This window comes from Callospermophilus lateralis, chromosome 4 (assembly GCF_048772815.1).
Source record: "Callospermophilus lateralis isolate mCalLat2 chromosome 4, mCalLat2.hap1, whole genome shotgun sequence".
Lineage (NCBI taxonomy): Eukaryota > Metazoa > Chordata > Mammalia > Rodentia > Sciuridae > Callospermophilus > Callospermophilus lateralis.
In genome coordinates, this window is record NC_135308.1 from 148,906,562 (window position 1) to 149,050,740 (window position 144,179).

General features: G+C 34.8%; 3 protein-coding genes across 3 annotated transcripts; 1 reads left to right on the forward strand and 2 right to left on the reverse strand.

Annotated features, from left to right (window-relative positions):
* Positions 1–6,705: 6,705 nt before the first annotated feature.
* On the reverse strand, positions 6,706–43,875 carry Nup37 (nucleoporin 37). The gene is made up of 10 exons (XM_076853237.2): positions 43,816–43,875; positions 41,854–42,074; positions 31,937–32,061; positions 30,257–30,329; positions 28,418–28,512; positions 14,992–15,082; positions 9,763–9,944; positions 9,247–9,297; positions 7,414–7,507; positions 6,706–6,918 (listed from the first exon to the last, which is right to left on the reverse strand). The coding sequence occupies exons 2-10, from the start codon at positions 42,007–42,009 to the stop codon at positions 6,805–6,807; spliced, it is 981 nt and encodes a 326-aa protein (XP_076709352.1). The 5' UTR covers positions 42,010–42,074; positions 43,816–43,875; the 3' UTR covers positions 6,706–6,804.
* Positions 43,876–43,986: 111 nt separating this feature from the next.
* On the forward strand, positions 43,987–94,149 carry Parpbp (PARP1 binding protein). The gene is made up of 12 exons (XM_076853238.2): positions 43,987–44,032; positions 48,296–48,451; positions 57,895–58,128; positions 63,411–63,515; positions 70,718–70,888; positions 73,145–73,299; positions 79,544–79,727; positions 82,496–82,674; positions 85,442–85,523; positions 91,086–91,088; positions 93,196–93,331; positions 93,809–94,149. The coding sequence occupies exons 2-12, from the start codon at positions 48,299–48,301 to the stop codon at positions 94,147–94,149; spliced, it is 1,743 nt and encodes a 580-aa protein (XP_076709353.2). The 5' UTR covers positions 43,987–44,032; positions 48,296–48,298.
* A 365-nt stretch (positions 94,150–94,514) lies between these two features.
* Pmch (pro-melanin concentrating hormone) lies at positions 94,515–95,674 on the reverse strand. Its single transcript, XM_076853239.2, is given in 4 exon segments — positions 94,515–94,564; positions 94,873–94,926; positions 94,929–95,070; positions 95,426–95,674. Coding segments are annotated over 4 exon segments (495 nt in total).
* Positions 95,675–144,179: the final 48,505 nt, after the last annotated feature.

Sequence of the window (144,179 nt, forward strand, 5' to 3'; positions counted from 1 at the left end):
TTCCCCACTTCCCAAACCTTAGGAGTAATGTAAATTGTCTGTTGAGACTTGGTTAAGTGAAGGAATTCTAGCCAGTTTAGTTCAATGTATTAATAATTCACTATTTCAACCAAAAGGGGATCAGAAGAGCAAAGGGACCAGGGGGATAGAGGAGGAGAGGGAAAGGGGAAATATTGGGGAATGATATTGGGAAAATTATATTATTATACTGTATGCATGTATGAGTATATGACAACAAATCTCACAATTTGGACAACAAATCCCACAATTTTTTACTGGTGCATTATAGTTGCACTATGAATGCACCATTAAAAAATGAAAAAAAAGAAAAAAAAAGGAATTCAGTTTCAGGCAACTCCTTTTAAGTGTCCTGACTTTCCTAACTTCACTCACAAAGTTGGGTTGTAAGCTTATATTCTGTAGGCAGAAGACTACATTCTTCTCTGGAAAACCAAATGACTCAAAATAAGAAACCTAAAGACATTCACAGTCAGGAAGCCCCCAATAAAATGATAAGAGAGCCTAATAATTATTCTTTGAGAAGGTTCAAAAAAGGTCTATCTCAGTTGTACTCATGGGACTCATCATGTACTCAGTTGTACTCATCATGCCATGCAGAGGCACAGGGAAGCACAGATTGTGGATGGAAGTTGGAAGACAGAGCAAGAGGATGTCTAGGTCTTGGAGTCTTTGTTGAAAAGGCAGGGCAGGCTAACAGTTTAGGATTGACTAATTTGAATAATTCTGATAAGCTGTGGAATATAGAAGCTGTCTCTAGTTGTCTAGTACCTGGACCTACATTGATTTAGTGCAGGAGAAATATTGGCTTGGTGTTAAAGATAAGGGGTGCTTTTGGGATCTGGGCTCAGGATTGATTGGTTTGCACACCAAAGACATGCTATGAAGTAAGCAGGTTACTATCTTTAGGAATTAGCAAGTTTTCGAACAGACAATCTGTCTTGGTTCTATAAGGCCACAAGTGCTAGGATACCAAGGATACAGAGAAAAGAATATAGTTCCTATAATTGGCCTAATAGATAAAACATGGTATTTAAGAAAACATGGAACCGTAATCTTTCTGTATATAAGCTTAATTTAGGTCATACTGTTGGTTTCAGCAAGGCATCTCACTCCTGAGTTCGGGATCTCATTGATTTGATTTCTCAAGAAGTGACCAGAAGGGTAGGAGTGGCTGCTGTCTGGCTTTGCAAGCCAGTGGGGAGGGCATTCATAGAGTGGAGTCTAAGCATTCCTGACCCAGTCTCTGTTTCAGCAACCCTGAAACACTCCTCCCCTCTCTTCAGAGGAACTGGTGCTCCAAGTTCCTCAGTAAGGATATGCTATAGAAACCAAAGTGTCTGAACTTCCCTGCTTTAGAAGATGAAAACCATGAAGCTACTTTGTTTTTTAATCATTATACCCACAATACCCATAATACCTGGCACATTCTACCTTCATCTTTTCATGATCATGGGTTGTTCCAACCTCTTTATAATCTCTTTGAGGTCAGTAGCATTGTTACCTATTATACATGAACACAATGTACAATATAATTTGGACAATATAATTCCCTAGTATTTCCCCTTTCTCTCCCCTCCTCCCTCTCCAGTCCTTTTCTTCTACTCTATTGATCTCCCTATGATTTTCATGAGATTCCCCCTACCTTTTTTTCCCCTCTCTAGCTTCCACATGAAAGAAAACATCCATATCTTTTTGTTTTGAATCACAACCATGTAAAATCATTTTTGTTTATATTCTCTTACAACCATGACAGAGCCAGTTAATATCTGCTTATTTTTAAGTTAAGCAATTATAAAAGTGGTGTTGGGCTGAGGATGCAGCTCAGTGATGAACACTTGTCTAGCATGCATGAGGCACTGAGTTCAATCCCTCATACTGGAAAAAAAAAGTGATATATTTATCATGGAAAACTTAGAAGTAAATTAAATGCATTGGAGAGGGAAATGTCATCCACATCACTCATCTTAATACTAATTTTACCATTTTTTAAAAATAGGGCCTTGTTATCTTGAGTTCACTATTTCATTTTTTTTTTCTTTTCTGCTAGTGGGATTAGAAATGAAGTGGCTTTTAGTCATGAGTCTTTGCTTAGCTTTGCACACGTATAGCACTCTGTCCTCTTTAAAGAATAACCCTATTTATTTTAAAAAAAAGGCAGCAAATGATGCCACTATCAGCTGCTTCTAATTAACCCCTCCTGGCTGTTTTAGTAAATGACTCAGCACCTGGCCTTCTTAAAGCAGTCAGGTTGTTTTGAATCACAACCATGTAAAATCATTAAAAGTACTCTAGATGTTCAACATCAACATTTCTTCCTAAAGTCTTGTTTCTAGAGTCCAAATAGTTTGAGTCTTGGTATTACCTTTTGAAAAAGGGCAACAGAAATTTTGAACCTCAGTCTAAGAAAGTGGTTCATAATATTTTTCAGAGTCCTTTATTTATTTTGCAATCCTAGGGATTAAACCCAGGACATTGCATATGCTGTACCAGAGTTCCATCCTCAGTGTAAGAAGCCCCTTTTAAAAAATGTATATATTTTTTATTTTGAGACAGTTTGGCTAGGTTGCTGAGGTTGACCTCGAACTTGCAATCCTCTTGCTTCACCCTCTAGTTATTGGGATTATGGGTGTGTACCACCACAAAGAAGCCCTTTTATATGTAAGAACACAGGGCAATTATGGTTGGAAATCTAGTATTCATTGAGTAAACACATATACATTGTTGAGGGAGAGTTAAAATAAGAGTATTAAATGAAAATTGGTGAGCTATATTGGGAATTTGTCTTTAAAAATCCCTATTTTCAGGCTGGGGATGTAGCTCAAGCGGTAGAGTGCTTGCCTGGTATGCGTGCGGCCCAGGGTTTGATCCTCAGCACCATATACAAACAAAGATGTTGTGTCCGCCGAAAACTGGAAAATAAATATTAAAAAATTCTCTCTCTCCCTCTCTCTCTTTAAAAAAAAAATCCCTATTTTCATTCAAATATAACTCTCCCTTTTATTTTCCAGCTAGATTCAATTAATTTCCCTAATACATCCTGCCTTAGAAAGTCTTACCTTATATATCACAGGTAGGATATATAAGGTTCAAGTATTCTGGCTTTCATCTGAATTCCATAGCCAAACCTGGAGTCACATAATACAAGATGACAGACCTAACTCAATATATTGGGAACTTCTCAACTCCCTTGATTTCTGACTGAAATCTCAAAGCCACTATGGGAGTGAATGGTCCATTGGCAGGCTCATTTCCCCTTCTACCTGTTAAGGTATTAAGGAAAGAAAGAGGCAGATGTCAGGACAGCTGAAGTCAATGTCTGTTAGAAATATGTAAACAAGTTTGATCTTGGGGTGTCTTATCTTAGGACTATAGGAAATCATGTTTTCTAAGGAAAAGGATTTTGATATTGGTAGTATGAATAATTTTGAGAAACCCGTGCAATAATTTCATATTCTCCCAGGTATTTGCCCTTAGTAGGTTGGGTTTTTGTAAAGATCATATATGTAATATGTGAACACAGTTAATATGTCAATTGGATGGAATCATGGCACAAGTAATATGTCAAAAATACAGAATTCCAGAATTACTCTTCAGGCCCTCTGGAATTTAATGTGTTTGTGGTGTGAATTCAGGATGGAGTGAGAGCTCTGAGACGGCTCTCTCTCTCTATATATATATATGTATATATGAATGACCAGGTCCTCTACTTGCTCAAAATTAAGTACCAGGGAAATGTTATTAAATAAGTCTAATATTAGAGATCTATAGATTGCAGGTGAGGGACACTCCTATGGATTCTCCTGAAACATGCAAGTTGGAGGGAAATGCATAATTAGTTCTTCACAACACAGCTTAAAGCACTAGTGTCCAACACCCAGGAGAATCAGTCCTAAAGAACTTTGGGCAAAATATTTAAAATTTTGGTGTCTAAATCTTAAAAGAAAAAGATTCTTTTGAGGGAATAGTGATAGGCTAGCTATACACTAAAATAATCTATTACACAATAATTATAATAAAATATTATTCTAGCTTATTAAATACCTAGTTTTCATTAGAATTTGTGGAAGAAACATTAAGATGGCAGCAGTTCATTAAAAAACAACTTCTAATGGTCTGATTTAAATTTCATGTGAACGAAGAAAGTAATTTCTTATGATTACAGTCTAAGTAAAAATGAACTCATTTGGTTAGAGTTTCCATCTTCCTTATCACTACAATATAATTTATCATTAGTCGCTTCGGGCTTGCTTTAGAGGTTAGCAGTCTAGCACTTATTTCCTTTGTACACTGTCTCAAAAATAGAGATTTCCTAAAACAGTATTAGAAAGTTCTTACTTGAGATGGTTACAAAGATTAACCTTAATTTTGGCCAGAGTCTAATCTCATCTGGATTTGGCTCAATAATAGGACAACAGCTGTGTTTACAGAAAGATCAAAGTTTTGTACTTAACCACCATTAGAACAGAGACCAGCAGCATTATTGTCTTTTACTACAAAGAAATAGACACTCAACTCAATACAGCATTATAAATGGTAGAAAAGTAAGCATTTCACAATTCTTTAAAATCTATTGAGTTCCTCCAATTGTTTTCAAAAGCTGAGAAAACTCCTCTTTTACTATTATTCATATGGATTTTATAAGCTTATATAAATAAGAAAGTCCTAAGGTGGAGTTCCCGTTTAAAATTAGTTGAGAAGGCAAATAACTTTATAAAAAAGACATAAGTTAAACAGAAATAAACTGATCCAAAGAATTTCCAGACCAATGTCACTTGATCCTACATAAGGGTAACAATTGTTTTTACTAAAGTAGTTCAAGGAACAGCTGTAAAGGTAAAAAAATAGATTAAATGCTTTTGCTTTCCTATGAAGTCTGTGTGTGTGCATGTAAAACAAACTGCTTATGTTGAATTTGAGTATGATACATCATAAAAAGGATGTATTTTTTCTTTTTGTGAAATGAGATCTTCAAAGTTGATATCCTAATTATTTTCTTTTTACTGTACTAGGTAACAAATGGTTATCATAAACGGAAATCATGTTAATAGCAAATTAAAACATCCACTTATTTTTAAAGGTATTATTTCTTTAAATGTTTGATTAGAAATGCATGCTGTTTTGAATCAACAAGGTGTTAAGATGAAAGAACAGAGTGTTCTCTCCTGTCCTTATTACTGAGCACAGAGACAGCTTGATAAAGATATACTGGAACAGCGTGCTGTGTCTGAGGACTTGACCAAGCTCTTAAGAGGAATGTGTGGACATGAATCTCCAAAATGGTCCTGTGCACTCTGCAAATTTTCTGTAAACTTGTAAAGGCTACCTGCTGTAAAGGCTACTGGTATGGTATAAAGGTGGGTTAAACTGAGTTAATATTTTGAGCAATAGAGAACCATGAAGAGAGTCTGGAGCAACTCTTTCTTCAAAATTATTAAATTAGTCTGGGCCATAATACTATCTCATAACTCCCCAATCAGCATTTCTGGGATAATGTCAGATTTTGAACAACTGCAAAAAACCAGACACAAATGTGCAAACCAGATTTCAATTTTTTGTCCACTGACATGAGATTTAAAACAGCTACAGGAACATTTCTAGGTCAATTGTCAATATGTAGTCACAAATTACCAAAGTAAGAAACAAATTAGAGTCCATGGGTGTGTGATTTTGTGTTCTGGCATGGGAGAGACACTGAAATATTCATAACATATAAGCCAAATCATAAAAAATAAATTGAGACTTATGATCCCATCATTTTGAAAGAGTAGGATTTAGCTTTGACATCTTGCAGATTTGTGATATCCTGACATTTGCTTCAACAGTCTTAAATAATACAAGTTTTAGAACATGACTTTTTTGTTTTTCTTTCAACAATGTTTGCAAGTGAAGCAATTCCGAAGAAAACTTAATCTCAACAGAAGAAAAACCCTTTTGGACATACCCATAAACAAACGTGGAAAACTAAAACTGGAAACAATATCAGAACTCGTTTGTTACTTATCAAGAATTAGAAGTGATGACCAATAACTAATTCTCCATGAACATTTCCTCATGTCTTAGTCTAATGGAAACATATTTCAAAAAACAAAGTTTACTAAGGTAAAAGAATACCATTACACCACGTTTCTTAGTAAGAATGATGAAGATCCATAAAAGAGGGAAGGGTGTTCAAGGTATAAATAAATCACAAGTCATTTTTTCTAGTGAATTTTATCCCTTACACCAGATATTTTAAGAGCGCCAATTCCAGACCAAAGCTTCTGCACACAGGGCAGGGTAACATAATCAGTCATAGTTTGAAGAAATTGAAAACCTTTTTTAAAATATTAAATTGACTAACAATCTTTAATAAATAATGAGGAAGTTTAACATCCCTAAACATATAGATTGCTAACAAAAATGTGTACACACTTTCGGAGTACATGGAAATATCTTATTCTCCTTTTGTAAATGTTTGACCCTGAGAATTAGGAAAAGAGCATACACTTAATATAGAAGACAAAACACCCTTGGAACAGTACTTTGATAAAATCAAAATTATTTTTCCCATCATCTCTTCTCTGGAGCTGAGCTGCTAAGTTAATTATATAGTCTTACACGATGATTTTAAAAAATATAGAGAGTAAGAAAATAATTTTTCAAATCATCAATATTTTATTTAACAAAAGCAATAACTGAGACATTTCTAGAATTTACAGTATATCTGATATAAAAATAAGGAGTTTCCAAAATATGTACTAAAAATACAAAGTTTAAGAATCTAAAGTACAGAGAAAATTTATTTTATATTTCAGTCACCCAAAACAACAGCTTGTGGTCTCCTCCAATTGCACACAGTGGGAGAGTTCTATGCCAGGAAAGGCCAGATCCAACGGCTACAGAACCAGTGAGGACAGGCTATAAAATATGAGAAGAATTAAAGAAGCAAAATAAATGCCCAAAGCTCATAAATGAAAACTAAAAATAATAAATGCACTGATAAATTATCTTCGTTAAGAGCAGAAATACTAAAAATATGCTTCATCAAAGGTGAAATGCAAATTATCTATTTGTAACCAGTTTGAACGAAGGCTACAATCCATTTATGAATAACTGATATTGCCCTGACTCAAGAATTTTTGCAGTTGGCATCAACCAAACAAGCCAAATTTGATTAATATATTTAGATGAAAGAGAAAATACAGAAGCAACAGAAGAACTATGCTTCTTACATGACTTCTGGCAAAAAAAGAAAATCCGTTGTCACTGGTGATTTAAACATCGAAAATGCTTTCTCTTTCAATTTAAGCAGATAAAAGACATAAGTGTCTTTAGTTACAAGTTACAAATTTGTGAAAAAATCAAATCACAAATTAAAAAAAACAGATATTCCATGAAAGATTCTGACATTACCTGAGTGTGTCCTAGATGATGAATCTGCAACTGGCTTGTCATTTTGCCCGGATAACCAGTGGTTGCAAACAAGTTTTCACTAATTGTGGACCATCTAAGAAATGAGAAAGCATAAGAATTAAGCACAACTTACTACGGATAACTATGAGGGTTTCTGAAATGAGTTCTCCCCCACCTCGCACAAAAGCAAAAATTTTCTAATTCTAAATCTGGTAATGTGGTTTTACATTTAGACTGGAAATAATTATAGTTAGCTATTAATATGTTTTCATTTCGTGAATATTGGTTTCTTTTTTCCTTTTTTTGGTTGTTGTTATACATGGACAGAACACCTTTGTTTTATTTGTTTGATTTTTGTGTGGTGCTAAGGATTGAGCCCAGTGCCTCACACATGCTATGTAAGCGCTCTGCCCTGAGCTACAGTCCCAGTGCCATATTTATTGTTATTATGTCACTGCATTAAGCTCCAAGGTTACACAAGGTTAGCATAGTCCTTTTCTTCTACCCAAGGGGCAAACAGTGTAGTCAGAAATACAAGGCACAAATAAGACAACAGACAGATATAAAAATCTCATAGTACAATACATTTAGTAAATAAATTTAATGTTATTAACATTTCTTATAAAATTAGCAATACATTTATATGTTTAAATCCTTTGGGATGATATAAATGTCTAGAATATTTAAATATTTAAGCTTTAAGGCATCTTGGACATTACGGTTCACCACATCAGTGTTGCTGGAATTCTGACAACACGCCTAGCTAGCATAATAAATGGTGTGTGTGTGTGGGGGGGGGAGGGCGGCGGCTGGGACTGTGGCTCAGCGGTAGAGCGGTCGCCTAGCACATGCGGGACCTGGGTTTGATTTAAAAACATGGCTAGTCTTGTACATTCTTAGTTGCCTACCAACAGTTATTCTGCCCCCATTTTAGGCTAACTGAATCCCAACTTTTTCTGGCACAGTATATCCAACCCCAGGAGATGAGACATAACTAGCTTAAGGCAGTCATAGCGATCCCCAATGAAAGGAGAGTGCTCCTGGTTCTCCTCTGACATTAGACAATCTGGCATGAGGCTAGATGCCTGGAACTCTGGTAGCCATCTTAGAGCTTTGAATCAACTAGCCTCAAGCCTGACCATTGAGGATGGCAAAGGAAAGAATGAGAAGTGTCTGAGCTCTTTATTAACACTGGAGAGCTGCTAAACCAACACCCGCACGGTTTCTTAAGTACCACAGATCATTGGTTTAAAAATATTTGTTTGCTACCAGCTCTGAAGTCAGGATGCAGCTTATATTTATGGCATTCTTACATTACTTAAATATATTTTATTCTCAGTAATGGTGTCCCAAGTCCTACAATTTTGGGGGGATATTTTAGATTTGATGAAAAATAACATATTAAAAATGTTCTATTGATTATAGTATCTGTTATTTGGTTTGCCTGTTGTTTAAAACTGAAAGCAGCTAACTGATTACACTTTACAATGGAATAGTATGAAAAATGAAATGAATGAAAAAGATCAAGGCATGTCAATTTAAGTAAAAATCAAAGCCATCATGTCAAAGATGAGGAAATATACTATTTGGCATGTTCTCATTTAAAACACAACAATGAGCTTTTTATAAAGTAAACATAGGTAAGTACATTTGCATCTTTATCAGCACAGAACAATAAGGAAGCATAATATATATTTCAAATGTTGAGTGATACTGACAGAGTGTCAACATGTATTTTTGTGAGTTATAAAATTTTTCAGAGAAAATATCTGGAAAAACCCCCACTCGTAGATTAAACCAAAAGACAAAACTCCAACAAAAATGGTTCATTACCTGAATAGGTAGGCTCGATCCATGTGCACAGGTCTTGTCTCTTGAGGATAACTAAAAAAGGATTTTGCATTGTGTGATTTTAATGTGTTAGACTCAAGTAGATGAAATGAAATTAAGGTTTTAATGATGTTTTCTCTTTAAAAGCCCAATATACTTAAGATGTAACAAAATTCCAAGTAAGCACCCAGTTAAAATAGATAAACTATGATAAGACTTAGAATCATTCATTACAGGGCACATCTTTCAACAGAGTCAGAGTTATTCTTCTTTTCTAACATAAGTAAACATTGCTCAGATCAAAGATTTCCTCCTCTGCGTTGTCCTTTCTGGGTTACTCCCAAAGTAAACCTGCAAAGCATGAATATGTTATGTGAAACACAGAGCTCCAGCCCTTCTACAGGAGACACTTATTTTCATTCCACTTGGAGGTCCAGATTATAAGCATAGCCCAACAGATCAGTTAGTGATTGTTAACTGGCTTTTTGGTAAGAAGAGACAAACATGCTAAGGTAGTACCTGGACCGAGTGATATCCCAAATTATCCAATCATTTCCTGCAACAGCTCCAACTTTGAAGGTGTTTTTTAAGCACCAGTGTGCTGACATTAATGGTATTTGTTCTGATTCAAGAGACAAAATAGCCTGTTGGGCCAACAGATCATAAAATCGGATTGTTCCATTCTTCTCTGCAACCATCAGCTGCAAGTGAGAAAAAGAAAAGAACACTTAACCACTGATCTCACTAGCTAACCCCAAGAAACAAGCAGAGATTCAATTTTATACTAGTAAAAGTAAACATATGCTTATGTTTAAAAAGAGATAAAACACAAAGGAAATAAGAAAGCCATGCAAAAATGTCTATAAAATATGGGGAAAAAAGAAACAAAAACTTCAGTTAAAGATTCAAGAAATTTTTTTAAAAATATTTTTTAGTGTTGATGGACCTTTATTTTATTCATTTATTTACATGTGGTGCTGAGAACTGAACCAGTGCCTCACACATGTGAGGCAAGCACTGAGCCACAACAAAAAAACAATTTTAATGATGATGTATGGTTGCTAGGCAGAAGAGATCAACCTAAACATTTATTCTGAGAAAAGTTAACCTTTTATGTTAGCTTTGTTGTCTGGCAAGGATAGCCAAGTATATATCCTGTATTATACATCCTTATGCAATTTGTTTCTAGAGTGGAAGGCAGCATGGAACAGTTGAAGAGCACAGGTAGTTCTGAGTAGCAAGGCTGCTTCCTTCAGTTAAAAACTGATCGACTCCAATATATGATCAACAGCTCTCTCATTTCTAAACTGGAAATTGGAGGATGAGGATAGCTAATGGGTTGTTGCAATGATTAAATGAGTAGCCTCACACTCAATATTCCCTTTTTTATAAGATGCCACTGATTTAAGATATTCAATAATCATCATTTTTAATCTGTGACTTATCAAACGCACAAATTAAGAGAATGATGTGCCTATCTAAGTATATGAGCTGTTGATGCCCAAAGAAAGTGCTCTATAAAATTCTCTGTGAAGTTCTTTCTTTTTAAGAATGCTGTTTAAATTCTGATTATATTAAGATAAGAACATCACTGAAGGTGTGAACTAACAATGGTAGACTGGAAAGAATGTGGAAACTGGCATGAAAACTCCTAGTCTCTGCCACAATCTGATGAAAGACCTGAAATCGACTTCTTTCTCACCCATAAAATGGGGGACAATTATATCAGACTCAAAAAATTACTATATGGCTAAAATGTGTTTGGACTTGTATCACAAAATAGCATAAAATGTTGTTACTACTTCTAACAAGATAGGCCATCTCTAGCTCAGGGGTTTTGGCTGACATTCCATTACTCTTCTAACAGTCCTCCATTGAGCATCTACTTTATTTATATATACAGTTGACTCTCATTACTTGTGGGAGTTAGGTGCTCTAAAGTGGCTAAAAAACACTGAATTAGCAAATTTTGAACAACTGTTCCTAGAGAAATATAGGATTAGATTCTTGGAAGCTCCCAAGATCATTTTTCATAACTGGTCAATGCACACATACCTTTGTATTTCTGTTTAAAGACACCTTATGTAATGTATATTGATTCATTAACATAGACCTCATAAGCAAAAACACTATAATTTATTCCTGAAAACAGCTTATCTACACATATATTTTCTCTATAAGGCATAGCACAGCCTTGTACTTAGGAACACTAGATAGCATTTCAGTACTGTGTTTTGGGGCCATTTTACACAGTAAAATTAACAACAAAAAGCACAAAGATGTAAAAAATGTGCCACTGGCAGACCTTGGAAAAGACATGTATTTATTTTTTTTTTTAATATTTTTTAATATATTTTTTTTAGATCTCGGAGGACACAACATCTTTGTTTGTATGTAGTGCTGAGGATCGAACCTGGGCCGCACGCATGCCAGGCGAGCGCGCTACTGCTTGAGCCACATCCCCAGCCCAAGACATGTATTTATATTATGAGGACTAAGAAGGCAGTGCCTCCTTGTCTGACCTTATGTGGGAATGTGCACATTAGATGTTTCAATGTTTTTGCTGCTCTGCACATGTCTGTGATTTCAAAAGTGCTAGGAATACTGATTTTGTGGTCACAAATACACTTTAATAAGTATATTAATTTATAAATACAAAATCTGTGAATAATGAGGATCAACTTTATACAAACATACATGTAAACACTGTTAATTTCAACAGAAGTCAAAGACATGAGCCTCAATCTCAAGAAAATTTCCATTTTACTATATGTATTTTGTGGTTTGCAGATTATATGGCTCCTTTATGCAGTTTATATCCCATGTGATTTTTTTTCTAAGAATTCTATGAGACAGGTAATCAGAGACCCAACTCTCTTCTCTTTTGTTTTTTTTCCATCAAGATCAAGCATAAGAGAATAAAAATTCTGTGTTTGATCTGACATGGTAGGCCACTGGAAAGCACTGGATTGTTGTAGCTGTAAAACTACCTTCAACATCTGATTGAGAGAGTTTAAACAACTACTGAGTGGCAGGCTTGAACTTGACTTGCAGTTAACACACTCTAAACCAATTCTCTGTGACACTTTTCTGTATTCTAAGCTTCTAAGTTTAGGAGTGATATGTGAATCTGCTATTTTAAGAATATTAACCAAAAAGGAAGAAGGATTTTCAAAGAGTGGAGAGTCAGAGACCTCAGAAACAATCAATGCCTGATGAAAGCTAACTGAGAGAACAGGAAAAGGACGATGCATCTTAAGGAAGAAAGGAACAAAAAGAGTTAGTGACATGAAGGAAAACGTAGAGTTAGGACATGAAGGCATGGAAATGTTTGTTGAGGGAAGGAAAGAATTAAATATGACTTTAGGTTTGTGAATTAATGTGATTTGGAGCAGGGACTTCCAAACATTAGGAAATCATAGAAACATTAAATATAAAAGGAATTTTAATGATCTTTAGAAGAAAAATAAAGCATATGGAAGAAAGTGATCTGAAATATTAACAAATTCAGCATTAATTTACACGTTTGGAGATAGATGTTGTAATAAATTTTCTTACTTCTCATCTAGGTCATTTTTTTAAAAAGTAGTTTATTGTAGTTAAACATAGCAGTATTAACATTTTGGTAGAATCTTTGTTTTAAGTAGACTCACGGCTCTAGGGGAGAAATCTAGGCATAAAACAAAACTTAGGACCTGGATTCAGAAATAATATTTAAGCATCTAACATGAATAAATTAGAACATTTTGTTCATACATATATCCAGAGCATAATTCTCATAAAAAGATCTAATAGGCCTGAAACAAATTTCCAAGGAATCCCAGGGTCAAAGAACATACCGACACAGTCTGGGGCTTACCTCTTCTGTGAAAGCTGTGAGAAGATTTGATTATTTGTTCTTTATGTTAGTAGTCTACTAAATAGATTTTTAAAAATTCTAATACTTACTTCCTTAAAAGTCAGAGTATAACTTAAAGAAGGAAACTTATTCCTTTTATTACCCCCTATTACAAGAGGGTATGGTATCAGTGGAAACTAATCCTTGGGACAACTCACAAATACATAGGGGAAAAAAAAAGATGACGGTATAAAAAGAAAAAGATACATGCAAAGTTACTCAAGAGGACTAGGGTAGTGCAGCTAGGGCTTTCAAGACAGAGGTGATCCATGGTGGAAAAAACTGCCTTGGGATTAAGAATTAAGGAAAAGGACATTTTATGTGTTGAAAATATCAGTGGTAATTTCTGAAAGAAGTGAATGAGACAGTTAATGAGACAGTGGTTGGACCAAGAGACAGGAAAACAGAACCCAAGTTAAAAGTTATGGGCAATAGATTCAAACATTTAGAAATAAAAGGTGTAAAAGTTTAAAATTTAAAGGATATATGGAAGACTGCAATCATCAACAGCAAAAACTATTGAGTTGCTTGGGTTCAAATGCCAATTCTTTCACTTACCAGTGATGAGACTCTGGGCAAGTTTATTTAACTTCTCTGAACCTTGGTTTCCTTATCTGTGAAATGGGGATCATCTGAGACTCATAAGAGTACCATGAAAAGTAAATGAAATGCTAGCTGAGGGCCCAGTGCGCTTGAGCATTATTTGTTTGCCATGGTCAGTCAAATTTATCGTTTTGTGCAAACTTAAGGACATTACAGAATGGAAAAAGTGTAAAGACATTAGAGGGCTGTGAAAATAGGATGCCTAAGGGACAGGAATGAACCCCAGAGAACAGCTGAAAGATTACTTTTAAGAAAGCTGAAACTTCTTAGATTCTACTCAGATATAATAAATGTAGTGATGTTAAATAGAAAATATTGGCCAACAACATAACTTTTTTTTGGTGCTGGGGATTGAACCTAGGGGTGCTTAACCATTGAGCTATACCCTTAGCCTCTATTTATATCTTATTTAGAGACAGGGTCTCACTGAGTTGCTTAGGGCCTCAGTGAGGCTGGCTTTCAAATCACTATCCTTCTGCCTCAGCCTCCTGAACTGCTGAAATTACAGGCATGAGCCATCAATAACAACTCTTACTGAATGGCTCTTGTTTTCCCCGTGAAATGAGAGTTAAGACCAATTGATAATCAGATCTCTTAGTGTACCTTTAGTATTTTTAGGAAGCTCTACTCCAAATAGAAAGTGATCATCACTATAACCAGGGAAAATCTGCCTGAAGTCACTGATGCTTCCTGTTTATATGTTATGGCTCACAAGCTTGGATGTTCCTTTTTTATCTTTTTCTTTATTTTTGGTATTGGGGATTGAACTAGGGTCGCTTTACCACTGAGTTACATAACCAGCCCTTTTTATCGTTTATTTTGAGACTGGGCCTCTCTGAGTTGCTGTGGGCCTTACTAAATTGCTGAGACTGGCTCAAACTCACAATCCTGCCTCAGCCTTTGGAGATGCTGGGATTATGGGCAGGTGCCACTGCGCCTGTCCTTTTTCCTTTATTAACTTCACAATGCTACTAGATCGTCTGGGTATAAGTTTTTAGACTAAATCTGCTACATGTCAGGAAAAGTGTACTCTGAATAAATGCCATTCGTGGATGATGGCTGTCAAATTAAAATAACAATTTTAGATAAACTTTTAAAGTACAGATATCTAGACTAATCCAAATGTACTCATGCCAATTAGAGTTTCTGAGATGGGAAGCCATTGATTTCTCTCTTCTATGGGTATATGTATTGTATCTTATATGTCTTTTCAGCTGATTAAAGAAAGCTAAGTTATAAATAATAACCTTAAAATTTTCTTCAGGATGCCAGCACACACTCATTCCAGGGGAATGAAGAACAAAATGAGCTGTCTGTGCTCCTTCCAAGTTCCAAATCCTAATAAAAGAATAAGAGTATAATGTTAAATATTCTTGATAAATTACTAGTAAAATCAAATTACCATAAATTTATTCAAAGCTCTTACTACAAATTATGATAAACACTTGTAATTATTTTAAAAGACAATTAACACTGCTATTAGAAAGTATGAAAAGTGGTATGAACAATTTAGTTTTACTAAAATCATGAAACAAAGAGATACATATTTTTTAATTAATATAAGATAGCAACACAATAATTTGTTTTTCAATTATACTCTTTCATTTTCCACAGATGGAATTGCTTATGCCATGTACATTTGGGTTTCCAACCCAGAGGATACTTCCTATGTTATACAGTTTCCAATCTGGCTCACTTTTTTAGTGTTCTCTCTCAAAGGTAGCTGGACTTGATAGCTACTACATTAAAGGTGTGTTGAAGACGGGCACTTGGTTCCTCCTACTCTTTTTGTCCTCATTAGTTAACAAGGACCAGGTTACTCACTGACATGGATCTCCATCTCAATGGCATTCCCACCTACAGTGGGGAATTAAGACTCCATAATCTCAGGTATGGTACTTTGTTCTGAGAACTGCTATTCCCCACCCAGACTTTTTATGTCAACTTAAATCTTCTTACTCAGCCACTATTACACAGTACTGGAAGAGATTAGCATGCAAAGATAGAAATTAGTAGGTGGCTGGCAAAGTGCCCACAGAATTATGGTCTTTGAGAACTGAACACTTCAGGGACTGGGGCACAGACCAGTGGATTCTGTGCTTAGCATGCTTAAGACCCTGGGTTCGTGGGTTCATTTTCTTCTGGTTTTTATGGTTTATCTCTCTTTAGGATGAAAACAATTTCAAAAAATGTAGATATATTTATTAGACAATGCTACTCTGTATTAAATGACATTATTTCAAATATTTTTCTTCCTTGTAGAAATTACAGAGTATCATAGTTGCACATAAACTAACATTTTTTATGATTATCTACTTGATTAAATATTTGAAGCATACACTTTTCTTTTGCTAAATCAACACTTTTCATCTGCATTTACTACACAAGGGAGACAATTACAATTTAATCAAAGAGGAGAATCACATTTACCAACGATTTATACAATTGAGTTTCACTTCCCACAATGAATGAGATTATTAATTATGGCAATTGAATATTTCTTTCTTCTCTATTTTCATTTGCATAATATAGCACTGGGCTTGAATATATTCTGCCATTATTGAAGCAGCATAAATTTTTCTTCCAAATTCAGTGAATCCCATGAGAAGATGGTTTAAAACATCCATTCTTTTGATCCTATTCTAATATATATTTGATTTTTTTGTTGGCTACTATATAAATTGAGGAAATACATACCAGACATTTTTATGATTTTTTTCAACATTTTCAAATGAAGGAAAGAAAAGGGATAGAAAATCTAGGTTGAGATATTATATAAAATTGTCAACTAATTAAGTATATTCCAATAAGCCAAAATTTAAAACAGTATTTTATCCTGAATAGAACCTAATTTTTTTAAAAAACTGACTTGAACACAAGGAAGATTTAAAGAGAATGATCCAGATTAATTTTTAGGGGATTAGGATAAAATGATTTATGGTTCATATTTATATGCTTGTTCAATAATTCTCAGTGGTTGCGAACTTAAGTAACTAAGTATGCAAAATACAACAAATTGGGCTGAAATAAGTTATCCTAACCAAATTAGCTATAGATGGCATAATTTAGGTTGTTAAGCCCTATTTCCTTTTTTGATAAATTATAAAATTAAGCCCTTCTCAAATCCTTTTATGGAACTCAACTCATTTTTCTTTGTCTTTACTACATGGTTCATATAGTTCACATTAGTTTCATCAGATAAAAGTCACATTGCTTTTGCTTTTTTAAAAAATATATCATGTGTAATAAAAGTATACAAATCTTAGGTATATAATTAAAACTGAATACACTCAATGAGAACAGAACCCAAATCCACAGAGTATTTCCAGAATTCCAAAAGTTGCCTTGTGTTCCCATCACATTTCCTTGCTTTTTCACAGAAGAGCTGACTACTAACACTGCTATCCTAACTCCTACTAACACCATAGCTTACTTTGTCTGTATTTTACAATCATATGTTTCATATTTTTTTGGTCATTAGGTTTTATGAGATTTGCAAACTTTGTGGCATGTTGTAATCTCTTCATTCTCATCTATCAAAAAGAGAAATAAGACTTAACAACTCAATTATACAGTATTCCATTTAAGTATACCACAGCATATTTATTCATTGTACTGCTGACAGATATTTAGGTTGTTTCCAATTTTTGGTCATTACCAAAAATGCCACTATAAACCTTTTGTACATGGTCCAATTTTATTGAGTATAGATATACATATACCACCCCCGTTACATACACATACCTGCTAGGTACATACCTAGGCATGGAATTGCTGGACCATAGTTTACAAATATGTTCTTCAGGTATCACTGTACAGTTTTCCAAATTAGCTGTACCTCATACTTTCTTTCATTGTTCGTTTTTAATTACCAATGGAAAAAAGCTAAAACTTTCTCTTATTTTTGATTAAATACTGTCAGAATGGCAAAAAGCACAGCTTTTCAGTTGGCCTTATTTTGTAATTCTTGCATTTTATATTGTTCTTTTTATATATCTGTGTATGTATATATTTATGTAAGTTTTAAAATGTAGTGAATACAATATACAGAAGCTCTATAAATGGATTTCCTTGTGACAGATTCTTCCTTTCTCCCTCTGTAGAAATGAAGAAAAAGAGAAAGCAATTTCTTAATGTTCCCACTTATGTATTTCTTGTATGCTTACCAAGAGGGAATATGGATTTTTTTCCCTAGCAAACAATTGTTTATATATATGATGTAAAGTCTTATTGTTGTAATTATATAATTGCTATTATATAAATGGATAAAACATGAAAATGACAGAGCTCTTTTGATGAAGTTATTGGCAACTAAGGCTATTTCTAAAAGGGAAAAAAGACCCTCTTAAATTAGGTATTTGAGACAGTTACAAAAACTTAAATAACAACAAAAAAAATCTTCAAAATTCAGATGTATTCTGAATTAAGACTACTTTTGTAAATTTTGTATTCATTGTAGACACTGTATTAGGGTTGTTGCTCATGTAGAACAAGAATCCAATGCCAATCAATGACTCATAACCTAAAAAAAAAAGCTTGGGCCCAATATAAAAAGATTGGCAAATGTTTTTTTTTCATATATATGTTATATATCTGAATAAGACATGTAGGAAAACTTTCAAAATGATTTCCTGAGTTTACTGACTTTTTGGTTTTCTAAGAAATACTGGTCTAGATCATACAGGAAAAAAAAAGGGGGGGGGGGCTTCTACCATAACAGGAAAACAAATTTAAAATTTGGAAATTCAGGTTTTAGTATTGCCAAATTTATTTAGCAAGAAATTTTTTATAATAATAAAATTACTAAAAAAATTAATTTTAAGGGCTCATTGTCTTCTTAATAAACAAATATATGAAATGACAATGGACTACTTATAGAAGTATGGCATAAATGTTACCAGGTTAAATTACCTGGGCCAAAAAATTAGGAGCTAAATGAAATACACATGTATACATATTTAACTGTTTGCAAAAGAAAAGCTTCTAAGGTAAAGGTCATCTGCTAATACATTAAGAAGTCAGACCCAGTGAATCAAAAGGCACTGGTACAGTATTACTCTCAAGTGAAATAAACTACAGTTTTGACCCAATTTGAACTGTAATTATAACAAACATCTTCCCTCTCACCATCACTGTAGTCCTAAATAGAACTGTTCTTGTTCGTCATAAAAAGAATGGATGAAGAGTTAACTGGGTCTAAGTTATGAATTATAGTTACATTACTTTTAGTATTTATTGCTAAAATTATTTCCTCATTTCAGACCCAGTGCTTTTCAGCAGAACTTCATTAAGTATCCCTACCATATAGTACCCAGATACAATTGCCCCATTTAATTAATAAAAAGGTACTATAAATTTGGTGTTGGCATATTGGGATATCTTAGATATTCTCAAAAGACTTTTAAATGGATAGTTAGCAGAGGTTGATATTCTGTTTGAGAATTCAAAAGGAAATTTCCTGGGCAATACTCTGTTCTTTTTGTTCTCCATTTTTAATTGGCAGCTCATTGTCTCCTAGGGAGTTCATTATAGAAGGAAGTTTCTGCTACCAAATGTTTTTGACAGCACAGACAAAAGAAGGAATGGATGAGATTAAATGACACATCTGTATCCATTTGGCTGTCTGTAAAGGGTAAAGCAAAGAATATACCACAATCTTTCTAAAAGACATGACTAGATCATATGAATCAGTGAACTGAATAATTAAATTAGAAAACAAGAACAAAAGTAATGCTACAGAGATGTAGTTAGAGGCACTTTACAATATCCCTGAGTGCAAGAATGGGACCTCCTGTGTATCCTAAACAAGAAACACATTTTTCACTGAGTTGTGATAGCAAAATGAGGATTTTCTCTCTCATTTCCAAGTAATCAGTAACCAAGATACTTATGATATAGATGATTGAAAAAAAAAAAAAGTTAAGCCATGGCATATTTCTTTAGTAAGTAAACACACAACTAGAAAGGTAAATAAAGCAAGTAATAAATAATTTATTGCTGAAATAACTGTTTAAGCACAAAAGAAGTTCAAAGGTAGGGAATCTTCTAACTAAAGGCCTCAATCCAGGGATTAGATTGACAAATCTTGATAGTGGGTTTGGTAGGTTAGAGTGGTGAATAAACTTTGTTAGTAATGGCTCAGACTATGAAGAACCTTGAAAGATAAAAGCTTTAAAAGGGAGCAAAACCAAAATGGCATGATAGCTTGAAGTAGGAGTTTTATAAAAGATACTTTAGTAAGGATCCCTGCTTCAAATATATTTAGAAAATAAGACTAATTAACTCCTATTGTTTTTAAGTACTCAAGTCTACTGAGCAAGTAGTAGTGACAGTTTGCTAGCAGCATTAATAGATTATTTTACTAACTTCTGAATAAGAACTAAAATGAGAAACTAAGCAGAAACTACAAGTTTAATATCTCAGAAGTGAGAAACGGAAGATACCCCATAGCAGAATTAACATCTCATTTAAAAACTTAATAGGTAGATTTTTTTCAAGGAAGGGAATTGTGATAAATTTTGTCACATTCATCAGAATTAAACTCAACTGCAAAGAAATACCATATGGTAGTTTTCAAACAGATGACATATAATTTCATCTTTAAGGAGTTCAGAGTGGGACTTGTAAGTTCTTTAACTGACACAATCCTTAATACAAATACCCTTATACTATCTAGGAAATATGAGAATTTCATGATGTCCAACAAAAATTTCAATAAAACTTTACAATTTAAAATTTGACTACATGCTAAATACGAAAACTACAGATAAGGCAAAGTAGTCCTCATTATGCACATTAAAGGATTTCAAAGTAAACCTGAAAAGTATTTGTACATGACTCCCATTTATATAATTCACTTAATGTAACCACATGAAGGCCACATAAGGCAAGCTGAAATTACTGTAATCACTGGTTTGGTAAAAGACTTTATTAAATACTGGTTTTGTATTTCATCTAGAAGGGCACATGAGAAAGAACAAAGTGTTGAATACCACAGAGTGGTGTTAGCAGTACATCATCATGCAAAATTTTAGAAAATTCTTTAATCACTTTATTGATTTTTAGGATATAATAATCTTTCATTAACATTTGGTTTTATTCATTGAATAAAAAAGGTCTGAAACTATGATCACAAGGTTTTATTATTTTCAGACAGTATTTTTTTTTATACACAGAATCCTTAACTTCTATTTATTGGGAGTACTATCAAACAACACAAACTATCAATTTTACTCCATTCTCAAAGCTCTGCTAAACTTATACAACAATTACTCTTGATTAAACATATTCTAAAAATTAGAGGGAATTTTAGAAGATAAGCAGGGAACTTTATTTCCTGATTTAACCATAACCTTATAATGAATAATAGGAATTATCCTGATTTCACTTCGTATCTGGAATTATTTAGGCATGGTTTATGTGCTCCTAAACGTGGATTACCTCCCAAGAATAGTTCATTGGCCTATCTTCAGAAGGTTTTCAGTCCCCTTTTGTCTGCTTCCCACCAGGACTGTTTTTAAATATATCACATATTTTGTGATCCCAACTGGGGTGGGGGAGAAAGACTACTGCACTCTAATTGGACTTACAAGTCTCTCAAATGTATCAAGACAAAGGTGATATGGCAAGAACTCACCATGTGGTACACAAAAGACATTTGATAAACATTGTTTTCCCTCTTCTAACATTTTTCTTCTTATAACCCTATACTACTGGCTTAGTGACTAGCTTAGGTAATTTAGTATTCCCTTATCCAGTAGTGTGATTATATTCCTAAAAACGAAACAAAACAAAGTTATTCTTTATTTCTTATATCCTATCCCTTCTCCCATTCTTTAAAAAAAATGATCCTAGCTAGAACATGGCATTTACAATTGTTTCATGTTTTACAGACGAAGGGAATGGTGCCTTATGTGTCTCTAATTCACTAGTCTTATACTAAAATATTCCTAGTTTCTAGAAGTCAATTTTCCTTTGCCATAAATTTTTAATCTAATATCTTAAAAGATTATTAAAGGGTAAGGAGGAACAGAAAATAGATTTACTTCTGACATCCTTTGTAGATATAGTGAGTACTGGGTCATATGTTTCTTTTGTATCCCCCAAAGTACTAAATGTTAACTCTACTGAATGTGTTTAATAATAAATACTTGTTGATCTGACTTGTTCTTACAGAATGGTACTGTTTCTGATATAAAAGAACATCTGCTATTTGGCATTAACTGGGAATGAGATGTTCTGTGAGTTTTTAAAATAATAAGCTTAACCCATTAAAATATTTAAATACCACTTTTACCTTCTTTTGGAGGCAGGAGACAATAAATCTATTTAAATGAATATGTACATTTTTTACCTCTAAAATATTGTAATGATTTTTACTTCCTTTTGATGATACTGGGTCATAACTATGAATGTCAGTATTTATGTCTTCCTGTGCAATTGCATAGAAGAGCACACATAATACACACAGATCAAACCAGTATTTATACGACCCATGTATGTACACATACATATTTGTGTGTATATATAGTTATATAAGATCCTGAATGGCTAGTAATCCCACAATTTATTGGGGAATTTCTTTTGTTAAACACATCTGTTAGATGTTTTTTTTTTTTTTTTTTTTTTTTGTAATAACACTTTTATAAAGATACTGTGACACATACATAGTTGTATTCATTCCTTTACCCAGATTCACGGATTTATGATTTTGGAGCATTATTTTAAATGTTCAAAATAGTGCCATAAAAATAATATATCAGTGGTTCTCAACAAGTAAGTGGCATTTTTGGTTGTCCTAATGATTGGGGTGCCACAGGGCAGGCAGTGGCTAAGAGTCACCAATACTAATAATTATATAACTTTCAAATGACAGACTAAGCTTTAGAAACTCATAAAAGGTGGGAACATTTCAAGAGAGAAGATAAGTTTTCTGCAATGTTTTTCAATACTTTGTTCCTTGGCAAAATACTGAATTATTTGATACTCTACACATACAAACTGGATGATTTGCAATATTTTCCTTCTGTTTTTCAACTTAACATCCTATAGATTGTTTTGCTGTTATTTCCTTTTTCTCTTAAGCCTATTTAACTTGTTCTATTATGATTAACACAAGCCTTTATTGTAATACTGTAGTTTGCTCAGGGCTATGATGCTGTAGAACTCCAGATGGCACTATTTACACTGTACTCTATGCCAATAATATCCCTGGACCATGCACTTGGTAGTCTTGCCTTTGCCTTAAAATTTCCTGTTATTTTCTGATATGCAATCCTATTCATTATAAAGAGGAACAAAGACTATTTCAGCATGCAGACATATGTAGTTTTAACACTGTTATTCTATAAACATGTGTTTATTTATTCTATAAAAATATAATATAATTAAGGTACTTTAATTTTTTTGTAACTATATATTGTTCTCCATAGGCTAAATTGAGAACTCAATTTTCATAAATATTGTACAGATCATAGATTAAAACTAGAAGGAATCCGATAAAAACTTAACCAATTTTCTACCATAATAATATTTCATATTATCAGTAGCACCTTAGTTCACAGTGTGAATCTTTATTCTGTGTGATTCAGAATGCCAATTTTCAAACAAAATACATGTATTTCATGAATCTACTCAGGAAATAGGCTATTTTAAAATGGTGTTACTAAGGCCACCACTCTACTAACTAATTATAGTATCATCTCTCTCTTAGAAATGTCAAAATCAAACATTAGAAAATGTGCATAGATCCAAATAGTGAAGTAGTTTCAAAAATTACTTTTTAAAAGAGACACTGGGTCAGACATTTTTTTCTCTGCCCTTTATAGTACAGATGTTAAGACTATATCCTAAGACTGTGCTATGCTGTAGTCTCTTTTGTTATATATATGTGCAACAATAAAATATTCTTTTGATGAAGCTATAATAGTTTACATATTAAAGCCTAGCATTAAAAAATGTGATGTACTACAAAATTCACATTTTTAAAAATACATAACACAAGGGCACTTGGTACATTTACAGTGTTGTCTACTATGTAGTTCCATAACATATTCATTATCCCAATAGAATCACAGAAAATGTGGCCTTTTGGTCTCGCTTATTTCAGTTAATATAATATTTCTAAGGTTCATTCAAGTTGTAGCATGTATCAATACTTCATTCCTTTCATGAAGAATATTCCGGTATATGGATATACCACATTTTGTTTACCCATTTATCCACTGACAAATCCACACATTTGAGCTATTTTCATCTTTTGAGAATAGTATTGACAGAAATATCCCTTTACAAATTTTTATTTGAACTCATTTCCGGAATTCTTTTGGGTATATACTTACGGGTAGAATTGCTGGGACACATGATAATTCAACACTTAACTTTTTGAGAAATTGCAAAATTATCCTCTATAATAGTTGCACTGTACCATTTTATAATGATTCCAGTAAAGTATTAGGGTTCCAATTCCTTCACGTTTTCTTAAATACCTGTTATTGTCCCATTTTTAAATCATAGCTATTTTAGTGAATGTCTATGGTTTTGATTTGCATTTCCCTAATAATCAATGACATTTAGCACTTTTTCATGTACTGAATAGCATTTGTATAACTTCTTTGTAGAACTGTCTATTCAAGTACTTTCTCCACATTTAAACTGGGTTATTTGTCTTTTCATTGTTGAATTATTATAAGAGTTTTCATGTATCTGAATACAACACTCTTACTAGATTTATGATTTACAAATATTTTCTCCTACCCTGTAAGTTATCTCTTCACCCTCTAACAGCCTCTTTTGATGCCCAAAGGTTTTTAATTTTGATTAAGTTGAATTCATGCATTTTTTTTCTTTTGTTTTATATGTTTTTTGGTGTTGTATTTAAGAAACCATTGTCAACTCCAAGGTCTTTAAGATTTGTCCTTATATTTTCTTCTAAGAAATTTTCCTCACTTTAGCTAGACATTGGTGAGGATTTTGCATGTATATTTATAATGGATACTGGTCTGTATTTTCTTTTCTTTCTTAAGGGTTTGATATCTGAGTAATGCTGGCCTCACAGAGTAAGTTACAATGTGTTCCCTCCTGTTTTCTGAAAGTTTTTGAGAAAGATTGGTGTTAATTTTTGTCCTCTGTTGGGAGTTTAGTTTTTTTTTTTTTTTTTTTTTACAGATTCAAACTCCTTTGTTTGTTATAGGTCTAATCAGATTTTCTTTCTTCTTGAGGCAGTTGTGGCAGTTTTCTATTTCTGGGAATGTGTCCATTTCATTTAGATTATCTAATTTGTTGGTATATAATTGTTCATATTTTTCAAGAACAAAAGCAACATCCCCATTTTTTTCTGATTATATATGTTGGGTATACTTTCTCTCTTTTCTTCTGTTTAGTCAATAGCTTGTTAATTCTGTTGAATTTTTTTGGAGAACCAACTTTTTGGTTCTCTATCCTCTGATCTTTATTTTCTTCCTTTTGTTAGCTGTGGTGCTAGTTTGTCCTGTTTTTTAGTTCTAAGGTATAAAGATAGGTTGCTGATTTGAGACCTTCTTTTCTAATGTAGGTTCACATATACAAACTTCCTTCCCAGCACTGCTTTTGCTGCATCTCATAAGTTTTATACACTGTACTTTGTTGTTATTCATCTCAAAATGTTTTGCATTGTATTTCCTTCTTTGACTAGAAGTGAGTGCCACATTTAATAAACATGAATTTGTAGATTTTTACAGTATTCCTTAATTTCTAGTTTTATTCCATTGCAGTCTAATATGATTTACATTTTTCTCAGTTTACTGATGATTGTCTTAAGGCCTAACATATGGTTTATTCTTGAAAAAACTCCATGTGCACTTGAGAAGAATGTGTATTATGCTAATGGTGGAAATGTTTCGAGTGTTTTAGTGTATGTCTGTTACATCTAGTTTTATGTTGTTGAAGTCCTTTGTTTCTTTATTGATCTTCTATATGGATTTAGCAGTTTTTTTTTCATTTTTAATTTATTTTATGCCTGGTATCATCTGTTCCCAAGGTGATAAAGGCTTTGATTAAGATCAGACAAGGATTTCAATAATGTACCTTTACTACCAACATGAAGGCCCAGAGTATGATTGGCATTACTTTAGTCAGTGTGAAAAATCATACCCATGATATAAATGGCTCTTCCCTCTGTCCAAATTACACACTTTCCATGTGCTAGTGTCCTTATTTGTACTTTGGCAAATCTATCCTTTGAGTTAATGAAGATGGTGGTACTGAAATGTATTTCTATTATTGTGTATCCCTTTAGAATTTCTCTCCTTTACAACTGTGAGAGTATGCATGACACTATTCTTTTACCTTCTTGTTTTACATAGTTGCATCTTCTGGTGGTTGTATTTTTTTTTTAAATTTAATTCTGTCCATACTGTTTAGTTTTATTAGCCAGTCAGAGTTGTTGTTTACTTCTGGTTAGTGAACTAAACTGACAAATTCTAAATTTAGCTACCCAGCTACTACTGTAATGATGATGTGTACCAACTTCAAAATATCAGAGGTTTACAAAAATAAGTTCAATTTTTTCCTCCTGGGTCTATGGGAAGCTTTTTCATAATGCCAGATGGTTCCATATCTGCTCTAGTATTTCTCATTCTGGGGCCATTAGCTATCTAGGACATGCTCACCTTACCACAGATGATAGAGCACAAGAGGTCAAGTCAAACCAGGTAAAACACTTAAAGCTTCTGCTGATGTCACACTTGCTAACATCACACTGTCTTAAATGAGTCACAAAGTTAAGCCCAATGGGATAGGAAAATCTCCCTCCATTAGAGGGGGTAAGGAGTGTGAATACCTGCTATAGTAACACCATCAACCATAATCTAGCAAAATTAGACACTCAGGCACAATGTAAATAGTATTTCAAAAAGATAAATTTATTTAAAGGACCTACCCGGAAGCTAAGCCCTTTATTTTTATAAAGGAATTATGTCCTTTCTTTTATGAAATGATGATAATGAAAGGTGATAACACTTAAAATTCTTATTGTTTAATTAAAAAAAAAAAAGCTGGAAATCACCAAGATTTTTGGAGAAATTTACTAGTCTATAAAAAAACTTCAAACATCTACTACAAGAGAAAAAATAATCATAGACCTCTGAGTATTCCTATGTCTCCCTGGCTGTTATTCACCATTCACAGGTTATTCCTTGGCTTGCAAATACACCCATTTCTTCCCTTTTCAAGTTTTATTATTCCGAATGCTTGTGATTTGAAATATCCATGTTTTAGAGAACTGAAATGCCAATATTTATATCTAGTGATTTATTACCTTGAAAATGAGCCATTTTAAGGTCTCTATACAAACTTGGTTTTGTAAATACTTGGGACCTAAAATTTTAATGTCATATAAATCTTTCATCTCCCTCACATAAAAATTTTAACAGGCAGTGCATACACAAAGAATAATGGCCTATAATTCTGAAACTTTAAAAAGGTGAGCTCTATAAAGACAAAAAATTATAAAAAAGTAGCCAGCAATTTTACTATTATATCACTATTAATTACATCACTATTAATGATATTTAATAGTTTTTTAAAATATGTATATAATAATTAATAAATATTAATGATTTTGACAAAGCTTTTTCAATGATTTAAAACTGCAAAACAGAAGAGCAGTGTCTTTTGATCAGAGTATTCATAAAGCCAATAAAGAAATTGGTACTCCTCTAATGACTGATTGTCTCATTTCACTCCTGACTTCTCAGTTTATTTCTACCTCCTACACTTGCTCTTCAGCTTGTTTTTGTGATATTCTCCAGCTTTAGGAACTATTAAAATGTTATAGCTACCTCATCCATTCTAGACTAGGGGGTAGGATGGAAGAACATGATACTGAAATGTATTTGCAGAAAACCTTATATAAAGACTTTTGAATTTGTCAAAATACCAAATTTTCCATGAGTCTCATGTAACAAATTGAGATTTGCAGTTCATTATGATACATTTATTTAAACATGATCTGTGACATAACTTCATAATATGATAATGGCCTTTTATTATTCTATTGATCTTGCCCAATATTGTGTCTAATGTATATTTAAATTTTACAAAAGTGTACATCTAAAATAAGAGACAGAAAGATATTCACAAAGTTAATGAAAGTTTCCATTAACTGGGATGAAAACTGACTTCGCAGATTTTGAAAATCATGTTGGTGCCAAATCTCTAATTTAAATAGAATATCTTTCTTTTTTTTTTTTTTTTTAAAAAAGAGAGAGAATTTTTTAATATTTATTGTTTAGTTTTCGGTGGACACAACATCTTTGTTTGTATGTGGTGCTGAGGATCGAACCTGGGCCGCAAGCATGCCAGGCGAGCGCGCTACCGCTTGAGCCACATCCCCAGCCCTAGAATATGTTTCTTTTATAATAATTTGTGCAATTTATATGAATGTTGAACTTTGTCTAATTTTTTTTCAAAACTTCACATCTGCATGTACATTTTTTTAAAGTTGTAGATGGATATAATAATTTTTAACTATTTATTTTTATGTGGTGCTGAGGTGCGAACCCAATGCTTCACACTTGCTAGGCAAGCAGTCCACCACAGAGCTACAACCCTAGTCCCTATCTAATTTTTAAAATATATATTCTCATTAAAATAAAAGGAAAATTTATAAATCTGGTTACAACATAAGCCACATACCTGCAGGTATGATCATCACTCACACTTGCGATTTCTTGACCTTCTTTGGGATCAAATGCCAAACCATTAATGAAATCTGAATGACCCTCTAACACCTGACAAAATGGGAAATTTAATAAGAAAACAGGAAAATAATCTACAATATTCCTATCAAATATATTTACTTCTCTGCGTCAAGAAATTTCAATGCATGTTTCTTTTTTCTATAAATATTTCTTTGGCAAGCTGCTATTTTTAAAGAATGATTTATACACCCACTTTTTGGGAAGGTTTGTGTTGGAAAGAAGTTAGTCATTCAATACACTGCTTATTAGCTTAGTCTAACTTTTCTCGTATGCATTTCTTCCAAAAACATGCATACTTTTTTACTGTACCTGTCCTTGTCTCACCTCCTTTCTCATTTATCACATGCTAAAAAACCTTTTAGGGGTACTGGGATTGAGTCCCTCTAAGCTTTTTACCTTATTATCTAGTGCTTTGCACACTTATTGCTTAATATACATAATATGAACTTCACCTTCAAATGTTTTCCTTCTCTTGCTCAATGTAACTGCCAGAACTGGAGACAATATTATAAGCCCAAAGTCACAATCAACACAGTAATCCCCTTCTGACCATAGAAGGAACAAATGGGAAGCTATAAGCTGGAGGACAATGTGAACAGGCAAGGTTCCATTTGTCAAAAATCTTTATAGTTGAAGTTCCAAATAAGCCTGCCAGATATTTGAATATCTGAATGGATTTTCTTCCTTCCTCTCTCCTTTCCTTCCAAAAACTTGAATTTGATCTGTTCACTATATAGAAATGCATGATAAAAAAGAGGAAAAAAAAGCATTTCCATGTAATATTAATAAACCCAACTCCTCCAAATACTTCTCCAATGCTTCTCCTCTGTTCTGAGACAAATTAACATTAAATGTTTAATATTATTGTAATGAGCATATTAACTTTCAATAGGTAAAAATTTTATGTGCTATTTATACATTTAGTTATTCATGGTAGAGCCTTAGATTAACCAATATTTGTACCATACATTATCCCTATTGCACACAGCTTAAAGCATAATTTTCACTACTCTCTAAATGATTAGATAGGTTTACCTTTGCTTTATAACATATTTTTAATTTGCTAGAAAGTCAAGAAGGCAATACCATTCTTATAAGAAAATGTGATAACAACTTCAACCCATCCTGAGGGCTATTACATTACCAGAAAATGTAATATATATAACCCTATATAAACGTATATAGGGTTATTATGTATTAAGTACCATTCCGTTTTACATGAATTAGTTCAAGCAATGCTCATAATTCTATGAGGGAGATGCTATGATTACCCTTTCCCTAGAGATTAGGGTAAGAGTTTACAGAGATTAGATTACTTGACTAAGGTTACACCATTACTAAACTAAGGTTATACCATTACTAAACTGCAGAGCTGGGCTTGAAATGCAGGGGTTTTGGCTCCTGTGTCTGAGCTCTTAACCACTTTGTAAACCTGTCTGGGCTATGCTGCCCTTACCATTTGTTCCCTTGAGTTCAACTCTTACTCCAAGTATGTTTGCATCCATTTTATTTTTACTATACCCGACTATGATTTTGGCATTTTCTTATTTACTGTTTCTACCTCATATTTTACTACTAAATGATATCAGATTTAGAATCTTCTATTAGAACCTAGTTACTACCGTATATAACAGAATAAATGAGACCCTAAATCACAAACTTTGAAGATGACCGTAAAAACTCATTTCAAATTAGGATAAATAATTTAAAAGAAAAATAATAACATGTTTTAAAGTAAACTCTGAATATTTATGAATTATACTTGTCAACATACCTTATATTCATTTTTATCTTGAAGATCTGAAGTAAATAATCTAATTTTCATATCAATAGCTGAAGTACAAAATCTGGAAGCAAAAAACCCAAACAAATCTATTTTTAGCCTCTGTAAGTAAAAGTCTTCCCTTCCTATTGTCCCTCCCTCCAAGTCACTGGAATGTTTTATAATTCATAATCATGCTCTTCCTGAGGATGGGAAGGAGAATGTTGTAGTTCTGTTGTAGGAAATATTATATGCCCATTAAAGCACATAGGAGGCAAATTAAATATTTTATTTTGAAAACACATAAAATGTTACCACATTCTGGATTTGTCTCTTCAATTATAAATCAGTACATGAATGTCTGGGGTTGCTCCACTTTCCTTTGAATCTTTTCTACTTTAGGAGCATTTAATCCTTCTCTTAATTAAATCAGAAACCTCAGAGAAGTAAAGTAAGGTGAACAATTTATTTTCTAGCCACTATGAAAGGAAAGCAAGCAAATAGAACATGAAAAAGAAAACGAGGAAAGAGAAAGAAAATAAACTCAAGATAATAACATGCTAAAGAGAATCCATCAAGAGCTTTTTTTTTTTTTGGTAATATTTTTAAGTTGCAGATGGGTCACAATATCTTATTTACTTATTTTTTACTATGGTGCATTAGGATTGAACCCAGTGCCTCACATGTGCAAGGCAAGTGCTCTACCGTTGAGCTATAATCCCTGTACAAGAAGAGCTTCTTTTTAAATGTAAGATAAAAGTTAATGATGGTTAAGAGCGATGCCAAGTCACACCTTACTTGCTACGTAGTTATGAATGTACTTATTTTGGAACACTATGAAAAAAATATAAAGTAAAGAAGGCTACTTAAAGTTTAATCACAATTGCCCATAATTATGTATAAAACAGTGAACTGGAAGTATAAATGGATTCTTTCTTTTCATATTACTGCATTTTCTAAATTTTTAATGTGATATTTTTCACAAGAGAAGTATGTAATTTATTTGGAAAGGACAAAGTTATGTCATCAGGTTGCTTTGAAAATATTCTTTAACTTTTTGGCGGTATGGGGATTGAACCCAGGGCATGCTACACAAGTGTTCTAGCACTGGGCTATACCTCCAGTCCCAAAACATTAACTTTAAAATTAACGGCTGGTTAATATTTTTTGTATTACTTACATTTGTATAGTTCCAAAAAGGATTTGAATAGCTTATCATAAATAAACAAAAAAACCTCAAAATGATGAATTGTAGCAAATTCATTAAAAGAAGGCAAACATGCATTGAGCAATGAAGGGAATGATCACAAGATATAAGCCCTTGTACAGACGGCTTTAGCAGGCATTACTGTCTCAACTAAATTTAGTTTTTCAGAAAGTTGGATTTTCAGTAATTAAGGTGGCAAAATAAGAGAAGAATCTGTGAAGATTTCAAAGTATTCATATGAATTTCATGTAAAGATCTTTGTAGTTTGGACCAAACACATGGTTAAGTCATCACTGCCATAACTGCATATTTAAATCACAAATAAATATGATAATCCTAATTTATTAATAGCAATGTCAAAATATGGAATCATCTAGAATTATGGAAAATGGGCACGGAGGAAACAGTCTCTACAATCAGACTTGTCATCATTTAACATAATTAGAGAACATTATTAAATACTGCATTTGAAACTTTAAACTTACTTGATTACTGTAGGCAATGAATCAAGTCTAGTCTCTGGGCTCCAAGCTATGCCATCAACCCTGATTCCATGGTGAAATGTTCGAAGGGTTTTATATTGAATTCCTTCAATGTCTGCTTCCTCCTCCTAAGCACATACAATAAGTGTTTTAACACGTTTAGAGGACCAATAAAACAAATATTCTGAATTTCATTATAATAAAAAATTTTCAGGAGGCCACGTAAATATTTTGGAGACTGAGTTAAACTAATTTATAGAATAAGTCATAACAAAACCAAAGTTGTTTAGGCCTTACAAAATTAATCCCTAACACAACTAAAATCAAGCAGTAAATGTGCTATGGTTTATCCTAGGAAACATTTTACTTTTAATAGTAAACATATTTTATAACAAGTTCAAGAAAAAAGTTACGTTTTTCAAAATCAGAACATTCTAAATAAATGAATGATTATACATGGACTATCAACTTGATGATATAAAAATATAAAAATGTACATAAAGTTTGGATTAGATATTTTGGAGCCTTAAAATGCTTCAAAGTCATTATAATGAATGTCAGTGATTTTCATGTGGTATGTAAAATGTGCCATAATAGGGCTGGGGTTGTGGTTCACCGGAAGGAAGAGCGCTTGCCTAGCATGTTCGAGGTGCTGGGGTTCAATCCTTAGTCATCACATAAAAATAAACAAAATTGTGTCCAATTAAAAAATAAATATTTTTTAAAAAAAGATGTGCCATAATAGTTCATGAATAGTGAATATGCAAATAATATTCAAATTAATTTACTCTTAAGATTCTTAAAAAAATTTTTTTTTTTTTTGGTATCAAGGATCAAACACTGGGGTACTTAACCACTGAGCCACATCTCCAACCCCTTTTCATGTTTTATTTTGAGACAGGGTCTTATTAAGTTGCTTAGGGTCTTGCTAAGTTCTTGAGGCTGGTCATGAACTTGGGAGCCTCAGTCGCCCAACTTGCTGTGATTATAGATGTGTGCCCCTTTGCCTGGCGCTCGTAGATATTTGATTCTGGGTATATGTGCTCAGTAAAGTCAGCTTACTTACCTAGCTCTGTCTTACTAAAATGACTTCAGGTTATTATCATGAGAAGGTAAGAAGAAACTGAATTTTAAAAGTCAAGTCACCTATCTCTAATAATGTGGACAATAACTTAAGAAACTCTTCTATTACAAAAATAATGAAAAATGACATCCAGAGAAGCAACTGTGTAGCAAAATGTGCAGAGTCATAAGGTCATTTGCCCACATCAAATGACTTAAAGCTTCTGTTTGCAAGGGATAGGAGACAAAGCTCAGTACTACACAAGGAAGGACATCATATCAAAGATCTCTACATAGACTGAAGGCCCTTAAGGGGGAAGAAGGAAAATAAACAAAAAAAGAAATACTATGCAAAATACCCAACATGAGTTGAAGCCAGGAGAAAGAAAAAGCAACTTTAGTAGAGCAAAATCAAGTTAATAGTTTATATATAATCATGAGTCTGGGACTTGAATTCACACCATGCAGTCCAAAAAAAATGACAAAGAACATATTTCAAAGTGGTCATATGTTGGTAGTGGCCTCAAGCATCTAACAGAAACAAAGGCAATTTTTTCTTGGATGAGCAACTCTACCCAGGCCTCAAAAAGTTCCTGAAGATATAGTCCAATCAAACACAATTTTGTATATACATGTACTTCACATATGCAAATAAAGTACTACAAACAAAAACAATAAAAACAATAAAACAGCAGACTTGAACCTACAAAGACATCAGATTAAAAATAATTATTGCAGCAGAATGTGGTAGCATGTCTGTAATTCTAGTGATAGACAGAAGGATTGCAAGTTCTAGGCCTTTGCAATTAATTTGGTAAGGCTCTGTCTCAAAAAAATAAAAGGGCGGGAGATAGAGCTCAGTGAATAGAGTGCCCCTGGATTTATTCAATCCCCAGTACTTCAAATAAATAAAGAATAATCACAGTGGTACATGCCTATAATTACAACTACTTGGCTAGAAAGATGGCAAGTTCAAAGATAGTCTGGGCAACTTGATGACACTGCTCAAAATAAACTAAATATAACTATAATCAAATCAGCATGATATTAGCATAAAAACAAACATACTGTCCAATGGAACAGGATTCAAAAATCCTGAAATAACAAATTAACCCATGCATTTACAGACAATTGATTTTTTTATAAAGGTCTGAAAAACATGCAATGGGTTAAGGACAGTCTTTTTAATAAATGGGAAGAGACGAATATCCACAAGCAGAAGCATGAAATCAAATTGTTATTTCATACCTTATATATACATCAACTCAAATTAAAGAATTAGATGTACAACTTGAAACTGTAAAACGGCCAGAAGAAAACATGAAGGAAAAGCCCCACAATACCAGTCTGGGCAATATTTTTAATATGAACCCAAATGCAAGGGGACAAAAGTAAAAACAGGATTATAAAATTCCTCTGTATCTAAAAAGCTTTTACAAAGCAAAAGAAACAAGTGTGAAGAGAACCTATAAAACGGGCAAAAATATTTGTAGACTATAAATCTGAGGAGATCAATATCCTAAATATATGCGAAACTCAAGAGCAAAAAAATAAAAAGCCCAATCAAAAAATGGGTAAAGGACCTAAACGACTCACAATGGCAAAAAGGTATATAAAGAATGCCCAGTAGGTAAACTAAAATCACAATGAGATAGCACCTCACATCTGACAGAATGGCCATATCAAAAAGAAAACAAGTGTTGAAAAGGATATAGAGAAAAAGCAGTCCTTGTCTTTTGTTGGTAGAAATGAAAATTATGCCAACTATTATAAAAAACAACATGGAGGTTCCTCAAAATATCAAAAATTAAAAATATATTAAAAATTGAACTACCCTATGATACAGGAATCCAATTTCTGGGAATATAGCCAAAGGAATTGAAAATAGTATATAGAATTGATATCTGCATTTCTGTATTCACTGCAGCATTATCACCGATAGCCAAAATATGGAATAAACCTAAGTGTCCACTGGTGGATAAATGGATAAAGAATGGAATGGATAAAGTATCTGTTCATACGGGAAACATTGAAAAAGAAAATCTAATAGAAATAGGAAGTAGAATATTGTTTTCCAGAAACCAAAGGAGGAGGGGTGACGTTGGACAGAGGATACAAAAATTCAGTTTGATAATTGTTTTTGAGATCTACTTTAGGGCATGGTGACCAATGCTCATAATAATGTACTACATTTTTCAAAATGGTTAATAAAAAATATTACAAGTCTCATTACAAAAAATGAGGTGATGAACATGTTATCTTGATTCAACCATTCCACATTTTACATGTATACCGAAATATCATATTATACCCCATAAATATAAAACTGTTTCAATGAAAAATAAAAAACAGAACTTTGAGATGAAGATACACTTGAAATTTAAAAATTCAATGCTTAGATGCAGCTTGGAGATGGATTTAAAAAACTGCTCAGAATTCATCCGAGAAGACAAAAAGAGAGGTTTGGAGACAGAGAGAATTTTAATGGGAAGTTCCATCGTTTATCTGACTTGTATAAGAAGAGAATAGGAAAGAGGCAGTATTTGAAGAGACAATGGTGAAGGATTCTCCATATTAGATGACACCCACCGGTAGCCACATTTGTTTCAGGCAGCTAAAAACAAATCCATAGCTAGAAATAATGTAACGAAACTTCAGAAAACACACACCTACAGGCGGGGGTGAGGAGGGAGGGAGATAAAGAAAGAGGAAGAGAGAGGGAGCGAGAGATATTAATCTTAGCAACTGAAGCTAGAAAGAAAAGTCTTCTAAAATAGATTTTTTAAAACAGAATATTAGACCAATAACCAACTTCTCAGCAGAAACAATAGCAGGAAGACAGTAGAATTAATATCTTCAAAATGCTGAAAGAAATAAAATTTTAGACACCACAAACATGATTTCAAGAATGTGGTTGTGTTAAATAAATTTTCAGAAAAACAAACCTCCAAAGTTTGCATCAGTTAAAGGATCTGGGACTGGCAAACTATAATTCAAGGGCCAAATCTGGCCCATGGCCTGTTTTACAAGTTTCATGAGCTGAGAATCATTTTTACATTTTTAAGGTGTTATGAAAAGAAAAATCAAAAAAGAAAGACTAACATTTAACAGAGTCCTGAGAGCTTGGCAAAGCATAAAATATTTACTATCTGTCCCTTTAATGAAAACATTTGCCAACTCTTGAAGCAAAGAATATGCTTTGGGAGAATAAAAGTGATCTCAGAAAGCTTAAAATGAAAGGAATAAGGAGTAAAAAACTGAAGGCTAACAAGTGGGTAAATACAAACAAATATTAGTTATGTAAAACAGCAATATTTAATTTGTGGGTTAAAACAAGAGGAAAAAGGAAGGAAAACTAAAATACTGAACAAAAATCTGGAGCAGTGAGGACAGTTACACGTGAAAGGACTTGTCTTCTTCAGAAAGAAGGTAAAGATATTAATTTTTTTAAAGAAATATATTTTTAAAGAGAGAGGTGAGAGAGAGAGATAGACAGAGAGAATTTTTAATATTTATTTTTTAGTTTTTGGCGGACACATCATCTTTGTTTGTATGTGGTGCTGAGGATCGAACTCGGGCCGCACACATGCCAGGCGAGCGCGCTACCACTTGAGCCACATCCCTAGCCCAGATATTAATTTTGACTCAAATTAAATATCGGTGTTCAAATGTCTTTGGTAATCATTATGAAACAGAGAAACACCATATAAAACTTCTAAACAACTAAAGAGGAAAAAATGAAAAGAAGTGTGTATGTACATGTGTGTGTAAAATACAAACTGAAAACATGATAAGAACTCGCATATTGACAATTTTTCTACACCAGAAAATGAAAAGTAACCCAACAGTACAGGAATAAATAAATTGTCGTGTTATACCATACAATGCTGAAAATAAAGGAACTTGAACTTGGAGGAATCTAATAAATATACTGTTAAACAAGAACAACAAAGTTTAAAAGATTGAAATAAAATTTAAAACATGAAAATATAGTGATTTGGAATATACATAAAAAATGCTATAAAGAAAAATAAGGAAGCAATAATACAAAATTTCAAACATGGTTACTCCTTAGTGTGAGACAGAATGGAAGTAGTGGAGGGATATTCACAGGTCTTCAAAGGAACTGCTAATATCCCTTTCCTAGGCTAGGTAGTAGGTAGTATACAGGGATAACTTTATTATTTTTCATTATAACTTATCTAGATAATAACTATTTTTAAATACATATTTTTATGAGCATAAAATACTAAAATTTAAAAATAAATCATTCTTCCATTTAAACCATTACCTGAACTAAATTTTCTAAAGATTAAGGCAAACAATTTTACAAATTTGCCAAAAGAATGTTTAGTACTAAGTAACTCTAGTCATCTTTTATAGAACTACGGGATTATAAAATATCAGGAGAAAAATCCAGAGCAGGTAAAACTTGAGATATTATGGAATATATGTCTGTATAAACAGGATTACCTGAAGGCCAGTTTTAAGAATTCCCTTCAACTTGAACTAAATGTAATGTTTCATAAGTGTACTCTAATTGCATCCAAGTAGATGTGTTGATTTTCCCCAAGGCAGGCTTTGGGATCTTAGCCAAGTCATTTCACAGATATACTACATATTATCTTTCTCTACATAATTCAGATATCCTTTGAAAATAACTTTAAATTTCAGATGAATTTAGAGTTAATAGCAAAAGCTTTTCTGTAAATGAAAGGAGAAAATAGAAATACACCTATCAAGGAAAGAAACACTCTGCCAAATTTTAGTGCTTTATAACATGTGTATAATAGCTGTATAGCTAACAGTCAGATGTGCCAAGACAGCAACCACTAAGCAATTTTAAAATAAGTTTAGGAGACTAATCATAGCTGACTTCATAGTTTGGATTACATTTACTTTTCCACACCTGACAAATCAATCTTCTCAAAATGGAGTTTTCAAATAAAAATTCACATTATTTTGCCCCTATAACAATAGTGGTGAAAAATCAGGTCCTTTATTTGTTGAAAATTATACATGGAATCATTAGGTGGTCATGGGCTCAATCTCAGGGACTGTATATAGCTTGAGTGTTATGAATTACCAGTAAAACTTTTTTTTCCCCTGGCAGCACTGTCTGTCATTGAGCCAACAAAAAGGATAGAGTGTGTGTGTGGTATAGGCAGAGATGAATGCTATTTTGGGATCAATCTGAGGTGCAGGCAGTATTGTATACTCAGGAAATTAACAGACTCTGGAAAACTTGCTATAATAGAAATGATTATACAAGGCTCCAAAAATTTGAGGTTGAGACATCAGCCATGTTGATGAAAAGGCTCTTCTAAGGGTTTAAAATATGTTAGCCCACACCTATTTAATGCCAAACACAGAATTTCAGACAAGACTGTGAAATTTATCTAGTTTGTTTCTTTAATGCTTTAATCTCTGGTAGAACATCTGAAAAAGTTTGCACTTACCTCCCATGAGTTTAAACTTACACTGAAATTTTTCTTCAAATATATTATCTCCTCTGAATCATAATATATTGCTGAGAACTGAAGGTTATGGTTGTAAATATTACTGTCAACTTACAGAGGAAGATAAGAGAACTATGCTATCTGATATTGTAGCCACTAGCCACATGACCTAAAGCATTTAAAATGTGGCTAGTTCAATTTGAGACGTACACTTTATAAGGTGTAAAATATACTAGATGATTTAAAAGATTATGAAAATAGTATATCATTAAAAACTTTCTACTTTTTTCAAACAGATCTCCCTATATTGCCCAAGGTAACCTCAAACTCATCACCCTCCTGCCCCAACCTCCCCAGTAGCTGTGATTACAGGTACATGCCACCATGTTCAGCCAGCCATTAATTTTTGCACTGATTACATGTGTAATATTCTAGATATAGTGGGTAAAAAATGTTAAAGTTTAATTTCACCTGTTTTTGAAGTTTTTAGATGACTACAATATTTAAATTGATATTTGTGCTCATATTTCTACTGGACAGTACTGAATTAGCTCCCTTTGGCAGTTTAGTCATTGCACTGATTCATGGTGAACACACAGATGACTAAAGACTCTAAGTCACAATTCTCCCTTTCAGATATAACAGTCTATCATTTTAAGACTTTATGTTCAATTTTAGCTTGCTCAACTGGGCCCATAAATCCAATCTATTAAATAACATTTGGATCTAAACACAACCTGACATATAACAGGTGCTCAATAAATGAAGTCTATTATCCACAGCATTAAGGTATCCTTCTGTTTCATGTGCCACATAAAAACAATGTACTTGCCTAAATCAATGCTCTCATTCCCGTCCAACTAGATACCTTAATTCATTAATGAAGACTCTATGAATAGACTTAGAAACTTTCATCTTCTTTTGTCCTTTATACATAGGGCTTCTATTGCACTGCTTTATATTTACATATCTCCTTGAGGGCAGGGTCTTTGCTTTTGTATTTTCCTGGCAACTACTATGCACTTAATGAATATTTGACAATTGCATGACACCATTCAACAGTACTATATCATTCCACTCACATTTCTATCATACGCAAAATGACAGCTTTAGGTTCTGAAAACTGTTCCATTGAAATTCAAAATCAGTATTTTCCTAATAGTCTTATAATAAGAATTGCCTTTCTGATTGGAATGTCAAAATCTCTCAATGCAATATACTTTGCATAGTTTTCTCTTAAGAGTTCATACCCCATTTTAATCATATGTTTGATATCTCAGGATCATTGGACTGTCTTGAGCAACTTAAAAAAAAAAAAAAAAAAGACAAGAGGCATGAAATTTGAGTGCTATTAAACCTGAAGGTTCTAGGATGAGAGACTAGGAATGTTTAGTAAGTTTAACTAGATAAAAAAATAACTTCAAAGAGATTAATTTATTCTGAATCCTCAAGGCCAAACTAATGGAACTCAATTCTCTTTCGGAACTGTTTTATCTACCTTCCTGAACAGAAGCACAGGAAAAGAAAAAAAGTATAAGAATAGGGTCTAGATCCTATTTTTTTCATTTCCTAATCATGCAAATCCCTGAACTTTTCTGAAGCAGAATATAAATTCTGAAAGAAAAGGAACTGATTTGTTTAACTGCATTTGTAATGCCTGGCTAAGAATATGATGTGATCACTATATGCTAAAATAATACAAAATCTAATTTTTCCCTAGGTAATTTGGAGATAAGATCTACATTGCCAACTCCCAGGTCTGAGAATCATTCAAGACAATGCATGTCACTATAAACCATAATGGAATAATACAAATGCTTTCACTTGTTCTCTTTTCTCACTGAGTCATTTTCCCCACTTCTACCCATTACCTCTATCTTTTCTTTTTCCTAATTTGTTCTCTCTTCTTGACTTTCTCCCAAAACATGTTTTAACTGATCATAAGCTAGAGATAAACATTTTTCAAAGTCTGTGTTTACATTTACTAATGTTAAAATAATGAAGCAGGAAGTTTGTTTCACCTGTAGGGGGCTGTTTTATTCTATTAATGGACTACATGAAAGAAATTATTTCTCTTTGGTCTTTTTCAGAAGTATGTTACATTATCTTAATTATATGACTTTTTATCATCCTAATCCAGCATTCCAGCTGAAATTAGGTCAAGGGGCATATGTAGCCTAAAAGTTACAAACTCCTACCCCTACCTAATAAGACAATGTGGGGTAGCCTAAGAGTTCTCATGTTTTACTCAAATAACAACAAACTAAAACCTTAAATATATACTTCCCTTTAGGATAAATATGAATGCATCCTTTTGTATAACTTTACACATTTATTGTACTATAAAATGCTAAATTGCATTCTGATGTCAAAATTGTTCAAGATATAAAACTTGTCTCTTAAGTGAAAGAGGAAATAATGTCTATAATATCACTTTAATAATAGTTATTTTAAACCTTTGAAAATTGGGGACTGCCAAACTACCTCATTGATTAATTCTAATTTGAGAAATATAGTTCTATGAATAATATCTCGATCAATAAAGGATTAGCCATAGATTCTAGATGGTTAAAGCTTCAATTATTCAGGCTCTTACATGTAGTAGCTTTCCCATAAGAAAACACTGTGTGTGCTCACCACAAAGCAATCATACTTTGATGTTAAATATGGGGCTACAACTATCACAACTACCATTATCAATGATAATTAAAACATATACAGATTGCAATGTGCCAGATGGCATCTAGAAATTTTATACACACTAACTCCTTTTGAGCATTATATTCTAATGATTATAGGAGAGGCTAAGTACTTGCTCAAGACTGTGCAGTTGTTCAGAGGTACAGCCAAGCAGAAGTAAAATACCCAGGTATTTTGGCTCCAGAATTTATGCTCTTAAGGGCTATGCTGACTTGCCTGCTCACTTAAATATGATCCCATATCTCATATACTTTAGATATATATTTTAAATGTAAAAAGTGAGAACAAATTAATAGGAAAACTGAATATCATGAAAGTTGTAAATTCTCCTGGAAGACTTTTTAAGCTCTCAATATGACCTTATTTCCTATGTAAAAGCAGAATATAGAAAAAGTGTAATTAACTGGATTTGAATTTTTTCTGTGCATACCAATATTCAGTTACTTGCAGCCTTTAATTACCACAATATTTCATTTCTAATCATAGGCTAAAAAGGAACTTCATACTCTATGTTTTCATTTATATAATGTTTGCACAAATCTCAAGCATATATTACTGGGAATATCCTTCTCTGTGGGTCTTCATATCATTTTTTTTGCACTAAAATTCAATATACTTTCAAAGTTTAACTTTGTATAAATTTCTTATCAGTGAAATATTTTCACAAACTACATCATTCACTGTAGTTTGTGCACTAACCTGAAATGTACATGTGCCAATAACCACATAATTATTGCCACCATATGCAATTAGATTTCCTGAATCCCCACTGTCAAAGGGATTAAATTCTACCACATGTACATAATCGTCGCAATCCACAGTGTAGGCAGCATTTCTTGTGGGATCTTGCTTCATCTTGTATGTCAAAACTGGAGCAGTTGTAGAAATAGAATAGATTTCTACTGCACAATGTCGCGAAACTGTGGATTATAGCACAGACATAATTAGAAGTGGTCAGTGTTAGTCATTTAACAGATGATTCAAAATAAGGTTTGGTATTGCATTGTCAAAGGCAGATCCCCAAAAGCATTTAGAGTATTTATCAAGGGACAGAAGATACAGGACAAAAAACCCTCACTTTAACTATTTATAATTAAGCACTGTTCTATAGCCTTCCTCTTTACCACATTCATGATATCCACATATATAACATCATAAAATTGTGTCTAGATTAATTAAAAGATATACTGAGTACTTAAAGATGGAATCATCTTACGGCTTGGGGACATAACTCAGTTGGTAGAGTGCTTTGCCTCATATGCACAAGGCCCTGGGTTGGATTAAAAAAAAAAAAAGGAATCATTTTAAAAGAAAGTATATTCATAAGAAATTAATAATAGTTAAAATTTATGAAACAGCATTTGTAGGTACCTGTTTAGCATTTTACTGGCATACCCCTAATATTCGCACTAACCTAAAAACAGGTAATACCTGTTGATCCCATTTTAAAAACCAAGGCATGGAGGCTTTAGGTGGTTAATTTGTTAAGCTCATAAACAAAAGCCAGGACTTGAAAGATTTTATTGTGTTGGGCAGTGGTGCCAGAGGAAACAAAACAAACAAACAAAAGATGGCCTCTTTCCTTGAAGGAAATCACCAACAAGGATAGTTATGACTAGGTGTGAAAAGTGCCATAACATAAGCGGATATAAAATACAGATCCTGGAGGATCTTGAGGGCCAACATGTGTGATTGATTTACAAAACTGGGCACAAAACCTCAACTAACCTGTCAGGGCTTAGAGTGCACTCTGAAAACAGCATTCCCGCATGAGAATTATGAATTTTAAAGAGCTAAAATATATATTTTTTAGAAAAAATAAGACAAAAGAGCTGGAGTTGCAGCTCAGTGGCAGAGCACTTGCCTAGCATATGAGACACTGGGTTTGATCCTCAGCACCACATAAAAAAAAAATAAAAGTATTATGTCCATCTATAACACACACACACACACACACACACACACACAAGAACTGTTCTGAAAACAGCTGGACTCAGCAATGAAAACAAATATCTGGGGGCCAGGGTTGTGGCTCAGTGGTACAGTGCTTTAGCATGCGTGAGGCACTGGGTTCCATCCACCGCACTAAGCTAAATATTATAATAATAATAATAATAATAATAATAATGGCATTGTGTCCATCTACAACTAAAAAAATTTTAAAAAACAAAAAAGAAAAAACAAGTGACTGAGTCTGTACTGAGAATGAGATAAGTCTTACCCCTCAGGGAGCTTATATACTAATAACCTTAATGAATGCGGATCCAGGACAGGACACATGTTAAAGGTAACCAGCAAGTGAGAAGTCCTCCAGTGCAGAGAGAAATGCAAGTGCCAGAGTTGGAGGTCGAGCCTCGGTACCTCACCTATTGCTCTTGAAAGCCTGGTGCCAATACACTCACAGGGCTTCCCTGTACCCGAGAGCTGGGACTTGCCCACTCAAGTCCCAGAGCGGAAAGGCAGATGAAGAGGGAAGGAACAAGATAACTCCCAAGCCTCTCCCAGAGCCAGGTGCGTTCCGTGACAACCCGCCTCCCCGAGCCCGAGATCAAAGGGAAAAGCTCCTGGGGGGCAGAGTTGGAGCCCAGGGGGACAGAGGTGGAGCCCAGGGGGACCCGCAGCGACCGGCGAGGCCCCCTGGATCGCCCGCGCGCTACGCACCGAAGAAAACGGGGAAGCGACCTGAAGGGAGCTGGTCTCTGCTGCGGGCTGCAGCGGAGCGCGTGCCTCTGCTTCCGGGTCGAAGGGCGAGCGCAGCGATTGGTTCCCGAGCCCTCCCGCGATATTTGAAATGTAACCCCAGCTACTTGAGCAGCGGTCAATCTGTAGTCGTGAGGGGCCTTACCTCCCTGAGATTTGCACCTCTTCTCCGCGCTAAGTGAGTCTCGCTTTCTCCTTGCCCGCCATTCCTACTTTGCGTGACGATTCAAAATGCGGCTTCTCTGGGCTTTTCGGTGACAGCACAGTGCTAAGTGACCATCTGGGGTTTTGTGTAGTTGCTTTCTCTAAAGACTATTGGGTCAGCAGGCATTGGACAGAGTTCACCGTATTTTGTGCTGGAGCTGAAAGATCCCGAGGGATCCTGCAGATTGGGAGATTGAGGTTAAGATTGAGGCTTGCTTAAAGTCCATTAGAAAGGCAGGAAATCAGGATTCTAGTTCTGCGATGTAGACGGACTCCAATTCCACAATTCCCCTCTTCCTTTGTTATTATTTGCACCCAAGGAACATTTAGGACCTGCCTTCTGATAATAACAGCATCAACTGCCATTTTTATTTAGTACCTACTAAATGCTCAGCATTAAGTGGGTTGTATAATTTTTTCATTAATGCCTAATCATTTTATTAGGTAGAAATTATCTTACCCTTTCTGCAGATGCTCATAAAAGATTTTAAATACCCAAAAGCGTAGAACTAAGCAATAAAGGGTCTGGGTGTGAATTCTGCTGTATCTGAATCCAAAGTATATTTCTATCAACCATCTCACTTTGCCTCCCAGTGAGAATTTTCTGTTTCATATATATATATGCACCTTGGAGCAGAGTTTTTAAAAACAAGTGTTTATTACTAAGGCCACATTCTAAGGCTCTTTTTGTACAGTGTAGCCTGCAAAGTGCTTGCACATTTAGTCTCTCATTGACTCCTCACAACTGGCTGGAAGATAAGTTGAAAAATTAGGTTTTCAGTGTTCTGATACCTCTACTGGGCAGCCAGGTGTAAAGCTTATTAACTAGGTTCACACAGCCACTGGAAGAGCTACTAGAAGAACAGGAACTAGATCAGAGGTTGGCAAACCATTTGCACTTCCTGTTCTTGTACAGTTGGCTTCTGAACTAAGAGTGGACTTTACATGTTTAAATAGTTGGGAGAAAAAAAATGAAGAATATTTTGTGACATGTGCAAATTATATGAAAACACAAATTTCAGTGTCCATAAATAAAATTTTATTGGATCACAGCAATGCTCATCTGTTTATATTTTGTCCACGACTATTTTTATAATGTAAGGTAAAGTAGTTATGACACAGATGATATGGCCTGCATGTCTCAAATGTTTGTTTACTATTTGTTCTCTCCAAAAAATTTGCTGACCCCTAGATGAGGCTCTTGGTTGGTGTTCTGTCACCATTAGTGTTTCCCCCCCTTCTTCTTATCCTTCTTCTCTCTTTTGGTGTTTTGGAACTGAGAATTTAGCCCAGTGGTGCTTCCAGCTCTTATCCTTATTTTGCTAAACTTGTGGAGGCTGGCCTTGAACTTGCAATCCTTCTACCTTAGCCTCAGGAGTTTCTGGGATTGCAGGTGTATACCACTGTGCCCGATGTAATGTTGTTTCAACTTTTAACTCAAAATAACCTACAGCCAGGCAGGGTGGCACATGCCTATCATCCCAGCAGTTCCAGAGGCTGAGGCAGGAAGATTGCAAGCTCAAGGACTGGAAATGGAGCTCAGTGGTAAAGTTCCCCTGGTTTCAATCCCCAGTACCAAAAACAAAAACAAGCAAAAATGACTTAGAATCTCATAATGTGTGATAATAGGTTATGTGCTTTTTTATGTGCCAGGCACTGTTCCAAAAGCTTTGTGTGTATTTATGTCGTTTTCTCATTACTCTCACAAAACCCTACACATAGAAACTATTTTTACTTTCAGTACAAGGAAACTAAGGCAGGACAAGTGATATAAGTTAGCCAAGATCCCATAACTAGTAAGTAGGTAGAGCCAGGATTCAGAATGATCTAATTCTAGATGAGTTTTCACTTACAGGAATCTCAACTCATAGTATCTTTAAAAAAAGTACCAGTAAGGAATCTGCTGAAATTTTATTTCAAGTAAACTGATAATATCACTGGTGCTGATGCTTTACTTACTTCTTCATGTTCTTCTTTTTAAGAGATGGAGGTGATATTTTGAAGAGAAATATAACTTAGCTATGTATGGTCTGCTACCTGTGTTTTTAAATTGTATCACAGATTATGTCTGTAATTTAAATTATTATTTTGCAAATGGCATATGCCCTGTGTCTTCATTGTTCAAACCTTAGGTACCTAGTAAACATCTGGGATTCTGTTTATGCTTCATAAGAACAAAAGGATAACAGAAGAGTCAGTAAATAGGATGTGTATGGAAAATACCACATGTGAAGAATGTGTTGGAGACTTGGGTAGTTAAAAGAAAATGGGAAAAAAACTTAGCAGGCATATTTGTAAACTCAGAGAAAAGAATTGGCTGCCTTGTGTATATAAAACATTGGCACAACATCAGATTATTTTGAAGGGCTTTTGTCAGCATGAGAAGAAGTTATGAAGTATAGTGATTTAAGAGTCCAGCTTATAGACTTAGAAATCTATCTATCTATCTATCTATCTATCTATCTATCTATATCTATATCTATATATATATATTTTTATGCCTGTTTGGCCATTTACTAGCTGAATGACATGTGCATTATTTTCTTCAGTTGTGAAATGAGGATAATAATAGGCTTTATCTTGATATGGTACTTTTAGGAGTAGAGTGAGGTAATCAATATTAAGCTTTTGAAAAGTTATCTGACATCACATAATTCCTAAATGTTAGCTTTTTCATTGGTTGTCTATTGCTGTTGCAACAAACCACCTCAAAATTTGTGACTGTAAAATAACAATCTTTTTTTTTAATGGTTCTGTAGGTCAACAGTTTGGTACTGTACTCAGCTAGGTCATTCTCCTGCTGGTCTTACCTGGGATCACTCATGTTGCTGACATTCATCTGGCAGGTTGACTGGGGCTAGGTAGTGTAAGGTCACCTCCCTCATTCACCTGTGAGTTGGTATAAGTCTCACGTGGAGTGCTGTGGTTCTCTGTCATGTGTCCATTTCAGGAGGCTAGCATGAACTTTTTAATACAGCAGTCTCAGGGCAGCAATATAGTGAGAGTTGAAGCTTCAAGGCCTTGTGTTGGGAGGTCCCCAAGACCCAGAATGGATGATTTGTTGGGAGGATTCAAAGTACTCAGCATATAGTCATAGTCATGGATATAATGTATTACAGCAAAAGGATACAAAACAACAGTGCAAAGGAAAAAGGAATATGGGGCAAAGTCCAGAGAGACCAGGTATAAGCTTCTAAAGGTCCTCTTCTCGTAGAGTCACACAGGAATCAACCAGAAACAGACTGTGACAACACACAGTCTACTGGGGAAGACTTATTAGAGACTTAGTGCCAGGGTTTTTTTTTGTTGTTGTTGTTGTTATTGTTTTGTTTTTTAATTGGGGTCTGAGCACATAGGTGTGCTCTGTCTGGCATTTACCAAAATTCCAGACTCAGAAGGAGACCAAATGTTCAGCATAAACTATATTATTTGTACAAATAGTTTAGCACAGTGAACTACTTTTATTGGAAACCCTCCTGAAATCTAAGTTCCCAGAATCTAGCTGCAAATGTTAGCAGTCATTCTTTCTTTTTTTTTTTTAAAGAGAGAGAGAGAGAATTTTTTAATATTTATTTTTCAGTTTTTGGTGGACACAACATCTTTATTTTATTTTTATGTGGTGATGAGGATCGAATCCAGCACTGCGCGTATGCCAGGCGAGCACGCTACCGCTTGAGCCACATCCCCAGCCCTAGCAGTCATTCTTGATGCATTAACTCTTCTGTACCTCCTAAGGCCTTGTCTTCAAATTCACATATGTCATTCTCATCACATGCTATTGGTAAAATTAAGTCACAAGACTGGACCAGATTGAAAAAATAGACCACCACTTTTGGAACAATACAGAGATGGGAGGAAAATCGGCTTTTTCCCTCCCTTAAACTACCATCTATCTCAAAATAAATATTTTAAAAATACAGCTTTAATTAGTTATGTCTGCATCTTTAATTATAAGTTTGCAGAATTCATGTTTTTTTTGTGAATTTTCAGAATTGAAGGTTGAATTTTGTTATTTCAAAAGATTTGGCTTAAGAAAACTAAAGTAGAGGAAAATATGCTTGAGCAGAAATTGTATTATTCTGTTTTCCTGAATTTAATTAACAATAATCTTGGTAAATATGAAATAATCTCTCATTTACTATTTTCCCCTCCTCTAACTGTGCCTGCTTACACATGTTAAATGTTAATTTCCAATTAAAATAAGGTACTTTAACATTGTATTCTGTCCTACTTTAAGGGAATGGCTGTGCTTAATCAGAAGTCTGTCTTGGACATGATTAAAGCATTTAGAAGAAACTGGCACGTTCTTTGTGATTCTGAAAGAACTACTCTGTGTGGCGCAGACTCCATGCTCTTGGCATTGCAGCTTTCCATGGCAGAGAACAATAAACAGGTTAGTAAACTATATTTAGGTTTACTCTTCTATTTTTTTCTAAATAAAATTAAGGCCTTTTAGTTGCTGCCCATTTTCTTAAAAAAATACATATATACACATATTTTAATCATAGACACAATACTCTATTTACTTTTATATGATGCTGAGGATAGATAGAACCCAGTGTTTCACATGTGCTAGGCAAGTGCTCTACCACTGAGCTACATCCCCAGCCCAGTTGCTGCCTGTCTGAATAAACTTAAGCTTATGTCCATCAATTTCTCTGCAACGTTGCTCCTTTTATTATGGTATCATACATTAAAAATGCTGCTGCATATCTGTGTCAAAATACTTCAATTGCTTTTGAAATGATTTGTTTCAAAATTGAGACCTTCGTATGTACAATTTAACATAGGTCAAGCACATTTAATATTTCATGGGATGTCTTAAGATAAACATGCAACTATTATGATTATTATGGTTAAATTTATTCCTGTTTAATAAGTGTTCCTTGATTCCCTAAAAGAAGTTCTAGATGACACACATACTTTTTATTTAAACCTAATTATAGTTTCAAACTCTGTGGTATGGATTAATTATTCCAAAAACAGATTGTGAAGACCAATAATTTGTGAAGACTTTCAAACAATACTAACCTTTTGTGCTCTAATCCTGGAAATTCAGATTATCCTAATCTGCATTGAAGTGCTGGAAAACTGCCTTTTAAAATCTCCCTTAAATGATTTTTTTATAGACAGCTTGGGCCAAGCTGTCTTGGGCCAAGGTGTTCATAGGCGAGAAGGAATAATGTAGGCTAGAGCAGTTAAGGAAAGACTTCTTGATTTTAGGTAGATTTTGGAGAAAGGAGGTAAGGTTGTAGAGGAAGGACATATTTCATAGCATAATAATTTTTAATAATGAAATAAACTAGAAATAATCTAAATGTACATTGTTTGTAGGTTCTTTTTATGTAGATTTGTAAACCACTAATGGAATGCTATGCAATCATTAAAAAGCTTGGTTAGATGTACATTTATTGGGTTGGAAAAATATATATATATTGCTAATAAAACAGGTAGCATGGAGTTATAGTTAAGAATAAAGGCTCTGGGAGTCAGTTTTGGTTCACAGTCCATTTTAGCCTTTTGATAGGCCTTAAGCATATCTCAAATAAAAAAAAATTAAAAAATTTTTTTTTTAGTTGTTGATGGACCTTTATTTTACTTATTTTTTATGTGGTGCTGAGGATTGAACTCAGTGCCTCACACATGCTAGGCAAGCGCTCTACCACTGTGCTACAACTCTAGCCCTTAAAAATTTTTTAATAGACAAAAATCATATATATTTATCCTGAATAATATTTTGTTTTAAAAGATATATACATTATGAAATGATTAAATAGAGCCAATTAACATACATATTACCACACAGGCTTATCATTTTTGTGATAACACTTAAAATCTGTTATTTTATTAATTTTCAGAGATACAAAGTATTCTTAGTAAGCATGTTATAAAGTTGATCTCTTAGGCTTATTCTTCCTATCTAACTGAAATTTTGTATCCTTTGACCAATATCTCCCTAATTCAGTTCCCATCTGGCTCTGACTAATTCTCCTTCTACTCTCTACTTCTAAAAGTTCAAGTTTGTTACATTCCATAAATAAGTGAATCTTTGCAGAATTTGTCTTTCAGTGCCTAGTTTACTTCATTAGGATAGTATCCTCCAGATTCGACCTGTTGTCACAAATGACAGAAATTCCATCTTTTGAAAGACTGATGGTATTTTATTGTGAATATATACCAAATTTTCTTTTTCTATTCATCCATTGATGGACATTTAAGTTGATTTCATACTTTAGCTATTGTGGGTAATGCTTCAAAGGAACACAAGAGTACAGTTATCTGTTTTACAAACTGAATTCAGCTCAGTTCCTTTGGATACACACCCAGTAAAGGGATTGCTAGATCATATGTTAGTTCTAATTTTAATACTTTGAGGAACCTCCATACTTTTTCCATAATGACAGTACTAATTTACACTTCGAGCAACAGAGCCTTAGGGTTCCCCTTTGTCTACATATCTCAAACACTTTTTATATTTCATCTTTTTAATAGTAGCCATTCTGATAGTGTGAGGTGATACCTCATTATGGGTTTAATTTGCAATTCTCTAATAATTTACTCATTCTGAGCATATTTTGATTTTTCTTGGACATTTGTATATCTTCTTTTGAAAGATGTCTATTCAAATTCTTTAATTATTTTTAATGCAATTATGTTGTATAATATTGAATTGTTTTAGTTCCTTATGTGTTTTAGATATTAACTCATTATTAATGTTTGTTTTGCAAACATTTTCTTTCATTCTGCTTTTTTTTTTAACTCTGTTGTTATATTATCCCTGCAGATGTTTTTTAGTTTAAAGTAGTCTCATTTGCCTATTTTTGCTTTTGTTGCCTGTATATTTAGGTTCTTACAAAAAAAGTTATTGCCCACATCAGGTGATGGAGCTTTTCCCTGTGTTTTTTTTCTAGTTGTTTTACATTTCAGGTCTTACATGTAAATCTTCAATCCATTTTGAGTTGATTTTTTAAAATGATCTGAGATGAAGGTCTGTTTTCAGCCTTCTGCATGTGAATATTTAATTTTCCCAACACTGTTTATTCATTATTTCCCTGTCATGTGTTCTTGGCATCATTGCTGAAAGGCAATTGACTATAAATGTGTGGATTTATTTCTGGGTGCTTGCTCTATTCTCTTGCATTATCATGTATCTGTTTTTAAACCAATACCATATTGTTTTGATTACTATACCTTTGTAGTATATTTTGAAATTAGATATTATGATGCCTCTAGCTTTGTTCTTTTTGCTTAAGATTGCTTTGGCTATTCAGAGTCTTTTATAGTTATATATATACATTTTAATATTTTCTCTGTTTTTGTGAAAAATGCCATTAGAATTTGATAGGGATTGCATTGAATGTGTAGGTCAATTTGGGTAGTATGCACATTTTTAACAATATTCTAATTCATGGACATGGGCTTATTTTCCATTTATTTCTGTCTTCAGTTTCTTTCATCAACATTTTATAGTTTCAATGAACAGATATTTAATAAATTAACTTCTAAGTATATTCATTATTTTTGTAGCTATTTTCTTTATTTTTGGATAGTGCACTGTTAGTATAGAAACATTACAGATTTTTGTACATTTTTTTTTTGTTTTATATTCATCCACCTTACTGAATTCATTTATTAATTCTGACAATTTTTTTGTGGAGTCTTCAGGGTTTTCTGTATATTAGATTATGTCATCTCCAAACAGAGATAATTTAACATTTTCCTTTGTAATTTGAATGCTTTTTATTTTTCTCTTGCCAAATGGCTCCAGCTGGGATTTATAGTTCCACAATGAATACAAGTAGTGCAAATGAGCATCCTTATCTTATTTCTGATCTTAGAAGGAGAGATACTTTTTCATGATTGAGTATGATGTTAACTGTGGGGTTGTTTATATATGATCTTAAATGTGTTCAGATATGTTCTTCTAGACTTAATTTATTCAGAGTTTTTATCATGACAGGCTGTTTTATTTTGTCAAATGATTTTTTTTTAAATCTTGAGATGACCATATCATTTTTGTCTTTCATTCTGTTAATGAGGTGTATCATGTTTATAGATTTGCATGTGTTGAAACATCCTTACATCATTCAGATAAATACCACTTGTCCATGGCGAATGATCCTTTTAATGTGCTGTTGAATTTGGTTTATTAGTATTTGGTTGAGTTTTTTGCATCTATTGTTTATCAGGAAGATATTTGCCTGCAGTTTTCTTTTCTCATTATATCTCTTTCTGGCTTTCATATCAGGACTCTTAATGTGCATTTGGAAGTATTCCTCTTATTTAATTTTTTGGAAAAGTTTTTAAGTACCCACGGAACATTATCCAGGATAGTTCATGTGTTAGGCTACAAATAGTCTTAATAAATCTAAGATTGAAACATCAAGTATGTTTTCTGATCACAATGGTATAAAACTAGAAATCAATAATAGAATTTTGGAAAATTCACAAACCATTGGAATGAAAAAATAAACTGAACAACCACAGGGTCAAAGAAATTACAAGGGAAGTTTTAAAATATCTTCCAACAAACAAAAATGGAAACATAACAAAAAAATTCTGGGAAGGAGCCAAAGTAGTTCTAAGTGGGAAGTTTATACCAATAAATATTTACATCAAAAAAGAAGATATCTCAAATAGACAGCCTAATGTACCTCAAATAACTAGACAATGAAGAACAAACTGAGCCCAAAGTTAGCAAAAGGAAGGAAATAATAAAGAATAGAGCAGAAATACTTGAGATAAAGACTAGAAAAAAACAACAGAAAAGATCATTGAAACTTAGCTTTTTAAAAAGATAAAATCAACATTTAGCTAGACTAAGAATAAAAGAAATCATAAATGAAAGAGGAGACCTTACAAGTGATAACACAGATGTATAAATGATCATTCCAAGCCCTGAACAGACTAATATGAACAATATACAACTGTGTAACCTAGAAGAAATACTCAGATGCCTTGATATATGCTGAATCATGATGAAATAGAAAATCTGAACAGACCAAATGACATGAAGATTGAATCCTGTAATAAAAAGCCTCCCATTAAAGAAAGGCCCCAAACCTGATGGCTTCACTGTGAATACTCCCAAACATTGAAAGAACTAATTTCAACCCTACTCCATCTCTTCCAGAATACTGTAGAAGACATACTTCCAAACTTACTTTATGAGACTAGGACTTTTCTTAAATTTTCTGTTCATATCATTGGCTTATGACACCATCAAGTTGGTTTATCTTTGTATTGTTTGAAAGATTCTGTACATATTTTATATACTTTCCTTGTTTTATACTTTGTTCATGTTTTGTGGAGGCAAAATTTTACCTCTGCCCTTCTGGAGTTTTTCCACTGGACCTAAGAATTAAATTGGCAGAAGACAGATCAATAGGGTAAGTGCACACAGATTTATTTAATACAAGTCTTAATGTGACATGGGAGTCTTCATAAGGAAATGAAAACCCAAAAGAAAGTTGAAGTTGAACATTTATGTGTGGAATTTGACAGAGACTAATAAAATGAAAATGTGACATGGCAAAGAGATTGAGCCAGGTAGTTAATTGGATAGAGAAGAGACTAGGAAGGTGAGGTTATTTAAAGAGACCTCTTGGCCTCAACTTCCTGTGCTTGATGTAAGAATGTTACTTTCCTTCTGGAATAGAGAGGACTTTTTAACATGGTAATTTAATCTGCTGTAAGAAACATTGGGAAGTTGAGAGTGGTCTTCTTGCATCTGTTCTTTATTAGTGCTTTTAGCTGAAATTTTCAATATTCCAGAGCAGCATAATTTATAGTGGCATATCTTTATTCCCTGAGTAGCTTCCAGTGGCCTTCATTTAATCTACATGAATTTTATGCATTTCACCAGCATTTATATTGGAAATCTGTTGGTTCTTAGTCTGGTATGATCAAGTGCTCCTTTGTTGCTCCATTACCATCTCCACATCAATTCCTAAAACTAGTGCACTTCATTTGTTTCCTTAAATTGTCTTCCCATTCATATTCTTATTCTTAATAGTAGATACTATTGTTCACTGGTCACTGAAAGAGACACCCATCACTCAAGGGTTATCTCAGAGTTCCTTTCCTTTGTTGCCCATTGCAACCCATATCCAAGCTTTGCCAATTTGACTCCCAATTTAAAATTAAAGTGTCTGTCTTTAATAATCTGAAGAAATGACACCAAGGTAAGTAAGAGATTCTGAAGATATTATATCAATAGAACTGTATAGAAGGGGTTAAACCTTGGTGGCCATTTACTAGAAAATAGAGACATTAAGTGATGAAGTATCAGTATTATATATGATTGAAGGCTGTTTTTCTGGAATCAGAACATATTCAAATCCTCTCATTTTAAAAGGATGAACATATTTTATCAACAAGCTAAGTAAAATATACTCTAAAGACGTTTAGATGTCATAATAAAAATCTTGATAATATTGAAATATTCAACCAAAGACAGTTTTTATTCAGGGCGTATGTATGTAAGCAGTAGTTCAGTGTCTTTTTCTGCTTGCTAATTTGCTGCTTGCCAATTCACTTAATTCACTGTGAAAGTTCAGATTCAGGTGGGGAAGAGGAGAGGTGAGTCGTGACTGAACTTTTCACAGTTCACAATTGTGTGTGCAGTGGTGTTGTTTTGCAGTTCAGTTTTATTTAGCTCTATGGACACATCAGCGCAGGCACCCTCAACTGTGCTCAGACTTCCAAGCACTCAACAGTATAAAGCAACACACATGCCCCTACATAATACCATATGGTAATAGTAGGGTGGAGTGGGTTTTATATATATATCCTTTACCTATATGTTTCATCCTTTGAATTCTTTTTACTTAAGATCTCTTAAGTTTGAAAGCATGAGTCCTATAATGTAGTCCTTATAACTGAATTTTATTACAACTAAACTCTTGAATACCTAGTAGAATTGTTAGTCTGTCATGTCATGTTTGTTTTATTAACTACTTAAATGGAAGAAAAAGTATGTTACAATAATCTTTGGGTTTTATATTTTTCACATTCTTTTTGAGGGGGAATTTTTTTGGCTTGACTCATGACTCCAAAAGCTTTATATTGCTAAAAAGGTAACCTATAGATTCATTGAGGAATGAATTTATATAACTTCATTAGTTGGCAAATAGTATTGTGGTCTTTTCTTTCTTTGGAAATGATTTCGTAGTTTGAATCTGTCTGGCAATTACGTTATATAGAATATTTTTCACCTTATATGCTCTTACTAAGAAGGTTTCAAATGTTTCATTTTGTGAAATAGACAAAGGTATCAGTTTTATTACTTCATGGAAAGCAATCTCAGCATGTGTGGTAGACTGGTCACATTTGAAAATGACGTAATGGTGACCCAAGAAACGAGAAGAAAGAGGTTTTATAATTTTATTGCATTTATGTACCAATAATTATTTTACATAGAGTAGGAAAAGAGAAAGGAAATTGACATTTTTTATTCTACCATTTATCAGGTATTATTTCATTTGTACAGTCTCATTTTTTAACCAAGGAAACTGGTCACACTATGGTTTAATGCTCTTTACTAGCAAGCAAGGTCAATAACCAAGGTCATACAATTAATTAGTGCTCTTTAGTAGACCTGCTATCTTTCATACTAAGAACAAAAGTTTCATAATTCAAAAATGTAAATTTTATTTACAATTTTGAATTATTATAAAGTAACTGATATAATATATAATCAGAGTACGAGTGCTCTGAAAAATGTGTAACTCTTGCTTTGCTCATTTGATTCTTATGAAATACAATTCTTAGGTCCATCAGAGAATTAAAGAATTGAACATTTTGAACTTCCTTCATATATTAGCCAGCTGGCGTGTTCTCCTACCAAAACATTTTCTGATTTGACCACAGACTCTCTCAATCAGTTGTTACTGGTTTGAATAATAGAATATGCTGTCATGGTGGGCACCTGATAATGAAAACTGATATCTGGAGTGCATTTTTATTTGGATTTAAAATGTTTTTACCGTCCCAGTATAAACACTGTTAATCTAGTCAAAACCTTTTCTCACAAGATCAAGAGCTTGCATGGTTTTATTTTAACTGGTTGTATTCAACAGAGTGAGAATAAATTGTACATTTACATTAGGCAAAAATCTTAATTGATCTTAAACATGAAGAATGTCATACCAACAACACTTTTAGAAATTTTTGAGATAAAATAAGTGAGTTTTGAAACTCTAAATATCTGGATTTATTTAATTTAATACCACTTGGAAATCTTCTGGACTGTAAGCTTTCTGGAATTGGGAATTTAAGTATCCAATTTTTGATGCAGTGCTGGGAAGTTACAAATCTGTCTTATGTTTGGGTTTGAGAATTACTGATTTGTTTTGGTTGTTCATTGAACTAGCTTCATAGACAATAGTGAATTTTCATATTCCTGGTATAATAGGTCCCTATCCTAAGAACAACAGGATGATTTTCTTAGTCGTTTCCAGATAGAAAAGTAGAGTTAATTATTTTAAGATGGCTTTGGACACCTTGTCATAAATTTGGATAGTAAGTAGCAAATGTGACTGATTATCATAAAAGATATGAAGATAAAGATTTCAATGCATCAAATATATAGAAAATGTGGGTTGGGTGTGTTGATTTCTTTTTATTATTCTTCATTGTATAAAGATAGTGTTAACAATTTAGTTTCAGTGAATTATGCAGTTCTTAATTATCCTCCCATCTTCAAATGGGTTTAGTGGAAAGGGCTTGGTATTAGCAGAAACTACTAATATATTAAGGGAACATAACAATTGAAGATAGCACATATTACATTTTACAAAACCACATATGAATACTGAAACATATTTGTTACTCATGCTACGTTGGAAAGAAACAAATTTTTACTGAATGAAAGCTGGCATTTTTTAGTCGTCAGTGTTATTAGTATGTAGAGTATTAATGTGGGAAAAGAATGCATGCAGTCCCTAAAAACTAAAACCTTCAGCATGTCCAGTGAGAGAATTTATCATGTAGATATTAATGAAGAGACTTTAAATAAATTTTTGTTGTTAGATAAAATACTGACACACAAACATGTTGGTAACATTAGTGGGTCTCTAAGCAACTATAAGTCACTGTAGCCAGATTACAATCTGTTTTATTTCATTTGGGAAAATTAGAAAGTCAAAATAGAGAAAGGAAAAGAATATTTTGCCTGATTAGAAACATCTGAGAACCTATAGAAAAAAACCTAAATTTTGCTTTTTAACGCTTATTTGTTACAGTTTAGTATGTCTATAAACAGGGAAGAATCAAAATTATTTTCAAGCCCTAGGTTTTAGCACTGATATTTTGTTTACCCTCCAACACTAATGGAATGAAACATAATTTTGAAAAAACTCCTAAGACCATATTTTCAAGACATTGAAACATTGTGTTGTGTAGGAATCATTATGACGTTAGCAATTTTTAATAAAAGATTAAAGATATATTAGGTAAGGCTGCAGATCCATGTTGCTCAGTGGTAGAGGGCTTGCCTAACATGTGAGGTCCTGAGTTCAATTCCCAGGACTGTAAAACAAAACAAAACAAAACAGCAAAAACTCATTAATTAAAAGGAAGTAAATATTACAGAAACAAATGTTTTCCCAGTCAGTAGTACTTAAGGACTGATCACTGCCCACTCCTCCTTTGACCCTGAGTAGAAGAAATCCAGTGAAATTTAGGAAATAAGTCTATGACTCTGTTTGCCAGTTTTGTCGTGTGCAAGTTTTGCCTCATCAAAATTTTATGTGCATTTCCCATCTCAATTATAAGTTAGTGAATATATTGGCACCCAACTTTATCCTTTTTTTCTCTTGGCATCATCTCTTTCAGCACTATGAAGAATTTACAGTCTCTCTCAGTGATGTTTTAATGACATGGAAATTCTTACTACATGAGAAATTAAACTTACCCATTGAAGATATGGAAGTGGTTGACCATTATGAGGACATTAAGAAGACTTACGATAATTTTTTGATGAATAGTAATATGGTAGATCTGATCGACATTTATAAAAAATGTAGGATTTTGACTTCTAATTGTGAAAATAATGACATGATATCCCCTGTAAGTATTTTTTTAAATAATCCTATTTTAATAGAACTAAATTTCAGCTAAGCTACTTTTATATATGTATGTGTACATATGTATTTATTTATTGGTATTGGAGATTGAATCCTACCTACATCCCAAGCCCTTTTTATTTTTTTATTTTGACACAGTGTCCCACTGAATTATTTAGGGTCTTGCTAAGTTGCTGAGGCTGGATTTGAAGTTGCAGTCCTCCTGCCTGGAGTAGCTGAGATTACAAACATGCACCATTAAATCATAGTTACACAGTTATAGTAATTTGAGGAAGGTTCTGAAGGAAGGCAGAGAATATAGTCTTTATTCTGGTTAGTAACATGCTTGGAGAAAAACAGAAGCTCTAGTAATTTGATAATGTTTTTGCTTTGGTGATCATGTTAAGAATGGAAAATTTAGGTACCTGAAAGCTAGTTATTATTTGAAAGAAATATTTTGGTGGTAAATTTTGTTAAACTTGTGTTATTATTTGGTTGCTATAACAGTTTTTTATTAGATCAAAAAATATTGTAACAAATCAGTACCAAATGCCTGTTTTTTTTTTAAATTATGTCAAGGATTGCTTTTTTAAAATGTATTTTTTCTTGGTTGAATGTGCATCTGTTATTCAGCATATGTAATATGAATGACTATTATGGTTTTTCTCTTATGGATTAATAATATTTTATTTTGTGATGGGAGTGTCATTTATCTTATGAGAATAGTATGGGGCAATATGTGTGAGATATAGACTTCTTTTTTTGTACAACCATAGTTATTTTTTAATAGAATATAAATTAAAAAATTAAATACAGTAGCATCCCTTACAGTTTGGTTTTGTTTACATTAGAATTTATGAATCCTTTTTTAGAATATGTTCATCTGTATCTAATTTTTTAAAAGCATTGAAGGTGCTCTTTATTTTAAGATTTACTGAATGCTATAAAGCAGTGGTTAAATAGTAGTAATAGCTAAATAAGTGTAGCTGGAATTAGAAGAGGATGTTTACTATATTTTATAAGATAATTTGAATACTTTGTAAATATTTCCATATGGTAATATTGTTTTAGCTGTTTATAATGGAAACTTCTACTAAAAAAGTGAGTTAGAAAAAAATAGAAGCTTATTTCACTCCTAAAAGATGTTGAAATATATGCAACTAGAACTGATGTGATATTTCATGGTTATCAGAGATCCAGGCTTTTCCTGTCATGCTGCTTTCCCCATCTCATGTTCCATCTTAATTCTTGGCCTCTGTCCTCAAGACCACCAACCTCATGGTTCAGGATGACCATTGAAGCTCCAGACATTGTATCAGCATTCTTTGCTACAGGAAGTAGTAAGAGGGAACAGCAATCTCCTTTTAGGGAGACATAGCTCTTTTGCTTCCATTTTGGTTAGTCACATGGGCACTCCAAGCTGAGGGAGGGTGGAGAAGATAGTCATTATTCTGGGTAGTAACATGCAAGGATAAAATAGATCATGGAGTTAGAGAGTTGGCAGTTTGTTGTCTTTGCCTCACTGGGCTCCATGGAGGCCTTTGCTTGTAACTTCCTCAACATGTGTTGCCCATGTGCATGTTCATCCCACACATGCACATCCACAGTGTGGTAAGGGTACTTGCAAGTGGAGATAGTTCACTTAGTAAATTCTCCCCTAGTTGTACTTTTTTTGCTTGCTTGTTGAGATGATTTTTTATACTTTTAACATAGTTCTTTTTGAGGGGCTAATCATATATAAGCATTGAGTTGTAGAAACAAGAAAGAAGATCAACCAGCACTAGTGTGATATAACTGAGGATTTTAGGCACATTGTTTTCATCCTGTGCCTTGCCCCTGTCTGAGTTCTCTAAAAAGCTTCCTCATTTGAGTGTATTAACCTGTAGTATGAGATATATAAGGTGCACATTTGGGTTGTCTGTGAGGGAGGTGGTCTCCAAATAGTAACATATCTCCCTTGAAGGACACCAGGAATGAAAATTGAAACTGCTAAAATGTAGTGCATGAAGAAATTTTCTATATTTAAACTCTGAAACATTAATAGTTTGGTCTTTGATATTTATACTTGCTCTAAGGAAATTTCTAGTGAGGAAAAAATGGACAGATGTATTTCTCAAAAATGTACTAAATATAACACTAATTTATACTTAAGTGCCTTTAAACTTATATATTAGACTATTAAATGATTCTGAATTTTCATTACCCTGATAAAATTTATTTGCTTCTTATTATAGCTTAAATAAGGCAGGAATTATGAGGAATTAGGATAAAGCTAAGACAGCAACCTGTAAACTTGAAGCATTCCCCTTTCACCTTCGTTTTCTGGTTTATAATTCCTCTCCTGAGGACCATGGTTGCAGCGCTGTAGGCATCTGGAAGCAGACAAGGTTTGGTTCTAGCTGGAGTGGAAGTGGAGATTTGGTGAACAGCTTGCTTTCTCATGAACTAGTGGGTATCTGAGAGATAGCGTCAGATCTGGGGTGAGGAGCAGAAGAGCTTAACCACAGAGACTTTTGGATCTTCTGAGAAGGTCAGCAAATATCCTCTGTGAGTATGCCCAGATTCCCTGTCCTTCTAGGCAAGAAGGAGCGGATGGGTGGGCTTGCTTCCTGTTGGTGAGGCTTGGGAGAACATGGGACTTTGTTCGTTTCGACAGCCTCTTTTTTTTTCTTCCACTGCTGTGCCATAGAAGAGCATTTCACCTTCCATTACTTGCAGAGCTGTCATGTTAGAGCTGAACCCCAAACTGCCAGTGAAGAAAACCAACAAACCATCTATAGGTTGCCAACAGCCAGAGAAGGATAGGTCAGCTGACAACATACCTGCCCAACAGAACAGAACTGCTAGAGGGGAATGACAACTTGAATATACATAATTATTAGGTACTTAAGGAAACTCAAGGATAGCAGCCACACATAAGACTTCCTAGATTTTGCAAACAACAAACTCCAAACCAAAAACAAGTCACATCTGCAGGGCTTCAGTGTGGGTGGCTTGGCACTGGGAATATATCAGGGTGTTGGGCTGAAGGACTGCACTGGCACTGGTGGGTGCGACCTGCAGTTGCCCAGGGCAGCCGGGGAAGTGGTATTGGAGCCCAAGGCCCAGCTTCTGGGGCTGAACTCTGAGTAGGAAGGGACTTCTTGAGAAAGCTCAGAAAACACAGCTCTCCTGAGGAAGCGGCCCCTAGTTGGAACCTGAGACCACCAGGCGATTCCTCTAACCTTTGTTAAGGGAGATCCAGAGTGTGGGTCCCCCATGCCTGCAGGGATCAGCTCTGCAGCCACCTCCAGAAAGAGGAGGCCTTGTATGATCTAGGCCTCCAACAGGTGCAGTGGGCAGTTAGGGCCACCAGACATGCTCACTCCTAGGGAAGATCTTACCCTGTCGCCTCTGCCCAACATCTTGGGCAGAAGCAGAAGCCCAAGCCCTTCAGTTTAACCCAGAAAACTGCCAGCAAACCCCAAAGTCCTCATGTCTCAGAGACACCTGTCTTTGTGGACATCTTGTGGTTACTAAACATAAAGCAAGATTTTGTTCTTATAAATGTTTGTCCCATGTTGTTCCCCGGCCCTAAACTTTATCCACAAACATTTGTTTTTCTCTTCCCACAAACAAACAAAAAGCTTTTTAACCCCAACCCTTCCTCTGTTGTTTTTGGGTTCCTCTTTCAGGTATGTGGACAGGTGGGCTGGCTCTCCTCAGGCATGCAGATAAAAGCCTATTGCTAGAGAGTGATCAAAAGGACTACCTATAAATGTTATCACAGACTGGATTGATATACTGTATAATAGATTGTAGGGACACGTAGGTCTAGGGTGTTCTGTTTTAAGAGATGGATAAAAGCTTTATTCTCAAAGCTGCAGGTGTGGGGGGGAAGTATTCAGCCTCAAGAATTCCATTCTCCTTGGAAGTACTTGCATTTCTTTGGAGGCTTTCAACAGAGAGAATGAAATCTCTCACAAAGAGGAATTAGATGCAGGCTAGCATTTCATCAACTGATGTTCTGAATATGATAAGAATTTATTCTTTGTATAAGATGTCTCCACCTTTGTGACTTTTATGAGCTAGTTCTTCCTCTATAAGCTATTGCAGAGGTTCATTCCCCTCCCCCCCTTTTTTTAAGCAATTACCAGGTTATAAAATTATCATGCTTATATAAGTGATAAAAGCTTGTTAATTTTTCAAATAAATCATGAGAGTATGAAGCAGAAAAAGTTGTGTAACTACATACAGACAAATACTTCAGAGTAACTCCTACTCTTTTTGAAAAATAAGCCATTTTTATGAGAATTTTAAAAAAAGAAGATAAAAACAAATTCAAAATCAAGTTAGTATCCTGAAAATCAAGGACAATAAATTTTTTTATTTGTCTGATTTTAATTTGTGCATTATAATTACATGTGATAGTAAATTTATTTATACATGCACACAATAAAACAATATAATTTGGTCAGTACCTCCCATTTTCTTCTCCCTCCTCCAGATTTCCTTCCTCTATACATCTCCGTTCTATTTGCATGAGGTTCACCCCTTAAGTGCCATCCATTCTCCTGCAAAAGACATCATTTTATTCTTTATGGCTAGATAAAACTCCATGATATATATATATATATATATATATATATATATATATATATATATATATATATATTGCATTTTCTTTATTCAAGTACAATAAAAATTTAAAGTACAGAATAAATACAACATTATGAAATAAAGGAAAAGAAACTTGGAGGTTAAATCTAGAGGAATTAACATGAAAATGATAGTACTCCAAGGAAGGAAAACAGATGCATATGAGGGCATAATTAAATATGTATATTTGTTATAATAAACAGTTTCCTTAGCTGGGAGACCCAACTCTGCTAATGATGAGTATTTAACAGTTCCAGGCTATATTGATGAGAAAATATGTGCCTCTTCAAATTCTGGTAAAATTCCTGAACTCTTAAGGATAATGATGAATCTTACTAGTTTCTTTATTTAACTATAATTTATCCTTTAATTATAATTTAAATATAAGTTTGTTATTTAACAAAAATTTTAATTCCATGCCCTGAAGGAAGAGGACCTGCAAATCTTATCCTTGATCAAGATTATCATTTATCAGTCAAGTTGAAGGGTTTATGAAATATGAAAAAGAATATCATGCTAATATCTCATATGAAGAATTCCATGTATAGTCAATAACTGCCAACAAGTATCAAGTAATATTCTGCACTGGAATAACAGTGACATTATGTGTGAATTTTTTTTATTAGTAATACCCTATATTTTCTGCAGATTCAACTACTGGATTTTCTCTGTGGCAAAGAGCATGCAGGAGATGATGAAAATGATCTTTATATGCCAATGTCACCGGTAAAACACAACCAGGATCATGAAAAGGTATTGATAGATTAGTAAATTAAAGCAGAATATGAGCCCTTTCAAAATACTATGTATTTGATGGTTCATTGGAGCTATTAATGTTTTGTTCTTTTAAAATTTTTATAAGATTTTAGTTTGCTGAAATAAACTATTTGGAGTCTAGAGAGAGAGCCTGATACTAATCAGGTTATTCATGGTTTGGGGCCAAGGCAACTTCCACTAAGCAAAAATAAGTATCGTTCAGAGAACCAGAAAAATAGGTGAACTTTCAGTTATCAGTTTCTGCACCTCACATATACTATTTTAGACGTGTGATTCTTGGGAGAATATGTTTTATTGAAAAATCTAGCCTGTATCCTTCGAAGTAATACAAATGATGTACTACCTACGACTAAGAGTTCTGTCCACAGGTTTTGCTGTGGAAACGAATCACAGAACATTAGAGCCACATACAGGTTTGGTCTAATACAACTTGCTTTCAGCTGCATGTTATGCTAGGTATCTAATTACATGTAGTGACCCCCACTGACCATGGGAATTATATTTATAGAAGTTTCTATGATTAATTAAATCACCATTGACAAGAGTTAGAGAGTATTGGGAAAAATAGTAAAATTATATTTAACATACTTTAAAAAATATGGTGTATAAAAAATCTAGAGTGCACCTACTTGTGTAACCAACTGCTGCATTAAGTCAACACATTGGTGAATTACCTTCTTAATTTTTCAGAAAACTTTTCTGAGATTGATTCTTCCAGAAGACCTATATTTTACAGATTGTACTTTTAAAAACATATTTTATTACTGCCTTCAAGTAAATACATGCATTCTGGATTTAATTTAGTTTAGTATTTTTATGTGTATCTGATTTTATTTCTATCCTTTGCACCTTATCTCTAAAATTCTTCACCATATACTTCCTGCAAATTAGGGATGACCACAGTATCACTTATCATATAAAGAAAACTTAAATACCCATTAATATAATTTACTACCTTTCTACTCCAATTTCAGCATTTGTCCCCAAAATGGTTTTATATCTCTTTAGACTCTTAATTTATAAGAATTCCCCTCATCTTTTTGTTTCTTCCTTTTTAATTATCTGATGAATACTCAGGTAATATTTAACTTGTTCTTTTATTTGCTGTCTCTCTGTCTCTCTGTCTCTCTGTCTCTCTCTCTCTCTCTCTCTCTCTTAATTTTTTGGTACTGGGTATTGAACCCAGGGGTACTTTATCCCTGATCTACACCCCAGTCCTTTTTATTGGTTTTGTTGTTTTTGAGATAGGGGCTTGCTAAGTTGCTGAGGCTGGCTTTGGACTTCTGATCCTTCTCCCTCAGCCTCCTGAGTCACTGAGATTATAGGCACATGCCATTATGCCCAGCTTCTTGCTGTAATTCTAATAAACTGGAAGTTAGAAGTTTAAATTTGGGCTTAATATTTTATAAGAAATAGTTTATAACAGATGTGGAGAATTTCATTTTTGTATCACTTCAGGAGGCACAAACAGGCTGCCCAAATTGCAAGGTCTCTACAAAATAAAAATGTAGTTTTCGGGTTGGCTGGGGTTGTGGCTCAGTGGTAGAGCGCTCGCCTAGCACATGTGAGGCACTGGGTTCGATCCTCAGCACCACATAAAAATAAATAAATAAAATAAAGATATTGTGTCCAACTACAACTAAAAACAATTTAAAAAATAACATGTTAGTTTTCTCTTTGTTGTCAGCATATGTCTGTGGGGTGATACTTTAGCACTGTGTAAATAACCTTATTTCCCAACAATGTTTCCCTAATGGTTTTATGTATGCATTGGTGATCCTTGCCTGAGTCAAATATTTAGCATTTATAGAAAGGTGAGTTTCTTTTTTTGTCATGTGTACATTAATTACCTGCCATTTCTCAGTAAAGAAAAGCTTTATCTTGTTAAATGGGACGAGGTGTGGTTCTGTTAAAATGTCAAGGTTAATGCTTAATTCTCTATCATGGGAATTAGTATACATAAGAGGCAAATAAGATTTTTTTTTCTACTTTCTCCTTTTTTGTTTGTAGATTGCTGTGGAGTCATGGATTTTTATTTATGTAGTTTTTATTTATGCCCTGTTAGATTTTTTGAGCATTTTCTTTTCTCTCAAGCCCACCTTGAATGTTTCTTGCCCAGACCACCATGTTCCTTTTAGTGATTTTAAACTATTTTCTTAAAATTAAGTTTTCACTTACATTCTCACTTTTTTTCCTCTTCTGCCTCAGTCTGGCTGGGCACAAATCACGAGCCACTCACAGCTTTGTAGATTCAAACAGCAACTCTTTATTCCTGAACTCACACTGGCCTTCTACAAACACGTTCTGGGGAAATCCACGTTCTCTGCCCAAATCCACACCCACTGGGCTTCTGTCTCCCAAATATACTGTCTGACCCTAAGAACTCAAGAGGAACTCAGGCAGCAGGATACGCCCTATTCTAAATGGGGAATGCCCTAAACTTGGATTATGCTAAACCGGGAACACCCTAAACACTGCTCTGGTCCTTGAGCAAGGTCACCTTACATGCAGTGTCGCTGCAAAATGTTCTATTTCCATGAGTCCTTCCACTAAAGAAACATGGGGGTACGCTGGCAAGGAAATTGTCATACCTACTTGGCTGATGGCTCCCAGCACTCTTCTGCTCCAAAGCTTGACAAACTGCTTACCAAATTGGCTGGTCTTTTCTCAGTGGCACTTAAGAACTACATTCATGTATGAGGAGGGGAGATCTCTTACAGACTCCTTTTCTTTGATCTGTCTGGCTCCTGGTACTCTATAGGGGAGAATCTAAGAGTAATTGTTACTATATTTTTTTTTTTTTTTTTTTTTTTTTGTACCAGGGATTGAGCTCAGGGGCACTGGATCTCTAAGCCACATCCCTGCCCTATTTAGTATTTTATTTAGAGTCAGGGTCTCACTGAGTTGCTTAGTGCCTTGCTTTTGCTGAGGCTGGCTTTAATTCTCAATCCTCCTGCCTCCTGAGCCATTGGGATCACAGTTGTGGGCAATCTTACCTGGCTTCTTATATACTTTTTAAAAAGAGAAATGAGCTGATTTGTATATGTAAAAAGATCTAATCTCTTAGAATTTTGGCTTACAGTTATAAAACATTATCCTAAAGTAATTTCCATGATGGAGAAACTGATGGGTCTTCATTGTACCTATATTTAAAAAACATTGATAGGGATTGGGGGTATAGCCTGAATAAGTGAATAAGCACAAGGCCCTGTGTTTGAGGCCCTGGCCCACCACCAAAACAAAGCAAAAACAACCAAAGAAAACTCTCCAAAAGCTCATAATTTGTTTCTTTGTGTTAATCCTGTGCTTTTTATCTTTTGCTTCCTGGGACTGTCTTTTCTAGGAGAATTTTATCTTACTAGTTAGCTGGTGGATTTGATTTTCTGAGGGCCATTAAAGTTAGAGCCACATTGACAGCTCTGAAGTTTCTAATTTTTTTTTTCAGAAGGTATTTTTGGAAGTCAATATATTTCTATTGAAAGGCTAAGGTTACTTTTTTGGGCTATGGTCTTGCCAAGATATATTTTGATCACCAAATTTGCTTACACCAAAATCTTCAAATAGAAGAATGGAATGAATTTAAGAAACAATATTTTTGTTCCTTTATTTTATTTTTCCTAAAGTGTTAAACTACTGTTTTAGAATTCTGAGTAATGAAGGGAAAAAGATTAAAGAGCCCCCCAAATCATTACTTAAATAAAAAATTCTATCAGTTTATCTGTTCTAATTCAACTTATTATTATTATTATTATTTATTTTTTTTGGCAAATGTAAACATGTATGTGTTAACCAAGGAGGCAAAAAATACCTGTACAAATTGCAAATTTTTTTATTTTAGAAAAACTTTGTTCAAACTGAGATTGAATATCAGCATTTCAGTAAGAATTAAGGGATACGAAAAGCAACTTGGAACTGTCAGAAAGCTTAAATAAAATTGTCCAATTTCTAAACAAATCTCACAAATATTTTGTGGTATGGATAGAATCAGTTTATTAAACAAATAAATAGAACAGTATCCTTATTTTTGGTATCTTGGAAAAGCTTCAGTCTTGTGGATTTTGTCAATTTAAGCCCTTGCTTCTGGACATCATAACTGTACTCATGTGGACTGCTTTTACAGAGAGCCTCTTTAAAACCCACTTGCACATACAAGAGCAGGGAAACCATAACTGCCATGTTATTTGACCATAATGATGGGGATAGATGTCCAATTCAGCCATGAGTTAAAAGAAACACTCCATCTGTGAGGACTCCAAGATGTTTTCCCCTGATGTTTGCCCAGGATCACAGATCAGAAATTTAGAATTTTTTTAGCCTTAAAGAGTAAGTTGTAAATGTGGAAGCATAAACCCTGATTTTGTACCCAATAAGGATTAGGAGTATACATAATAGTAAGTCTTGATTATTTTTGAATAGTAGAGTACAGTGAAACAGATTATGTTAAATTAAATGTAGGAAATATTAAAAAGTTTCTTATTGCAATGTAAACATCAGTTTTTCCTCTGTTTTGATTTTTGACAAATAGTATTATTCTTCCCAGATATCAAAGTGATAATTTGTCTGTCTTGTTTTAGACAGACCATCACTATGAAATTAAAATTGAAGCTTTACTATTATAGACCACAGATAATATTACAATTCATTGTGAAAATAAAGATTAAAAGACACTTGAAATATAAGGAGAAAACTGTATTATTCGTTATTTTATAAAATTTTAGAACAAATTTTAATGCTGCCGATATTTTTGTGGTTGTACCTAAGAGATTTTCTTTGTAAAGCAATGTAATTTAAAAAAAAAACACTTATTTGACTGCAGATATTTTAATTAATAGAATTTCAATTTTAAAGTTTTAAAAGGACCAAACATATATTATTTTTTCTTCATTATTAAGCAAAAACTGATTGAGACCTATTAATAAAAGTGGACTGCTTACCTACTATAATACTGAATATTCTTTTAGGCTTTAAGGGTACGTCACTTGCTGATATGGATCTCATGGAGTAGTGGAAGGATTAAGAAAATAAACAAAATATCAGAAAATATTAAGACCTACAGATAATTATAATAGGATGATGCAGAGTTATCAAAGGGTGAAGAAATAAAAGAGTTTGTATCTACTATAGATTAGGAAATCAGGGAACCTCTCTGAAAAGGTAACATTGTAATTTTTTATTGCTGCCTTTTAAAATTCTTTTCATGTTTCAAAAATTTTAAATGTGATTAGGCAGAATATGAAGAAATTTTAATTTGAATAAGGAAAACATTTTCTTAAGAGTTTTCCGATGATAAGTTACTGGGACTTTAGCTAAATTACTGAAGTTATTGAAGGATTTATGAATTTCATGTTTTGAGAATGAACTGAATTTAGAGTTTATGAACCAGTATTTGAGGGAATAGGCAGGAAAGAGAATTTCAGTCTGAAAACAACATCCAAGAACTAGAAACAAACAAGATTCCAGAACAGAAGGTGATATGGTAAAAAAAGAATGAAAATTTATGAAGTTTTTCTTTTCCTTTTGGTATCATGTTTAAGAATTCCTTGTCTAGTTACAGGTTTTAAAGATTTTCTTCTAAACATTTTATAGTACATTTAGATATATGTACATTTAGATATATGATCCACTGTGAGTTAATTTTTATGAAAGGTATAAGATTTTAGTTGAGATTTATTTGTTTTCCTTATGGATGACCAGTTCCAACATCAGATATTGAAAAGACTGTCCTTTCTTTATTAATCCTTTTGCAACTTTGTCAAAATCTAACCACCATATCTGGGTCAGGGTATTTCTGGACTCTCTTCCATTCCATTGAGCTTGGTGTCTTTTCCCGAATATTACTCTATCTTGATTATTGCGATTGTATAGTAATTCTCAAAAATTATTTTCCAGTATATTTAGTATGTTTATCCAGTGTCTTCTGGTTTACATATTTCTTGATGACCTGTTATCTTGATCCCTGTTCCCCATAGGTAATGTATTATTTTGTTCTGACTGCCATCCAATTTTTTTCTCTTCTTTGGCTATTAGAGTTTTATTATAATGTATGTAGGAGTGATTTTTTTTTTAAATTTTACCTACTTGAAGAACTTCTTGGAACTATAATGTTTTCCAAATTGAGGATGTTTCTGGGCATAATATCATTACACTTTTTTTCTACTTCTTTCACTTTTGTGCATTTTGGCTGCTTTTCCATGTCTTTATACAGTTATATTGTTTTGTTTTTTAATTTACCTAATATTAAGCTGTGTGAGCTTTAAAATCTTCCAGGTCCTGAATACCTATAAATAGCTAATTTGACGATAAAGGTTATTCAATTACGTGTTTTTTCATTTGAGATTGAAGGACAAGTATAAGTGTGTTTGTGTGTGTGTGTGTGTGTGTGTGTGTGTGTGTGTGTGTATGTATATATGTGTGTATATTATATATATATATATATATATATATATATATATATATATATACAAGACCTGATGCTTCTGTCAAGTTCTCCCTAATCTTATTTTTTGCTTGAATAGTCTGTAACTCTGCATGACACCAGTAAATATCAGCATCAACTGAATGCTATTATTTAACATTTAGTTAAATCTCTTCATTTTCAATATCTACTAGTTCTCAAAACTTAAACATTTAACTTTAGTCCTTAAATCTGGCATTTAAGGAATGTAGCTATTGGAACAGAGCCAGTTGGCTCGTGGTCTAAGCTTCTGAAATTTTATTATTGGCTGTTAATTTAGTGGCTGATGTATGCAAGAGAATTAGAAATGCAGATTTGAACTGTATCTTTTGTATCATTTTTTAACAGTCATTTTCCAATAATTATAATAGTTACTATGTACTCATGGTTTCTTATTGTCAGTGAGTTTATTTATAAGAAAGAATATATTGACTATGCAACCTAAGGTTTCAGTTTATATACAATTCTCATTTCCTAAAGAACTGTGAAGTATTGTGATTGAATCATCATGTGTTCTTTTTATTTGTTCTTTTTAAATATACATGACACTAGAGTATATTTCAACATGTTATGCATGCATGTATTATTCTAATTAGCATCCCCATTCTTGTGGTTGTACATGATGTGGAGATTCACTGTGGTGTATTTATATATGTACTACTATACATTGAAAATATTTAGAATAACTGCAATAAAGAAAATAACTGAATATTTTATTGTACAGGTACAGCTACTAGCAAAGAAAGTTATCTTTTCATATTTAAGCCTTCTAGTAAATTCAAAGAATGACCTGGCTCTGGCTCATATTCTCAATATTCCTGATAGAGGACTTGGAAGAGAAGCCTTCACTGATTTGAAACATGCTGCTCAAGAGAAACAGATGTCTATCTATTTGGTATGGAAATGTTACATTGTCATGATTGTGTTAAGACTCTTTGAGCAGTGGATTCATAAACCCTGATATAGAGTTCTTTTTTTTTCCTCTTTGCACATTTTTTATTGTTGCATTATAGTTGTACATAATGATGGAGTTTGTTGCTGCATACTCATACATGCACACAATATGACCATGTATTTTGGCCGGTATCACTCCCCAGCACTTTCCACTTCCTTTCTCTCCTCCTTACCCCTGGATTTTTTTGTGAGATCTTCACCTACCCTCCTTTCTTTTCCTTTTCCCTCTCTACCTTTCATATTTGAGAGAAAACATAAAGCCCTTGACCTTTGGGTTTGGCTTATTTCACTTAACATAATATTCTCAAGTTCCATCCATTTTCCAGCAAATGACATAATTTTGTTTTTTCTTTAGGGCTAAATAAAACTCCATTTTGTGTGTGTGTGCATGTGCGTGCGTGCGTGCGTGTGTGTGTGTGTGTGTGTGTGTGTGTATCACAATTTCTTTAGCCATTCATCCATTGATGGACACATAGGCTGGTTTCATAGTTTGGCTATTGTGCTGCTATGAACATGGATATGTATGTATCACTCTAGTAAGATGACTTTAATTCTTTAGGATAAATACTGAGGAGTGGTATATTTGGGTCATATGGTGGTTCCATGCCTAGTGTGGTTGTACTAATTTACAATTCCACCAACAGTGTAAAAGTATTCCTTTTCCCCCATATCCTCCCCAGCATTTATTATTATTTGTATTCTTGATGATTGCCATTCTGATTGGAGTGAGGTGAAATCACATTTTAGTTTTGATTTCCCTAATTGCTAATGATCTTGAACATTTCTTCATATATTTGTTGATCATTTTTATTTCTTCTTTTGAGAAGTATCTGTTTAGTTCATTTCCCCATTTATTGATCGGGTTACTTTTTTTTTTTTTTTAAGTTTTTTAATCCTTTGGCAGAAAACTAGTTAGCAAAGTTTTTCTCCCATTCTGCAGGTTATCACTTCACATTCCTAATTATTTCCTTTGCTGTGCGGAAACATTTTAATTTGATGCCATCATAATTATTAATTCTTGGCATTGTTCCTGAACTTTAGGGATCTGATGTAGAGTTCTTATGATTATGATGAAACAACTTTTAAGCAATAAATTCATGTTCTATCTCTGTATTTGAAAACCAATGGTATTTTTATTTTTTACTATTTTCTTCATGTTTGGCAAGGGAGAAATTCTCTATAGCACTGTTTAACTACATGTGTTCTGTAGAGTCCTAGCCCTGGTAAATTCTTCTCGTATAAATGTTTCCAAGGCTATAAATTTTAGAAATAGTATATTCCCCGTTGGTAATTCATAATGCATGTTTATGTATGAAGAACTTTGAGAAGTTCCTTCATAAGGAAGTCTGCTTCTTAAGAAGTTAACCTGGGACTGGGGTTGTGGCTTAGTGGTGGAGTGCTTGCCTAGCATGTATGAAGCACTGGGTTTGATCCTCAGCACCGCATAAAAAATAAACAAAGATATTGTGTCCATTTATAACTAAAAAGATTTTTTTAAAAAGAAGTTAACCTTATTATTTAGTCTGTTATTTTCTAAGTTATTTCACCATGGAGCTTTCTCCCAAATTATTGGTATTTCATAGAGTTTGTCTTTCTTGGGGTAATGCTTTGGAAAATGCATCTACTAAACATTTTTTCTTTGATGGAGACATTCAACCATCACATACATATTTTATCTTTGTTAAGAAAAAGCATTTTACACATGGTCAAATAGTCTAGGATGCAAGACATAGTTGGAACTTAGTGGCTATCTAGTCTAAATATTTATTTTATAAGAAAGATAAAGTAAAAGTTTGGAAATGCTGAATTGCCAGACAATTCAAGGTAGATTAGTTGACAATGAAAATGAGCTTGTTCTTCATAATGGTTCCAGGAGTCTGACATCAATTTAGGAATGTCAACAAATTCTTTATAGTCAATGACCTGTTCTTATGAATGTGAAGATGATCTTTAGTCCTTAATTTACTCTCTGATTTAGCCCGTCAGCCTCCACCTGAGCTAGGCATCATTGCTCCACCTTGGTGTATGAATTCTGCCTGGCACTTGTTTTTTTTGGTTATTAAAGAGTGGTATGAGCCATAAATTGTGCTTCATTTTAACTGTATTCCTAAATCTACATAGATCTAGCTTCAACAAGTAAACTGTAGCTTTTTGCTAAATCATTAAACATGAGTAAACTCTTTGTTTCCACTCACAGATGGCTACATCCTTTATTAGAACATTAGAGCTTGGCGGGAAAGGCTATGCACCATCATCATCTGATCCTTTAAGGAAACATGTAAAGGGACTGTCTAATTTTATTCATTTCATTGACAAATTAAATGAGATTCTCGGAGAAATACCAAGTCCAAGGTAATAATTTTTCATAAATTACAAATTTGTCTTATTAGCCTATCTTTAAAACTTCACAAAATCACAGGTAGGAATGATAGATATCAAAATGATCAAGCGTTAGGTCAAACAATGGAGAGGAAAAGCAAAACAGATGAATAAATTATTGTATGCCTTGCTGTCATTCTTAAATTTTTACCAAAATTAAAAGTACATCCAAACTAACTTTGATTAATAAAAAAGTATTAATATTTTTATCTGGAAGAAATAGATTTTTGAAGACTAGAAATAGCCAAATAGATATAATTCCTTTAAACTTTTAATTTAGTGTTGAAGGAAACTGGTACTAAGAATGAATAAGAAAATTAAAAAATATGATGAATTCTCTATTCTGTTTTATACTGGTTATCTTTTATTTTCTAATGTGTAAATCTTTGGTTCATCTGTCATTTGTTTATATATGATATTAGAAATAAGAGGCTTTTTTAATCTCTTAGACTTGCATATGTAATATAGATATATTGGATGATAAATTTTAAAGAAAAATTTTGGAGTTTAGAAGTGGAATGTATATGCTTACAATTATGGTGGACTCCTGTGGTTTTGATTATTATTCCATAGCATGGTTCTAATAAAAATAGCTGCTGGGCTGGGGATGTGGCTCAAGCAGTAGCGCGCTCGCCTGGCATGCGTGCGGCCCTGGTTCGATCCTCAGCACCACATACAAACAAAGATGTTGTGTCCGCCGAAAACTAAAAAGTAAATATTAAAATTCTCTCTCTCTCTTAAAAAAATTAAAAATTAATAAAATAGCTGATATTTATTGAATACTAATTGTGTAAGACATTGTGCTAAACTCTATGTAAACTTGAAGACGTTGCCCAGGGGTGTGGACAACCTATTGGGCTTCATTGGTAATTTATTTTGTTTTATTCTCTCTATTTGGACTGTAGCCACAATCTAAAGATTATAAGAAAAAGCAAGACACCATCTCTTCTGTTTCTTCCAGTCCCTTCTTCCTTTTACAGCTCAAATTCTTGAAGAAAATGCTATTTTTTAATACTTTGCGATTTCTAGTTATTTAATGTGCATTTCTCAGGAGACAGTAAGCTCTTTGAGGGTTTATTGGTTTTCTTTACTAATATTTCTGGCACAGAGCAGACATTCAGTATTCATTTCCTTGCTTATACTTGACCAACTCACACCTGTTCATGTTTCCCAAAGCTCTTCTGCCTATGAGCTTTTGTGATCATCTGGTTGTTATTGTCTTTGGACTCTTTTGAGTCCTTATATATGATCACTGTCTTGAACTCTTTTTTTTCCCTCATAACATCTAAGATACTATTCTCTTATTTTCTAGCCCCCTTTCATTACATTATGCAAATTCTTCCAAATCTATATTTCAGTGAAATCCAGACTTCTTTTCTGATTTTTGGGGACATATCTTCAACTGTCTTTGAGGTAGTACCTCAAAGGCAGCTCAAACCTAACATGTCTCAAACTACATCTTAATCTTTCCCTGGAAAGGTGCTTCTTCTAAAGTAATGAAGCCTTTCTCCTTTCTCTGTCTCCTGGTTTATCTAGATCTAGCAACTCCTCTTCTGTGACACTTTTTGTATTCTTCCTCCTCATCCCTATTCCTGTAGCTGCCATCTTATTTCCAGTCTTTATGCTGTCTGTTTTAGACTTTAATTCTTTCTGGACTTTTTTGCCAGTCTCTTTGAGTTGTCCATTCTGCTTTCAGTCTTGCTTTGCTCCATCCTGTTAATCTTATTGCTACCAGAATGATCTTCCTGAAGCAGCGAATGTTAAGCCCATGACTAAGACCTTCAATGATTGCATAGTAGGTATAAGGTAAAGCCCTAGGAATCTCAGTGAGGTATGCAAAATTCTATACAGTCAAACTCCTTCCTGTCTTCACTCTTGGTCTCTATCCTTTTTGTCTCTCAACCTTAAAACTTGGAAATAAAAATATATTTAACTCTTGTATCTGAGGATAAGTTTGTACTACTGACCTTGTAATAGGGGAGTTATAGTCACATTTCAGCCCATGGAAGAATGGGAATAGACATGAAAGAAAGGGACGGGGGGAAGAATTGATTCTCACATTCATCACTCTTGCCAGCTTTTCATGAGGCCATCTTAGCTGTAGTTGGCTGCATTTCTACACTTTACCAGTAGGTGCCACCGCAAAATGCATACCATACCTTCACCTGAAAAAAATGTCCTGAGTTAAAGGATTTTAGGTTATATAAATTAGTTGTTGTTGTTTAGAAGTTTTAAATACTGTCTTTCAAGATTATTGCCCAATTTTAGTGCAAACCAGCATTACATATTTAGTATGTGCTTATAGAATGTTAAAATTTTTCTTCATTTAAAGTATTTCTGAAGCATTTTTGATACATTTTATTTGGTGCCTTTCATCAAATTTACTTTTTAAAGGTAAAATTTATTTCAGCAAACAGTTATCAAATTTTTGAATATGATATGGAAAAGACGATCACTTTATTTAGTAGAATGAAGAATAATCAATAATTACTTTCAAGTATTGGCAGTCACTTCTCTGTTATTGCTCAGTATTTTCTTCAAGTTACTTTGTTTGGAACTTAAGAATCGAATTATGCTTTTCATTATTAGCCTCATTTTTCTCTTTCTGCCCCAGCACTCTGGTTTGATGCAGTCACGAATCAGGAGCTACAGTTAAGAAAAAGGTTTTCTTCACTTTGTAACCCCTGTGCATAGCACAGATATCATAGGGTAATTTGAGTTAAATCTTCTGGCTGGGTACTGTGACACATAGCTATAATCCCAGCTACATAGGAAACTGACACAGGAGGATCACAAGTTAGAGGTCAGCCTCAGCAATTTAGTGAGACCCTTTCTCAAAATAAAATAATTAAAAAGTCTGGGAATATAGCTCAGTGGTAGAACATTCCTGGGTTTAGTCTCCAACACTAGGAAACAAACAAATAAAACTTGTGGAGTTTCTAGGCTCTAGAGGAAAAGTTTGAATTAAGCCACTATGTTGAATGGCAAATATTGAAAAAGCAATAGATGGCTTTAGTAGTGAATATATTGTAATAAACTAGTGATAGCATGAGTGTTTGGGGTGTTTAGCCAGGGCTCAAATTGTTAACCCAGGCAAATATAAGTCTGAAATGTAAGTTATGAATTTTTTTCCTAAACAGTTCTCAGTGAATTACATAATCTTTAACATTTACCATTTTTATTCTTGTTGAGAACATGAGAAAAGAAGGTCAAGGGTGACTTTTTTCTTTAATCATTTGAAACATTTTTTTATAAATTCTTGTGATTGGCACTAAGACATGCTTTTGTATTTTATTAGCCATTTGAATTTTTTTTTCAAAATCCTTTTTCAGAAGATTAATTCTCAGAAAAAAGTATATTATGCTAATTATGTTTTCATTTTAACTATATTTTATCTAGTTCATTTCTGTGCTTTTAAATGGAAATTAAGGGGAAAAACACATGAAAAAGAAAGTTCTTGTGTACTTGAAACTATCCTAGAATTTACTCAGACTTTTGACTATAGAAATATGACAGGCTAGGTCCCCTGATCAACCCTTTGATTAACAGTAATTAATAAAGCCTTGATGAACAGGAAAATGTAATGAAAATGCAGGTCATAGAATATGCAAAAGAAGAAAGCCAAAGAGGCAAGTTAAAAAGAAACCAGCCTTTATTTTGAGAGCATTTGCTGAATTTGGTGAACTGGAGTTCTATTCTTGTAGTTGTTTGAATCTGAGGGGACAAAATCCAGAGTCTGCCCAACATGAGTGGGTCTAATAGAGGCAGATTACCACTCTCTTGGGCTGGTTCCTCAGTGTATACGAGTGAGGGCATTAGCCTAATAGAAGGGTTTCTATAAAAACCTAGTTGATCTAGTTAATTATAAAATATTTTAGTATTTAGTTTAAATACTAAAAATATTTAGTATTTAGTTTAAGATTAAAAGTTACTAAGATTAAAAGTTACTGCTGTCTTCATCTCTTTTCAACACAGTATTGGATGTCTAATTCAGGTTTAGGCAAAAAAAAAAGGAGATAAAGCAATTAAAATGAAGAAATAAAACTATTTGATAATGATTATATATGTAGACAACTCCAAGAATCTAAAAACAATTATTAAAACTTTAAAATTAGCAGTAGAGTTTAACAGTGTTGCTGGATGCAAGGTCAATAAAAGAAGTAAATGTATTAAAGAATTAAATTAAAGAAGTAAATTAACAATTAAAGAAGTAAATTAACAAAGAATTAAAGAAGTAAATTAACAATTAAAGAAGTAAATGTATTTCTATATCTGAGCATAAGGTCAATAAATAAAAAATACTTGTATTTCTATACCTTCACTAGATAAAGTTTCAGAAAAATAGCTTTAAATATATAAGGTACATAGAATTAACCTATTAAAAGCCACACCAGCTCCTTCTCCCTTGGAAAGTTCAGACTGACAGGGAAAGTCACTGGTTGCCCTATCCCACTTGTTGCTAGCCCAAGGCTTTGTGTTCTGATCAAAATGCTCCTATAGATATTTGCCTTTGGAAGACCTCATTCTTCCTGCTTTGTTATACTCACAACTTCCTACTTACCACTTACTACTCCAGCTCTTGTTTATTCGTTTCTGAAGGAGAATTTGGGGTATTTGGAGATTTTCCTCTATTCTCACCATGCTCAGTGAGACTTTTCCCCAGAGTGTTTACACTTATTACAGAGTAAGGGCAAACACTTTAAGCACTATTGTATTACAACTAAAAATATAAATAAATAGTAAATTATATATTGAGTTTTACTATTAAAAACTGCAGATTGAATAATGTTCATTTCCTTTACAAACATCATCTCTTCTGTGTGTTAAGTGTACATTGGTATGTGAAGATTATTTATGATTTCCTTTCTCAAAGACTTAATTTTTGCCTGAAATGTTTTCCACTTTGCTTTATAAAAACCACCAGTGTTGCTTTTTAAATAATGCTACTATCCAGTGTCCTTAGAGATGCTGATTCAGTAGGATCAGATCCAGAGTTGATGTTTAAACAAAACTGATCTGATTCTGATGATTGGGAAAATTTGCGAGACACTAATCTAATGTATTGTCATCATAAATTAAGTTTCTCTGTGATTTTCTTTTAACTTTTCTATCTGGACCAGTTATTTTAATGTGAACTATCATATTTCCCGTGCTTGTTAGGGAGTTTGGCTGTTCTCTAAGACATAATACCTGGCAATAAAACTGTGAGGGTGCAAACTTCAATTCATAAAATTTCCTTATGCTACTACAAAGAGAGGTTTAGCGGTATACTCTCAGCAGCAAATGACAGAAGTGCCATTCGTCTCAGGCAGCCTGACTCCATGGTCAACCCAGACTTCTCTCCCATTCTGCACTGTGCAACTTTCCAGGCGTGCTTCAGGGAATGAGGATCTTGTGACTTCAAGTGAGATTCCTCTTCTATTGTTGGATATCTCTAATTTCTGCCTTGGGATGGACCAAGATCCTTCGTGCTATATATCTCTCACATTGGTCCTTGGCAGGTTCTCTACAGTAGGAGCTGCAATTCCAAATTCCTTCAGGTTTAGTCTTGGAATAAAGGAACATTTCAGGTTTCTAAAAACACTTATATATTGGTCATAGTTGGTCCAGTCTCTGATTTGCTTTGTATTAGTACTAACTTGTTTAATTTCCTTGTTTATATATAGTAACCTTCACATATTAGAATGGTATATTGTATGTTTCAGGTCAGTCTCCTTCTCCTATCCCAAACACGATTTTCTCAGTCAAGTCATTTAGTCTTCATGAGACTCAATTCTCTCATCTATGATTTAGAGGTAACATTAACAACTTTTCGAACTGGTTTTAAAATTACAGTAATGTAACATTCTAGACGTTCATTGAGAGGTAGTTGTTTTTTGTTATTTTAGTAATATCTAAAAGTACATACTTTAAGTATATTGCATGTATATAAGTGGGTCTGATCTGTAATCACATTTCATGTATAACAAGTATTTCCCTTCAGCTTTCAAATCAAGGAAAATGTCACTTGTTGAAATTACTTGTTTCTAGAAAAACTTTAAACATTTTGTTTCTAATGGTTCTCATCATTTTCTTAAATGCTTTACTGTTTGATTTATAAGATCAAAGCTAAATTCTTTGAAAGGTGTTGATTAATGCTGAAAATTATATTTTCAAGCTTATAAGCACATTGCTGTTTGCAATACTATTATAAAGATGATCTTATTTCTATTTTCAGCATTGCAGGGAGTCGGATTCTGTCAGTGATAAAGATGCAGCTGACTAAAGGCCAGAACAGCAGGGATCCTTTTTATAAAGCAGTTGAGGAAGCTGCTCAGGCTTTGGACTTGAGGATTAAAAACATTATCAATTCTCAACAAGAGGCTGTAGCTGTCAGCACCCCTGACATCAGTCCTGCCCGGGTAATGAGCTTTTTATTCTTCATTGTGTGTCTAAACAAAACATCATCTCTTGTATTTATTAGAAATGATTTACTACTGATACTTAAGTCTGAAGAGTGCATTTCCTGTGTTCTAAAATGATATTGAAAATTTAATATTCTCAACAGGATTATGTTCAACTTGCATAAATCATAACATCTTTGGGAAGAATTGTATTGTTAAAGTAAGTCATTGGATAATCTCCAGTACCCTTTGTGACACTAAAAGCTTCTGATTCTTGATGGATACTACAAACACTTTGTAGTATTTCTCAGTAACTATTCTTATAAAATAATTATTTTTCCATTTACTCAGATATAAGTTAAGAGCCTGGCTTCTGACTCCAAGACTGAGTCCTCTGCAGGACAGCAGCAGTCCTATTAGAAATGGTTTCTCCTCAGCAACTAACTTTTTTTATATAGATCTCTGTAATCAGTTATTTCTACCTCTTTTCTACCAGTTTTCCCCATACATGGCAATTTTTAAATTGTATATTCCCAGAACATTTACTTCTTTCTTGATTTTTCTTATGTAGGTAATCAAATATAATAGTTTCTAACCTATGATATTATAGGGAAAATTGATTACCATGTTTTTAGCTCTAGAACAGAATTTTGGAGTATGCCTTTTAATTCACTTATTGCAGTTTATCCAGTTAACAAAAGCCTGTTTACATTAGGTGTTATTATGACAACCAGTATATAGACATAAACTTGCTTAATTTTATCATTTACTGATTCATTCACAGACCTTAATGACCATTTGTAGCTATTTCTCTATAATAATACATCTTTTTAATTTTACTTTGAAGGCATGGCATGGGGGAGACTCTGGGATCCACCTAATTTATTTCATATATGTTAATATTTCCAGCAACTAGTTTGCCTCAGATGACAACCAGATTATCTTTGTAAGTGATAGGAATTGTTACAATCTTAGGTAATTAAGAGCACCAGTTTCTTCCATATGGCAAAAGAAATAAGATATAAACAGCCTGGTTTTTAATTTTATGTTTTCTACCAAATCACAAATATTTAAAAAATTTCAAATAATACTCAAGGAAGTTAATATTAAACTAATGGAAACTATGTGTTAAGTACCAGATTGTGATAGGCCATTTGTTTTAATTCCCATGGAGCTGCACATTAGAGTTCACCTGGTAGCCTGAGTCTGCCAAGTAGAGTAAGGAGGCCAAAACCCTGTTTGTAAAAGCTGGGGAAACTGGCATAGCTGCAGTAGATGGCCCAGAAAATGCAGCTTTGTTATCTTGGCACAGTGTTCATCGGCCCTGTGTGTCTGGCACTATCATGGCCCCTGTTATGCCAGTGAGTCTAAGAACAGAGGAGTACATACAATGAATAATCTGGTATCAAACCTAGGTGTGATATTAATAATATGGTACTGAACCCAGGTTTAAGAACAGAGGAGTAAAGAAATTTCTCAAGAGTTGTATAGCATATACAGTTAATAATCTGGTATCAAAATCTACAGTTTGTGTTTACATATATCTATCTGCAAAATTATTTTATCATATAGTCTCTTTTTTCCTCTATCTAGTCACTAAGTTTTTCTAGCCCACCCTCCTTTTTTGGAGATGGGGTCTTATTGTATTGCCTGTTCTGTCTTGAACTCTTGGACTCAAGTGACACTCCTGCCTCAACCTCTTGGGTAGCTGGAATTACACTGCATCTGGCTTGTCTCTCCCTTTTTAATCTATTTTATCTCTAGTGCTTCCATCAGACCTGTCATACCTAAACTGGCTTTTTAATTTGTGACCCTGTTTCCAGATTTGATAATATTCTTATCCTGAAATATATTTTACACATTGCCAGCATCGATTTTTTCAAAATCTAAGTAATGTTGTTGTACTTGCTTGCTTGATAAAGCACGAGATTTTACCTGTGTAACCGACTGATTTATAACTTCTTTGCATAGTGTACAGAGCTTTTCCAGACTCATCCTGTGTTACTTCCTCCCTGTATCTTGTTCCCCAGCCTTGTCATTCTACCTAGTCTTTTGTTCCCCATCTTGTCATTCTTCTTAGTCTCCAAGAGTGCTATCTATGCTCACTCCTACTGCTGTATGTCTCTTCCTCTGACACCATCCTTGACTCCACAGTACACTGACCACTTTGTTTTGTATGCTTCTGCACCATTGTATGTATACTTATTAGAAATATCAATTAGCATTCTGTAATATGATGTGTTGATTACTTATTTATCTTATTAATATGCCCAAGGCTGTGGGTTCTTTGAAGGTAGTGATTTTCACCTTTGTAGCTCAGCTTAAGGCATAGTTCTTGGAATGTACCATATACTAATCAATGATGATTGAATGAACTAGTTTTTCACTTTTGCATTTGATTAGATCTTAACAGCCATCTATGGGGGTTAGTATTCAGATCTCCAAAACTTTCTCATTCTTTGGTATAAGAGAGAAGATGTACCTCCTAGGGCTGAGATTATATAGATAGAGAATGGCTAGGTTTTTCTGATTCAAATGTTATTTTGATCAGAGCCTAATATTTTCCTTTGGTGATAATATTTATTGTGCGTCTAAAAATGGATAGGATTGATAATAGTATGGCTTCGAGGAGAAACATTAATATGTCTTATAGCCACTTCTCATAGCTTATGTTTTGTTACTTCAACAACAGAGGAAGAAGAGTGGCAGATGAAATGGAAAAGTGTGGCTGACTCAACCTAGTAGCGGCAATTTTTACATTTATATAAAATTGATTTTTGTTCTAGCCAAAATCTCATGCCATCAACCATGACACTTCATACTGTGGCAGAGATACCGTGAAAACTTTACTAGTTCTTTTGGATGAAGAAGCAGCCCGTGCTCCTACCAGAAACAAAGCAGAGCTTTTATATGGTGACGAAAGCACGATTCATTGTAATGCAACTTCTATTCTTACAGTTTTTACGTAAGTACCATGAAAGTCATATGTGTATAAATATTAATTCTGGAAATTTTGAGAAAACACTTATTGATTATAAAAGAAATATATGCTTATAGTAGGAAGGTTGGAAACTATCAATAAGTATGAAGAAAGAAAACAAAAGTTAAAGGGAGATTGAACATTTAAATGCAAAGAGGTTATATATTTAAAAGGTAATATTTTGTGAGAGTATTGCAGGTGTTTTCAGTTTCAGTGTTGCTTTTTATTCTCGTTTTTTGATTTAAGAACACATTTGCTTTACCGTGTGTCAGGAACGTGACAAAATTCTTTTGCTTAAATCATCTCAGTGCTCACAACTCCTTTTAGTAGTATCTCCACTTAGTGAAGAATTAGACACTTGAGGGAGGGAGAGAGAGAGACTAATATGCCCAAAAAAGCAAAGTTAACAAGTAGCGAAGATTTCTTTCTCTAAAGCCCAAGGCCTGAGCTCTAAGGACTGCTGTTCACCCTGCGAACAGGAAAAGGCATGTATACATTGGAATTGACATTTTCTGGTCTTTCTCACCTTATGAAGAAAAATATGCTAAATAGGACCTTGGTGGTATCTCAGTCCTCTCTGACTTAGACAGCCATAGACTGGGTGGCTTAAATATCAGAAACTTGCCTTCTGTTTGGGCTGGAAGTGTGAGATGGGACGCCATAGCTGTCAGGTTCTGGTGAAGGCTTTTCTCTCTGGGTACAGATGATTGCCTTCTTGCTTGTGCTTACATTGCCTTTCCTTGATGCCTGTGCAGAGATCGCCCTCTTCCTCTTCTTCTAAGGCCACAGATTAGGAATTTGCCTATCATACCTTACCTGTATGATCTCATTTAACTATAATTATTTCCTAAAAGCCCTATTTTCAAATCAGTTGTATCTGGGGATTAAGATTTCAACATATCTTTTTTGGAGGGATACATTTCCATCTATAGCAGATACTCTCCAGTTTTAATAGCAATTAAGTCAGTTACTCAATAGGTGGGTAAATTCTTAATTAAGTAAACATAGACTTCTAGGAATTTTAATGATTTTTAGAACAACCATATTAAATTTTAAATTTAGTACATTGTAGAAAAATTTCATAGAATCATCCTACTGTTTGATCATTTCTGTTTTCTATAGGAGCTACTTTTTAGAGATCTGTTTTTTGCTTATCTCCATTCACGATTGCTTCAGGGGCTCTCTCCCATGCCTCAGTATCTTTTTTCTTCTTTTTAAAGAGTGACTTCTTCATGGGTTTTCATTCAGTGTGTTATCTCATTTGTTACATCTCATCTTCCTTACTAGCTTTCCTTGACAGTTCTTCTGTCTTGGCACAATATAATTCTTCCACAGTCTACTTAAAAATGCCCACATGTTATCCTAACAATGGAAATTTCTCTTAGGAATATTTTACTGACACTGTGCTGGAATCTCAGAAAGCAGAATAAAGACAATGATCCTTTCTTTTTTCTCTCTCTCTTTTTACTTTTTTTCTATTTAACAAAATATGCTTTTAGGTAGAAGTATGGATAATTTTTATTTTCTGTTGGATTAAATTACATTATTTTTTAGGGAAAATTTTCTATTTGTATAATTTGTTTAAACCAAATTCCTGAGTTCGTTTTAAAAAGAGATTTTCCTGTACTTTAATCATGTGGCCAAACACGTTTCAATTATGAGGGAATTCCACATTAGCACTTTAGTTGTCATTGTGCAGACAGTCCATAGTAAGGTAAAATTTTAATTATCTGCACCAAAATGATAAAATTAAGCACAATGTAGTATATGAATTTAGGTCAATGTCAGGTTATTACTATTTTTTCTTAGGGTAAATTACCCTTTATTCTTATATAAATAATGATCTTTGAGTCAATGAGGTTCAGGTTTTGGCTCTATTAAGCTAAAAAGGAATTCATTTATTGAGGAATACAGGTTGACACAGCAGGCTGCAGGATCTCCTCCATTTTGCCTTCTCTAACCTTCCAATTCTATGTTTTCCTTTTTTTTCATTTCCCTACTCTTTTGACTTTTACGTATGTAGATATCTTATTTCCCTTAGTTAGACCTTAGTTAGACCTTAGACCTGGATATAGAGTCAATGAATTAATCAACATTTACCCTGAAGAGGTTGCATTATTCCCTTTAAGGGCATAATATAGTGCCTTGGAAATAAATTTAGAAGATCAAGAAATATTTAGTTATTGAATTAATTAAGCAAATTATTATTAGGATTCTCAAATAGGGGTGTGGATACTTATATGAAATATTATAAACATATAGCTTCAGCTGTTCTTTATCCTTTAGCCACTTTTAGGTAGAGCAGTGAGGGAAAACTAGCTTGTAAATTACTTTGGTTTATGAGAGTCTTCATTCATATAACAAGATAGCTTACATTAAATCATTTGTAAGTAATATTTATTTCTCATCATTCTGAAGGCTTGAAATCTAAGTTCAAATTGCCAGCACATTCATTGGTATTCACAGGTGAGGGTCTGTTCCTTGCAGATGACACCTTCTTACTGCATGTTCATGTAGCAAAAAAGGTGGAGGGCCCAAAGGGGCCAAACAGGATCTTGTATGCTTTTTGATAAGGACATTAAATTCCTTTGTGAAGGCAGAGCCCTCATGACCTAATCACCTTCCATAGGTCCCACCACTCAACTTTTGTAGGTCTCACCTCTGTTGTTTTGGAGATTAAGTGTCAACATAAATTTTGGAGGGACATAAACATTGAAACCATAACAACAAGTTTTGTCTTTTTTTTCCATAGCTCTCCCACACAAGTGAATAACTCATCAGTGAAACCCCTAAGAGAACGCATCTATAAGTCAATGCAAGAGAAAAAAAATAAGGTACAATTAAGTGTACTGTCATGAACATGATATTGTTTTGTTTTTAGAATAAATAAATATTTAAAGTTGAGGGGCATATTGTAAATATACATTGTATATGACCCAGTAAGAATGAATTGGAAAATGAGTAATGAGGATTGACAAACAGAAATTTTCCTTTTGTACAATCTTAACTAATCTGTTTTGGCTATTTAATTCACTAGACCTACAAGAAGAAAAGAAATAAGCAGTTGTTATTGCAAATATTGACTAAGAATCTGTTGAATGAATGGGAAAATAAATAAGACATGGGCTTCTCATTTGCATTTCCAATATCTTAAATGGAATCTTGAGAGACTCTGTGTGCTAGCTTTCTATCACTATTACAAATACATGAAATAATCAATATGTAAAGAAAAAAGGCTTACCTGTCTCAAAATTTCAGAGATTCCAGTCCATAATTGATTGGCCCTGTTTCTTTTAGGCCTGTAGTGGGGGTACTGGGTAGCAATGGCAGGGAGCCTGTGGCAGAACAAAACCATTCACTCCATAGCCAGGGAGGAAAGAGAGAGGAGGGGAGAAGAAGGGGCTAGGGTCCTACTATCTCCTTCAAGGGCATGTCCCCAATGACCTGAAGACTGCTCACTAGGCCCCATTTATGTCACTACTCCCAGTATTGCCAAGCTGAGGACCAAGACTTTTACCCATGGGCCTTTGGAAAATGTTCCAGATCCAACTATACTACCATGTAATTTAAAATTGTACCTGAATGAAGACATAATGGCAGAATGTAAATAATTGTAGATCAGCATGGGAAGGATATTTTATATTGTTCTTGACTAGAGCAGCTCTTTATATTTTTATTTAGTCTGAACTGTTTCATACAAAACATTTGTGCCTATAAGTAGTTAATAATGTATTTCTTTAAGCATTTAAAATTTTCTTGGTCTTTGTTTCTTTTTAAAGAAACTTGATTTTAATTCATTGAATTATATAATATACTTTTATTGAGTATCTACTATGTGTTAGACACTGTTGTAAGCTGAGAATCATTAATTTTTTAAACACATTTTTATATAAAATATACAATTATCCTTAAATCATCAAATAATTATTCATCTTGACACAACTAAAAAGAAAACTATAGTTTGTGTGCCCTTTCTGCTCCTTGGGCCAATTGGCAAAGCTTTTTTTTAGTACTGACAATTGAACCCAGGAATGCTTTAGCTTTAAGCCACTTTCCCAGCCCTCTTTTATTTTTTTATTTTGAGATAAGGTCTTGCTAAATTGACAAGGCTGTTCTCAAACTTGTAATCCTCCTGCTTCAACCTCCTGAGTCTCTGGGATTAGATGCTCAGCCAAAGCTTTTGATTATAATATATTTCATCTATGTACCTCAAATTCATTAATTTATTACTAACTATTGTCTTTCTGTTGGTTATTAATAGTAGTTAGTACTTAATGCCTATGGAACACATCATTGAATTTTGTTGTTTTCTATAATTATTTTGTCAATTCTTTATTGTATTCTTATAAGTATTTGTAGTATAATCACATAAACACATTTTTAAGGACATAGCAGGGCTATGTTAGCAAAGAAGTGTAAATAAACTAAACATCTGGAGAGGATAAAGTCTTTGGGAGATGAGCAGATTGATGTTGGCTATTTTTCTCCCCTGGTATTGTTTGCTAGTGTTGGATATGAGCTGATGATTGACTTTGGCCCACATAAAGGAACACTACTGAAGTAAAAAAGGAACCAATCTACCAACAAAGCTTTTTGGGTGTCTTAAAAGGCTTTTTACCCAGGACACATATGCTTGATTTTGTAGCTATGGGAGGTATGGGCTAAAATCACGTGTGGTCTTATTTGGAAAAGGAGACTGAGGCTGGGGCTGGGGCTCAGCAGTAGCGCAGGTTCCTGGCATGTGTGAGACACTGGGTTCATTTCTTAACACTGCATATAAATAAGAAAAGGAGACTCAGCTTGAGGAGTGGGACCTGCCTCAGGCACATGGCTGCCCTCCTTTTTTTTAGGACATTTGAAAATGAACTGGGGTAGGAGGTCAGAGAGCAGGGTGTGAGAACCTCTGAAAAACAGACCCAAACCCCCAGACTCCCAGGCCAGAGGCTGTAGACATCCCCACAAGCCTGGAGGAGGGACAGGTCCAGAGGATGAATGTGAGTTACGTTGTGTGTGGTGTGGCTGCCTCTGTCTCTATTGAAGAGAGCAGAGTCTACTCTGTATATGCCTTTCTAACTCTGAGCTTTTGCTTACTCATGTTTTTTTATTTCCTCATGGCTTCTCGCATACCCTTGTTATGATTTTAGTTTTACTTCTTCATTCATGAATTCATTCAGCCAACCCTCAGCACCTCCTGTATAACAGACTTGATGCTGGACACTGGAGATGACATAACTGTGAACAGGGCAGACAAAACACCCTGCTATGGTGGACAAAACTTCTCCACATATTTGTGCAGCTGAGGTAAAAGAACTAAAGGGAAGGCCTTAGCCTAGGCCTACTGCTACGCCCTCTTCACACCTAGCTTTGTTTCATACTTGAAGGGACATAGCATCAGAAGACTTGTTGTGGGTGCCCTGCTCCCCATCACCCTTGCCATAACAGTCGGCTTTTGAACCTGGAGGAAGAGGCCAATGTCATCCAGTGCCCAGGGATTCCAGGAACCTGGAGCAGGATTTAAGAGGGGTGTCTGGTCTCCTGGTGGGCATGTCTGAGGCCTCATAGTGGGATACACCACAAGGTGGTGAGAGGAGGACCAGAGGGGCCACCAGTTGCCAAACTTTAAAAGTTTTACTCTTTATGGAGTTTATATTTTAGCTGAGGAAAGCAGACAATAATCAAAACAAACAAGTAGATTTTATGGTATGTTAGAAGGCTATCAGTGCGATTGAGGAGAGGGCTAAGGAGAAAATGCTCTTTGCATGTGTTCTGATTTTTTGTAGGATGATAAATAGAGGTCTCCTTGACAAAATGATATTGAGCAAATACTCTAAGGGAATGAGAAGCATCATTTATTAGAATGAAGAAGGAATGTTTGTATTAGACTAAAACTGAATTTGTTTTGGTAAATGAATGAAGTTGGATTTTATTGAGTATCTACTAAGTGTCTTGGGACATCTTGTGTTGATGATACTTGCTCAACCCTAGAAGGCATTGTTTTCCCAAGTAGCTAGTAAGTAAGTGAGCAGGGATTTGTATTCAGGTGTCAGATTTTAAGGTTTATGCTATCTCCAAAGAGTAAATAGAGGCAGCATAATTATAATGAAGGGTCACAAAATGTTACTATTTAGGTCAGGATTTTTTTTTTTTTTTTTTTTTGGCTATTTGGCAAAGTAAATGAAATTTGAAAGATAAAGAATGAATGTTTTGAAATATGTACAAATTCATATGCCATCAAAGTTGCCAAATCTCTGCTTTTGAAAATGTGATCATGTAAGAATCAAAAGATAAATTTGAATATTTATTTCAGTTAATAGGTATGTTGAGAATAATGTCCATTTTCAAACTTGAGAATCTAAGTGTTGGTATGGTAGAGGTTAGAACTTCTATTTTCTTAATACTGCAGCTAATTCAGAATGGCTGTGACTTTTCTGTGTTTTGACTCATTCATCTTAATTTAACTGGAGTCAGGCTTTCCTATGTGAAGTACTATTTTCCTCAAACTGGGAACCTACTAATAATTTCAATTTAAAAAGAGCCTGTGGCAAAAAGACTTTTCAATTCTTGGCAAGTTTGAAGTTCATTGCAATTTTACTGTGGATAGAAATCTTTCCAAAGGAGGGAAATCACTCTACAAAGGAAAACTTTCAATCCGTTTTTCTCATGTGACTTGAACATAAAATGATTTTAACAGCCATGTATGAATCTGGACATTATTCTTAGTTGTTTAGTACTTCAAAAGCACTTTCAAGAGGGAATTGTTTTGCTTATTTGTGATTCCAAATCAAATACACAGAGAGATTTGGAAGATTTGCCACAGGAAATAATCTTAATTCTATGTAGCCACTAATCTTATGTAGAAAAATCCAACTTTTATGAACAAAGAAAAAGCAATCTCTTTTAAGTTATAAATATAAGCCGAAGTAGCTTGCATTGTTTTAAATTAAAATGAAAAAACTGACTATAAGTTCTTTTTTTAGCTGCATTCTTAGGTTCATTTTAGAATTAGCCTGGACCTGGGAGATGTAATTCAACAAATCTTATTTTGTAGGAATGCCTGCTTCATATATGTTACTACAATAATAACTATACAGTATCTTCATTATAATTCTGGAGTTATATAGTCTATCCAAGTTTTTTACTTCATATAATTCTGGCAGTACTGTGAGGTGTTATTTTATTTGTGTGGAAAAGTGAGAATGGCTTATCCAATAATGGATAAGCTTATCCAATAATGGCTTATCCAAGATTTCTATCTAATAAGAAATAGGGCCAGTATTAGAAGCTGGGCCTTTCAACTACAAATCAGGAGCTCCCCCCACCACTATCATTTTATCTTTCTGTGGTGCTTTGTTAGCTGGATATCACATTGTTGACTTCAGTCAAGTTCATGATCACGTAAAATCTGTATGTCTTTTTCCTACATAGTTTTCAAGTCAAGTTCGCCTCATCCTGTACATATGTAATTGATATTTTTGGACTAAATATAGGACTTTGTTTATCCCCACCCATTTTCATCTTATTATTTTCTACTTATGGTTTCTAGACTTCTGAATCTTTTCAATCTTGAGTATGTTATCCAGTTTTTTATTCCTTCCAGCCATATGTCAACAGCAAATTTTATAAATAGAATGTCTTTGTAATTATAGAAGACATCCTAGTTACCTCCTTTGTATACTATGTGCCTGTTGCAAAGCTGGAACTTAATAAGAGCCATTCTCATTATCTCTTTTGTATACTGTGTTCTTACCACATCAGTAACTTAATAAACAGTAACTGATTTAAAAAAAAATTGTGCAGGACAGAGAAAAGTAAATCTTTCTATGTATAACTTTTTATAAGAAAGAAGAAAAACCCTTAGTATAACTACTTTCAATTATTTTTTTTGGATGCAATTTTTCCAACACCACCATAGAGCTATTGTTTTCCTTCTCATATTTTGATATATTTATAATTGCTGTTTTTTATAATAAAGTTTATAATTGCTGTTTTTCATAAAGTGATTATTTTTTTTTCCTCATTTGAACCTGTTCTGTACTTTAAGAATCTGTTGCCTCATAACTGTGGTTTTCTAGAACTGTCCTGTGGTCACTAAGGGCTCCAACATTACTCTACAGGGGAGCTGAAGAGAGGAAATCCAGGTAGTTGTAGCACCAATTTCGACTGTATGTACACAGAAAACAAAGATTTTTTTACTTAGATTGTATATTAATAAATTAATAAAAGTAACAAAGCTTGCTGAAGAAATTTCTGTTTATCCTTTAAACATGAGGCTGAGAAAATATCAGTTGTCTGTAGTAAGTAATATAATTATTGTATTTTTATTTAGAGTGTTTTATGGGTGTTGCTGATGAAGATTTTGTAGTGGGAAGAAGGTACCTATAGGTGCCTTTGCTCAGCAAGTACTGAGAGAGTGATCCAAGACAGTCACTTAGCACCTCTTTGCCTGTAAGGTCTTGTCATATTTTTTGTAACTCTTTGTAAGGAATAGTTTATAATTCTCTATAAAGCAATAACTGGTGAAATGAAAAAAGTATGTGAAAAGATAATGTCCATGATTAGTTCTGGTCTTGCAGATGGAAATAAAAGTTCACAGATAATGTTACATAGCAATGATATGATATAATATAATATAGAGTTTTTTTCATAAAATTTATTTTAATAGCTTTATAATTTGTTTTAATTCTATATTTATAGGGTTATGTCCAAAAAGAACTACCTAAAACTTTCTATTGTATTATAGGAAATCTTGTGGTTGGAATAATATAACAGGAGTTGTGTTCATAAACCCATTCATTATCAGCAGCCAACTCTAGTTTGCTTTCTTAAAAAACATAACTTTTTGATCTTGTACATTTTTTTTGTGCAATTTTTGTGGGTAAGTGGAAGACAACAACAGTTGTCTAATGCCTCATTAAAGCACATAAAACATAATTTTTAGTGATCTGGGAAAAAGAGGTTCTCCCAAACCTACTGGACAGAAAAATAGAAAATTTATTATCCTAACAAAATTTGCCTTTATGAAACGGCCAAACAGAAGACTGTTCTAATTTCTTAAACCATAGTCAGTGGTTTTACTGCCATTATCTTTGCAACATCTGAGTAGAATGATACACTGAGCTCTTTGATTATATAACATACTATAAATTATTGAATATAATATGCTGTATATATAAATCTACTTTATAGTGATTTATTATCAATAAATAATATTGAGAATACTGTATTTATTATAGTTTGAAGTGTTTTTAAATAATTTCTAATTATTTGGAGAAATCTCCCCATTATAACTGAGTGGTTACAGAAAAACTTAAATTTTGAAATTTGTATTACATATATAGGCTACTTTGTTCTGAAATTAATTCCTATCTTTAAAATAGCCCAGTGGTTTTATGTTTGCAGAATACATTTCTGAAACTACTTTTTTTGCTATGTTGTTTTGAATTCTTAAATTTTATTTTAATTCTTAAAGTTCCTTCATTTTCAAAGCTAATTCTTAATTGAATCTTTCTAATTTTTCTCCAAATTATGAAGAAAGTTAGGAGTTCCTATTTTATGTTTGATAGATGCAAGAACATATTTTGAAATTTTTTTAAATTTATTTTTTAGGTGTAGATGGACACAACACAATGCCTTTATTTTTATGTGGTGCTGAGGATCGAACCTGGGTCCCGCCCATGCTAGGTGAACACTCTACCGCTGAGCCACAATCCCAGCCCCAATATTTTGAATTTTTAACTATTAAAATATTGGTTGAATCTTCTTAGAATGATACATTTAGATCATCTTTCTTGTTTTCCTACACATACAAATTTTAAACGAGATAATGCTTCTCCCCATTTCTTTTTTCAGGCTCTTTTATTTTCTGTTCTTCTTTTGACCTCTCTTTTTTCTCTTTTTTGTTTTATTATTTCTCCCTTCCTCAGTTTCTTTATTTTGAATTCCATATGTTGTCTTTCCAAAATAATTGTGCTCTATTTCTTAGAATGTAGAACTTGTATTTTCTATGATTATGCATATGAGTATTCTTTTCACTTATAATAAAATTCACTCTCCAAAGCAGCAGCCCAGACACAGGAATGTGTAACAAAAACCTCTGAAGAGTCTAAAGTTGATTTTTTAACAAGTATTTAAAAAAAATCAGAAATATACATAAAGCTAATATTGCTGATAGAAAAAAATGCCAACCATGGCAAAGAGTGAGTTTGCAAATTATAAAACATAAAAGGTCAAAAGTTTCCAATGAATAACAGAATTAAAAAAAATGTACAGTTGTAGATGGACATAATACCTTTATTTTATTTATTTTTATGTGGTGCTGAGAATTGAACCCAGTGCCTCACATGTGCTAGGTGAGTGCTCTACTGCTGAGCCACAACCCCAGACCCAAATAAGAGAATTTTTAAGGGAAATTTTTTTATACCTCAACCTTATAGAATGTGTGTTTATCTAGATAAAAACATAAAATAAAGTATAAATTGTGTATTTTTTTCTTTTTCCTGTTACCAGATGACTCAAACATTAATTAGATCGCAGTTTGCTTGTACTTATAAAGATGACTACATGATAAGCAACGATAAATGGAATAACATGAATTCTGCATCAGAACCTTTATGTCTTCTTCATATGGAAAACGACCTTGCTGGTGATTGACTTTATTTGAACAAATAAATAACAATTTGATTCTAGTATGCCAATTGGTTTTAATTTATATAAACCCAGATTATTTTTTGCACAGTGCTATGAAATGTAAAGGCTTATGTTTTTAAGGCCTGAGTTTATTTAAGAGGTTAAATCTAAGTACAAATTTATGGAAAGGAATAGGACAGTTTGATTTAACTAAATGTATTTAAAAAAATAATTCATATAATTTACTTAAGTATTAAATGTCATATATTCAAACAAATATTTATTGATAGGGATGAGAAGTGGTATGGCAGAATGAAAATTAATGTTATAATGTAGTTATATTTGTTAATTTTCAATTGGTTAGCATTATTTTATTGTAAATCATAAATTTTTGAATATTCTTTAGCCATTTTTAAAATTTATTTTAAAATTGTCACAAGTTATAATATGAATTATTATATGATTTCTTTCCCCTTTTCATCTTGCATAACAGAGAGTATAAAATCATCTGTTGGAAAATCAACAATTGCAACAAGTTCTGGAAATGTTCATCTGGACAGAAGTGAAAATGACAAAGTATCAAGAAAACCAAGTGGCCAGACAGGAAATAAAAGCTCAAAAAGGAAACAGGTGGATTTGGATGGCGAAAATATTCTCTGTGATAACAGAAATGAACCACCTCAACATAAAAATATTAAGAAACCTAAAACATCAAACAATTCACAGAATAAATTGGATAGCGAAGTAGCCAAAGTAGCAAAAGGCAAAAAGTGTACTTCCAAGGCCAAATTCATCACTGGCCAGACAAAGTTAACTCAATTTTTTAGACTGTGATTGTGTCTTTTATGTGTTTTAGATTTATGCATATGGAAAGCTGTACACCAAAGTCACATGTTTAATTTATAAAAGTTCAAGGTGTCAATTGTGATGCTTTCAAATTTTTCTTTGAAGTGAATGTAAGGTTCATGTGGTAAGCATTGTTTAAAAACACCACTGAGTCATAATTATGCAGAATTTTCACAAAGTTTAATATACAGAAAAAGCACATCATTTAGATTATTGGTATGTCTTAACACTACTTTCTTTTAAAGCAGACATTTAAAATAATATACAAGTTGTAGGAACATTAAGGGTTTTCTTCCCACTGGCAATGAAATGGTTTTGTTTTCTTCCCCAAAGATGACGTGAACCAACAGGTATCAGACTTGCCAACAAGGCCGGTAGACTCTCCCCAGCATGCACCTGAGCACTGAAGGAAGAATAAAATAGTTTAAATTACTCAAAGTACTACAATCATCACACAGAACTAAGAAATAATAATAATATTAATAATAATAATAATAACAAGAATGGATCTACTATAACTAATTCTGAGTAAACCAAAATTATCATACCTACATGCTTCTTATTCCCACATTTTTGACAGTCACTTAATGTCAACTGGAATTGAACATCAGTCTTATTTGATTTTGTTATAATGAGATCCAAATTCAGTTAAATTCAGAGGTCTTTTTATGGTATTAAGATATAAGAACTGAATTTTAAAAGACTACTCACTGTCAAAATCTCTCCTCCCTATTGGAAACTTAGCTGAGTTTTCTTCATCCCCAATTCTCTCTTTTCTTGTGTTGATTCAGTATTCTGAACTCCATTCTCAGCTGGAAAAGCTACAGATCCCTTTAATGCAAGATAAGGCTTCATAGCCAGATTCAGTGGCAGACCATGACTCACAAAATTATGTTTGGAGCCTGTGTTCTGTGAAGAGAAAATTTGTGTTTTAGCTGTCTTCTTTGGAATGGAGCAATGATACTATTGTTTAATGCCCTTATTGATCAACTTAAAGATGTTCTGCACTAGTTTTGACTCCTTAAAAATAGCTTAGATACAAGTTTAGTCCGGGGGAAAAAACTTTTGTATAAAAAGATATTCTCTGGAATGAGAGAGCCACCTGTTTTACATGAATTGTCATCAGTTATCCTACTAATGCATATTGTCACTATTTGCATATATTTCTATTTATTAAATAAAAATGTCAATTTTTCTTTTCAGAAGATTTTTAAAAAATTTACATTTCTGTTAACAATAAAAGACAAGTCACATAGCTACTCACCTTTGAATTTTTGTTTTCCTCATCATTCATGAAACTGTTCTCATCATTTTTATACTGTTCCAGAGAAGGGGCAACAACTGATCTTTCTGCAGTATCTTCCTTCTGAAAGGCTTTTCCCATCCGAAATGTATTAAACACCATGTCATCTTCTAAATTTCTTATGGACTTGGAGGCTGAAAGTAAAATACCTTGAGAAAACAGAGAAAAAGTTAATATTAATATATAGGAAGAGAGACTCATTTTTGCCATTCTTAGTTTGATGTTTGCATAAAGACAAACAAGGATGTTTCACAGTCAGCCTGCTTGCTAAATCCTACCTTTATATATTTTCCAGGTTGAATCGAAAGCACTTCAAAGACTTACACTTTCATCATTTTAGACATGACTCATCAGATAGAGGCTTTTGTATAGCTGCTAATACCTACATTGTTTTGGATCTAGTGGCATATTGTTTAGTTTAAGTGTGACTTTTCTGAGAATCTGATTAAGATCCTTGGTAAAAGGCTTTCTGTGGAGTAGATTATAGTCTCTTGAAAATGGGTAGTTATTAAGGAAGACCACAGGACATCAGGCTCTTTCAAATATTGTTGTTCCTTCAGTATATTTTCTGATTAAGATATTAAAACTCAAGTTACTTCACTCAAGGATGATAAGGATAAAAGTTTTATTTTCTTTTAATTCGGATTAAATTGAAATAATCTTCAGAAGGGATTTTCTTTGATAAACACTTGATATTGTCTTTGGTGTTTAAATGACATAAACTTGTCAGTGTGAACAAAAAGGCATTCATGCTTCATCTAAAACTGACCTGTCAGATGTGTTTTGTCTCTATGTTTACAAAAGGATAATGCTGAATATTTATTAGTGGGTTTATCAGTAAATGATTAAGATGTCATAGAAAAGAATATTTTTGTGCTCCATAAATGTTAATTTTGGATATTATAAGATTTTTAATCATACATTTCAGAATTAATGTCTACTTTTGATTCCAGTGAGTAAGAGAATATATTCTCATATGTTTTCTGGTATATATGTCTAAGATATTTTTTTAGGGTATATTCCAAAGTATGGGATTTTTGGACCCTGGAGTATGCATATATTCAGTTTTACTAATGCCAAAATATTTTCCAGAAGAGTAGTAATCGGTTTATGCTCCCAGCAGCAGGATCTGAGGAGTCCCATTCTTCTATGTCCTAGCCAATGCTTAAGTATCTCCCTTCCCTTTTAATTTTTATTTTTCTAACTACAAAAGAGATTGAGTTCCTTTCCATTTATCTTTCCATTTAATGTAAAATACCTTTTCTCTGTCCATTTTCTATTGGGTTGTCTTTTTCTAATTGATTTGTGGGAATTCTTTATATAATATTTTGGTTGTTAATTATTTGTTAGCCTTCTGTGGTACAAATATTTTCTCTTAGGTTTTTTTCTTGTCTTCTCAGCCTTCTTGTGGTATTTTTGGGTGAACCAAACTTATTAATTTTTAATGTTTAATATTTTTTCTTTATGATTAGTACTTTTTAATGTGTTTTTTTTTAGAAATCTTCCCCAACTTTGAGATTATTAGCATATTCCCATATATTTTCTTTTAAAAGTTAAAATGTTTTGATTTTTACTCTTAAATTCTTAGTTTATCTGGAATTTTGTATATGATCTTAGAAGTTGAATTTTGCTTTTCCAATATTCTTACATATTTCTTAATTGAATCATCCTTTCCCTGCTGATCTGCTATGGCACCTGTGCAGTACAACAGGTTTCTGTGTGTGTGTGTGTGTGTGTGTGTGTGTGTCTGTCTGTCTGTCTGTCTGTCTGTGTGTGCCTTTCTGAACTCTTTATTCCACTATCATTTTACACTTTTAATTAATATAACTTTATATTTTTAATATCTGAAGGTAAATTTTCTCAGCCCTCTACTTACCCACCAGTTTTACTTCAACAGCAGTTCCTTGGCTACTCTTGAACATTTCTTTTCCTTATATATCTTAAAATCAGCTTTTCAACTTCTGGGAGAAATTTTGATGGTATTTCAAGGTAATTTCATTGGTTTTATAGATTCATTTTGGAGAGAAGTCGAATTATTTAATTAAATGGTATCTTTTTAAAAACTACTTTTTCCAACATTATTGCTAGTATGCACAAATGCAGTTTGCTTTTGTATTAGTGATCTAATACAGAAAAAAACTTTCTAAATTCTTTAATAGTTTATAAAATTTAGATACTTTGGTGTTTTCTATGAAGACAATTAATATTGATAATAAAACGGTGGTATTGTATTTCTTCCTTGTAAGTTTGTTTATATTTGTGTGTGTGTGCGCGCGCGCGCATGCGCGCGCGCGCGCGCGCGCACGCCTATGTTCATACAGACTTGGCCAAAACTTGCAGTATGTGTTGGGAATGGAGATAACACTGTTGTGTTCATGAATTGACAGAATGATTTCAATGTCTCACCATTGAGCATGATGTTTGCAAAGGCTTATTACAGACACTTTTTATAAGGTGAAGGGTGTTCTATTTCTGGGTTACAAATAGATTTTTTTATTATGCATTGTTTTTCAATCTTATTAAATGCTTTTTCTGCATATATTATTGAGATGATCATTTTCTCCTTCAGTCTTTAATATGCTAAGTTGGTAGATTTCTCCAATGTTAATTTAATCATGTGTTTTGAAACAAACCTTTTAATTATATTCAATATGGCAATATTTGATTTAGGACATTTTACATTTATTATGTGTGAGACTCATCTATAATTTCCTCTTGTAAATTAATATTCTACTAACTTCATAAATGAACTGAGTGGGAAGATTTATTCTTTATGTTTTTTCCTACTATTAAACTATTTGGGCTTTATGTTTATTTAGTGGGAGTTTGTCTTTTAATGATTAATTTACTTTCTTTAGTGACTATAGAAACATTCAATTCTCTGTATCTTTTAGTTTGTTTTAGGAATATACATTATTCTATAGTTTGTCCATTTCACTTCAGTGTATTTTATCAGAGGTAGATAGCTGCTGATTCACCTGGAGGCTACCTAAATCTTTTAGGCAGATGGTCTCTTAGCATATTTATAAACAAGAGACTGTCATCCCCTGAAATCTTTGTTCTTAGAGTTCCATTATCTTTATAATGTTTCTGTTTGTTCTTTGGTTTGTTTCCCAGAGCTGAAACCCACTCTAAAGGTGCCTGTTTAATCTACAGAAATGTTTGTTAATGGTAACTGTTTTTTCTTAGCTGCCGTTTTGGAAGTATACAAATATTAACAATTATGTATTTTGATTTAGGTTTCCATTGGTCAAATTGGTTTGGCTGATCTTCATCCAAAATTGAGACCAAATCCAAACCATTTTGATGGTTTAGAAAAGTTAGTTAATGTTTTCCTTTATTTTGCTTAAACTGTCATAGCCTCTTGAACATTATGAGGTTCTCCCATAACCATTTAATTATGGATATAGTTTCCAAATTTTTTAATGATAAATTTTTTAACATTGGTTACTGTGATGTGCAGTGGAGCATAGTAGATTTCTTTTTCATTGATGCTGAAAATGAAATGTCTCCAAGTGGTAGAAAGGGATTTTGAAGGAAAACTATTGCCAGATGGGAAGGGGTGGTTCAGAAAACCTTGGGAAAGCAACAAGCTATTTATATCAGATATGATCTTCATTTTCTGAAAAACTACTACTAATACCATGTATTTATTTATTTGTTTATAATTTTTAGTTGTAGATGCACATGATACCTTTATGTAATTTATTTATGTGGTGCTGAGGATCAAACCTAGTGCCCCACGCATGCATGGCAAGTGCTTTACCACTGAGCCACAAGCCCAGCCCAACACCATGTATTTATAAATCACTTTATTGAACTTTTCTTTCTTCCAGTTAGCATATCTTTTCTATGTGTTGCTAGTCAATTTACAATAAATCAAATGTCAGTTAGTCACTGGTTTACTGAGAATGCTGAATTTCTTAATGGCTGATTTTATGAGTGTAAAACCCAAGATTATTCACTTATGTTATCAAAAGGTATAAGCAGAGTTGAAATTCCTTTTCAAATTTCTTTAGTGAGCTCATACACTTCCATCTAGATACTGCCATTAACATTTTGTTTGCATTCTTCTATTTTTTTCTCTTACCATTTATCATCTTATTCTTTTAATATATTACAAAGCACATTTCACACATCAGTACATATTCCATTAAATGCTACAGCATATATATTATTGCCTAGAATCTAATATTTATTTATAGAGTTTTTCTTTTTAGGTAAAATTTATAGAAAATTAAATGCATAAATCTATATATATTTGAAAAATATATATTCTATGTAACCTAAATTTCTTTTAAGATACAGTATATTACCTTCACCCTAGTAATGTCTTGCCTCCTCATGGTGTTTCTATATCACATCCTTCCCACTGTCCCTCAATCCAGTCTTCTGCTTTTCGGCAATCACTGTTCAAATTTTTTTTTTTTTTTATCATGTGGTGCTTTTGATCTTTGTGGAATCACACAGTGAGTAATCTTTTATGCAAGTCCCCTCTCAGCATATTTGACATATATCTGTGATGTTGTGTGAATCACTAGTTCTTCCTTTTTATTACTATTATGAATATCCCACATTTGGCTTATCCATTTTCTTCTTGATGGACTCTTGAGTTACTCCCAGATTTGAACAATTATGAGTAAAGCTGTTATGTGCATCCTCGTACAGTTTGTGTGTGTGTGTGTGTGTGTGTGTGTGTGTGTGTCTGTGTCTGTGTATAGGAGGGACATATGTTTTTATTTTTCTCAGGTAAATACCTAGGAATAGAATTGCTGGGTCTTAAGTTAATGTATATTTGATTTTATAAGAAATTGTCAGATTATTTACCAAAGTGATTGTACCATTTTACACTTGAATTAATTATGTTAGAGCAACATTTGATGTTGACAGTCTTAAATCTATCCATTTTGATAGATGAATAATGATATCTCCTTGTGGTTTTGCTTGTATTTGCCTGATAACCAAAGAAGTCAGTTGCCAAGGAAGAAGGATTGGAGAGATGCTAGTCAAAGGATTCAAAATTTTAGTTAGGAATAATAAAAAGAGATCTCTTGGGGCTGTGCTAGTTAGAGCGCTCACCTAGCACATGCGAGGTGCTGGGTTTAATCCTCAGCACCACATAAAAACAAATACATAAAATAAAGGTATTAAAAAAAGAGATCTCTTATATAAGATGGTGACTATAGTGCGTGACAACTTGAAAACTGCTAGGAGTAGAGTTTAAGTGCTCTGTGGTAGTTTTGTAATGTATCAACTTGCCTATGCTGAATTACCTTTTCCAGAATTTCACATTCTTTTTTTGAAAAAACTATTTAGTTGTAGATAGATACAATAACTTTATTTTATTTGATTATTTATTTATTTATTATGTGGTGCTGAGGATTGAACCCAGAGTCTCACACACACAAGGCTAGTGCTCTACCACTGAGCCACAACCCCAGCCCTGAATTTCACATTCTTTACCTGTATGTTTCCTGTTGGAGTGGGCCACAAAAGACATTTTTTTAAAAAAAATTTGAAGAGTGGGAGTGAAGCAGAGGCCACTTATAATTCATACAGATGTCACTTGTCTGCTGGCTCATCCTTTTGGCTGGGGTAGTAGTCAGACTGGCAACTGCTCCACTTTCCCCTGGAACCACTTTCAGTTTCTCTGACCACCGACCTGTGTTTGGTTGTTGCTGTGTAACAGAGGGTGCTAGCTTTCCTCAGGACATTCAGACCATTCATGCCAGATGCAGCATGATCTGACATGAGTTTCAGTCTGTCCTCATGGGTGTCAATTCATGCTGGTAGATTCCAGTTAATTTATATCCATCTGTCCTTCCCAATTTCCTGCCCTGTGAACTCCAGAATGAGATGGAACAATCTTACAAGTGCTACTGAATAACTTGTATGGTTGCATGAGATCAAATCCTATAACAAATCATGTATGTTTCTGTATATGTGCATATATATGTATGGTTCTATTTCTCTGTGTTTTAGTTAGCTTTTCCACTGCTATGACAAAGGACCTGACCAGAACAACTGGAGAGGAGGAAAGGTTTATTTGAGGGTTCATGGTTTCAGAGGTCTTAGTCCATAGAAGGCTGGCTCCATTCCTCAGGGTTCGAGGTGAGGCTGAACATCATGGCAAGAGAATATGGCGGAGGGAAGCAGATCACATCATGGTGATCAGAAAGCAGAGAGAAAGAGAGACTCCACTTTCCAGATACAAAATATATACCCCATAGCCACACCCCTAGTGAACCATTTCCTCCAGCACACCCCACCCCCTCCAGTTACCACTCAGTTAATCCCATCAGAGATCAACCCATTGATCAGGTTAAAGCATTGTCTTACCTGTGAGCTTTTGGGGGATACCACATCTAAACAAAAACACTCTGATTGAACCATGACTTATTATCTTCCCAGCTCTTTTTATGAGTCCAGTATAAACTTGGTAAAAGGGAAATAGAGGATGCCATCAGAAGCCTACCAACTAAGAAAAGCCCAGGACCAGATGGATACACAACTGAGTTCTACAAGACCTTAAAAGAAGAACTAACACCAATACTCCTCAAAGAGGGAACACTTCCGGGGCTGGGGATGTGGCTCAAGCGGTAGCGCGCTCGCCTGGCATGCGTGCGGCCCGGGTTCGATCCTCAGCACCACATACAAACAAAGATGTTGTGTCCGCCAAGAACTAAAAAAAAAATAAATATTGAAATTCTCTCTCTCTCCCTCTTTCTCACTCTCTCTCACTCTTTCTTTAAAAAAAAAAAAAAAAAGAGGGAACACTTCCAAACACATTCTATGAGGCCAATATCACCCTGATTTCAAAATCAGACAAAGACACATCAAAGAAAGAAAACTTCAGACCAATATCTCTAATGAATATAGATGCAAAAATTCTCAATAAAATTCTGGCAAATCGAATACAAAAACATATCAAAAAGATAGTGCACCACAATCAAGGGATGAACCCTACTTGATCATGGTGCACTACAGAAATCAATAAATGTAATTTATTACATTAGTAGACTCAAAGATAAAAATTATACGAACACCTCAATAGATGTAGAGAAAGCATTTGGCAAAATACAGCACCCCTTCATGTTTAAAACACTAGAAAAACTAGAGTTAACAGCAACATACCTTAACATTGTAAATGCTATCTATGCTAAGCTCCACGCCAACATCATTCTAAGTGGAGAAAAATTAAAAGTATTCCATCTAAAAACTGGAACAAGATAGGGATACACTCTTTCACCACTTCTGTTTAACATAGTTCTTGAAACTCTAGACAGAGCTGTTAAGGTCTGTAAACAAGTCAGATTGGCATCTGTTATTTTGCCAGAGAAATGTTAGAGTCTGTAAACAAGTCTGCACGGTGCCTGGCAAAATGCCAGAGGGAGTGGTTTGTGAAGTAACAAAAGCGAGCCATTAAGTGTGGAGATTCCTTATTGGTTGACTGCTCTATCTATTTTATGCTAATTAGATAGGCTGTGTAAAATGTATAAATACCGCTCTTATTCTACAATAAACAGCTTCCACTCCTGCTGTATCAACGTACACAAGTCATTTGTCACCCCCCGGCACAGAGCAATTATACAGACAAAGGAAATTAAAGGGATATAGATAGGAAAAGAAGAACTCAAATTATCACTATTTGCTGACTATATGAATCTATCCCTAGAAGACCAAAAAAATTCCACCAGAAATCTTCTAGAAATAATAAATGAATTCAGCCAAGTAGCAGGATACAAAATCCATAAATGGAAGGCATTTCTGTACGTCAGGGACAAATCCTGAGAAAAAGAAACTAGGAAAACCACCCCATTTACAGTAGCCTCAAAAACAAAAACAACCTTGGGAATCAACTTTAATGAAAAAAGTGAAAGACCTCTACAATGAAAACTACAGAATGCTAAAGAAAAAAAAGACCTTAGAAGATGGAAAGATCTACCTTGTTCTTGGATAATATTAATTATCAAAATGACCATACTACCAAAAGCACTATACAGATTCAAATGCAATCCCAATCAAAATATCAATGACATTTCTCATAGAAATAGAAAAAGCAATCATGAAATTCATCAAAAAAATTGTGCACCATGATCAAGTAGGATTCATCCCTGGGATGCAAGGCTGGTTCAATATACGGAAATCAATAAATGTTACTCACCACATCAATAGACTTAAAAATAAGAACCATATGATCATCTCGATAGATGCAGAAAAAGCATTCGACAAAGTACAGCATCCCTTTATGTTCAAAACTCTAGAAAAACTAGGGCTAACAGGAACTTACCTCAACATTGTAAAAGCAATCTATGCTAAGCCTCAGGCTAGGATCATTCTGAATGGAGAAAAATTGAAGGCATTCCATCTAAAATCTGGAACAAGACAGGGATGCCCTCTCTCACCACTTCTGTTCAACATAGTTCTTGAAACACTGGCCAGAGCAATTAGACAGATGAAAGAAATTAAAGGCATAAAAATAGGAAGAGAAGAACTTAAATTATCACTATTTGCAGATGACATGATTCTATACCTAGCAGACCCAAAAGGGTCTACAAAGAAACTATTAGAGCTAATAAATGAATTCAGCAAAGTGGCAGGATATAAAATCAACACGTATAAATCAAAGGCATTCCTGTATATCAGCGACAAATCCTCTGAAATGGAAATGAGGACAACCACTCCATTCACAATATCCTCAAAAAAAAATAAAATACTTGGGAATCATCCTAACAAAAGAGGTGAAAGACTTATACAATGAAAACTACAGAACCCTAAAGAGAGAAATAGAAGAAGATCTTAGAAGATGGAAAAATATACCCTGTTCGTGGATAGGCAGAACTAACATCATCAAAATGGCGATATTACTGAAAGTTCTCTATAGGTTTAATGCAATGCCAATCAAAATCCCAATGGCATTTTTTGTAGAAATAGAGAAAGCAATCATGAAATTCATATGGAAAAATAAAAGACCTAGAATAGCAAAAACAATGCTAAGCAGGAAGTGTGAATCAGGCGGTATAGCGATACCAGACTTCAAACTATACTACAGAGCAATAGTAACAAAAACAGCATGGTACTGGTACCAAAACAGGCGGGTGGACCAATGGTACAGAATAGAGGAAACAGAAACCAATCCCCAAAACTACAACTATCTTATATTTGATAAAGGGGCTAAAAGCAAGCAATGGAGGAAGGATAGCATCTTCAACAAATGGTGCTGGGAAAACTGGAAATCCATATGCAACAAAATGAAACTGAATCCCTTTCTCTCGCCATGCACAAAAGTTAACTCAAAATGGATCAAGGAGCTTGATATCAAATCAGAGACACGGCGTCTGATAGAAGAAAAAGTTGGCTACGATCTACATACTGTGGGGTCGGGCTCCAAATTCCTCAATAGGACACCCATAGCACAAGAGTTAATAACTAGAATCAACAAATGGGACTTACTCAAACTAAAAAGTTTTTTTCTCAGCAAAAGAAACAATAAGAGAGATAAATAGGGAGCCTACGTCCTGGGAACAAATCTTTACTCCTCACACTTCAGACAGAGCCCTAATATCCAGAATATACAAAGAACTAAAAAAATTAGACAATAAGATAACAAATAACCCAATCAACAAATGAGCCAAGGACCTGAACAGGCACTTCTCAGAGGAGGACATACAATCAATCAACAAGTACATGAAAAAATGCTCACCATCTCTAGCAGTCAGAGAAATGCAAATCAAAACCACCCTAAGATACCATCTCACTCCAGTAAGATTGGCAGCCATTAGGAAGTCAAACAACAACAAGTACTGGCGAGGATGTGGGGAAAAGGGTACACTTGTTCATTGTTGGTGGGACTGCAAATTGGTGCAGCCAATCTGGAAAGCAGTATGGAGATTTCTTGGAAAGCTGGGAATGGAACCACCATTTGACCCAGCTATTCCCCCTCTCGGTCTATTCCCTAAAGACCTAAAAAGAGCATGCTACAGGGACACTGCAACATCGATGTTCATAGCAGCACAATTCACAATAGCAAGACTGTGGAACCAACCTAGATGCCCTTCAATAGACGAGTGGATAAAAAAAATGTGGCATTTATACACAATGGAGTATTAGTCTGAATTAAAAAATGACAAAAATCATAGAATTTGGAGGGAAATGGATGGCATTAGAGCAGATTATGCTAAGTGAAGCTAGCCAATCCCTAAAAAACAAATGCCAAATGTCTTCTTTGATATAAGGAGAGTAACTAAGAACAGAGTAGGGATGAAGAGCATGAGAAGAAGATTAACATTAAACAGGGATGAGAGGTGGGAGGGAAAGGGAGGGAGAAGGGAAATTGCATGGAAATGGAAGGAGACCCTCAGGGGTATACAAAATTACATACAAGAGGAAGCGAGGGGAAAGGGAAAAATAATACAAGGGGGAGATATGAACTACAGTAGAGGGGGTAGAGAGAGAAGAGGGGAGGGGAGGGGAGGGGAGGGGGGATAGTAAAGGATAGGAAAGGCAGCAGAATACAACAGACACTAGTATGGCAATATATAAATCAATGGAAGTGTAAGTGATGTGATTTTGCAATCTGTATACGGGGTAAAAATGGGAGTTCATAACCCACTTGAATCAAAGTGTGAAATATGATGTATCAAGAACTATGTAATGTTTTGAACAACCAACAATAAAAAAAATTTTTAAAAAATTTAAAAAAAAAGAAATTCATCTGGAAGAATAAGAGACCCAGAATAGCCGAATCAATCCTTAGCAAGAAGAGTGAAGCTATTGGCATTACTATTCCAGATCTTAAACTATACTACAGAGCAATAGTAACAAAAACAGCATGGTATTGGCTCCAAAATAGACCTGTAGACCAATGGTACAGAATAGAGGACACAGAGAAAAACCCACATAATTACAGTTATCTTATTATATTAGACAAAGGTGCCAAAAACTGATATTGGAGAAAAGATAGCCTCTTCAACAAATAGTGCTGGGAAAACTGGAAATCCACATGTAACAAAATGAAATTAAACCTTTATCTCTCATAATGCACAAAACTCAAAGGAGACTTTGTGCCTAATGGAAGAAAAAGTGGTCCTAAATCTTCATCATGTCAGTTTAGGCCCCAACTTCCTTAATAAGACTCCTATAACACAAGAATTAAAACCAAGAATCAATAAATGGGATGGATTCAAACTAAAAAGTTCTTCTCAGCAAAAGAAACAATCAGTGAGGTGAATAGAGAGCCTACAGAATGGAAGCAAATCCCCCCAAGCACATCAGACAGCACCAATTTTAGGATAATATATAAAGCACTCAAAAACCTTAACACCAAAAAAACAAATAACCCAATCAATAAATGGGCCAAGGAACTGAAAAGACACTTCTCAGAAAAGGGTATACAATCAATCGACAAATATATGAAATATGTTCCATATCTTTAGCAATTAGAGAAATGCAAATCAAAACTACTCTAAGATTTCATCTCACTCCAGTCAGAATGGTAGCTATTATGAATAAAAACAATAAGTGTTGTCGAGGATGTGGGGAAAAAGGCACACTCATACATTGCTGGTGGGAGTGTAAATTGGTGCAGCCAACATGGAAAGCAGTATGCAGATTCCTTGGAAAACTTGGAAGGGAACCACCATTTGACCCAGCTATCCCACTCCTTGGTTTATACCCCAAAGACTTAAAAACAGCATACTACAGGGACACACCCATATCAATGTTTATAGCAGCACAATTCACAATAGATAAAATGTGGAACCAACCCAGATGCCCTTCAGTAGATGAGTGGATAAGGAAACTTTGGTATATATACACAACGTAATATTACTCAGCAATAAAAGAGAATAAAATCATGGCATTTGCAGGTAATTGGATGGAGTTGGAGAATATAATGCTAAGCGAAGTAAGCCAATCCCCAAAAAAACAAAGACTGAATGTTTTCTTTGATGTGAGGATGCTGACTCATAATGGTGATGGCAGGGGAACATGGGAGGAACAGAGGAACTTCACAGATAAGGCAAAGAGGAGGGAGGGAAAAGGAGAGAGCATGGAGGTAGGAAAGATGGTGGAATGAGTTAGATATCATTACCCTAAGTACATGTATGAAAATAAGAATGGTGTGAAAATACTTTGTGTACAACCAGTGACTTGAAAAGTTGTACTCTCTATGTGTAATATGAAATGAATTGCATTCTGTCTTCATATATAACAAATTAGAATAAATAAAAAAATAAAGTATGAATTAATATAAACAAGAAAAAAAATCTGGAAAGAATATTATAATAAGGGAAAATTGCAGGCCAGTCTTTTCAGTGAACATGAGATTTAAAAATTCTAAGCAAGCTGTTAGCAGTGGCCCACACCTGTAATCCCAGTGGCTCAGGAGGCTGAGGCAGGAGGATTGCCAATTCAAAGCCAGCTCAGCAAAAGTGAGGCATTAAACAACTCAGTGAGACCCTGTCTCTAAATAAAATACAAAATAGGGGCTGGGAATGTGGCTCAGTGATTGAGTACTTCTGAGTTCAATTTCTAATACCCTGCCCCCCCAAAAAAAATCCTAAGCAAAATATTATGAAACAGATCCAGTTATATGGAAAACTGGATTCATGACTAGGTGGATTTATTTCTAGAATCTAAAATAGTTTCACTTTTTAAAGAATCAGGGGCTGGGGCTCAGCGGCAGAGGACTTGCCTTGCCCATGTGAGGCACTGGGTTCAACCCTCAGCACCACATAAAAATAAATAAACAAAATAAAAGTATTGTGTCCATCTACAAAAAATATATATATACAAATATTCATATATATTTATATTTATATATATTATATATGAATCATTGAAATTTGCCATTTTAAATGAATAAAGGAAAAAACCCAAAATTATCTCAATAAATGTAGACAAGCACAATGATCATCTATATCAAGTGCTACTGGACTTGTAAGGTGAGAACTAAGAATTCATCTTTGATTTTGCTGTGTGGTACTCATTGATGACCTTAATGATGAGGTTTCAATGACACTGGTAGGGTTTAACACCTAATAGGAGAGGGTTTTAAAAAGAATGAGAGAATAAGTAGAGATAGTGGATATATACAATATGTCAACAATTTATAGAGGAATGAAGAAGAGTTGTGTTGGGGACAGAAAGGTGACACCAAGGGAATTATCCTTTTTTTTTTTAACATGGAAGATATTATAGCTTGATGATCAGAGAGCATTACGACTTTTATCTTGATGGTAAGCAAATTCAGCATTGCTAAATTCATGGGATCCAGCTAACAGGAGGTGTTACCTGCTATTGACAGTATGTAATGAAAAGGACATTCATTCTCCTTCCCAACTCTTAAACATGTGGTGGTAAGAAGGTCAATGAAGTGGGGAAGACTCTAAGTGTGTTTGTTACCCAAGAGGCATGGTACAAAGATCAGAGAGGAAAAGAGAAAACACAGATCTATCTAGAGATGAAAGTGTGGGTAAGACAGATGTCTCAACAGGCGCACAGGTGGATACGGGGAAAGGGCATTGGAACACATGGTCTGGTGATTTTGGCTCACAAGAGACTTAGTGCCAGCACTCCCTTAGGAGAGGGTTGTATGTGTGTGGTGTTAGGTGGTTGCCAGGGAAAGCTAGCTCCTTCTGGGCATTTAGATCGGCAGTGGGCTTGGGAAGGTAAGTGTTAAGTCGGGTTGATAAGTTGACCCTTCTCAAGTAAGAATCAACTTCAGTCTGTCTTTCCTTTGAAGGTTCAGAGACATTGAAGGTTTCCATCACACCACTTGGGCTTGTGGGAGTGCTAAGAGGCTGTAGACTTGGGAAAGCCCTCCCATTTTTCTCCAACAGTATCTTCTTGTGATGTTCAGTGCAGTGGACTTGCAGATGGCAGAGTGGGACTTGTGGAGAGAGTTTGGTGATGATCTACTGTTAGTCCAGTGCATATGAACAAGTTGGGCAGGAACATTGATGTCCTCAAGCTTTGTGTGGATTTATTTATGTTGCAGCAATATGTCATTGAATGATGAGTCTGCCTTGCATATGGTTTCCTCTTTTAATTAGTTTTATAAGGATTTAAAATTCATCTCTTAAGAATCCTAGTGGCCTGGCTGCTTCTCTGTGTCTCATAACTGGAAAGTATGTTGCTCTAACTGTCATGTAAACAGAATTAATAAAAGTGTTTAAGAAGCCAAATGAAGACACAGTTCTAGTGAATTGGATGTCCTTAATTTTTAGAGTTTTAGGGCTTGTAGATGGACAAGTTGTAGATGGACATAGTATCTTTTATTTATTTATTTTTATGTGGTGCTGAAGATTGAACTCAGTGCCCATCAAGTGCGAGGAAAGTGCTCTATCCCTGTGCTATGACCCAGCCTTGGCTAATAATCTTGAGAATTGCTTTAACAACTATTGGCACAAATCTACTATAAGTGACATTAAGAGTCATATGAACATTCTTGAGATTATTTTCATGGCTATAATACCAGTTGCCTTGTAAAGATGATTCTTGGATTTTGTTTTGATTCCTAACAATTTTGGAGTCAGGAGCATGCTTCCAGAATACCAACCTGATGATAGCTTTCAACACTGAGTTAACCAACAAGAATTGTTATATGTATACATAGATTCACAATTTCGGGTTTCTTTACCATTATTTACGGTAAATATTTCATTGAGTTTTCATTGTTGCACAAGTTAGGAATCTCTAATTTGTACTTTCATGGTTGTCTTTAGCCTCAGACATTCCTACTTATTATGTTGAGAACTCTATACTCTAAAAACAGTTTGAAATGTAAATGAAAATGTGATTCATTTATTGAACTCCATGTTCTTCTGTTTGTGATAGATGTTGGATCAGATAAAAACATCTTGATATTGGCATACATGCAGGTGTTTTCATTCCACGTATGTAAATGCTTCTCACTGTGATTGTAACTTTTCTCATGAAATTCCCTGCTCTTAAAATTCCCTCATCTTGTCTGTCCCCCCATCTAAATCTAAAATCTCCTCCAAGATTCTTCTCCTTCTAGCTTTCTCTGAATACTATAGCATGGGTCCCTGTATCCATGCCATGTAACTCTAGCGCCTGCCCACTCTTTGAATCTCACCCCAATTGGACTAAACTAGTGAGAAATGATCAGATATCACACAAGGAAAAGTTGACATGGTCTTTCACTTTGGGGATTCCCCTCTGAGCCTCTGTCATCACCATGACAACATTTTTCTGCTAGCCTGCTGGAGAGAGCTACATAAAAGAGAGCCATGTGATGCCGGCAGCCATAGTTGAGGCCATCCTCAGCCAGTGGGCATCCTGTTAATCATCAGACATTACAGCAAGTCCAGTCAAGGTCAGCAGAACTGTATAGCTGGCTCCCAGATGACCTCAAAAGCATAAGTCATAAACATTTTTGTTGTGTGCTTTCTGAAATTTTGAATATGTTTGTACAAGAAGGAAAAAATTATAGGGTAATACTCATGAAGTATTATTGTAGCAATGGATCATTGATAGAACTGTCCTACATGGCCTGGCCCAGGCCTTCCTTACTAAGTATATTTCTTCCTACTCTCTCCCTCTTTCTTGCCTCTCTAGCTGTCTTGACCTTTCTGTGTAGGTGACATGCCAGGATCATTTTTGGCTGAATACCTCTTCTCTGCTGTGCCCTCTGTCAGGAGCATCTTCCTCTCATTATTCATCTGAGCATTTGCTGCTCATCATCATGAGACTCAGCTTGCGAGCACCTGAGAGAGCTTCCTTTGTGCCACGAGCTAAAGAAGCCCCCTTCCCGGTCATTCCCTATTCCTCTCATTCTTTATTTTCTCCAACATGCTTCCAAGTTTATCTAATTTGTTTACATGTATGTTGTCCATCTCTCCAAACGTCCCTGGGGTCAGGAACTTCGTCTACTCTTCTCTCCCCTATACCAAGAACAGCTGGACACATGCTAAACTTTCAATAAATACGTGATAAATGTATGAACAAGTTTTTTTTTTTTTTTAACCAAGAGAACAGAGGTCACAAGGTTCTAGAGTAGGATGAAGTATCTATTAATTTCTTAGGTCTGCTATAACAAATTACCTCAAACTTGGTAGCTTATAGCAAAGAAATTTTATAGTTCTGGAAGCCAGAAAACTAAAACCGATGTGTGGACAGGGTTGTTCTCCCAGTTGAGGGTTTAGGGGAGTCTTTCCTTGTTTCTCCCAGCTTCTGGTAACCTTTGGCATTTATTGGTTTATGGCTACATTGTCTTCTGCTCTCTCTTTAATGGTCTTCTCCATTTCTGTCCCTAATATCCCTCTGTTTTCTCTCTTATAAAGTCATGTGGTGCCATTGAGGGCCCACTAGGATAATCCGGAACTGTTTCCTTATCTCGATCCTTAACTTTTGCGAAGTTCCATTTTTCAAATAAGGTAATACTCTGACAGGTTTCAGGGATTCAAAGTGAATTCTTCTGGGGAAGGGCATATTGGGGGCCTTCCACATGTATAAATGGATATGATCAACTCTAGCATGTGAGAGGCAGAAAACAGCATCATTTAAGAGCAAGAGCTAGGGAGCCAGTGCATCTGGGTTTAAAACTCAGATTTGCCCCTTACACATGTACATGAACATGCTACTTCACCTCTCTGTGCTTATTTCCTCTCCTGCAAAACACAGACACCATTAACACCTACTTCAGAAGATTGTCAGGATTGATGTGTAAGCACTCAGGATAGCTCCTGGGATCTAAGGGGTCAATAATGTTATCACACGTTTAAAGCAACACCTAGTGAGCATTTCCTATGTGCCAGGCTTCCCCTAAGCACACCACATGCCTTAGCCAACTTTTCAGCACGGACCCATGAGGTAGAGACTAAATCATTTGTTCAAGGTTATACATCTAGCACGTGGTAGAGGTGAGGTTCAATTTGACATTCTTTTCCTAGGATCCTGTGCTCTTATTCAACTCAAATGTGGCCTCTCTTAAGTTGTTCTGCTGTTTTGAAATAATTGCTGAGAGATTTCTCTTGGCCCTTAACATTTCCAGGAAAACCAGAGGTTTGTGGGTGACATGTGAATCACAGAAGAGAAATCTTGAATCTTTATAGCCTGTGTTAAGTTGACCTCCTTTTGGTAATGGAGTAGCTTATTAGTCTCAATACCTTTCTGTGAAACCTGAATTACTAGGACAGTTTGTGGGGATATCCCCTCCTTCTTTAGAGATTTTTAAGTAGAAATAGCACCCCCTTTTCTCTTTCTCATTTTGCTTGAGGCAGGTTATACTTGATATAAGTCCAACAATTGTTTCTGGTTGTTGCAGATGTCAATGAGATTGACTTTTCAGAAGCCATAATGCTGTATAATTAAATACCTGAATTAAGAAAAGTCCTTTGTAAGACTGAATAGTATCAGCTCTGGTTATGGGATGTCAAATTAGAAAGCAAGCTAATTGAGGGCAGGGGAGCTTTTTCTGTTTTTTCCTTTTCTTCTCCCCACTGCCACTCACCCTTAACAGTCTCTTTTTAAATTTAGCAACCAGAGTGTGCCTTTGAAAATGTGAGTCGTATCTTCTCACTTCCCATTAAAAACTATCCAAAAGGCTTCCCATTATTCTTAGGACTACAGTAAGGTCCTTGCAGTAATCCCCAAGCCTCTTCTCAATCTGGTGGCTTCTCTGACCTCTTTTCTGCTTGTCTACTTCCTTCTCAGCAGCAGGTACATTGGCCTATTTGCTGTTCTTGGACACGCAGGCTCCTTGATTTTGCTGTTTCCTTGTCTGAAACTCAAGTCTGGCTCTCTCTTTACCTCTAAGTCTTGTCTCAGATATCATCTTTTTTAGTGAGGCCTTCCCTGGCCAGTCCTCTCCTTCACTGTGCATCCTTATCCACTCTCCTGATTTATTCTTCTCCATAGGACTTGTTATTACCTGACATTCTGTGTATTTTACTTATATCTTTGTTTTGGGGTTTGTTTTTTGTTTTTGTTTTGTTTTGGGTTTTGTTGTTGTTGTTGTTGTTAATGTTGTTTCTATCTACCGAAGTATAAGCTCCATGAAAACAAGAATTTTCCTCTTTCCATTACTGTGGTTTCTAATGCTATAAATATGTTTGGCACATAGTAAGCACTCAATAAATGTACATGGAGAAATTGAATGAATATCCTGCAGTGTAACGGTCCTGTTAACAATATAGCACTACTTGGGATAAAAAGTGGTGTCCTTATTAACACTATTATGAAGATATTTCTATTATTTTTTATTCTAAATGTTTGATTTTGTAATTATAACTTAATATTGCATACTTCAATGTGACTAGCTTTTTATATAGCTTAAGATGGTAAAGTCTCTTCTACTCCTTCTTTAAATACGACTTAGAAAAGTGAAATTTCCATGCAAATAACATAGTGATCATCTTTCCTGGATTTCTTTTGATTGTATACATTTTGGGGGTACTGTTATTGGCAAAACAAATATTAGGACTCCCATTCTCTACTTGAAAATCCAAGAAATTTCTAAGTGAATGTTAAAAATAAAAACTAATCTAAGCAGTGTAGAATAAGATGACAATGAAGTAGTGTGGTATAGTTGCACTTCTCACGTTTCAAACACTCAGTTGCCACATGTGGCTGGAGTCTACCATTTTGGGCAGTGTAGATACAGAATATTTTCTTCATTGCAGGAAGTTCTGTTGAATAGCATGGCTCAGCAGGGGAAACTATGAAGATTAATCTAGATAATAAGGTATAATTGTTTTGTTTTGTCTCCCCAGTGGGGAAATTAAAGAAATTGTGTCTTATAAATCTTTACACCTTTATTCATTCAACAAATGTTTATTGTGCATCTAATAATATATATGAGGTACTGGGAATTCAGAGGTGGACAAGACATTCTCAGACATTTCTTTATATCGTAAAGAAAGAGATAGTATTAAATAGATGATCATACAAAATAACTACAATCTCTAGAGCTTGGTATATAGTAACTGTATAAATTAATGTTGATTAATTGACTCATTAATGAACACAGTCCAATCCACTTCTTAGATACTGACAAATCGTAGGCACAGAAAGCTAGAGAGTAATTTATAGTTGAGGTCTACAGACACCATCAAAATTTTAAGGCAGTCAATAAATTTAGTAATGTTCAGGCTGTTTTCTGTATTTTTCTTATTTCTAACATAGGGCAAAGATTATGTCAGTTGCCCTGTGGTTTAAAGCCACAGTTATTCTCGGAGTACACAGTTGCCATCAGTGAGCAGTAACTGATCCAAAAGAATTCCAGCCAAGGTCTTGCCAATGATGGAAATAAATGATGTGTCCTGTAGTTGCCAAAAACTATGTTTTTCTTCTTGATGGCAGCCTCTGTCTTGAAGCTATGTGGTGACAAGTACATGTATGAATGTTCCCTAGGAGGCAGGATCATACTACCAGATTAATTCAAACAGTTCTTCCATCTGTATAATTTTAAGTTTTACAGATGCCTAATAAATATTCCTGGTGCTGTTGCTGCTGATGTTGTCAATGACATTCCATGGAAAATTGCTGAAGATAAACCACAAAGATTGGCCCTTCACCATTGTTCATTTTAATATTTCTCTCTTCACATCATTAAGAGCTGGTAAGTCCTAGCAATCCTCTTTACTATGAAAGGTTCTAAGAAGCATAATTTCCATGTCTGAGAATTTTTATTTTTCACATATGCAACTTCATGCACACTTTTATCAAATGTTGTATCAGTGGTGTACTTTTTTTTGTTGGACACTGACACTGATAATCAGAGCGGTTATTATATCAGTTAATAGCTGAGTAACTGAAATTCAAAATAAAGGCATTTAAAAAATTGGGATTTAGTTTTTCTTTGCAAAGAGGAGTCTGGAAATAATCAGTACAGGACCACTGTGGTGGCTTCAGAGTGTTACCAGGCACTAGGCTCCCTCTTTCCTTTTTTCTAGCCATACCTGCATACCTGCGTACTTTTGTCAAGGTCATGTGGTCTTTGCTGCAACTCCAGCCCAGGTTCCTGGTTGGATGGAATGAAAGGTGGGGGTGGAGGGAGAAAAAAGGCATGCGTCAGTTCATTTAGCAGCTTCTAAAATTCTTTTCTGAAAGCCCCACAAGGTGACTTCTGCCTACTTTCATACAATTATACATTATTACAAGGGAAGCTAGTGGGTACTCCAAATAATTGGAGTTCTATTAGGAAGAAAAACTAGGGGTATAGAAATTCTGTTGGGAGCTAACAGTCTTCCCCTCTGCCTAGCAGCTATTACCACTGGTGAGCAGTGAGCAGATGGAAAAAAAATACCTGCAGTTTTAAGAGGAAGCTTAATAGGAAATTACTGAAGAGTCAGCTCTCATGGATGTGAGTTAAATGAGGTTCTGTGGAAAGCTAGAGAAATATACTTTCTATGGGTTAAATTGATGAAGAATTTTTGGTAAATCTTATTCAATCATAGCTAGTCAAATATTTCCTGTGACCTGGGGTATCATTCAGTCATAAAAGGATAATCAGACACAAAGTAGGCACTTAACAAATCTCATTGGAATGAATCAGATGGACTTATCTTTTTTAGTAAAAGTCCACTATGTGGTTTGCTTATTAGTGTGAGTGTATCTTGGATGATTAATGCTGTTAATCATTGACGTCTTCATGTAAACTAGAACTAATTCTTTATAGTTCAGTTGCCTCATTCTAAAACATGACAGCAACATTTGCTAAGTACCTATTTTAATACAGAAATTCATATCTGACCAATAAAATATATGTAAATAGCAAACAATTTAGTGAGAATTTTGACGATATTGTAGAATGACACACAAATATAGAAAAAAATGTATATTTTTATGAATTAAAAAAAATAACCACTACCCAGGAGAAGAAACAGAACTTTTTCATATGCACCATGCTAAGGTTTGGATATGAACTGTTCCTCAAAATCTTCTGTGTTAATTCAGGAATTCTCAGAGGTGAAATAAGTAGATTATGAGAACTTTCACCTTATCAATCCACCTAGGCAGGTGGGGCATGGCCCGCAGAGATGGGTCACTGGTGGGGGGAATGCCTTGGAAGAGTTCACCTGCCCTGCTGACCCTTCCCCCTGCCTCTCTGTTTTTTTCTCCTCTCCCCTCCTCTCCTCTCTCTCTTTTCTGGCTGCCATGAATCAAGCAGCTTCTCTCTGTCATGCCCTCTTCACCATGCTGTGCTGCCTCACCTTGGACCCAGAGCAATGGACCTTGCCAATCATGGACTAAACCTTTGAACTAGGAGCCAAAATAAACTTTCCCTTCTCTAAGTTGTTCCCATTGGGTATTTTGATTACAGTGATACAAAGCTGACTAAAATACCCCCCAAACCCCTGTTGCTCAATCTCCATCAAAAACCGCATTTATACTTTCAAAAGAAACCACTATTATTAATTTCTTAGTAATTAGTTCTTTGAATCCCTATGTACTTTCATTACTTAACAGTGCATGCCTAGATGCCATAATTTAGTCTCTTTTTTCTCTACATGTTTTATTGGTGCATTATAGTTGTACGTATTAATGGGGTCTGTCATTACGAAGTCATACATGCACACAGTATATCAATATAATTTGGCCAATATCACTCCCCAGCATTTCCCTTTCTCTCTTTTAAATTAATGCTCCTCTTTCATCCTTTTGTTTCTTATAATTTACTGTTTTTTTAAAAAAGGCATGTAGCATGTAGAATTTCTCATAGTAAGGATTTTACTAATTATGTGCTCATGGTGAAGTTCAACCTATTTTTTTTTCTTCTTATTTTATACGAACTGATAGTACTATCTAGAGAATTAATAATGGTACCTTATATTTTAACCCTTTGACAAGAGTTTAAGTGAGAACTTTTTTCATCTGGAGACACATAATTATTTGTATTATCAGCTGTTGGTACTCAGTTAATTAGAAGTTAAGATTGTGATATTCTAACTTTCTCATTTATTTTTTCATTTATTATTTCAAATTCTTTTCCAAGAAATACTTCCCCTTATCTGATAATTTGTTGCCCAGTGGCACAGTTTATACAGAAATGCAGGATAAATATTTGATTCTTTTCCTTTATTTATACTATTCAAAATAAGGAATGGGTTCTTCTCATTTTCCAAAGGCAATTAATTATTTTATCCTGATAGCAATATGAACTTATAGATTTAAGTATATTTAATGTGTTTCAATCAGTTGAAATTATTATCCATCCCAGAGTTTAAATGGTCCCATCTTTGGCAATTGGGAGCTTCCTTATTGGGGCTCCTGAGTGTTTTAATAGCTTTCTTGCTATCTGGTATAACATGACATTTCAAGTACATCTTGTACATTCCTTGCTGTAGACCTGGAAACTGACATTTCCTCAAAAAGTTTTAAAAGTAAGAACTGGACTATCATAACCACAGTCTTGGTAATAGAGATGCTCAGTGATACTGGGGTAGTCATTTTTTCTAGGTCTTTTCAGTGGATACAACAATTAAACCAACACTGAATAAAATATCTAATGAATTCATACTGATGTTTCTAGTTCAAATTCTGCTCCAGGGATTTTTCATTTAATCTCTCTAGTTTATTATATCTTTGTCTTCTTTATCTTCCCTAATAGAAATCTTAGTTTTTAAGTTCACAGGGTATTTTAGAATATCTCATAATTACTTATATTTTATTCTAAATTATGTAAATAAAAATATAAAAATATTAATCTACTACTACTTCTACCACTAAGATAGTAATTGAGAAGAATTGAAAAGGTTTTTTGTTTGTTTATGCTCCTTTTTTTTGTTTGTACAAGAGTTGACTGTTATCTGAGAGTGTCATTATTCCACACTGTCTTTTTCCCTTTCAGCACTCATTTAGTCTTAGCTATAAAAATATTTGTATTTAATGCACATTAGTCACCTTATAGCACACTGCCTTATGCTGATGTCTTTCTAGTCATTTTGGTTGTAAGCAGATAATTCTAAGGTAGACTCTCAGTAGTTCATGAGAATGGTATTCCCTGTGTTTTTGCATGTTGTAAGTTGTTATTGCTCTTGTCATTGATACAAAATCATTAGCTTGCATTTTATTTTTTGGATATTTTAGATCTGATTATCTTGACTGATAATCAAAAGCATTTGGTTAAATTCCACAATTGTTCTTGAAAATATTTCTTAAATTAGGGAAACATGAAAAAGAACATATTGTTGGAAACCAGTACCAATATCATCATTAACACTGAAAAATTTCCACTATTGTCAGGAATAAGACTTTTTTATGCCTATTTTTATCCTATTAGTCATCATTGTTCTTGAAATTCCAGCAAATGCATGAGTAAGACATTGATACAGGTTGCTATGAAGACATCTTCCCTTCCCCTTTCCCTGTGTGTATATTCAGTCAAGTGCCATATAATGTCATTTTTGGTCAATGGTGGACTGCTATACGACAATGTTCCAATAGGATTATAATGGAGCTGAAAAATCGATACCTCCCAGTGACATCATAGACAGGTATACCATCATAGCACAATTTATTGCTGATGTGTTTGTGGTATACCTGTCTAAATAAAACTGTGCTATCAGTTTTGTAAAGGTATAGCACATACAATTATGTACAATACATGATACTTGATAATAAATGACTATGTGACTGGTTTAGGTGTTTGCTATACTTTTTGTTATTTTAGAGTATACTTTTTCCTTTTGAGAAAACAAAACAAAACAAAACTGTTCTTAAAGATGGACTCCAAAAGAAGGCACTGTTATTGTAGGAGAGGACAACTCCATGTGTGTCAGTGCTCTGAAGGCCTCCCGGTGGAACAAGGTATGAGGTGAAGACAGCAATACTGATGATGGTTCTGACTCTGAGTAGGACTAGGATAATGTGAGTTTGTATCTTAGTTTTTAACAAAAACATTAAAAATAAATTTTAAGCTGCGTGCACCATACAGCCTAGGTGTTTATTATATTCAGTTATGTTTACAACATGACTAATGTCAAGTTTCTCAGAATGTGTCCTTGCATTATGAGGTTCTTGATTGTATATGTGTGCTCACAAATGTGTATGGTCATGTGTACACACAGACATACACACTGTAATAAACCACGACCATGAGTATGACAACATTTAAGTTCTGAGTCCTAGTGAACCATTGAGTCTAAGGGTCGTCTTGAGGATACCTGATGCCTATGTACTGGGAATAACTCTAGAGAAAGCAAAATTCTGCTTATATAATTGTCTTACCATTAGAGAACAAATAAACTTAGAGGTCCATTTGTCATTATAGAAAAATGCAGTCCAGATATATTTAAATATTTAAATTATGGAAAACCAAACCACAAAGGGACTAGAAGAAAACATAAATGGTTAGATAATCTTATGGTAGGAAAATATCCAAACATAATCACAAAAGTATACTATTAGATAATTACATTTGTACCTTGTAAATATTTAAATATAATTGCAAAGAACAAATTTACAAAGATAAGACACCAAAAAGATAAATGCAAATGAGACTCCAGGAAGTTCCTATAGTTTGGTTATTAGATTGGCATTGATTTAGAATAAAACCTCAGGTTGGTGAAGATGTGTGTAAATAAGGACTCTTACATACTGTTAGTAGAAGTATATATTTACATAACCTTTTGGGAAGGCAATTTTGGAAATTGGTAACAATACATATACTATACCAACTAATTTGAATCTACAAGTGCTTTCAAAGGGAATAATCAGAAAATATCAAAAGATCTATATAAAAAAGCTTTTTTGATAAAGTACTATTCAAATGGATTTAAATAGGGACTCAATTAAATAAATCGTGATAGAATTGTGCTATGTGGTCATTGAGAATGATGATGTAGATTATATATATATATACACGTGTGTGTGTGTGTGTGTGTGTGCATGGAAAGATCTAAAAAATATATTTAATACAAAATACAAAACTATCCTAGGATACATTTTAAAACAAGTATTCATCTGTGCTTGAGTGTCTCAAAACTTATACACTAAAATATCAATAGTATTATTTCTGGTAGTAGGATTAATTATAGGTAGTTAAAATGCATGTATTTTCTTTGTGATTATCTGTATTCTAAATTTTCTGTATTAAACATTGCTGCAGAACTCAATATACTCTGCCATTTCAATTATATAAGAATTCATATAGGAAATATGTTTTGTTATAGGAATAGTTGTTTAAAAATTGATTTATAACTCATATAGTTTATTTTATTACTAGTCATTCTGAACTGGTTCCTGCTGATTCCACAGCTCCTGATTGATATTTCCTTCCCCCTATACAAAGGCCTAATTTGAGCTATTTCCTTGATTTTCAATACTTCTGTTTTGTCTATGTCTAGCAATTTCCCTTTTGGCAGGACCCTAGCACTCCCCACACTTGATGATTGACCTATGGTCAGTTTTATTTGAACAAAAATACTCCTATCTAGAGAATACTTATAGATAGTTATGACTGCTCAAGATAATATTTTCAAAGATTTGAATAAAGGTATAGTTTATCTCAATATACTAGTTCACATTAGTTAAGTGTTTAGGATATATTTTTAGGATTTTCTATTTTGGAAAAAATTAAGCAGCATAGTTCCCACTATTTCTAAGATATGGATGTTCAGTAAGGCTTATAAGAACATCATTTAGAATTTGGCTTGCTCTTAAATGATCCCTTTATATTTCCTAAAAGAGAGACTCTGATGGCATCAAAATAGTATTTATTAAGCAGAATTCATGGCAAACAATTTCAGATGCATTTGACATCATACTTAGCTGCCATGTTGATTTCTATGCAAGCAAGTTTATCAGTAGCATAGTTGAAGAAGGGGACAATGCTAGTGATGCTTTGGCTAAAATTGCCCTTTTCATCCTTAATTTTAGTGTGTCTGTCTTCTTTGAAACTCCCACTTAACAAGGATCATCAATGTGAAACTCTGAAGTTGCCATTGATTGACTTTTTCTTATCTTTTTTTTTTTTTTTAATGATAGCCCTCTGGTTTTGCCACTGGGTGCTTAATTAAATAAAAGGTACCAGGAGAATAGTATTCAAGAGGAAGCTTCAGAGAGAATTTTTAAGAATACTTCCAGAGTTGATGATCTTACTGTATTCCTCCCTAGACCTATCTTCTCTCCACACAGTTAGTTACAACACTTGGAGGGCTGCTTCTAACACTGGCACCAGAGTGGTCAGTTTTTCCACTCTCTCTCCCAGAAGAGATCAGGAAGTGCAATAAGGTTCATGAAAATTTAAGCTTGACGTTTAGAAAACTCAAAACAACCCAAACCCTCAAACATTCAGTTTGGTTTGAATCTTGGACAAAGACTTGTATGCAGCTCATGGAGTCATTCCAGTTTAAGGGCTGTAGTAACTTCATTTCAGGGCAAGTGATGGGGGAAATTATGAAACCATAACTTGGATCTCATTTTAACAAAACCAAGAAACAAAAACACTTACTGGGGAATCTGCATGGGAAAGGGGGCCTGCCCAGCCCCAATTGCTGCTATTTTACTGTGGCAGCCCCTCTTACCATAGGTATTATAAAGCCATTCTTTCCAATTCTTCTGGAGAGAGCTGAATTTTGTAAGCTATTGAGTAGCCTGCATCCAATTTATAAGCCTCCTGATGTGCACAACAGGGAAGATCTTTCATAGGTGATTAAATCCAACAGAGTTAAGGCCTGTCATAGTGATTTCCCTTGTGGTCAGCTTTCATTTCAAAAGTCATCCCAGGAGAACAACTAGTTCTTTACCTAGTGGACTTCTGAAACATATTTTCCACTTCAAAGAGAGCCCAATAATTTAGACCCTGTCCTCCTTGGATACAATTTATTTGTTGCAGGGATAAGAATTCAATTTAATGACTACTTATTGAGTGGGTTTCTTTATATTTGGCACAGGGGAATATATTCAAGGCAGAGGTATACAATGTAGGAAAAAAAATATGTGTGTGTGTGTGTATTTATATATATATATTGTCGGAAATCATATACACCAGCAATACACAACAATGAAAACATTTTAGAGCAAAACAAAAACAGAATTCATTCGGAAATAATTTAGAATACTTTTGTTGATTTCTAAACATACCGGATAGGGTATCTCACCTCATTTACAGTTGATCACTGATCAAATACTGCAAAATGAGGTCAAGCCTCACACTGGGCAGATGTTTCTTTGCCCTCGAGGGGCAAAGAAACAGAGGCCTGCTGAAGCTGTGCAGTAAACAACCTCAAAGGATTTTAGAATGACTCGGAGTTCAGAGCATCCAGAGATATGGAGGATTTAATTAAGTATTCATTTACTTATTTAGTTAGAGACTGATATGCCAGATAATATAGAAATGACTAAATTGACAAGCTTCCAGTTAGTAAATAACACCCCGAAATGCACTTACATTCTTATCAAACCAGCCGCTTCTTTTACCTGAGGATAGATTTAGCTAGTGATGGGAGTTGAATTATATCAAGCATTCACTAAACTGTCCTCTAAAGTGATTGTTTCTACTCTTACATGGAATCATGTTACTGTGAAATTTGAACTAATTCACATGAAATCTATGAATCACATGCTAATAAAATGTGGTTAATGATATTTGCCATTATTTGAATTTTTTTCTGTTTTTTTAAAAAATAAAATATTATTTGAAATATTGTGCTCTGATGACATCAATATCTAATTCTTTATGTTTGTGCTTTAAAACTACAGGAATCAAGTCTGTTTCTTAGAATATAAATATATCTAGTTAATTTTTCAAAAATTTGGAGATTTCTTAGAACTATTTTCTGAACCAATAACAATGCAACTCCTATAGTTAGCAGTGGAATTATAGGAGTATAACATTCTTCAGTAACTTGAAATTATAAAACAATTCTGAATATTTTATTTAAATTTATTTTGATTTTTTATTTATATATGACAATGGAATGCATTATAATTCTTTTTTTTAAGAGAGAGTGAGAGAGGAGAGAGAGAGAGAGAGAGAGAGAGAATTTTTTTTTTAATATTTATTTTTTAGTTATCGGCGGACACAACATCTTTGTTTGTACGTGGTGCTGGGAATCGAACCCGGGCCGCACGCATGCCAGGCGAGCGCGCTACCACTTGAGCCACATCCCCAGCCCCCATTATAATTCTTAATACACATATAGAGCACAATTTTTCATATCTCTGGTTGTATACACAGTATATTCACACCAATTCATCTCTTCATACCTGTACTTTGAATATTAATGATCATCACATTCCACTATCATTAATAACCCCTTTCCCCCATCCCTTCCCCTCCCACCCCTCTGCCCTATCTAGAGTTCTCTATTCCTCCCATGCTCCCCTCTCCCTATCCCAGTATGAGTCAGCCTCCTTATATCAAAGAAAGCATTTGGAATTTTTTTTGGGGGGGATTGGCTAACTTCACTTAGCATTATCTTCTCTAACTCCATCCATTTACCTGCAAATGCCATGATTTTATTCTCTTTCATTGCTGATTAATATTCCATTGTGTATATATGCCACATTTTTTAAATCCATTCATTTTTTGAAGGGCATCTAGGTTGGTTCCACAGTTTAGCTATTGTGAATTGTGCTGCTATAAATATTGATGTGGTTGTGTCTCTGTAGTATGCTGTTTTTAAGTCCTTTGAATATAAACAAGGAGAGGGATAGCTGGGTCAAATGGTGGTTCCATTCCCAGTTTTCCAAGAAATCTCCATACTGCTTTCCATATTGGCTGCACCAATTTGCAGTCTCACCAGCAGTGTATGAGTATAAAACTTTTCCCCACATCCTCACCAACACTTATTGTTGTTTGTATGCATAATAGCTGCCATTCTGACTAGAGTGAGATGAAATCTTAGAGTGCTTTTGATTTGCATTTCTCTAGTTGCTAGTGATGATGAACTTTTTTTTTTCATATATTTGTTGATTGATTTTACATCATCTTCTGAGAAGTGTCTGTTCAGTTCCTTGGCCCATTTATTGATTGGGTTATTTGTTTTTTGGTGTTTAGCTTTTTAAGTTCTTTATATACCCTAGAGATTAGTGCTCTATCTGATGCATGAGGGGTAAAAATTTGCTCTCCAGGTGTAGGCTCTATTCATTCACAGATTGTTTCTTTTGCTGAGAAGAAACTTTTTAGTTTGAGTCCATCCCATGCATTGGTGGTAAAGCTGCCTTTCAATTCTGAATATTTATCTGAGCTGTTATTGACAATCAATACTGTGTAGGTTCTTATGCTTAGGAATGAACCAATGGTTGAGAACATGAAATAAAGCTGAGAGTTAAAGTCCTACTAACTGGCAGGGACAGTCAATTCCAAACAAGGAAACCATCATTTCCTGCTGGGAATGATCTGATTATTCATGGAGGATGTGAGATAATAGTTGGTCCTTGAAGGCTATATGAGTTCATAGAAGAGTGAGAAGGGTGTTTCAGGATAAGAAATTGACGCCTTGAGGACTGGAAGATGCAGCCAGGTGCAGGGGGCCACCAGAAGGCCTACTTGCTGAGCTTAGATACTGCTAATATTGGAGAGTAGTGGGAATTATAACTTGAAATGCGGGGTGAAACCAGTTTGCAAGACCAGGCAAAGGACTTGGTCAAGTCCTATAGCTAGTCTAGAGCTTAAATTTCTTATTTGTAAAACTAGGGAGTTTACTAGAATCATTAGATGATCTCTAGGTTCCTTCAAGTTCCTTGGTCCCAGTATTAATTTCTAGGTTATTTCTCTAATTTAGCTCATTAAGTTGATTTTACCAGTAGGAAGCTCACTGCTCCACAATTTCTTGGATACATAACTCTCTCCTTGGAGAACTGGTTCTCTAGGGAGTGTTCTGAGTACCATTTCTAGGCTCATTTTATCATAGAAAATAGATTATGTTTACAATACTTGTAGAAGACTTTTATCTTTCATAGATGGGTATCAAGGAAAAAAAAATATCAGTTAATGATATCTGTGATAAATTGGTTGTAGTTCTAATTAGTAAATTCTCTTCTCTACCCAAGGCTTCAAAACCAGAAACTTAAAAGTAGATCTATTGCCCAGTTTTTCTAGATCTTTGATTTCAAGACCTTGTGTAGATTTATGCTTGTATGTGTTTTTCTTCAACTACAATGGATTTATAGAAAGCGGGTGCTACAAAGTGACTGCCAAATGTGGAGAGCAGTGATAGAGAATGGGAGAGCAGTGTCTGAGATTGGGGTCTCTGATGACCTCATGGCTTTGGCAAGCCTAGTGCCTGGGAATGTTCCTGTGCAAGGGTGCAGGAGGCCAGCTGCTGTGGCCATGCCCTGCAGGAGAAGCTTCTGCAGAAGAGTCTTATCACCCTCAATCTTGATCTCAGGCACAGAGTTCCTGGGAATAGAGGAACTCTCCTGCTAGACAACCACATGTTTCACCACTTCCACTACTTCTGAAGCCCCCCTCCCCACTTGATGGTAACTTTAAACAATGGACTTTAGTGAGAGCTACACAAAGCTCCTAACATTGCACATTGCAACTGGGACTGCCAGGAAAAGCTACATAAATGTTTCTAGACCTACAACTTTCTGAGTACAAAGAATAATGCTTGCATAGTCTCTTTTTTAAAAAATATTTTTTTGGTTGTAGATGGACAAAATTATTTATTTATTTATTTATTTATTTATTTATTTATTTATATGTAGTGCTGAGAATTGAACCCAGTGCCTCACATATGCCAGACAAGCACTCCGTCACTGAGCCACAATCATAAAACTTATATAAATAAAGATTGCTGGCGTAACTCTTTAGACATACTTCTCCATCTGAGAACAGTGCTCCACCTGATCTCAGCTATTTTATCTTCAAAAATCTCTCTCTTTGTGTGAGTCTTTATTTGTCTAATCTCCCAAGGCCTCATGCTGGAACCTGCTAGTTTGGCTGCACTGCTCAAGGCACCAAAGATCTGTGTTAAAGGATTGGTGGAGCTATTGGGAAACAGTGAAACCTTTAAGAGGTGAAACCTTTAAGTGAGAGGTCTTTAGGTCATTGAGGGACTGCCCTTGAAGGGGATCTTTGGACCCCAGCCCTTTTTCCTTTCTCTTTGTTGCATCTTGGTGTAAGTTGAGTGGTATTTGCTCTCTACTTCTTACTTTCATGATATGTCTCCTTGCCCTAGGCCCAAAAGCAATGGGGCCAATTAGTCATGGACTGAAATTTCCAAAACTGTGAATGAAAATAACCCTTTTCTTTTTATATATTTCAAGTATTTTTATAGTGGTGGAAAAATCTAATGAATTCACAGGGAATTCACACTGAGAAGTGGGGTGGCTTTTGCAATTATTGTATGCTTGATGATGTGGAAGGGTCTTTGGAACCTTTTTGTTTCTGAGAACAAATGCAGGAGGAATTTGGAAAAGTTTGAAGACATGGGTTAGAGAAAGCCTTGGATGCTAGCTGTAAGTCGAATTTTATGGACAATTCCAGTGAGAGCTCAGACAACCAGAATGATGATGGGAATATGGACAGGATAGTCTATGCTGATGAGGTTTCAGATGGAAATAAGCATTCTATTGAAAGTTAGAAAGGAGGCCATCTGTGTTGCACTGTGTTAAAGAATTTGGCCACAGAGCCATGCATGGTGGAGGTACACTGAGTAACCCTAGCTGCTTGAGAGGCTGGGGCAGGAAGATCGCAAGTGCCAGGTCAGCCTCAACAACTTAGTGACACCCTAGCCCCTCAAAAAAAGAAAAATAAAAAGAAGAAAGAAGACTAAGGAGGTAGCTCAGTGCCACTAAATTCAATCCCCAGTACATAAAAAACAAAAAAATTCCATCCATGTCCTGGGACTTTGTGGGAGGCTGAGCTTAAAGGTGATGGAGTAATTTATCTGGAAGAGGAGATTTCAAGACAGAAAAGTATTTAGGCAGCAGCATAGGTATTACTGGCTGCTTTTAGCCAAATTTATAATGAGAATCAGGAACAAAGGAAACAGAGGAGGGAAATTTAAAAGATTTATAGCTTGGCAAGGAAAGGAGCCTATATAAATAGCTAAGGAACACCTGTTTATTAATAGCACTAAAAAGAAGCCAAGTATTTTGCACTGGGACAATAGGAAGGATGCCTCAGAGCATCTAAAGAATCTGCAAGGCCACCTCACCTATCATAGGGTCAGAGATGTAGAAATGCAAATTTGTGTCAAAGACTTTGATTTAAGAGAAGAACTGTTTTTCAGGAGGAATGACCAGAGGCCCTAAAAATCAGTTTTCTGTATTTAGCCTGCAGAAGACTCAGAGGCTCTTGCAGCCTTGTTTAAAGCTGGTGCAGGTACAGCTTGCGCTGGTGGCATCCATTTGATGCTGGTTTTGCAGGCATGAAGAATAAGAGTTATTGGGTCACTGAGGTTGCTACCAAGATCTTAAAGGAAAGCCTGATAGGCCAGGCACTGTGTTATAAGATGGAAGTCCCTAAAAGTTGACCTTGACTGGGTGATACCTGGAGTTATGTGGTTGAAATCAAAGCTGAAATGGAGAACTCAGGAGGAGAGAGGTGTGGGAACATAGAACACCTGCCAACGGAAGCTGTAGGTAACAAGCAAACCCAGCTAGAGAGTATCCATGTGAGCTGCAACCAGCAAAATCATAGGGGCAGGGCTGCCCAAGCCCTTAGGAGCCCATATCCTGCCACAGTGTACCCCGAAGCCAGATGTGGAACTATATATATAGGTTTTAATGTTCGCCCTGCTGGGTTTCAGTCTTACCCCTCCTTGCTATTTTCCTGTTCCTCTCTTTTATCCTGCCATTGTGTCTTTAAATACATCCCTTTATTTTTGACTTTTACAAGGATTCATAGTTGATTTGGCCTTGCATTTCAGAAGAGACTTTGGACTTGAACTTTTAAGTGATGATGAAACAGTTAAAACCTTGGGACTCTCCAAGATGGATTGACTACGTTTTGCATTTTGAGATGGACATGAAGCTTTGAGGACCAGGGGTGGAATTCTCTAGTATGGATAAGTGTCTCTGAAAGATCCATGTTGTTAAAGGCTAGGTTACCAGCTTACAGCACCACTGGGAGGTGGTGGAACCTTCAAGAAATGGGAGGTCTTTAGGTCATAATTCTTTTGACTGGTAGTGCCCTTGAAAAGGATGGTGGGACCCCGGCTTCTTCCTCTTCCTCTCTGTTGCTTCCTTGTAATGAGTTTGGCTCAGCCACGTGCTACAGTTATGAGGTGCTGGCTCATGACAACAGCAGTGGGGCTATTTGCTCATGGGCTTAACCCCCCAATATTATGAACCCAAATAAATCTTTTCTCTTTATAAGTTGATTAGAGTGTTTATCATGCCTGTTGTTATAATAATGGAAAACTGATGAACATACCTGGAGACATATATAATTTAATTTAACAAATTTTCAACTCCACCATCTACAAAGCATTATGGAAAGGAAGAAGGATGGGTAAAGGAACATGCCAAGATGAACAAGGCATAGTTTCTATCTTCAAGGAAGTTTATTATTTATTAAGGGAGCCTAGAGATTAACAAATACTCCAAGTGAGTTCACGAAAGTGTAGTACAGTGAAGGGTCAATATGATTATCCCAGCATCAGGGTTGCAAATTGGAATAACTGTCTTCTTGTCAGAGCTATTCCTAAATTCTGCCAGAAGCAGATGGATATTAGTGCGAGTAACATAAACCTTGCATCTTAAAGAGTTGATTAACCTTTCTTTGACAAGTGTATAGAAAGGGTTTTAGTCAATCTTCTTAACCAATTTAGATGCTGGTATATTGTTAAAATTAGAGATACAAAGGTCAGACTCCCTGAAAATGGTTAATTTTCTTGTAAATAGACACGTCTAAATTTTTTTGGCAAGACCTAGATGAAAACTTTTGTGAAGTTATGCAATTGTGGCAACATATTGTCAACTGTGGGGCTGGTAGTCAAGTCATCAACAGAGTTAGTATAGTACTTAGCAGGCAGACAGGCATGCTGGCATAAACAAGTCTTCAAGCTGCAGACTAAACTAAGGACTGATAAAGGAATGAGACTTCACAGCATATTTATGGGAATTACATTTGTTATGTACATCATATCCAACTCTTGGATGAATGCCACTAGATTTTCTGTGTTGAATTTAATGTGAAGGTGACAGAATTAGATTTCTAAAGATAGGGTACTTATGTCGTTCAAAGTGCTTGCTAAAATATTCTTGTTCCTTAATTCACTCATCCGAAGGAGAACTGTGTTGTCTGGTGGTGAAATAGTATTCTTTCCTGTTTTGTCTTTGTATTCCGAGGATAAGTAATCATAGGTGACATAAACTTGAAATAGTCATAAGTGAAGCAGATTTTCAGGTTTAAAGAGCAGAAGAAAGTTAGGAAGCCAGGGAAAGTGATTTGTTCATGTGTATGTTTATAAATTTGATATTATATTTCATGCCTTCAACTAATTATTAAAGTCATTAGCAAGTGTGTTTAATGTAGGGGAAAGTCTATCTAAAGTATGACAAAAATTTTGATCCCAGATTTATGCCACTAGGGGTTTTTTTGGGGGTGGGGACCAGGGGTAAGGGGAGTACTGGATATTGAACTCAGGGACACTCAACCACTGAGCCACATCTGCAGCCCAATTTTGTATTTTATTAAGAAACAGGGTCTCACTGAGTTGCTTAGTGCCTCACTGTGCCTGAGGCAGGCTTTGAACCTGCAATCCTCCTGTCTCAGCCTCTGGAGTCACTGGGATTATAGGTGTGCTCCACTGCACCCATTGCCACTAGTGTTTTGAACTGGGGCAATCCTGCAGGTAACTTTCAAGATGTATAACCTGAATGAGGTCATCATAAAGTCTAAGCCACCGGAAGATATAATTCTTTGGGCTATAATCTTCCATCTACCTCAGCCCCAGAGTCAGTCTATATGTTAATGCATTGTGTTTAAAGATTATTTTGTTCAAAAGAAATCTATTAAAGGAAAAGAGTAACACATTAATAATATTTGCTGATAATTAAGAGCTTCATTTGTGCCTGACATTTTGATAAGCACTATAATTAGCTATCTTACGTAATACTTGTGACATTATACACACACACACACACACACACACACACACACATATATATATATGTATGACATGTAATTCTTATAATAGTCTATGATATACAATACTTATGAAACTGGTACTCTTGTATTTAATCACTTTTAAAATGCACATTTTTCCATATTTTAACATTCTGAAATTGGGATATGTTTTACCATCAACAGCATCTTACAAGCATGATTTAAAGCATTCTTTCTTTCATCATGGTATGTAAATCATATGTAAAATCATACCACGGACCATAAGAAGGCATCCTAAGTTAGATGAGTTAAGATTTTAGCCACCTTTCCCCTTTACCTAATCTGACCTAAGAGGAAAGTAAAACATGGAGAAGTTAAGTAAGCTGCTGGAGATCACAGAACTGGCAAGTGTCTGAGCCAGGATTCCACACAATTGTCTAACTCAGTCCAGGACCAGTGCTTATGGCCAACACACCATGCTGCCTGCTGGTAATGGACCAGCATTTCTTAAGGCTTCAGCAAAATGTGTGTTTCTGAATATCCATTGTCAAAGAGGAGCACACTTAGGAAAGTGGAGTGGGGAAGGTCCATAGTGAACTTCTGAGTGAAGGATCCTTGGATGTCAGGGTCATCGTGAACAAAATCAACCTTGAAGGGAAAGAAAAGTTACAGGCACATAGAGAAGCCCTGAGAGTAAAAACCCCCTCGTCACCCTTTTCTCCAGGTCCAGATCTGTATGTGCAAACACTTCTATATGAGATAGAGAAAAAATAATCCTTATGTATATCTCGGAGTTATGTAACTATGTCTATACATATAGCTCTATTTAAATCTATACATATGGAGAGAAAGCAAGAGAGAATTGTGCTTTGTTGAAGGGATCATTTCATTATTAATAAACATTTTCTTATCCTGCAATTTGAATTAAAATTTTTATGTGTTGTGCTTCTTTTCATTTGCTTCTCCCCTGCCCCCGCAGTGCCTAGCAGAGTTCAATGTAAATACTAGGAAGGTCAAGCATTCGTTGAGTAAATGAATAATAACCTTCTCTCTTTACCTCAAATACCACACAGAATCTTGGAAGCATTTTTGAGTTTAGAAGAAGGATGCTTTAAGTGGGGATAGGGAACCTCTAAAGGGTTGTATCCACTGCAGAAATAACAAAAAGTACTACAATTTTTATTCCTGATTGTCAAGAAATGAGGTAGGCAAATTAAAGGCAGTCAGGACCCAGCACTGCGGCTCTGCCTCCAACCGTAGAAATGAGCCAAGGAAAAGACAAGCCAGTGAAAATACTCTGTCATTCTCTCTGTCAGCCCCAGTGACCATACGCACAACACTTCGCAGACCAGCACGTACATGCACGTATATAAATTTGATATTTTCTTTTGCTTTTGTGTCTAGTCAGCTTAAATGGGTCGACTCGTGTTTTGGCTTCTATAACCAAACCAGACTCTTTGGCTCACTCTACCTGCAAACTTTCTGGCCTGCTTGGGTATAGTGAAGTGGTTTGAGTTTCTGAGAACAAATAATTGGGCTCTAGGAAAAGGCCAGGGTTATACAAAACCCATTCGTTTCTGCTTCTGTGGGTTCTGTGTCTATGTAAAAATGAAAACAAAGTTAGATAAGGACAATGTTCAGCTGTGTGAACTTCACGATGTGTTCACCATTACTAGAACATTTATTTTTGTTCTGAATTTGATAAACGGAGGGATTAATATTCCTAAGTTGTATCTTCTTTCAACCAATAACATATATTTTGAGCTCAGAATTAGTGTTGGCGTAGACCAGAAAGCCGCAGTTGTCTTTGCTTCTTGTCCTCACTCTTTGGCCTCTAAGGCGATGAAGTTTCGGACAAGACCAAGGAGTATCAACAGCTCAAAGAGCCTGTGAACCTAGTATTTATTTAAGAAGCTCACTCAATCTTTTAAAATATTTTTTATACCATAAAAACTTGAAGACCAGTTTTTTTTTGGAGATCACTCAGTTATAATAGAAACTAACTGAGGCACTGGCCCCACCAAGTGATTTTTGGTGACAAGAGGCAATAATCAGGCCACATACAAACCTTTATGGGCACAGTCACATTTAATCCAATTTTCAAGTGATGTTAAAATGTAGCAAAACAGAAGTCTTTTAGTCATTTTTTTTCTTTATTACAGACATAGAGTTCAGAAATTCTCTATTAATCACATTTAGAACATTTTCCAAATTACCACTCAACTTTACTATAATTGTTTACTAACATGAATATTTACTATAATTATTTACTAATATTTAGATAACTTTCAGTGAGCTGCTCCCATTTACCCATAGGCAACCACTAGTGTTGAATTTATAGAAGCTATAAACATTTACTTCTATAAGAAAAAAAAACACACAGCCTTTTCTGCTGGGTTTGGAGTGAGGTGGCCAGGGAAGAGGACAGGAAGCATCTTTCTCACACTCAAGTTCAGAACTTGCATCCAGAGGAAATGACAGTGTTCCTTCCCCCGTGGTAGAACTTTTATTTTCTAAGGAGAAATGGGGAGAGAGTGGTGGGCCCCTCAGTGATCCTATTTTCTGTTTCCCAACTCCTTTATTATATGATGTTTTAGGGTTCAGGGATTACCAATGTCACCTGAGTTTCTAACAGGATAAAAGGCTATTTTGACCAGTTGGGTAGAGGAAGAGGTGAAAACTGGAGTTATCACCTGACTCATGTTACAAGTCAAGGAGATGAGATCAAAGGAGAATAAAAGTAATCCATGTGAAGGATTATGGGAATAATAACTAGATAGATATTATCCTACTCCTATCCCTGTATAATTTTTATATGGTAATAATAATAATAATTCCTTAGTTTAAATATAAAGACAAACCCATGGTGGGAATCGGGTTTGAGACCAATCCTTGGGCCTTAGGTAGAAAACTGTGTTTCTTTTTACCCTTCAGTTTTTCAGGCTACAAGCAAAAGATCCATTCCCTGCTTAGAGATTCTGGCTTATTCTATTAATTTGAAGCTTTCCTTTTCCTTTGTTTGTTTGGTTCTGTTTTTCCTTTTGGTTTCTAAGATCTCCAACTTCTGTTTAATCTACTCATTCTGAAATTTGGTACGGAAAGCACAGAGAAGGAAGATGAGGGGAAAAAAAATCACCTTTTACAGGTTTGGAAGTAGACACTGAACATATTCCTTCATGTTTTAAAGTTCAGTGTTACACTTTCAATGGTGATTTAGTAACTTGAATTTCCAAATGCTCTTACTCTGCTTTTTTTTTTTTTTTTTTTCCCCTTTGGAATGCCAGAGAGTTTTGCTTGGGTCCTTCAACAGTTGACTTAGTCTGATCCCCAGTGATGAAGTATAGTAAATCAATCTGGGTTTTGTACTTTTCTTTGGAATGCTCAAAACTTACAGGTCAGCAAAGATCAGAAGGGTCATTCCACTGGAACTGCATCAACCAAGTTTATTGAACACGTGGTTAGCCAGGTCTTCCATCAGACACAGACAAATGATGGATTTGGGGATCTTGCTGATTATTTACTATAAGATAAGTCCTGCTTTTCCTCACAGCATGCCAGAAAATCAGATAGTATATCGCACAGGAAGCTGAAGGACGGGCTCTCAGGCAGTCCCCTTCCACCCTTCCTTATTCTGTCACCAGGCATGGAGGAGTGGTCCTCAGAGGACAAAGAGGAGGTAGATGCAATGGAGTAAGTGGCTCTACCATGGGATTTCCATCCAAGGGTGAGAGAGAAAGAGGGGAAATAAAATCACACTGCGGTTCACTCACCCTTCTCTCCTTTTACTCCATGCTCAGACTCTGACTACCAGTCATATTTTGATATCTGGCCTTCTAGACTTTATTTTTCTATATCTAACCGGAGTTTTTTTTATGGTTTAATGTTTCATTTAAAAAATCCCCTCTGCCTTTGTACTTTTCCTCACTGAAATTACACTCGGATTGTTTTCTTTCCAACTGTCTCTCTTCTACCTCTGCCCTGGTCCCATTCCCCCGAGGTAGCCTCAGGTAAATGTTTTGAGGACTAGCCTTCCAGATTTTCTCAATTATTTTATATACTAACTGGAATCATAGACTGCTACAGCTGGAAGGGGCTTGGAGATCATCTTTCCTTCTCTCTCCATCTTCACTCACTGTTCCCCTGCTGCAGGCTTCCAGAAGATACATTGTCAAGCTCAAGGCCTTCCCTTGAAATCTCACCTTGGCCAAGAATCTCACCTTGGCCAAGAATTGACAAGCCTTTTCTGCTGGGTTTGGAGTGAGGTGGCCAGTTAAGGCTAAGGGACCTTTCCAATCTCATCTCACCATTTTATGTTCTTATTCTGTTGGCTGTCCTAAGGAAGTCACACTAGAAGATGAATCGGAGTGGTTTATGGTGATCTAATTTACAAGGTGACTGTTCATTTTATGATGGAAAAGAAGGAAACTTCTAACCAAATAGAACTGCCCATGGTTCATCCACTCTGTCCCTCCCTTGGCCTCTGTGGCTGGCCCCACAGGCACAGTGCTCTGCTCTTCTGGAGCAACTTTCTTGCACTGAGGCGTCCTGAGGTTCACCCACCGTACAGTCACTTTGGCCTCTCTTTTTTTGGCCAATGTTGCAAACATAATCACTACTCAAAATCACTTTTGTTTCAAGTGCTTCTAGAAGGAAGAGTTTATATCAGCCAGGCTTTCAAATTGCTGATTCTCTGGGCATCTTCTGAATGTTTTTTTTTTTTTTCCTCCTGGTGCAGAATATCATGTTTATCATTTATGCCTTTGACTAAAATTTTACAGCTCGGTCAGTAAAGTCTGACCTACGGTAAACTTTCAGTCTGAACTTTTTCTTTGTATTTTAAATCGACCCCTCCCTAAGGATTCCACTCTAATTCCAACTTGGCACCCCCAATACCCACTTTTTCTAGATATCAAATGCACTGAATTCACCCTAATAAGAACTTTTGGACCTCATTTTACCTCCATCCACTGACCACTCAGAACTTCTCTCACTCACGTGGCCCACGTAGAAGTCCTGGGGTTACTTTTCTCCACAATGACCAGATCTTTGGTCTTCAATCCAGGTCTGTTAAACTTTTGGGCTATAGCAGACATGCTTAATTTAATTCTTGTCTGATCTCTGACACAGATAGAAGTGATAGTGAATTTTGGATATGAATTTCTGCTTTGTTCTGTTTTTTTTTTTTTTCCTCTTTCCCCTCAAGGATCCAAATTGACCAAACTTGAACTTTAAAGGAGGAACATGTCAGGCAGGGGTGGATGCCAGAGAGGCCCACTCTACAAATATATTTTGCAATGGACAGAGTACAAGGGAGCTCTTCTGAGCTTGGGGTGGTGGTTGCTGTGCGGAGACTTCTTTCTTTTGTAGATGGCTCGGTCTGTTGTTTCTCTTTGTGTGTGCTTTGTGTGTGTTGTGGGGTATGTTAAACAAGTGCTGCTCTGTTTCATGCAATTACAGAACAATGCTTTTATGTTTACCTTTCATATCCACTTTAAAAGGATGGGATCTGTTTTACAATTGGGACTGCTGCTATGACAAATTCTGTTCAGTTTAGGCACATGCCTCTGAAACCTTAATCACAAGCAGATGCTGCTCTGAATCAAGAATTCCCCTCTCTGGCTACTCAGCCTGAGCAATGAGCTGCCTAACTTGGATCCTACAGGCTTCTTGAAAAACTCCACAGGCTGCCTTCCTGCATGGTAACATGCAGAAGATTGATATTTTCCAGACTCAAGTAGGACTTTGAAATAATACCTAGCAGTCGAAGAGAGCTATTTATTTTCCCCTCCTCCCACAAATGTTTTCACATACATGACCTCATTTTATCCTTCAAATAGTCCTTGGAGTTAAGTAGGAAAAGTAGTATTTTCCCCCCAGGATCCTGAGGTCCAGAGATGTTAAGTAACTTGCTCAAGGTCACACAATTAGCCTTGACTCATAGTCTGGTGTTCTTTTCGCCAAAATGACTCCAGTATGTACTTCGTCCTGGGTCAAAGTTGTCCAAAATCTTTTCAGGAGTTGCATGAATCCAAGCTGCCATTCTTAGAGTTTGGATTTAAAGTTTAACATCGTCTTTTATGTTTTGCCTTTCCAGAGGCACCAAATTAGATACCTAAGACAGTGGTTTTATGGAAGTAAAAATTATTTGGGGAGATTGTTTAGTAGATCCTGTTTTAGTAGATCAAAGACATGTCCCCAAATTCTACATTAAAAATACCTCAAGCCACCCATGCAATTCCGAATCAAGAGTCTGTTCTGAGAGCTCAAGTGAGCAAGGTGTTTATGATGTCTAAGCCTGTTTTTTTTTTTTTTTTTTCATTTGAAAGACAAATGAAGAGTAGAATCAACTACTAGAGACTAGAATCAAGTACTAAATTCTTTTTCAGTATTTAACATGGATTTTAATCCACTATAAACTTAGCTCACATCAAAATTCTTACTGTGGAAGAAATAGTATTTTTCTGGAAAAATACCCTGGAGGTCAAAAGTGAAACCTCGAGGGTCTGGGTTTTGTGGAAAGGAAGGGAGGAAGGATAGAAGGGAGTTTATGTGGACATGGAGTTGGGAGCTGTATAGGTTGAGGGTCAACAGGAAGACTCTCCAGTGGAAGATGATAGGAAAAGACTTTGAAGAAAGAGGGGAAATTGCAATAGGGTTTTATGATGTCTGCTCTGTGATTCCCCATATATTCAGAAAAAAATCTGCATTTTGTGGGACTAGAGGATTTTCTATTAAAATTAATTAAGAGGTTGAATTTTACTTCTGGATTAACAATGTAGAACAGAAGAGATCATTAGAACAGAAATCTTGGGGAGAACTCAGAATTTCTGCAAATCTGCATTAAAAACTTAAATTCATTTCACATAGTTATCTATGCACAGGATAAATGTGATGAGTTATCACCTGGGTTAATATGTACAGTAAACATGACGGTAGAGGAAACATTATTTTCTAAAAGCTCCCAGTTTCAGAAGAACTGGGATACAATTTAAGATCTCATAATAAAGGTGCTCATCCAGAAAGTGAACACGTACAAAGATGTTTGCGTAGTTGGTGAGGGTTAAAGAGTCCCGAGATACAGTTCCAGCCTTGACCCAGTGTAGGATGATTTTAACTAGGGTTGAAGGCCTTTGTTCCTTTTCCTATGCGATACATAATACTAGTTCACATGTACTGTGGATGCTTTTCATCTAGCAGCCAGAGCCAGAAAATTGAGAATTTTCTACATCTGGAAATATTTATCTCAGGATCTTGGGAGAGTTCTTGGTCTGAAGGAGGAGAGGTTGGGGAGGGGAAAGGCAGGGGACAATGGGACCAACACATTAATTTCCAGTTCCACAAAGAACAGACATTGTAAATGAATGGAAGGAGCAGACATATTCTCTTTGCTGAACAATGTGAATCCAGAAATGCTGCCTTCAAAACGAGGTCCTGTCCTTATCTGTAGTATGGATACTAGAAAGTCCCAATATTCTTCATAAATTATGGGCTGGCATAAAGATTTGATTAGAATGCTTTTGTTGGATGGTTCCAATCTGCTCAGTAAATAAAGGTGATTAGCATCACGTGCTGAAAAACAAGGGTTGGGAATACAGAAATTTGTGGGTTTCAAGAGATCTGGACTAGTGTGGGAGAAATAAACTGGGGAGGCAATGATAACTTCTAAAATAAAGGTCTCTTCTACCTTCTTACTGTCGGTGGAATCAGGTTTCTTTGTGATACTGCTCAAGTGCCTCCTGCCTCCCTCGGCCTAATGGGACCAGGAAAGGTAAGCAGAGAAAGGAGCAATATTTTTTCTGGCTTCTGGCTTTCCATTTTATTTGTTTGTTTATGTAGCACCAGGAATTAAAGCTGGGGTGCTTATCCACTGAGACACATCTCCAGCCCTTTCTATTTTTTATTTTGAGACAGGGTCTCACTAAGTTGCTTAGGGCCTCTTTAGGTTGCTGAGGCTGGCTTTGAACTTTAAGATCTTTCTGCCTTAGCTCCCAAGATGCTGGAATTACTAGTGTGTGCCACTGCTCCTGGCCCTTTTAATTTATTCTTGCAATTAGCAAATGTTTGTTAACCAATTAATTAGTCTAAGTGCTTTGAATTAGGTGCTGGGGGTGCAGCTACAAAAAAGAGACCATTCCTCTTATGGAGTTCATTTTGCAAACTTTTTAACTTCTTTGATAAAATTACTTCCTTTGAAGCTTATACTGTATAAAACACCACCCTACTCTTTCTGGTTGTTATACTTTACCAAATTATCCATGTGTTGAAGGTTCTGATGCCTGTTCTTGGAGTCTGGATTATGGGTGTGAGTGATGGAGCTTTTTTGGAGCTATTGCTCTACTGTTAAGATGATGTAGATGCCCACCCTAAATCTCTTTACTATAAACTATTTCATAAACTTAAAATATTTATTAAGTAAATCACAATATTTCTCTGGGTCGCCTTAACCTATTCAGCACATTTAACTGAATGTGCTGGCCATACCCTTGATTTGATCCTTGCCTCAAGGCTGAGTTTTAATCAGCATTGTTGTTCAGTTGTGTGTATATTTTACCATTGGAATTGAAAAGCAGTTGCTTTCTCCTTCCCTGTAAATTCCCCAAATCCCTGTGTTAATTCACATTTATTCCTATTTGCATATTAGTCGATTCTTTTCGAGAGCATCTCTTTCTTCTTCTTTATCTCTCTATATTTCTTTCATTTCTTTTTTTTTTTTTTCCAGTTCTGGGCATCAACTCAGGGCCCTGCCTTGTTACACAAGGGCTCTGTCACTGAGCTACACCCACAACACTTTTAAAATTTTTATTTGGAGACAGGGTCTAGCTAATTTAATCCAGGCCAGCCTTGAACTTGTGGCCCTCCAGCCTCAGCCTTCCAGGTAGCTGGGATAACAGACATATGACATCACATCAGTAAGTGCATCTCCTTCTTATAATAGCTTGCGATATTAGTTTTCTAGAGCTAATATAATAAAGTGCCACAAACTGTGGGACTTAAACAACAGAAACTTATTTTGCAGTTCTGGAGTCTAAGATCAAGATGTGGGTGGGTTAGTTCTGGTGAGGCTATGAGAAAGAGTCTATCCCATGTCTCTTTTCTTAGTTCCTGGTGGTTTGCTGACCATCTTTGGCATATCTTTGCTTATAGATACATCACCTGATCTTGACTTTCACCCTCACATGGCACGTGCCTGATGATATGTTTCCGTAATTCAAATGTTCTCTTTTTATAATGATACCCTTATATAGGATCTCATTTAAATTGATAATATGTATCTCCAATTCTGGTGTTTTGGGGGTGGCTACTGCTAGATATGAGGTATCCCTCCAAAGCTCCTGTGTTAATACAGGAATATTCAGAGGTGAAATGACTAGCTTATTAGAACTGTAACCTAATCAGTCCATCCTAATTGAATGAACCAGTTGGGTGGCAATTGTAGGAAGGTGGGGCGTGTCTGAAGGGGGTGGGTCACTGGAGGTGTGTCCTGGAAGGGTTATCTTTCCCAGTGGCCACTTTCCCTCCCTTGTTGTACTTTCCAGCCACCATGAGGTGAGCCCAACTCCTCCACCATGCCCTTCGTCATGATGTCCTGCTGAGCAATGGAGTCAGCACACCATGGACTAAAACTCTGAAACTGTGAGCCCAAATAAACTTTTCTTGTTGGGTATTTTGGTCACAGTGACAAAAAGCTGACTAATGCAGAAGTCAACTTATCTTTTTTGAGGAAGTAGGGGAAACATCTTAACCACGCCAGTAGCCAAATATAGCCAGCGACTAAGACATGTTACCTTCGTTCTCTTTTCTAAACTTTTTTTCCTGAGGGCTCAAAGCTAATTTAATAAATGATCTGCTTTCCCACTTATCACAAACGACAGTTTTACCAAATGTTACCAAGGAGCTTTAGCTTATAAATTTTATCATCACCCCAATATGGCTCTTAAGCCACTGCTACATATTCTTTCAGAGTCCAATTTGTGGTTCTGGAGACAGTCACAAATTAGCACGATATTCCTAATTGTTGCCCATGAAAACTGAAAAACATTCAAAATTTTAGACCACTCATATTGCTCTTAAATTTGTAAGTAGGTCTTTTTGAACTTGTGCCATTACCCGGAAATACTAGAAGAGGGCCCACTCTCTGGATCTCCAACTGTTGATGGTTTTTTGATGCGGTCAATTCTTCTAGTCCTTTTTCAATTCATTTTGTCCCAACATACTAGTTTGTTTTTGTCTCTCTTTTTTTTTTCTCCTTGTACTTATCCTGGGCCCATGATCTATTACTTGAGTTTGTCCCTTCTTATTATTCTTCATCCTCTCACTTCCTATATCTTTGCTTTCCTGGTCTTGAAAAATGGCAGCATCAAATGATATCTATCATTCCAGGTTTCCTCTGACATGCAGAACATGAAATATTAATGGAGGGCAGTAGGACCCCTACAGCTTGACAGTGTTAAATCCAGCTGTGTTCTCAGCAATGCTGGGGAATCCGACAAGCGTTATATCTTCATAGGTTGTGTCAGTTTCCCTGCCTACACACAATGTAGAGAGTGGTTGTTTTCATTCACCTCAAGATAGTGTTTTTCTTTGTCTACCTGTTAAATGTCAGTTAAAAATCACCATCATTGTAGTGAAAGTTTGTATTTCTTTTATCATGACTGAGGTGTAAGGTGTTTTCACTAATTCTGAAAATCTGCATGTTAACCTAGGACATTTCAGCAATTTATAGTGAATGCAATATTTAAATGGTTGCATTTGAATCTAGTATCTTCCTTTTTAATTTTTTTTTTTTTTTGGGTATTCTATTTGTCCCGTCTATTCTCTTTATTGAACTTTCTCTTTTCCCGCCTTCTTTTGGATTGAGAATTTTTCCAATTCTATTGTATCTTCATTATTATCTTATTAATTAAACATCTGATTTAGGTTCTTAGTGGTTACTCCAGTGTTTGCAACATGCATATCTAACTTATAACAGTTTCCTTTCAAATAATATTATGTCACTTCACATATAATGTAAGAAACAGTATTATTGTTTGAAAAGTATTCCCTGTTTTTTGGTATCATTATCACATATTTTAGTTTCACATGTATTATACATTTCACAATGGATTATTATTATTATATTACAAATGGAAAATGATCTTTTAAAGAAAAATTAAAACAGAAAAGAGTTATATATTCATCTTTACCATTTATGGTTCTCTTGATTCTTTTATGTAGATCCAAATTTCCATGTGGGCATTATTTTTTCTGTTGAAAAACATCAACATTCATTTAATACAGATCTCCTAAGACAAATCCTCTCAACATTTGTTTACCTTTAAGTATGTTCATTTTACCTTTATTTTATTTTTTGTGATACTGGGTATTGAACCCAGGGACACTCTACCACTGAACTATATCCCATCCCTTTTTATTTTTTTATTTTGAGACAGAGTCTCTCTGCATTGTCCAGGTTTGTGTTGACCATGAAATCCTTCTGCCTCCCAAGTTGCTGTGCCACTCTGCCCAGCTTAAATTTGTTTTGAAGATTATTTTTACTGGAGATTGACAGCTTTTTTTTTCTTTTAGCAGTTTAATGATGTTTGATTGTCTTCTAGCTTGCATAATTTATGATTAGAAGTCTTCAGTTACTCTGATTTTGTTCCTCTATTCATTGTGTATCATTTTCCATCCTCTGAACAGGTTTGAGATATTCACTTTAATCGCCAGTTTTCAGTCATTTATCTATAATATGCTCAATTTGCTCTTATACTTGAAGCTGCCTCTTGTTCTCATGCATTTTATTTTCTCACTAGATGTGTGATTTTCTGTAAATACTTGAACATAGTAACAGTAGCTATGTTCAGTGCCCTCATGAGCTAGCTTCATCATCTCTGTAATTCCTGAATCTGTATTTTTAGCCCATTTTTCTTTTGTTAATGGGTCACATTTTCCTGCATCTTGGCATGCCCAGTAATTCAGTGTTAGTTGTGGATCATTGAGTGTTTTACTTTTTAGAGTATCTTTATTTTTCTCCTTTCTTTAATAATTATTGAGCTTTGTTTCATCAGGTGGTTCATTTACATGCAGATCCATCTGATAGCTTTAAAAAGCCTCTTTAAAAATAGATGCAGTACAACTAGAATAATAAGTCTGAATCACTAGTATTTCTGTTGTTTCTTTTCCACTTGGTTTCAGTTGTTTCTATTTCCTGTTAAACTCTGTAATCTTTTTAGTTGGATTTTTAAAAAATGTTTCTATAGTGTTGGGGATCCAACCCAGGGTCTCATGCATGCTAGACAAGTGTTCCACCACTCAGCTATCCCGCCCTATAATTTTTAATTGTATGATAAACATTGCATAGGAGAAATTGTACAGGTAATTGGAGGGTATAAGTACTGCTCCTTCCCTCAGAGAGAATTTGTAGTTGCTTCTGACAGGCAGTTCACATAACCCTCGTCTTGCACTGAGCGAGTTCAAAGATGCATTTCAGTATATGAGAAAGCAGATCTCCTAATTCGGTCTATCTGTTAAGGTGTAATCTTTCAGGGGATCTAACTAAATGCCTGGCATGTTTACCAAAGCTCCTTCTTGTTGAGCCCCAAGCTTCAATTTTGTTCTCTCTAGTTATCAGTAAACTAACTGTACCTATTTCCTGTTGTTACAACAAAATTTTGTTGTAGGTGGATACAATATCTTTATTTTTATTTATTTATTTTTATGTGGTGCTGAGAATTGAACCCAGGGCCTCATGCATGCGAGGCAAGTGCTCCACCACTGAGCTACAACCCCAGCCCCAAGGCTGGTTAATTTTTAAAGAAATTTATGTAGCTCACAATTTGGGGGGACAGAAAGTGTTAAAAAACATGGTGCCAGCTCTGATGAGGTCCTCCCTGGCTTCATAAAATCGTGGCAGATAGTGTCAAGGTGGGAACTAGTAGGAGAGGGAGAGATCGCTTGGACTGACAGATTGCCAGAAAATTCGGAGGGACCAGGCTCACTCTTGTAACCCTTCATTACTGTGAGAATTAACTCAGAGCCCTGTGAGAACCATCTTAATCCCCTTCCAGGGAAGCATCCTAATGATCTGAATACCTGCCACTGGGCTACTTCTTAAAGGCCCAAGGCCCAAGCTTCCAACATGTGAAGGTTTGTCGGGGCACAATCAAGTCACATCCAAACTGCAGCACTTCCTAAAGTTTTGCTCTATATTTTAGTAACTTTTGTATAAGTTGAATTGTGTCTCCTCTCAAATTCAGATGTTGTAGTTCTAAATACAATTCCTCAGTATCTCAGACAGTGCATTTGCTGAAAGGACCTTTCAAAGAGTAATTCAATTAACCTGGGGTCATTAGGATGAGCTCTACTCCAATATAACTGGTGTCTTAAAAAGAGAGCAGAATAGGACATAGACACATACAGACAGAGGACTAGGTAAAATCACAGGGGACAAGAGCCCTGGGCAAACCAAGGAGAAAGGCCTTAGAAGAAACCAACTCTGTTAATACTTTGCTTTTAGAATTTCAACCTCCAGAACTGTGTGATTTCTACTTATCAGCCAGTCTGCGGTACTTTGTTATTACAGACCTAGCAAACCATTACAGGATCCTGTTGTAACTTTGTGCTTGGCTTCTTTTGTTCTTAGTTCCATGTTATTTATGAACTAGCAAATGCCTGGTGGTTATTTGCATTGTTGAATCAATCTTAATACCATTCCATTTCTCCTGAGAATGAAATTCCCATTGATTCTCACATCTCAGCTGC

What these genes read in the sequence shown, in the direction of transcription:
- Nup37 (XM_076853237.2), bottom strand. Translation starts at nt 42,009, where the DNA reads ATGAAGCAAGATCCCACAAGAAATGCTGCCTACACTGTGGATTGCGAC. An exon ending in AAGATAAAAATGAATATAAG is followed by an intron (nt 28,513 to 30,256) that starts GTATGTTGACAA and finishes CCATTTTGTCAG; the next exon opens with GTGTTAGAGGGTCATTCAGA. An exon ending in ATCATCTAGGACACACTCAG is followed by an intron (nt 6,919 to 7,413) that starts GTAATGTCAGAA and finishes CATATTTTATAG; the next exon opens with CCTGTCCTCACTGGTTCTGT.
- Parpbp (XM_076853238.2), top strand. Translation starts at nt 48,299, where the DNA reads ATGGCTGTGCTTAATCAGAAGTCTGTCTTGGACATGATTAAAGCATTT. An exon ending in ACAACCAGGATCATGAAAAG is followed by an intron (nt 63,516 to 70,717) that starts GTATTGATAGAT and finishes TTTATTGTACAG; the next exon opens with GTACAGCTACTAGCAAAGAA. An exon ending in TATGGAAAACGACCTTGCTG is followed by an intron (nt 93,332 to 93,808) that starts GTGATTGACTTT and finishes CTTGCATAACAG; the next exon opens with AGAGTATAAAATCATCTGTT.